Source organism: Aquarana catesbeiana, linkage group LG02 (genome assembly GCF_042186555.1).
Source record: "Aquarana catesbeiana isolate 2022-GZ linkage group LG02, ASM4218655v1, whole genome shotgun sequence".
Classification (NCBI taxonomy): Eukaryota; Metazoa; Chordata; class Amphibia; order Anura; family Ranidae; genus Aquarana; species Aquarana catesbeiana.
The window spans coordinates 585793419-585937597 of NC_133325.1; the positions used below are offsets into that span (position 1 = coordinate 585793419).

At 44.2% G+C, this 144179-nt stretch overlaps 1 protein-coding gene across 3 annotated transcripts; it reads right to left on the bottom strand.

Moving 5' to 3' along the window:
* Window positions 1-1593: 1593 nt before the first annotated feature.
* Window positions 1594-63950, bottom strand: SCMH1 (Scm polycomb group protein homolog 1). 3 transcript variants are annotated; one of them, XM_073616220.1, is made up of 15 exons: window positions 63813-63950; window positions 53848-54102; window positions 51711-51770; window positions 42003-42073; window positions 35746-35980; window positions 34255-34343; window positions 31318-31561; window positions 29505-29728; window positions 27260-27386; window positions 19740-19940; window positions 18156-18338; window positions 17935-18063; window positions 7059-7241; window positions 5229-5359; window positions 1594-2188 (listed from the first exon to the last, which is right to left on the bottom strand). In XM_073616220.1, exons 2-15 carry the CDS (start codon window positions 53870-53872, stop codon window positions 2063-2065), a joined length of 2028 nt encoding a protein of 675 aa, XP_073472321.1. In that variant the 5' UTR covers window positions 53873-54102; window positions 63813-63950; the 3' UTR covers window positions 1594-2062. The 3 variants fall into 3 exon arrangements, with proteins under 3 accessions (XP_073472321.1, XP_073472322.1, XP_073472323.1); XM_073616221.1 differs by having other exon boundaries at window positions 53848-54099; window positions 63813-63948; XM_073616222.1 differs by lacking the exon at window positions 51711-51770.
* Between the last annotated feature and the right edge of the window lie 80229 nt (window positions 63951-144179).

A 144179-nucleotide genomic window follows, 5' to 3' on the forward strand; every position in this document is an offset into this window, starting at 1 on the left:
GTCGCAGCCCCGCTAAAAATTGCTGATCACTGCCATTACTAGTAAAAAATAAATAATAAAAATGCCATAAATCTATCGCCTATTTTGTAGACGCTATAACTTTTGCACAAACCAATCAATATACTTTATTGCATATTTTTTTACCAAAAATATGTAGAAGTATACTTATTGGCCTAAACTGATGAAGAAATGTGTTTAGTTTTTTTGTTTTTTGGATATTTATTATAGCAAAAAGTAAAACATTTTTTTTTTTTCAAAATTGTATTTATAGCGCAAAAAATAAAAACCGCAGAGATGATCAAATACCACCAAAAGAAAGCTCTATTTGTGGGAAAAGAAGGACATACATTTTGTTTGGGTACAACATCGCACGACCGCGCAATTGTCAGTTACAGCGACGCAGTGTCGTAACGTACAAAACGGCCTCATTAAGGGGGCAAATCCTTCCGGTCTATAAGTGGTTAAAGATGAAGGCTTTGTGGCCATTTTGCTGTAGCCCAAGTCCTTGAAATTAAGCCCAGACATATGAATGCAAACATTTAGAGTATTTCAGCCATGCTTAATAAGTGACAGAAAAGGCCAACAAGTATGGCATTAGCCAGTTTATGTAAAAGTTGAATTTAGACTAAGACATTTTACATGTATGTATTCTGCTTATTTATTTATCAGTTTGCCTACACTTGCAACTTTAAAGTGTTAGGGACAAACTTGGAGAAAAAAAGAACCATTAAATAGTCACAGCATATTACTTCAACCTGGCCCGTGCTAACTTTTTATGTTCAGAGAGCGCCCTAGTATGCATTATACAAAAGTACATATTTAAATGCAAAGCTTTTCCACAAACTGGTATTACATTTTATCAGCTTTTTGCTTTAAAATAAATATAAAAAAAACTATAAAGTGTATGCACAGTATGGAAGTTTTGTACAAAGTTAAAATTACAGCTAATGGATTCAAGATAAGAGTTATAATTATGGGTGCAACAATTATATCTTTAAACTTTTTTTTATATAGCGTTGATTGTTTGCATTCTTCTCGGTAGCTACTTTATATGTAGCATAATTCAGACTATCACAATAATGTCCTCAAAGTCCACTATAGCTAATATTAGGCAAAATTAAGTGCAACAAAAAAACACCTGCCACTGATAGTGTAAAACTAATATGAAGTAATTTTATGCAACAAATATTTCTGTAGACCACTATATTACCATCAGATTTCCTTTTCTTCAGCCCATCATAGAGATCAACTATAAAATGCATTAATCACATATAACTGATTTTGCCTAGAATCTGCTCTTACAGCTCCTTGCCTCCATATTGGTAACTGGCTGTTCATTCAGTAGTGCTTTTCTCACCTATCATGTGAAAAGTGCCTCAGACATTAAAAAAAAACAGAGTTCTTAGAGCCCAGGTAAAAGGTTTTGTGAGACCGATTATTACAATCTGTAGCCAACGGGAAGTGTTTTTCATTCGGGTGAAAATTAAACAAATCTGTCCACTGTGTAACAATACCTCAAAGTCTGGAAACCATACTGTTAGCATCCTAAGCAATAGAATCGGGAAACATTGAATTAACGGTGCGCAAAGCCTGTGTGATTGGATCTGAATTTATTAATACATATACTGGCGACCCCTTCATTTTACTCATATACAAGACGTAAAGTGGATTTTCAGTAACCTAACAAAGCATCAAAATCAAAGCTTTTGAGGCCAAAAGTTCATTGTGCCTCATTTATTCTACTATGTACAGCACTGTGTGCACTGCCAGTGCTATATAAAATAAGAAAAGTATTGTATGGATTAACCAAGGAGAAGGGTAACCAACAGGCCATCTAAAAGTGTAAAGTCTTCATCTCCCAAGATTGTGAAATTTAAAAGGACAAGTTCAAAGGACCGGAGGAGAATCTCTGAAAATGGGAATCTGTTGGTTAAGAAGTCAACAATGTGTGAAACGCCCCAGAAAATGGGGATGTATTCCTTGAAAGGTGACTTTACAAAAAGTTGCTGAGGCAGTCCAATGTATGACCATTTCGTGAGAGATAACTGGCTCCTTTTCATGGTCAGAACTTTCCCTGCTTCAATTTGTCTATGTGGTGAGACAGCTTTAGAGCAGGACCCAACTTCAGCCCCATGTACTTCATCATGACATCACTTCTTAGAAGGAGCAAGGCTTTTCCATCTATTTCCTGAATTGGGAAGACCAAAAAAAAAAGCTAATGAGAGAAAAGTGATGGATATCGAACCTATATAATCAAGACAGAGTTATAACAAAGTATTTGTAGTTTTGAAGAGCTATGATGGCTAAGGAATCTCCAGCTTTCAAAACACTGTACGTCCCCTTTAAGAGCCAGGGATAGCAGGCACGCACGCATGCCCGCCGCATACAGTGTGACTGTGCCCGTGGGACCGGTGGACTTGATGTCCACCCGTCCCCCAGCGATCTTGTCACGCAGCCCCAGAACGGGGAAGTGCCTATGTAAACAAGGCATTTCCCCGTTCTGGCTTGTGTCATGACAGAGATCACCGCTCTGTCATCAGGAGTGGTGATCGCTGTCATGTGACTTGAAGCCAACCCCCCCCCTACAGTTAGAATCACTCCCTAGGACACACTTAACCCCTTCATCGCCCCCTAGTGGTTAACCCCTTCACTGGCAGTGTCATTTACACAGTAATCAGTGCATTTTTATAGCACTGATCACCGTATAAATGACAATGGTCCCAAAATAGTGTCAAAAGTGTCCAATCTGTCCGCTATAATGTTACAGTCCCAATAAAAATCGCAGATCGCCGTCATTGCTAATAAAAAAAATTAAAAATGCCATAAAACTATCCCCTATTTTGTAGACGCTATAACTTTTGCGCAAACCAATCAATATATGCTTATTGCGATTTTTTTTTACCAAAAATATGTAGAAGAATACATATCGGCCGAAACTGAGGGAAAAAAAAAAATTTATATATTTTTGGGGGATATTTATTATAGCAAAAAGTAAAAAATGATGCGTTTTTTTTCAAAATTGTCACTCTTTTTTTGTTTATAGCGCAAAAAATAAAAACTGCAGAGGTGATCAAATACCACCAAGAGAAAGCTCTATTTGCGGGAAAAAAGGACGTCAATTTTTTTTGGGTGCAACGTCGCAATTATCAGTTAAAGTGACGCAGTGCCGAATTGCAAAAAGTGCTCTGGTCAGAAAGGGGGTAAAATCTTCCAGGGCTGAAGCGGTTAAAGCCATCAATTACATATTTTCTGAAAGCAGGGGCCCTGTAGAAAAAAAAGTAGTTGCATTTTTTTTTATGTTGCACAATATTTATAAAAATGTTTATAACATTTTCCTTTTTTTTAAGAAAAAAAATACACTAAAGCAGTGGTCATCAACCCTGTCCTCAGGGCCCACTAACAGGCCAGGTTTTATGTATTATCTTGGGGAGATGCAGACTAGAATACTGCAATCACTGAGCAGCAAATGATATCACCTGTGATGTATTTCAGTTATCTTGCAAACCTGGCCTGTTAGTGGGCCCTGAGGACAGGGTTGATGACCACTGCACTAAAGTGAATTTTAGCGCAAACAAAAACAATATACCCATTTGTTTTTCATAAAATACAACAAATGGGATGGATGTGGATTAAATAGATACCAATACAAAATACGGCCTAAAATGGGTACCTAAAATTATCCATAGCTCTTCTACTACCTCTTTCACCTATCTTTTGTCTTTTTTCCCTTTTTTTATGGTTTATAGTGTGGGGATGCAGTGGCTTATGCACAAACCTATTTTTTTATTTGAATTTTTCACTCTCTTTCCCTTATTTTTTTTGTTTCAGTCTTTTTATTTTTAGTCACTTTTTTAGTATTATTTAACACATCTTACTTTTTCCTCTCATATGGGTTCATTTCCATTTATTTTTCATTTTTTTCACCCTTCTAATTATTTATTTTTTTTCTCATTATTATTTATCTGCTTTTTAATTTTTTAAGTTATATTTTACATATCATTATTTATTTTCACCCTCTATTATTTTGTTTGTTGTGGTTTATAACACCATTCTCCTATATATGTTGCTTACATGTTTTTTCCTTTTTCCCCACTGTAGCTTTAATTTTGATTGCTCTGAGCTAGTTGGCACCTGCTTTTCCTCCAATCCTGCGGGCTAATGATGCATAAAAGCTTTCATCCTGCTATATGCTCCCACACCATGATTAAAGTTATACTATAGTCTTTGTTTTTTCCTTAAAAATAATAAACATGTTATACTTACCTGCTCTGTGAAATGGTTTTGCACAGAGCAGCCCAGATCCTCCTCTTCTTGGGTTCCTTTTCGGCGCTCCTGGCCCCTCCCTCCTGTTGAGTTCCCCCACAGCATGCAGCTTGGAGGCACCCGAGCTGAGCCGCAGCTCCGTGTGTCCATTCAGACAGGGAGCCTTGGTTCGGCCCTGCCCCCTATTTCTCCTAATTGGCTAACTGACTTTGACTGACAGCAGCGGGAGTCAATGGTGCCACTGCTGTTTCTCAGCCAATCAGGAGGGAGAGTTCCAGACGGCCGAGGCACTCTGTTTTTTTTTTTTTTCACTCGTGCTGAACGCTGGATAGAGACGGAGCTCAGGTAAGTATTAGGGGGGCTGCTACACACAGGATTGGTGGTGGAGCCCAGGATACAAGGCGATGGTGGCAGGCCCGTACAAGCAATCAGGCGGCTCTACAGCCACACAGATCATGTGTACCTGAAAGCCAATCGGCGGTTGAAAAACAAATGACACCAAGCTGTGGTCTTTTTTATAACCACCTATAAACTATGATGTACCGGTACATAATATGGTCCTTAAGTAGTTAAGCACTGCATGCACAAACAACAAATATTTCTGGGTATCGGCTTTAGAAGATTAGCTTATTTGCATATTAGCAGCCCTCACAGCTTCAGACACCAAAGCAAAAGCTAAATGTAGAGATCAAGCATTTTATTAGAAACTATTGGAAAGGTTTTTGCTTAGGCTAGATTTAATTTAACGGCATCACCCTGAATGTCAATCCTATAACGAATACCTATAATTTAAACCACTGTCCATTGAAAGTAAAACAGTCAAAATTACTCTGTGGCTCAACCTTATGAAGGAAGGGCTTATAGCCACTACTAGCTGGTCCAGACACAAGTCATGTTTTTCTTTATATTCTAAACTGCTAAAATGAAGCGGACTCCAAAACCCGGTTACAACAAATATGACTTACATGTTTACGGAAAAGCTCAGCATGGGATCCCAGCTGTGGATCAGCTTCTCTGATAAACTGCATTACATCTTCCATGCTCCACTGGGAAGGGTCACGAGGCCCTTGTCGGCTGCTTGTGTACCTCTCTGACTCTAGAGGAAACAATAAAAAGATGGTCTAAATCAGCAATCTTCCTTTGCTTGGGGTAGGCACACAAAGGTAAAAGGATGTAGCTCTCAATGCATTGGATTGTAGCTAAACCGGAGGTTGGTTAAGATGTATTATTGTAAACATACTGTATATTTTATCCATATGACTAAAACGCTGTACTGCTTTAATTACTGCTTGATTTGTGAAAATACCCAAATAGAGCATGTTTACAGTGATGAAAAAAGACTGGTCAGCACCAAAGACCTGAGTTAAAGTGACTCAGTTGCCGCTGATCTTCACTCTCTAGAAAAGCTACAGAGGCTGCAGAAAGAATCTTTATCATCCAAAACATTTCTCGGAATCTTGGATTCGTTGTCCATATAATACTTACCTGTCCCCTGATGTGGTTTGATCTGCCAGCCCCTAGGTCACTATTGTGCCTGTAGTGAAGTGGGGAAAAAACAAAGGCACAGATGGGGACCAGGCATTAGTCAATCTCAGAAGTGTCAGAAATTGAAGATGCTTTAATCAGCAGTATCTTTTTAATATAGCAAAGATCAGCAGAGCAAGCACCAGGACAGGTAAGTAGAGACCTTTTATTTAAATTTTTTTTCCCTGGCAACAATGTCGCTTTAACTCTATAACGATACACCATAAGCTCAACAGATTGTAAGACACCCAGAATCGAGAGCTTTAGGAACTACACTCTTTACCCATATTCTAGCATAGGTATATCATATGGGTAGGAATGACAGCTCATAAATTTTATCACCCCAGTGTGTAGCATCAGTGCAGCTTCTTTTAACAGCTGTGATACAGCAAATAAAAGGAGGTAGGGCCTTGAAACACCACTATTGCATCAATTAAATCATACCCAATGTTTATTTTGTTCTCAAGAGGTCATACCTGATTCATGGATTAATAACTGGAGCAGCCCTGTGTTTTGAAATATCATGTGGAAAGAGCCGGTACTTTCATACATGAGTGATAGCAGGATAGCCTGCACACAAGAGGCTTAATGCTATGAAAGCTACTGTGTAAAAACAATTAACCCTGAATATCTCCATGTAAGAAATGTACAGAAAATATCTATCTAGATACTAATACAGTGGAACCTCAGATTGCGAGTAACACGGTTAACAAGTGTTTCGCAATACGAGCACTGTATTTTAAAAAATCGTAACTCGGTTTGCGAGTGTTGTCTCGCAAAACGAGCACGATTCAGGCCAAAGCGGTGTGCAGTACTGCTTTTGGCCTGAGGTGGGGGGTGGGCGCCGGAGCCGAGCAGAGCCGAACGTCACGTTCGGAAATGCACAGAAAGACCCGAGTACAGCACGGCTGACCTCGGCAAATCTCGAGTTGGAAGTCTTTCCAAGGTTTGCCGAGGTCAGCCGAAGTGTATTCATGCCTTTTCGGCCGTTTCCGAGGCTCTCCGGCATCCCCCCCCCCCGCCTCTGGCCGCATGCGGTATTGAATCCCATTGAAGTCAACGCGGAACAAATTATTTTCGTTTCCATTGACTTCAATGGGAAAACTTGCTTTGATATGCAAGTACTTTGGATTACAAGCATACTCCTGGAACGGATTATGCTCGTAATCCGAGGTTCCACTGTAATTGCAAATCAGCACATTAGCTATTCATTTTTCACTTAAAATGCAAAAATATTGTAACCATATTACAGTTTAGTTTATAGTACTTACCACCTGAACTGAGCCTACGCACACCTCCCTGTGAGAGACTGCTAGGTTGGTGGTGGCTTCTGTATGCTGGAGATCGGTATTCCCTGGAGATTCTACATGTGTTCGGACTATTGGGAGAGTCTCCTGGACCCAAACGCTGCTCCACAGATCCCGGAAGGCCGGCATCCTGTAGAAATGTTTCTCCTGTGGTGAAAGAGGAAGTAAAGTAACACAATAGAATGATATTTCATAAAATAAAATTTGTGTACTCCCTTTAAACTCTTTTTCTTGAAATCCATTGAGGGGCACAGAAAGTCATTCACTTTTGGGTTATATTGCTGCCTATAGAGGGATTGGAAACTGACAAACAAAAAAAAAAAATGTAGTTCAGCCCAGAAAAATCCCTCCCACCATTAGCATGCCTCTGTTGTGTACCAAATCGGTACCGCGAGTATGGTTATAAATACAGAGGGGTGGGACCAGTGCTTCTCAGTAGACTAAGAAAAGGATCATACTGTGAGCACAAAGAGCTTATTTTCTTTCTCGTCCATTGAGGGATACAAGAAGGAATTCACCTTCAAGGCCTCCAAAAGCAGTCAAGTGAGGGCTGGGCAACACAGCACACAGATGCTAACAGGCCCAATACGAACAACTGAAAAATAATATGGAGCAGCTCAAAAGTCGCCTGAAGGATCTTATGCCTGAAACTGGCATCAGATGGGGTTGCAATCTCTTCCTGGTAGAAAGAAATAGAAGACAAGGGGGCAGCCTTGCATAGGGCCAACAATACTAGGTGCCAGAAAGATCAGGAAACACTCACATAACCAGTAAAGTATGCTTATCAAGAAAAAGAGGAAACTGATCCTTAACTGCCTCAATACCGGACGCTTTCACCCCCTTCCTGCCTGGGCCATTTTCAAGTTTTCAGCGCTGTCACAATTTGAATGACGATTAGTCTGTTTTGCAACACTGTACCCAAATGAATATTTATTATTTTTTTGAGACAGCTTTTTTTTGGTGGTATTTAATTAACACTAGGTTTTTTTCTTTATTTGCTATACAAATGGAAAAAAAATACGGAAATTAAAAAAAACAGTTTTTCTTAGTTTCTATTATAACATTTTGCAAATAATTAATCTTGCTTCATAAGTTTAGGCCAAAATGTATTCAGTGTATATTATTTAGTCTATGTGAAAGTTAGAGAGTCTACAATCTATGGTATATATATTTGACAATTGATCAATCCTGATGTACTGACTGCCTATCATTTCTTGGATTGTACAAATAACACCCCCCCCCCATGCCCCCTTTTTGGAAAGCAGACCATCCAAGGTATTACTAAAGGTACTAAGAGGCATGGTGCGTTTTTGAAGTCGTAATCTTTTGTCACAAATTTTTTGGAAAATTAAGAATTATTTTTTCACAGCGAGTTGTCATTTTCACAAGTTATGTCTCACACACAGCATATGCATACTTATACCCCAAAACACATTCTGCTATGCCTCCTGAGTATGGGGATACCACAGACTTTTTCACAGCCTAGATGCACAGAAGGGCCCAAATCCAAGGAGTGCCTTTGGGTTTTCAAGAAAAACAAAAAAAATTTATATATATATATATATATATATATATATATATATATATATATATATATATATATATATATATATATATATTATACACACACACATACACACAGTGGGGGCGGAAAGTATTCAGACCCCCTTAAATTTTGTTCTTTTGTTAATATCTGTTATAAACTTTGTTATATTGCAGCCATTTGCTAAAATCATTTAAGTTCATTTTTTTCCCTCATTCATGTACACACAGCACCCCATATTGACAGAAAAACACAGAATTGTTGACATTTTTGCAGATTTATTAAAAAAGAAAAACTGAAATATTACATGGTCCTAAGTATTCAGACCCTTTGCTCAGTATTTAGTAGAAGCACCCTTTTGATCTAATACAGCCATGAGTCTTTTTGGGAAAGATGCAACAAGTTTTTCACACTTGGATTTGGGGATCCTCTGCCATTCCTCCTTGCAGATCCTCTCCAGTTCTATCAGGTTGGATAGTAAACATTGGTGGACAGCCATTTTTAAGTCTCTCCAGATATGCTCAATTGGGTTTAAGTCAGGGCTCTGGCTGGGCCATTCAAGAACAGTCACATCGTTTATGTGTAGCCACTCCTTCGTTATTTTAGCTGTGTGCTTAGGGTCATTGTCTTGTTGGAAGGTAAACCTTCGGCCCAGTCTGAGGTCCTGAGCACTCTGGAGAAAGTTTTCATCCAGGATATCCCTGTACTTGGCCGCGTTCATCTTTCCCTCGATTGTAACCAGTCCTCCTGTCCCTGCAGCTAAAAAACACCCCTACAGCATGATGCTGCCACCACCATGCTTCACTTTTGGGACTGTATCAGATAGGTGATGAGCAGTGCCTGGTTTTCTCCACACATACCACTTAGAATTAAGGCCAAAAAGTTCCATCTTGGTCTCATCAGACCAAAGAATCTTATTTCTCACCATCTTGGAGTCCTTTAGGTTTTTTTTTTAGCAAACTTCATGCGGGCTTTCATGTGTCTTGCACTGAGGAGAGGCTTCCGTCGGGCCACTCTGCCATAGAGCCCCGACTGGTGGAGGGCTGCAGTGATGGTTGACTTTCTACAACTTTCTCCCATCTCCCGACTGCATCTCTGGAGCTCAGTCACAGTGATCTTTGGGTTCTTCTTTACCTCTCTCAGCAAGGCTCTTCTCCCCCGATAGCTCAGTTTGGCCGTACGGCCAGCTCTAGGAAGGGTTCTGGTCGTCCCAAACGTTTTCCATTTAAGGATTATGGAGGCCACTGTGCTCTTAGGAACCTTACGTGCAGCAGAAATTTTTTGTAACCTTGGCCAGATCTGTGCCTTGCCACAATTCTGTCTCTGAGCTCTTCAGGCAGTTCCTTTGACCTCATGATTCTCATTTGCTCTGACATGCACTGTGAGGTCTTATATAGACACGTGTGTGGCTTTCCTAATCAAGTCCAATCAGTATAATTAAACACAGCTGGACTCAAATGAAGGTGTAGAACCATCTCAAGGATGATCAGAAGAAATGGACAGCACCCGAGTTAAATATATGAGTGTCACAGCAAAGGGTCTGAATACTTAGGACCATGTGATATTTCAGTTTTTCTTTTTTAATAAATCTGCAAAAATGTCAACAATTCTGTGTTTTTCTGTCAATATGTGCACATTAATGAGGAAAAAAAATGATTTTAGCAAATGGCTGCAATATAACAAAGAGTGAAAAATTTAAGGTGGTCTGAATACTTTCCGTCCCCACTGTGTGTGTATATATATATATATATATATATATATATATATATATATATATATATATAACACAAAGTTGTCGATTACTAATATATTTCTAACACACATCATAGGCATATGTAGAATTACACCCCAAAATGCATTCTGCTACTCCTCCTGAGCATGGAGAAACCACACACGTGAGACTTTTTCACACCCTAGCCACACAGAAGGACCCAAAATTCAAGGAGCATCTTTAGGCTTTCTAGGGGCATAAATTACACATACACATTATACATAATTTCCTGACAACCCACATTTTTGGAGGCACTTAAGCACCAAGACAGTGGGAAACACCCACAAAATTACTACATTTTGGAAAGCAAACACCACAAGGTACCCGTATTTATCGGCATATAACACGCGCCGGTGTATAACACGCACTCCAATTTAAAAAGGAAGTTTCAGGAAAGAAAAACACTTTGAAGCAAAATAATGGTCAGTGAGAATCAATGCAGCCTGATTAGGGCCCATCTGCAGCCTCAATGCAGCCTAATCTGTGCCCATCTGCAGCTTCAGTGCAGCCTGTTCTATGCCCATCTGCAGCCTGTTCTGCGCCCATCTGCCCCATTAATGCAGCTCACCATCTCTCATAGGAAATCACCGAGCCGTCATCTGTTTACTCGGCTCTCAGTCGGCAGTCACATACACAGTCCCGCCTCCGCCATTGGCATTGGACCAGCTCCTGTGATAGACAGAACACTGGTCCAATGCCGGTGGCAGGACTGTGTGTGTGATATGTGAGCCGAGTGGAGAGGAGATAATGGCTCTGTGATTTCCGGTAGCACTCGTCCCCCTCCCTCCCTTCCGAGGTATGCTGTCGGCGTATAACACGCACCAGCGATTTCCCCCCTACTTTCAGGGAAAAAAGTGCGTGTTATACACAGATAAATACGGTATTTCCTGAGAGGCATACCGAGTCTTTTGAAGACTTCATTTTTTGACACAAGTTTTTAGAAAATGCGGAATGAAAATTGAACACTTTTTTTTTTTTTTTTTACACAAAGTTGTCAATGTAATAAAATATTCCTCACACACAGCATGTGCATACTTCGAATTACACCCCAAAAAATATTCTGCGAATCCACCTGAATATGGCAAAACCATGTGTGAGACTTTTTCAATGTTTGGACTGAATATACAAAATGGACATTGTATCTTATGTATCACACAAATCAACCAATTGTATCAAACTCAATGTACTTGAATGGTCACCTCTATATGAGAGGTCAGGAAATATAGCTTATAGTAACATCACCTATAGCAGTCCCTGCTCCTATATGCCAAACAAGCCTAGCCTACTGGTACATGGCTGCCCCCATAAATGCCATGTTCAAAGGCCAGGAAGTACAGGAGGCTAAAGAAGGAAAGAAGAAAAATGTTCCTGTGGTTCCAGGAGTGCAGTTGTCTGTAGATAATGGCTGGGACTGGTGTCTCGATGGAACGTAGTCAGCGAGATATGCAGATGGGTCAGTAACATGGTCAGACACATGGTCAGCAAACAAGTAAAGGATCAGTCCAAGCAACAGGCAGAAATAGTACATCATGGGGCTGCAATGCTATGCATCACAGCTGTAGCAGGAATTATACCCCCTGTAATCCCGCCGATTGCCACTGATTCAAGTGAATGGGGTTGCTTGAGCGGGTTTCAAAGGGTTAAAGCAGGATGTGAGGAAGCAATATAACGCCAACTCACTGCTTGTCAAATGCACTCTGAAGAGTAAGAAAAATGGGGGTGGGTGCTGCGCTTATCCAAAAAAGAGTGGCTGCTGCAAGTAACAATATAAAGTAAATGTTGAAGTATAGGTGGGGGGCTGCTGCCAGCCTAAATGCTGTAAAACAAGATAGTGGTAAGAGCCAATAAGAATCAATCTCAACTCAATACACGTGCTATTGCCCAAATGGGAAGTGTAAACACAATCTATGTGTAAAATCCTGCAATAAATAAATCCTATCTATAAGTGTTCAATAAAAAAAATCAATATAAGTGTACTCCTGTGCAGATATAAATGAATAGATGCGTGTGCCAAATACAGCAATACATTAAACAGAAACTAACAAAGTAGATTATGCAAAAAAAACTAGCAATACAGTAAATTATGCAAAAAACAAATCAATGTGCAAATACGATCATATACAAAGCTTCCTCTGTAAATGTGCAAAAACGCATAAAAAGTGCATAGTGATACGTGACATAAATATTCCAATAAAATCATAAAGTGTCACAACAGTAGATCATCCAATATGGTCTATTAATAGGGAAGGTCCAGATAACATGCAACTGTGTGCATAAGTGAAAAAACAAAATGCAGTGTGGCAATGTCCTCTTAAAGGCAATGACAGAAGTCCAATGTGCTCAAACCAAATGAAGTGAAGTGCCTGAAATAAGACAAATGTGTATCCTCTTCGTGCATAAATCACACTAAAGTGAGCAGTGGCCCCTTACCTAGCGGTAGTGGGAAAAACCGCAGAGAAGTAAATACAGGTGGCTGTTGTCTTTACTTGGGGTCCTGTCTCTGTCTCCGTGCCTCAGTATAGGTGAAACCGATAATAAAGGACAAGGGGGTACCAGATAGTGTAGTATGTTTTTAAGCAGGATAGAGCTTTATTCAAAAACATCAAGATGTACTCACATTTAACATAAAAGAACGATATCTATCTCCTACAAGCGGCGAGCTCGTTAGCCTCGATCAGTATGAAGTGCCCAGTGAGATGCGCAGTGAGCCTTTTTCCATCCTTTGTTATGTAAATACCCAATTCACCAACCGAAAAAATGGCCGCGCACACGGTCTTTTGGAAAATGGCCGACGCAGCTACAAGAAAATGGCCGTCTATTAGAAATAATGCATTAGACTATTTAAAGACATCAAAGTGCCTTTCGTTTATCCCCTGATGAAGTCACGTGATGGGTGACGTCACGCGTAGGGACGGAATGGGCACTTCATACTGATCGAGGCTAACGAGCTCGCCGCTCGTAGGAGATAGATATCGTTCTTTTATGTTAAATGTGAGTACATCTTGATGGTTTTGAATAAAGCTCTATCCTGCTTAAAAACATACTACACTATCTGGTACCCCCTTGTCCTTTATTATCAGTTTCACCTATACTGAGGCACGGAGACAGAGACAGGACCCGCGCTGGTCCAGGACCCCAAGTACAGACAACAGCCACCTGTAATTACTTCTCTGCGGTTTTTCCCACTACCGCTAGGTAAGGGGCCAATGCTCACTTTAGTGTGATTTATGCACGAAGAGGATACACATTTGTCTTATTTCAGGCACTTCACTTCATTTGGTTTGAGCACATTGGACTTCTGTCATTGCCTTTAAGAGGACATTACCACACTGCATTTTGTGTTTTTTCACTTATGCACACAGTTGCATGTTATCTGGACCTTCCCTATTAATAGACCATATTGGATGATCTACTGTTGTGACACTTTGTGATTTTATTGGAATATTTATGTCACGTATCACTATGCACTTTTTATGCGTTTTTGCACGTTTACACAGGAAGCTTTGTATATGATCGTATTTGCACATTGATTTGTTTTTTGCATAATTTACTGTATTGCTAGTTTTTTTTGCATAACTTTATTGTTAGTTTCTGTTTAATGCATTGCTGTATTTGGCACACGCATCTATTCATTTATATCTGCACAGGAGTACACTTATATTGATTTTTTATTGAACACTTATAGATAGGATTTATTTATTGCAGGATTTTGCACATAGATTGTGTTTCCACTTCCCATTTGGGCAATAGCACGTGTATTGAGTTGAGATTGATTTTTAGTGGCTCTTACTACTATCTTGTTTTACAACATTTAGGCTGGTAGCAGCCCCCCACCTATACTTCAACATTTACTTTATATTGTTACTTGCAGCAGCCACTCTTTTTGGCTAAGCGCAGCACCCACCCCCATTTTTCTTTTCATTTATCTTTGGGCTTCGTCTGACCCCATTCGATGCGTGCAGCTGTTCATACTTTTATCTCTTTATCCTTTTATTCTTCTATCACGGTAGCGCAAGAATAACCCACACTATATCCCACTCTGAAGAGTGATGTGAATATGGATGGCTCTCATCGAACATGTGAACAAGTCCTTATTGTGACTGCTGTGGCGGGGATCAGGGACAATATGACTGCTGTGGCAGTGATCAGGGACACTGTAAGGCCTCTTTCACACTGCCGGGTTGGCGCGGCTGCTGGATTCCTGTGGCAGGAATCTGCAGACTTTTCCAACAGGAATCCGGCGCACCAACCTAACCATGTGAAAGGGGCCTAACTGGTGTTGGACACTGACTGGTTCGGTCGTGATTAGGGACACTGGTTGGTGACAGTATGTAAAAAATGAATAATTATTCTTCACAATATTTATTATTTTTCTCCTTTTTTTTTTTTTTACATACTGTCACCAGAGTAGTGCAGTATCACTGTAGTGACACTGGACTACTCTAGGAAAGAGACCCAATTTTTATTTTATTTTTTTACATTGTGATTGTTTGTTACAGTATACAGTGTAACAGCAATCATTTTAAGTGTCATGAATGGCCTTCATTCAAGACTCTGGTTTACTCTTGTTTACTATTGTGATGCTGTGATTGGCCACAGCCATCACATGGTACAGGGCTGCTGTGATTAATCCTGTATACCTGAACAAAAAACACCTGATGCATATAGCACGGTAAAACCGCTCATGGATTTTTTTGACAGGCAGACCAAAATGTAGGTAAAAAAATATATATATATTTTATTAGAACAACATGATAAAATAGTACAAATCAACAATGAATATCATTTAGTATTAATGCGATTGTGAATAGACAATCATGATACATAATACCCAAAATAGCGCATTCTGTACATCTGGCACATACTTCCCATAGATACTGGTGGGGTACATACTGGCGTAGACACCTTACATGTTTCAGACTAACTATAGTCCTTCTTCAGAGTTTTATGTCAAATGGGTAGTAGTAGTTAAAATTATAAAAACCACAAATATTGCATATAACTGATGAGTAAGCGATCAGTTGTTTCCCAGAGAGTGCAGCGCAGACATTCACCAGATAGAACCATGATGACCGTGAGGAAATGAGCCCAAAACTGCACATACAGGGACCCCAGGTAACGAAGCAAAGGCTCCCAACATGTATTGCCAAACAGCCAGTTAGATCGGTCATTGGAGAGTTTATTATGATGCTCATCTTGGACTTCACAGTCAGCTCCACTGCAACCTACTCCCAGTTGTGTGCTGCTGCTTGCTGTCTGGCCTAAGGTGTCTATGCCAGTATGTATGACAGCTAGACCACCAGTATCTATGGGAAGAATGTGCCAGACATACAGAATGCTCTATTTTGGGTATTATGTATCATGATCTAATATTCACAATCACATTAATACTATATGATGTACATTGTTGATTTGTACTATTTTATCATGTTGTTATAATAAAATATATATATTTTTTTACCTACATTTTGGTCTTCCTGTCAAAAAATCCGTGAGGGGTTTTACCGTGCTATATGCACCAGGTGTTTTTTGTTCATGTATTCATTTGAATTTAACAGACCAATGCTTGCCATACACACCGATCCCTCCAATCCCAATTAATCCTGTATACCATGTGATCACAATAGTAAATAATGAATAATGAATGGCTGCCATTTATAACAGTTACGTTGTGTACACCGGTCACAAATAAAAAGTTCCCAAGGAAACACTGGACCATCCACTGCTACCACTAGAGAATTCCTATACCCAGGAGTGAACCGGTTCCTCACGCAGCTGAACCACAATATCAGGAGGTCTACATTTTGCAGGCCCTATATTGCATATGTGGACTGCTCCCCTAGGTCCATGTTAAGGAAGTCTGTCTGCACTTGAGATGAACATGGCAAACAAGACTAGAAAGTGAACCTCTGCCCAGACCAGGATCCGAACTAAGTTTCTTTTCTGCAACAGGACCATGTCATCACGGTGGCCTTGTCCAACTGGGTCCAGATCAGGTGATCATCCAAGGAAATGTTGCAATTAATTGATTAAGAAAAAAAAGCACATCATCTGTAACTCCAGGATGCAGACCAGGTGACAATTAGTCTCCAATGACTGCAATGAACAGACTGGCATCCAATGACAGCACCTGGCAAAAGGTGAGAAGGAATGAAAAAACCCGAGCTGGAACATTGATTCACCAGACCAGGAACTGCTTCATTCCCAGGGGCAGACAGATCAGTCTGCTCATGGACTTGGCCTGCCTGCCCCACGACAACAGAGCGTAGTGATGAAACTGGACAAGCGGGGGTGCCTCAAAAAGTGTTACCCACTGACCCATAACTCTCTTGCAACTCCAGACAACTTTCAGCAACTTCCAGGACCTAAACACTTGAATATGAAACAATTCCAGCACAGTTTTTTTTTTTTTGAAGATTCTGGATTCAACTTAATCACTGACATCTGGACAATCAGAGAGATGTTATCCAACAAAGCCCATGCTGTTTTCTCAACAGAAGGTCACCTGGGTATCCCCCAATAGGGTATATAACAAAAACAATGTTTTATTTTATTATCTATTTAATTGGCATGTTGCTGCTAGAGGGAGAGGAATCAAGGAAGGCAAAATATATGCAAATTAAACTTCAGCTATAAATTATATAAATTCATTACACCTTCTCAATAAAGGAAACAGATTATTTCCTGTGATTAGGAGGAATACCAGCAATGGGAGGGGTCTTAGAAAAGACATCCATTCTCCTAGAACACTAGCAGACAACTAGGCATGCTAGGAGTGAGCAGGGGTTATACTGAAATGTCCTTTTCAGCTTGTTTGCCAGTGTCCAATCTTCTGAAGACCGCAGTACCAATGTACCTGAATACTTAATCCTGTGTTCTTTAATGTTCAATTAAGAAAAGGTCATGTTTTTCAATCCATGGGGCAGCACTAAAGATAGTCAGTTACCCAGCGTAATCATTTCACCAGCCACCTTGTGAAGATATCTGAAATTTGAGTTCTTTTAACCCCTTCGTGACCACGCTATAGCCAAATGATGGCTACAGCGCGCCCGCACTTTGCTGGGAGGCCATCATATGATGTCCTCCCGTGTTTGTGCTGCCTGCGAGCCCCGTATCAGCAGTGATCTGTGATCGCTGTGTCCCTCGGACACAGCTGATCAGAGATTGGAATAAAGAGCCAATCACAATGGCTCTTTACTATGTGATCAGCTGTGTCCACGTGGACTGTTTTGGGAGGTTTTTTGGTTTTTTAGTTGGTGAACCCTTTTCCTATGTGCCAGTTGACAAATCTAATTCCAAATTGCTGCCATTATTCACGTTGGTATTGAGTCTAGACCCCAAATAATTTCATAGCCAAAAATACATCACATTTATTCCATTTGGGCTCTATTTTTTATTGGGCTTGAAGAACAAAAACTGACGAAGTTCCATAGTCACAGTCTCCTTGGTGAAAACAATTGAACCCTTCTGCTAAAGAGAATCCTTCAAAAAAAACTAAAATAAAAAGACATGGCAGAAAGACTTACCTTCTGATGCATGGCAGTCATTCTTTGGTATTTTGGGACACAGTGGGGCATTGTATGGAGGGGTCTCATGAGAATATCTCTTTGCGCCTCTTCCTGGTCCGTGAATACTGCCTTCAGAGTTACACCTTTCTGCAGAAAGGGGAAAAGGAAACTGGGTGTCACTGTAAGTGTTGTAAGGCATAAATATTATGTCCCATAAGATAAGATCACTGTAGCCTTACCTGGCAGATATCTCTCATTCTCATATGACCCCGATTGCTGTGAAGGATTCTGGGTAAAGGGCTGGTTACCAAACAGGTTGTCGCTATGTAGATTCCGACAAAGTTTCTCCAGAAAACGAAGGACATAACCAATACTGTTTACCGCTGGAAGGTTCAGTGTATGTTGTTCCCTCTCAAATACCGCTAAAAAAAATAAGATACTAATTCAGCACTAAAAATACAAGTACCAGCATGGGTCCATTACATTTAATAAGAGGCAATACTCATCACCATGGGTGGACAAATAGATCTACAATAGTTGGTCTTAAAGTGCTGGAGACTAGTTAAAAGCAAGTTACAGAGATCAACGACTACCATCCACATCTTATTCTCATCACTAACTGCAACTACACATTTGAGAACCACTCAGTGTTTAGGAGACAGACCAATCTACCAATCCTGAGAGAACTAAAACCCAGGTGTAAATGTTTAATTGCACTGGCTACCCAGCCAAAGGGATGTGTCCAGCACTGGAGGTAATAATAAACAATATAAAACAGAGTGAATGTGTACTGCATTTTAAACAGTAAATTCCTGCCTGATGGGAGACCCTACAAATTGTTCCTGTTATATTTTTAGCCATAAAAGCTTCTTTCAAGCTGCTCTGATTTAGTTTCCCTTTCCTACTGATGACTCGCTTTCCCCGATTCACTGTTAAGTCAACCGCCATCCCCCAGGTCAATAAGAATAACCACTGAGACAGTGTCATTGGACAGAGGGATGGCAGGTGTTGGGTCTTAGTGATAAAGTCAGGGTAAAGCCCGCCATAGACGGCTCGAATCTCAGCCAGTTCAGCAGGGACAGGCCAAGATTCTAACCATGTATGGGCAGGCTAAATGTACCCAAGTTAATGGATCAATTAACTTGGGTACAACCAGCATGTCGGATTTTATATGCAATTATTGCTACCGGCTATTCTAGCCACTAGCAATTATCACTTTGCAATGATCACTGTGTTCTGCCGGCGGGGAAGGCTCCCCCTGCTGGGAGAACACAGTCTCTTCACAGAAGGGATTCCCCCCCCATCAACACTGATGTTTGCAGGAAATAAATCGCTCCATATATGGCTGGCTTAAGTAAGGCACCAGTATTAAAGTGAAGCTAAATCAGAGGGGGCACAGAAGAAACTTTTCTTCAAATAAAGATGGTAACAGCATCTTGCAGTGCCCCCTCCTGGCTTAGGCAGAATTTACCTTTTAAAGCCAGGCCATAGTAAGAAAGTAAAACTAAAAATTGATGGCTAATGAAGACAACAGATTTATACTGTTGCATGGGCTCCTTTACAAGGAGTTCAGGTTCACTTTAAATGTTAACCTTCTTAAGGTGCATGGATTATTTTCACCATATTCTTTATTTTATCATAATAAGATATTCTTTTGAAAATATTCTACTCAATCTATAAATATTCATTACAGTTATTTTACAACAGAAAACCTTTACCTCTTTTGACCTGGAATTTATGAAGGCATTTATTTTGGAATCAAGCAATTTGCAATGATCTTACATTACTTGAGTATTCTGTGAAAACAACAAAACGGCTCTCACCAGATATAACCTCCCCACCATGACCCTGCTTGAGAAAGCTAAAGACTGTTTTCTGGTGGTATGCGCAGTCTATGCAGGCCTGCACAGCTTGCTGGAGAACAACGGATGCCCGGGCAGGTCCAAAGTGGTCTGGAAGGTGCTGAACTTTCTTTCGGTCAAGGTGAGGGCCAGAATCTCCATTTTTGTTTAGGTAAATGCAAACTAAAGACAAGAAAACACAAGTTAAGCATATTGTAAACAAAAGCATACTTTTTTGTTCTTAAAGCATATCCGCCGCGTCAATAAGGAGCCGTTGCGCATGCCAGGCTGCTGTGATGTGCGCCAGGCACTCGCGATTGCTCGTTGCAGAGCAGGAACGTGGATCTGTGTGTATAAACACACAGATCCACGTCCTGTCAGGGGAGAGGAGACAGATCGTGTGTTCCTAGTAAATAGGAACACCGATCGGTCTCCTTCCCAAGTCAGCCCCCTCCCCCACAGTTAGAATCACTCCCCAGGTAACACATTTAACCCCTTGATCGCCCCCTAGTGTTAACCCCTTCCCTGCCAGTGACATTTCTACAGTAATCAGTGCATATTTATAGCACTGATCACTGTATAAATGTCAATGGTCCCAAAATAGGGTCAAAATTGTCCGATATGTCCGCCGCAATGTCACAGTCACGATAAAAATTGCAGATCGCTGCCATTACTAGTAAAAAAAAAAAATAATAATACAAATGCCATAAATCTATCCCCTATTTTGTAGGTAGAAGGAAAATGCCGCTCACCAAGCCTCATGCAGTTGCTCCCACCCTATGCGACTGGATTCAGGTGCAGGCTCTGCGCAAGTCTATGAAAATGAAGAAATCCGGGACTGCCGCACTCCAAAAAAAGGCATCTTTATTATAAATCGTTAAAATCCAACAAAAATCACTGCATAAGGACAATACAGAGAGCAATAGCTATTGCTCTCTGTATTGTCCTTATGCGGTGATTTTTGTTGGATTTTAACGATTTATAATAAAGATGCCTTTTTTTCGGAGTGCGGCAGTCCAGGATTTCTTCATCCCCTATTTTGTAGGTGCTATTACTTTGCACAAACCAATTAATATATTCTTATTGCGATTTTTTTTTTACCAAAAATATGTAGGAGAATACATATCGGCCTAAGCTGAGAATCCCAAGAAATTCTTTAAGTATGTAAACACTAAAAAAGGGAGGACAGGCCATATTGGCCCCAAAAAGAATGAGGGGTGAGTAGTGGGGTCCCTCAAGGTTCTGTGCTGGACCAATCCTATTTAAAGGGGTTGTAAACCTTTGTGTTTTTTCACCTTAAAGTGGAGTTCCACCCACTTTTACAACTCTTCAGCATCCCTCACTAAACTGTGCACTGTAAACGAATCAGTTCCTTTATGGCCCTGATCTTTGCCTGGGGCAAGAATACCCTTTTCTGGGCTATATCTATGATCAGACCCAAGTATTCTAATCTCCCTGATCATTTCTCTAGGTTGAGAACCCAACCTAGGTATTCCAGGTAGTTGACTGTGGTGATCATACTTTTTTCTAAGCGGGCTACCGACTGGTCTATCAAGAGCAGATCATCTAGGTAAGCTATAATCATTATACCTTGGGCCCTTAATCTGGCTAGAGGAGGGGCCATGACCTTTGTAAACACTCGAGGTGCAGTAGCTGGACCGAAAGGCAGAGCTACAAACTGAAAATGAAGATTTTCTACCTCGAAACGTAGATATTTCTGGTGAGCGGGGAGAATGGGCACATGGAGGTATGCATCCTTGATGTCGACTGAAGCCAGAAGTTCTCCTCCTTGTAGCATGGAGACTACTGATCTGATTGACTCCATGCGAAAAGAGCGGACATTCAGAAAACGGTTTAGATCTTTGAGATCCAGAATGGGTCTGACATCCCCATTTGGTTTTGGTACCGTGAAAAGGTTTGAATAAAACCCCAATCCCTGCTTTTCCATGGGGACCACTGAGATCACTTTTTGAGACAAAAGATGGTCCAATGCTTGAAAGAGAGACTTCTTTTTCTCTGGATCCCTGGGAACGTTTGATCTGAGAAAACGAGGAGACGGGAACTTTCGGAACTCTAGAGTTATTGAGGAAGTCACCCATCTGTCTCGACACTCTTCCTGCCAGACCCTTGAGAACTGCAGAAGTCTTCCCCCCCACTCGAGCGAGCAGGGGCGCCCCTTCAAAAGGAGGCTTTAGTATTTTGTCTTGTAGGTTTCCTCCCCCAGGACTTCTTTTGTCCCTGGGGTTGACCCTGAGGTTTACCTCTTGAACTTGATGGCGGAGGCCGTCGTGACTACCTGGAGGCAGACGCCCCTGGCACTGGAGAAAGAGCTTGTTTAAATGAAACACGTCGTGTTTTGTCCCACACTGTGATACGATTAAAGCTGCTAACCTTTCTTCCAAACCTATCATGGCTGAGGAAAAAACTTCTTCAGTAATATAGACAGGGCCTGCAGTGTTGGAAACAGTTGCAACATTTGCCAGCCCTGATGGCTCACTCTGACCAGCCACCTCAGATCTTTCAGGGGAGGATGCCATTGTAGAGATGAGTTTAGGCTTTTTAGAGCTTTAGGGAGTCCCTTTTGAGCCCTTTTTTGGGGTGATTCTACCTCCCCTTCTGACCATAGCCCAATGCACAAATGCAGAGGTACTACCAGAAGAATTTGCACCCACTGCTTGAGCAAATAGTCCAGCAACTGCCGATGCTATTAGTGCTCAGCCTGGTGCTTTAGGAAATGTGCCAATGGAATGCCTGTGTCACCACTTACATGCCCCCTTTTTGCACGTGTCCCTCCGACAGCTTGCAGTCAGCAAAATGGAGCTTTTTAAGTGTACTCCCGTGCTGGACGTTGCTGCATGCCAACGCCGCGCTAAGCCATGCCCCGTCCGTATTTCCACTGCGTCCCCCCCTGCTCTTTTCAAAAAAAGCGGTTTTCCCGTGCAAACGCGGGCCTCCGATCCGACGGGATCGATGTGTGTGGGGGGGCGGCGAGGAGGAGAGCTGACAAAACCACCGCGCAGAGGCGGTGGGGAATGAAGCAGCATCCGCCGATCGTTCTGGCTTCCCCCTCAATCCAGGGAGACGGGGGGGAGCTTCTGTCCAGGTGGGGGGTGTTTTTGGAAAAAAATCCCCCCCAACATCTTACCGGAGGCCTGGGACTGCTAGCCAGAGAGAAGTCTGCCGTTTCTGCTGAGACAGAGTGATCTGAGGAAAGCATGACAAGTTACGTGCTCTATACAGCCCCCAGTGGTGACTTTTAGGCACGACAACATTTACTTTTAAAGGAGACAATTTATAAGAGAATTTAAAATTCCTTAGAAATCTCCCCTTACCTTTCCCACCACAGGGATTCTGTGGTAAAACCAATCAGACACAATCTTCACCCCTCATGGTGGGCTCCGTTAAAAAACCTTCAGGAACCGGGGCCCCTTTTTATCGGTGGATCCACACTCCTGGACCCATAAAGCACCCCGTCAGGAGAGCTTTATGGCTGAAAAAACAAAAGCACTGGATCCCGGGGCCAGCTCTCTAAAAAGAGAAGCAGTACGAGCTAAACCTCGTTTCTTCCACCACGAGGCCCAGGTACTATTCACTTTGGCCTAAAAAGACACTTTGAATGGATCCGGTCGCATAGCTTGCCCCAGCAAGGAATATTCCTGTGGAGCTCAGCATAGCACACTCGTGACCAACACCTAAGACACTGGCGAAAAAACTGAGGTACTCCCAGTAGTGGGAGGGGTTATATAGGGAGTGGACTTCCTGTCTTAGGGTGTGCCAGTGTCCATCACCTGAAGGTGGCCTATAACCCACATAGTAACTACTATGGCTCTGTGTCCTGTGATGTACGATAAAGAAATAATGCATTTGGGTGGCAAAAATATGAATGCAATCTATACACTGGGGGGAGAACCTCTTGGAGAATCTAGGATGGAAAAGGACTTGGGGGTCCTAGTAGATGATAGGCTCAGCAATTCCAAGCTGCTGCTAACAAAGAAAACAGAATATTGACATGCATTAAAAAGGGGATCAACTCCAGAGATAAAGCAATAATTCTCCTGCTCTACAAGACTCTGGTCAGGCCGCACCTAGGGTATGCTGTCCAGTTCTGGGAACCAGTTCTCAGGAAGGATGTGCTGGAAATGGAGCGAGTACAAAGAAGAGCAACAAAGCTAATACAGGGTCTGGAGGATATTAGTTATGAGGAAAAGTTGTGAGCACTGAACTTATTCTCTCTGAAGAGATGCCTGAGAGGGGATATAATTTCAATTTACAAATACCGTACTGGTGACCCCACGATAGGGATAAAACTTTTTTTGCGGAAGGGAGTTTAACAAGACACGTGGCCACTCATTAAAATTAGAAGAAAAGAGGTTTAACCTTAAACTACGTAGGGGGTTCTTTACTGTAATGCCCCGTACACACGGTCGGATTTTCCGATGGAAAATGTCCGATCGGAGCGTGTTGTCGGAAATTCCAACCGTTTGTGGGCTCCATCGGACATTTTCCATCGGATTTTCCGACACACAAAGTTGGAGAGCAGGAGATAAAATTTTCCGACAACAAAATCCGTTGTCGGAAATTCCGATCGTGTGTACACAAATCCGACAGACAAAGTGCCACGCATGCTCAGAATAAATAAACAGATGAAAGCTATTGGCCACTGCCCAGTTTATAGTCCCGACGTACGTGTTTTACGTCACCACGTTCAGAACGACCGGATTTTCCGACAACTTTGTGTGACCGTGTGTATGCAAGACAAGTTTGAGCCAACATCCGTCGGAAAAAATCCTAGGATTTTGTTGTCGGAATGTCCGAACAAAGTCCGACCGTGTGTACGGGGCATTAGAGTGGCAAGGATGTGGAATTCCCTTCCACAGGCGGTGGTCTCAGCGGGGAGCACCGATAGTTTAAAAAAACTATTAGATAAGCACCTGAACGACCGCAACATACAGGGATATACAATGTAATACTGACATGTAATCACACACATAGGTTGAACTTAAAGGACTTGTGTCTTTTTTCAACCTCACCTACTATGTAACTATGTAAGTCCAGACAAACATCTGATCTCATTTGAAATAGGTATATGGGAGCTGTTTTACCTGCTAAATGATTTCTTTCTGTTCATCCAGTTCTGAGATTTACAAAGCCCAAGTCTTGGAGACCTGACCTTTTTCTGCTTTAGTTAGAGCGGTGGAACTCCGCTTATTTGTCTCCTCTCCCCCTCAGGTGCCACAATTGACACCTTTCGGGGGGGGGGGGGGGACAGGATATCTGTTTTTGACAGGTATCCTGTTCCCACTTCCAGGAGTCCGGGCCACGGCACGTGACATCGCCACGGGGCTCCCTCCTCCTCTCCCTATCACCGGGCCAGCAGGATATAGGAGCGGGGCCTTGCGCATGCGCAGTAGGGTTCCCGGCGTGAAGCCGTAAGGCTACACTGCCGGGTACCCTTACCAGCAATGGTGGCGAGAGCACCCAACAGCTGATGGAAACATCAGCTGCGGTGCCGACATTGCTGGACTCCAGGACAGGTAATTGTCCTATTGTTAAAAGCCAGCAGCTGCAGTATGTATAGCTGCTGGCTTTTAATTTTTTTTTTTTGGGGTGGAACACCGATTTAAAGTAGAACTATAGCCTTGCATAAAAAAATATGTGCTGCAATTATAAGTTTATCTACAGTTTTCTCTCAACCCCTCTGCAAAGTCCCCCAAGTACCTGTCGATCCTGCCACTGAAATGCTCTAACTGTAGCTTCCTGTGGCAACAGTTCTGCACTGCTCTCGAATTCACAACAGAACTCCAATACTCATGTAGACTGTGCCTGCTTGCACTACAATGGGATAAAAATGCTGCAGGGGGCATCATCTTCCCTCTGGCTTCTAGACTGACAGCACTGTCAAATTTTCACTGACCTCCGTTGCCAAAACCCTCCTACTGTGAGCTGTAGTGCCTTGGAAAAGTAGCATGTGAGATACAAATGATGCAGGATTTGTATCAGTCAGGGAGGGTAAAAGAAGATTTGGTTTACCTAATGAGGCTTGTACATTGCATATAGTAACTGGATTTTGGACTTGACTGACTATCATGCAGGCACCTTTATATGTACTTTAGGCAACACTGCTAAATCACCTCATTGACCCAGTCTGTGAAGGACTAGCAGGATCCCTGACTGGATCATAGCACTGCCCCCTCCATCTCTCAGAGAAAGGGAAGTGCTATGTATAAATGCAGTTATTTGAGTTTTGTTTTAAAGCAAGTCTAAACACTACAATTGAATATACTGCAGCTTAACAATCGTTAGACAAGGTGGCTGCAGTAGTTTTCTTTCTGTAGCCCCCCCCCCCCCACCTTTATTTTCACCTGGTGATCCTGTCTGTACACAGTTCCAGGATGGCAAGTTTCACACTGTACTGTTTAGCTTTAAAGTGTATCCATGGTGACGAGAAGATGGAGGCTGCTACTGCTTGACATCCCTCCAAAAAATCTAGTTGTCTGGCTGTTTCAGGCATCAGCATGCACAGGCACTGCATGTAAGTCAGGAAACCTGAAGTAAGAGCTCCCAATTTGCACATACAGTATCCCACAAAAGTGAGTACACCCCTCACATTTTTGTAAATATTTTATTATATATTTTCATGTGACAACACTGAAGAAATGACACTTTGCTACAATGTAAAGTAGTGAGTGTACAGCTTGTATAACAATGTACATTTGCTGTTCCATCAAAATAACTCAAGACACAGCCATTCATGTCTAAACCGCTGGCAACAAAAGTGAGTCCACCCCAAGTGAAAATGTCCAAATTGGGCCCAATTAGCCATTTTCCCTCCCATGTGTCATGTGACTCATTAGTGTTTCAAGGTCTCAGGTGTGAATGGGGAGCGGGTGTGTTAAATTTGGTGTTATCACTCTCTCATACTGGTCACTGGAAGTTCAACATGGCACCTTATGGCAAAGAACTCTCTGAGGATCTGAAAAAAAGAATTGTTGCTCTACATAAAGATGACCTAGGCTATAAGATTGCCAAGACCCTGTAACTGAGCTGCAGCACAGTGGCCAAGACCATACAGCGGTCTGTATGGAAGCAAGGGAACTAATAGCTAGACAAGTGAAGATTGATGTCAGCTCCCATATTTCCTTATTATAGAATTGCTTAAAGTGATAAAGGTTGCACAGTTAACTCTATACCAATGCATCTCACTGCGCTGGCTTTAGTAAGACTCAGAATGGATGTTGCAGGTCAGTGCTAAATTTCTGGCTGGTAACTACTAGAAACTTTTGGGTTGATGGCAGGAAGCAGCACTATAAACATATGCCACCACTGCTTCTCATCTGCAGCGTCACTGGAAAAAGTAAATAGTAGCAGAGGGAAATGGGCTATCAGTAACATCTGTTATTTTGCCCTGAAGATACAGGTTTTTTTAACACTTTTGTGTTAAAATGTTAGAAGTACATGAAATACTTTTCATCTCCGGTAAAGATGAATAATTCTCCATTTACCTGTAGGTGCTTGCATGGCAGCACATGGAATGGTGGCAGCATCCTGTGGTACAGTGCTGGTGTCTGGTTCTGGTGTACTATTTGTCGGAGAAGTAGGAACCTGGTTCAGCAAAACACGAGGCTTCCTCTAAGAAACAATATGTATATGTTAAATTATCAATAAGAACTATTTTACTATTGTTATCTGATCATCTCAAATACAATATCCATTTTTTTCTTCTAGAAACATTAAGGGCCATTTCACATTAGAGTGATCCGCTGTGGTGCGTTAACAAGAGCTATGGTATGCCCTAACATGCTGTATGTTAAGGAGCCCACTCATTATGAATGGCCTGCAACTCACTAGGACAGATGAAAAAAAAATGCAAGACCCTTTTGTTTTGTTTTTTCTAACAATGCAGTGCATCACAATGCATGGTATATGTGCTTGGGTGCACTGCAGTGCATTGGGCTCTGCTGTACAAACTGTTGAGGTGCCATTCACAATGAATGGCACTGCATTTACAGCAGGTGTGCTGCCATCAGTAGTAGTATCACCAGTATCAGCAGCAGCCGGTCATAATTATAGAAGGAATCTCCAAGCTGAAACTATACTACTGTGTGCTTTTGTTAGCAGCTTGTAATGGAGGATCAATAAGCCAGTACAGCTTGGTACACTTGCAGCACTCACAGATGGAGGATTTCCCACTGGCACTACACACCACAGAGCTGGGAGCCAGATGCTGTACTTTTCCACATGACATGTGGGTGCAATGGTTTATCTTTTTTGTAATAAAGGTTTAACTATGCTATGGAGTGCGCTTCCTGTTTGTTTTTATCATTTTGTTTTTTATAAATACTTTTCATGGAAGTTTTATAAAATAGCCCATGTGTTTTTGTGCGCATTGCTACAGTGCATAAGTGTAAATAGGCTTTAAGACTCAAACAGCTAACTGGGTGAATTACTGGAAATGGGATTGTTTCTCAGATATATGCATAAACCTATGCTTTCTATTAATGGAAAAAAGCTTCTAAGCTTCCCAGGCAGTATAAAGATTTTTGCTTGCTATTGTATGACAAAGAGGACTCCACTAACAACAGATCTCTGAGTCGAATTCAAGTAAATGTAAGGGTATTATGTGCACTTCCTCCATGCCCAGGGTGAAGATCTTAAGCACGCATTGAGCCATTGCACACTGATTTTCAGTCTCCATACTGTTAAGTAAGGATGAGCTCAGGCGTGTTCGCAAACAGCACGTGTAGAGCCCGCCAGGAAGTCGGCACTGTGGAGCGCTAATCACAAGCAGTAAGACATTGTCCCGATGCGCAGCTGCAGAGATCGGGAAATGTCTCACAGCTTGTGATTAGCGCTTCCCAGTGCCGACTTCCTGGTGGGCTCTGCACGTGCTGTTTGCGAACACACCTGAGCTCATCCTTACTGTTGAGTAGAGATGGGCTTGGGCGTGTTCAAAATCCCACATGCCCGATCCCACCAGGAAGCCGACACTGCACAGCGCTAATTACATGCAGTGAGACATTTCCCGATCTGTGCAGCTGCGGACCGGGAAATGTCCCACTGCCTGTGATTAACGGTGTGCAGTGTCGGCTTCCTGGGGGGATCAAGCATGTGGGACTTCCAACACGCCCGAGCCCATCTCTACTGTTAAGCCTAGTACATACTAGTAGTTTTCTTTCGTTCAACCTAGCAGGGCTGAACAAAAAAAAAAAACTTACAGCTCAGGAGGGGCCGCTGTACTAACTGTCTGAAGTTAGTACAGCAATCTCCCCTGCTGTTCTATTATGTTCTGACACTCGTCCCCCTGCCAGGAACTCTCCGGTCAGCAGATCTTTTTCAGTCATGTTGCTTCGACAGAAGCCGGCTGAACGTCCGGAATCTGTCGGACCGAATGCAGTACACATGGGCCAAATATCAGCCAGTTTCTACTGAACTGGCCAATGCCACCCAACATTCGGCCCGTGTGTACTAGACTTTAGGAAATTTTCAACTCTCACGTCTAGATACATGATTATATGTAAAAGTAAATGGCAAAACGGGAAGAACAAAACAGAAATGTGCCAGAAGAGCACTTTGCAGTGGAATATTTGTGAATTAAAAGCACAGAGGTAAGTGTAGATGCATTAAAGTCACCTCAACTCAATTCACAGATCAGTCATTAGTGAAAATCTGTTCTTCATATAAATGTTCAATCTCTGTACTTTTCATAGGTTACAGCTATACACTTTAAGCATACAGAAAAATATATACCTTGCTTCCTGGTTTGGGACCCCTCTTCTTAGGAAAACGGAAAGGTTCGTTAAGGTTGGGTGGTTGCCCTGTCAACTGATGGGCGAGAACCTTTGGCACCTGCCCCTTCTTCCTTCCTGGCTTTCGACGTCTTCGACCAGGCACCCCTGAAACTAAGCTTCTGGGACCTCTCAAAATACCGGAGGCCAAACCCGCAGCTGGAGCCGGGCTTTTTGGAATAGCCACTAAGTAGAAGGAGAGACACAAAAATCCTTTGATATGCTTCTGGGTATAAAAAAAATATGAAGAAAGGTTGAATAAAAATGTATTAACAAGTAGACCCAGGAAGAGCAGAAAAAGAGAAGAAAATAATAATAATAATAAAAAAAAATGATTATAAGAAAGCAGATCTAAACAAGGAGTACTGAACACTGCAGAAATGTAAAATATACTGACACCACTTGGTTTGTGTTAGCACAAACAATAACCCAATAAAGTGGCACTCAAAGACGCTTGCTCTTATTTGGTAACTTGCATTGTAATGTCCTAGTCATGTATGTGGTTGATGCTGTCCTAGATATTTATACTGATATTTTATATATTATGGACATTTCTCACAATTAGCTCTAGGCATTTCATATTACAGAAAATGTCAATTTATAACATATATCTCCTTTTGTATAGCAAAGTTAGGCAGATGCTATGCTTTTTTATGCCCTCCCTGCGAGATTTACTGGGATCTTAAAGGGTCATCAGTAATCCTGATGGTTCAAATTTCCTTCTTCCTCTTTTCGGACACAGGATTCTGCTTACCTAAATACATCAAAGGCGGCATCTCCTGCATTTCTAAAGATGCTCATGTTCCCTAGGCTAGGTCAGCACTCTGCAGGGAAGAGAAATGAGCAAGTACATCCAAAGGGTGGCCGATGATTTCTTCTTTCATTTAACGCATAACAGCCTCTTTTAGGGCCAGATTTTACTAATGTTCCACCTTAGAGCTTGTTAACACAAGTGGGTTAATCTGCATTGATCAACATAGGCTCAACACAAGGGCACATAGAAAATAATCATGCTCTATGTGATCTGTTCACATCATACATGTGTATTGGTGTGCACTACATAAAAATGTAGCGCAACTGCATATTTACGCAGTGCAACAAATGCAATGTACTGCATTTTATTGTACTGCAGCGTGTCATGACATGCTGCAATGCATACACTCCAATAAAGTGGGGGTTTTTTTAACGCGTTTTTGTAATTTTTAAATAAAGTTTTAAAGAGTAAAGAGTGTGATGCATTGTAACAACGCACTGCACTACCCCTACAGAACACACACTACATTATATGAGCATACCATGTGTGGGCTGATATGAACGATTCTTTAGGCTACATGGATGTACGATTATATACAGCCAAAATAATATATAAAAAAAAAAAAAAATGTACGTCTCTTACTAAAAAAATTACTTTTCAAAACACGTCCCTTTTCGATTTACAGATTTTCAAAAAAATGGAGCAGGCTACAGACTCTAAATTATGGCCATCCCAGGCCTATGCCATGCTGTCACGAATCCAAATATGTGTAAATATGGCCTCAGAAATGTGTACTGTGCTATTATGTCCTATATCACTAAATAATAGCTTTCTAGCCTATAAGCTCCTCCAGTGCTCCTCTTGTACTATTGTTTTTTTAAATATATTCACATTCATTAAAAAAAAAAAAAAAAAAAACAAACTTTGTCTAGCAAAGTATTTATATACAACTATACATACACTAAAGCATATAATTATCAGCTAAGCCTGGCCACTTATCTACTCATTGAAGATTCCATACCTTTAGTTCCTGGAGGCTGCAAGTTGTCCCCAGTCAAGGAACACCATCCTACAGGAAAGATGTCCCGAGAGTCGTATCGACACCAGTAATCGAATGCTCCTCTCCAGCCATCGAAGGTCACAAGAATTTCGCTGCCCCTTACCTCCCCAATGGTAGCTGGGCAAATAAAATGTGGATTTTTCCTGTCCACTGCCTCCAGTTTCATCCCTACCTCAAAATGGTTCTGGGCTGGTGCAGGAGGCTCCTGTAAAACCAAACATTCAGATAAATGGTTTAAAACAAAAATTATCAAAGTTCCATTTCTCACCATGTAAATAGCAAGAAAAATGAATTGAAGGACAGAGAAAGTTTTAACTGCGGGCTAATTTGCCTTCTATGGGAGGATTGGATACTGACAAACTAAAAGAAAAGACTGTAGGACAACCCAGGATATACCCTCTCCTACTACCAGCATGTTTCAGTTTTGTAGCCAAACAGTACCAGGAGCATGAATATATACAAAGAAGGACAGAACCTGTGTCCCTCCATAGACTTCAAGAAAACGGTTTTATAGGGAGTACAAAAATAATATTTTGTTTTTCGCTCATTGAGGGACACAGGAAGTCCTAAACCTTCAGAAAATGCAGCAACCAATCGCTAATGGGACCAAAATAATAATTTGAACAGAAGACTACCTGCAGCTCAAAGAGCTACATAAAAGACAATATGTCCAAAGCTGTCATCAGAGGAGGTAGAAATGTCCACCTGGTAGAACTAATGGAAAGTGTGAACACAAGGAAACAGAGATCTGATGCTGAAAAGCCCAAGAGGCCCTTACTGCCTTAGTAAAGCGAGCCCTAAAGGGTTAATTCATATTTACAAAAAAGCTGGGGTGTCTGTAGTTAAAAACAAACTGCAGTTTTGACCAAAAATGAATAATACCTGTGCTATAGGTGTACCTCATTAAGCCTGACCGGAATACATCTAGGATGTTGCTAAGGACTGCTGGTAAGAGAAGCCTAGTGTTACTGCACACCTTCAACATCACAGGAGTGAGTTCTTTCTCTGATTCAAACCTCCTCACATGTCCTGGTCACGAAGGGGGTAAACCCTTCTGGAGATCAAGTGGTTAACAAAGAAGTCAGTCAGGCAACTTAACACTCAGAGGCTACATGTGGTCCTTTTGTGTGATCATTACTGGGCCTAAAAGAATCCTCTGGTAGTGGAAACACTGATTGTCAAGGTCTAATAGCAGTGATCTCTAATATCCTCATGTAACCTCCAGTTCCTCACTATTTTCTGGACCATTTCTCTAGTTTCCATCAATACTTGTCAGATGTTCACATTCACTGACCATCATTGCCTCTAGTATGTCCGTACTCCATAGTTGACTCTGTATAGCCTGGTGGAATGAACTGCTGCATCTAACCCTGGAGTTCCTGGGGGGTGGGCGGTGAGCGCAATGGATGCTGGATGTCCTTGTTGGTTGCCTGCACGGTACTGTCTCCATAGCAAAGAACTTCTGCCCCCTCTTGGCATTTCCCCTGGCCGGCAGTGACGAGTCCTGATGGCAGCTGTCATTTTCGGGTGCACTGGCCATGCTCTGTCCATCGATCCAACGTCCATTGGGCTTACCACCCTCCCCCAGGAGCTCCAGGGTTAGAGGGAGCCGTTCATTCAACCAGGTAAAGCAGAGTTAACTACAGAACCTGTGAGTCACAGTGCCTCACTGGCTCGCTATTATCTCCCTGCATGGGCTTGTGATTGATGTACCTAATGTCATCAGTCTGTTCAGTTTTCCAATAAATGATTGCGCTTTTATCTTCTACTCTGCCTCTACCTACTTACTAGAACAGCGCTCCCTCTGCTGAATTTTGTGTGACAGAAATAGCATGTAGATCTTTGCAGTGCGATTTGCACCAATTTTTTTGTATTGACGCAAATCACACTACAAAGTATTGGTACTCAGTATCGGCGAGTACTTGACCGAAAGCATCGATACTCGTACTCACTGATAAAAAAACGGTATCGGTGCAACCCTAGTCAAAGCTGTACAGCTTGTTTTTTTTTAGGACAGATGTCCCTTATCAAGGTGCTTCCTTGATGCTGTATGGTGGGACAGAGAGAGCAGAGTGTATGTGTGACACTCCATCCAGCAGAATGACATCAATGCTCTTTCCCATAGGGTAAAAGACAGAAGGAAATGAAGAAATATTGACGCACAGCAACCAACAAAAAATGAGGGAGTCCTACCTGAATAGCCTACTCATTATGTGAGATTTCAGAGAAAAGGCAAGCACAGAGGCAATACCAGCAGCTCTAGACCTGAAAATTGCTCCACAGCTAATTTAACCAAAACTTGTGCCGGAGGGTAATTTCCAATCACAACAAAACAGGATCTGGATGTGGTATGGTCCAAGAGCCGGGTTGAGGAGGAAGACTGTGAAAAATAGCTGCAAGTGGTGGGGAAACACCAGCAGCTGTGCAGAGAAGAATCCTGACCTAAGGAGCAAAAAGACTGCAAGGAACCAATAGAGCTGAAAAAAGTTGTCCATCTTCTTAGGACACTAGTAAAAAACAAAAACCATGCTGGTAGTTGGGGGGTTGGCCTACATTTTTTGTGTGCCAGTGTCCAATCCTCCTGTAAGACAGCAATATAACAAAGTTTAACATTTTCTTGTGTACCCCAATGGATTACAAAAATGCTTTAAGGTTAATTTCACACCAGATGCACTGGAATGTGTTGATCAACATATGTCAACAAAATGCATTACATACATTTTCAAGAGAGGTCAAATATTAAATGAATGACAAAAGCAGCAGTGAAAAAATATAGTTTCTCCATTTCTGTCATGTTGACTCCCCCAAAAAAGCCAGATCATTCTTATATCCAAAAGTAGCATAGAAATGGAGTAGTAGAACTTGTAGAAAAAGTCAACAACTGCATTTTATCTGTACCTTGTGAAATATTTTAGCAGGTGCCATTTCAGCCCCATTTAAAGTCTTCAGGAGGAACATTGGCCACGAGGAGGCATTAAGCCTAAAACCTTCAAAGGAAAAAAATAAGACCATGTCACAGATAACCTATGATATCACTTATTTTATTTGTTTATAAAACACCACATATTCCAGCACTTTAATGAGGACATTGAATACATTTTTAACTGTAGCTGCCTCAAACTGCACTTAGCCCTTAAAGAAAACTGAGTGGTGACAACAGACTGCGCATGCGTGGATAGGGAACAAAGCCTTATGCTCATTTGTGAGTTTCTGGGGCTATGCATCCAATGCTTAGTACATCCTATCATCTGCCAGAATGAGGAGGGGGTAATAGAATATGCAGCTTAAAATGTAACCACTCTTTTACAAAACAGAGCACTGTATATTCAATTGTACTGAATACTCAGTAATGAATAGGAATGTTTTTGGCAAAAGTCATTAAAGGTTAACTAACCCTTTAAAACTGAACTCCAAGTAGGTTTAGGCCTGGTTCACACTTGTGCGATATGAGAACCCTGCGAATCCAGTGCGGGATCCCGCATCGCACCTGAATCGCACAGTGGTTCACACTGAGACCTGCAAACCGCTGCGGGTGTCAATGTAAAGTTAACGACACCCCCAGATCGGTTTGCAAATCACAGTGTAAACTGTAAAATGGTGCAGGAATCGGATCGCATGGGTGTTAACACCCATGCGTTCCGATTCCAGTGTGGACTAAAAAAAGTGTCTTGCACCATTTTGGTGCGAATGCAATGTGATTTCAGCCATACAGTTTGTATGGCTGAAATCGCATCGCACAGACATCGCATGTGATGTGCACAGCAATGCGGTGTGAATCACATGCAATGTCTGGCATTGTACTAGTGTGAACCAGGGCTCAAAAACACAACTGAATCAAGTTATGTATTCATTACAAAAATAAATAAATGTTTTATTACATAAAACTAGCATAAATACTTGACTCTGACTTCATACCAGCCTCCTTCAATCCCCTGTACAGCAGCAATCACTGGGAGGAAGGGGACAGTAGGTCTCTTCTGCTTTGCATAATGCTATCAGTCTAACTCTGGAAATATGCTTACAGAAGGGGAGAGCACAGAGATGACCTGTGTTGCTGCTTTTTCATTATCCAAGCACAGATTTAAGCAGATTTTTGAGCAGTTTTATCGCCTCACTGCGGTGTAGTCTGCAGAGGGCCTTGCTTTTCAGTCCGGCATAGGTGGCGGGATAAAAACAGCATAGAATTGTAAATCCTATGGCAGGTAAAATTGTTCACATATATGTCTTTCCACTGTGTATTTAGCTGTGTTTGGCTTACAGTTTTTTTTTTTTTTTTTTTGCAGTGTTTACTGTAACCTTCGCTGTTCATCAGAGTAACACAAGTTACATTCTTGCTAGCTGTAGTATGAACAGATGTTTTTTTGTTTTATGAAAGTATAAAATACATACCTAACGGTGGCTGTAACATGCCCCCACTCTTTTCACAAGTGCCAATGGGCTGAATCTCTGATGAATCCACCAGTCTCCAGAAATCATTTTTGTTATCACTTCCATCAAGGCGCAGTCTCAGCCGAGCTCCCGTGAGGCCCACCACAGAGGCAATGCAAGTGGAGGTTGTGTTCCTAGGGTCCTGAGCCTCCAGCTTCATTCCAATCTTGTAATCATTGGAGGGCGGAGAACCAGACTGGTAAAAGGTGAGAAAAATATGTTTGGTCAATATAAGCCAACGCGTTAGTGGAACTTCAACCAAAAGGGGAAGTTCCACGCTTCCTCCTCCTCTCCTCTTCCATATTCTTATTGTATTTGGGGGGGGGGGGGGGCAGGTACCTAGTTTTTAAGCAATCCAAAGGAAATTTCTCCTCCCGCCTCCCTGCCCCCAAGCTTCTGGGACCCGTGACAGGTCCCAGAAGGCTGCGGGACCAGTCACATAGCACATCTCGCGGATGTGCAGTGGGCAGCCGGCTTTGAGGCCACAAGGAGTCACAGACAGCTGCCCACAGTTAAAATGCCGATGTCAGGGACTGAAGACCAGTGAAGGAAGCGGCTTGAGTGAGGACAACGATGAATCCTTGGGCAGGCAAGTGTCTATTTAATTTTTGTACATCTGACTGAAGCTCCAACCACTTGCCGCCTGCCCACAGTAGTTTTACTGTGAGCAGGTGGAAGCCACAGGCCAGGCGGACCTACCTGTACATCACCCGGCACATGCATATATGCTGCCGGGACCTCTATATCCACTGGTAACAGAAGATTGCAGCAGCCAGGTTATCATTCATAACAGCTGTGCTTAGTATTGTGATTCTGTGATTAGCCCACAACTATCACGATACCTGGGCCAATCACAGCACCCTGTACCATGTGATAGCTTTAGGTTAATCACAGCATCACAATAGAAATCACAGCTGTTATGAATGAAACCCATTCATGAAAGTTCAAAACAAAGTGTAAAAAAAAAAAAATCTCTGATCACCTCCCTAGACTAGTAGAGTGTATGGTGACACTGAGCTACTCTGATGACAGGATGTAAAGAAAATAAAAAAAGAGAAGGTTAAAAACATAATGTCACCAGTCAGTATCCCTGATGTCCGCCACACCAGTCATATGACGACGCTGTACTGCACTGGTTATAGTATGTAAAAAAAAAACATTTTATTGAGGCCCGATTCATACCTATGCATTTTTTTTGGTGCTTTTTGCAGAAACGCAGTACAGTCCTTTTAACATGGTTTCCTATGGGACACGTTCACATCTATGCTTTTTTTCAGCCGCTGATGGCAAGGGTCAGTGACTTTTTAACACGCAAAACTGGGCTTTTTGTGCTTTTTTGGTTCCATAGACTTCAATGGAGAAGCTGCAGAAAAGCATGTAGTGCGTTTTTACTGCAATTTGCGTTTTTATTATGCTTTTTGTGACCAATTTGATTAAAAAACGCAAATCGTGGCAAAATCCCAGTCAAAACGACAAAATCACGTCAAAAATGCACTACGCGCTTTTCTGCAGCTTCTCCGTTGAAGTCTATGGAACCAAAAAAAGCACCGCTTTGCATGTAAAAAAAGTCACTGACCCTATCTAAAAAAGCATAGATGTGAACGTGTCCCATAGGAAACCATGTTAAATGGAATGTAGTAAGTTTCTGCAAAGAGCATCAGATATTGCATTGGTGTGAACCAGGCCTTAAGTTCATTTTCAAAAAAACTGTGCCAAAAACTTCAAAAACCTTGCAATGCCTCTTACTAAATACCTCTGTTTGTCTACTTTCCAAAAAGGGGTCAGTTAGGGGGTATTTATACTGTTCTGGCATTTTAAGAAATGAGATAGGCCATCAGTGCATCAGAATTTATCAATTTTAAAATATATATACTAAAGTTTGTAGACGCTATATCTTTCACACAAACCAATATGCACTTATTGGGATTTTCTTTTACCAAAGACATGTAGCAGAATACATTTTGGCCTACATTTAAGAAGATCTCATTGGGTAGCTTTTATAACAGAAAGTAGAAAATAGAATTTTATGTTTTTTTACATTTTGGTATTTTTAGATTTACATAGCAAAAAATAAAAAAAACACAGTGGTTATCAAATACCATCAAAAGAAAGCTCTATTTGTGTGAAAATATTATATAAACTTAATTTGTGTACAGTGTTGCATGACAGAGCTATTGCCAGTTAAAGCAGCACAGTGCTAAATAGCAAATAATGTCCTGGTCACGAAGGGGGTAAAACCTTCTGGAGATCAAGTGGTTAACAAAGAAGCCAGTCAAGCAACTTAACACTCAGAGGCTACATGTGGTCCTTTTGTACTTGTGTTCATTACTGGGCCTAAGAGAATCCTCTGGTAGTGGAAACACTGATTGTCAAGGTCTAATAGCAGTGATCTCTAATATCCTCATGTAATCTCCAGTTCCTCACTATTTTCTGAAGCATTTCTCTAGTTTCTACCAATACTTGTCAGATGTTCACATTCACTGACCATCATTGCCTCTAGTATGTCCGCAGTCTCTGACAGTCCTTTCTAGCATTACAGCCGTGGCCAAAAGTTTTGAGAATGACACAAATATTAATATTCACAAAGTCTTCTTTTTCTTTTATTCTTTTTGCCAGATGTTACTATGGTATACTGAAGTAAAATTACAAGCATTTCATAAGTGTCAAATACTTTTTTTGACAATTACATGAAGTTTATGCAGAGTCAATATTTGCAGTGTTGACCGCAAACTGCATAAGCAATGCAATGTGGGGTTTTATTTGTTCACCCGCCTCTTGAGGATTGACTACAAGTTCTCAATGGGATTAAGGTCTGGGGAGTTTCCTGGCCATGGACCCAAAATTGCGATGTTTTGTTCCCCAAATCACATAGTTATCAGTTATGCCTTATGACAAGGTACTCCATCATGCTGGAAAAGGCATTGTGTCGTCAAACTGTTCTTGGATGGTTGGGAGAAGTTGCTTTCAGGTGATGTTTTTGTACCATTCTTTATTCATGGCTGTGTTCTTAGGCAAAATTGTGAGCGAGCTCACTCCCTTGGCTGAGAAGCAACCCCATACATGAACGGTCTCAGAATGCTTTACTGTTTGCATGACACAAGACTGATGGTAGCGCTCACCTTTTCTTCTCCGGCCAAGGTTTTTTCCGGATGCCCCAAACAAGCGGAAAGGGGATTCATCAGAGAAAATGACCTTACCCCAGTCCTCAGCAGTCCAATCCCTGTACCTTTTGCAGAATAGCAGTCTGTCCCTAATGATTTTCCTAGAGAGAAGTGGCTTCTTTGCTGCCCTTCTTGACACCAGGCCATCCTCCTAAAGTCTTCGCCTCGCTCACATCTGCATGCTGTTATTCCTGAGCAAGCTCTGCACTGATGGTGCCCCGATCCCGCAGCTGAATCAACTGTAGGAGACGGCCCTGGAGCTTGCTGGACTTTCCTTGGTGCCCTGAAGTCTTCTTTACAAATGCAGTGGAAATCTCTATGGGATTAAATTCATTTTCATGGCTAATGCCGCGTACACACGAGCGGACATTACGGCGGACTTTGCCCGGCGGACTGGATTTCGTCGGACAATTCGATGTGTGTGGGCTCCAGCGGACTTTGTTTTCTCAAAAGTTGGACGGACTTAGATTTGAAACTTGTTTAAAATTTATCCGTTGAAATCGAGTCCGGTCGAAAAGTCCGCCGTCTGTATGCTAGTTCGACGGACAAAAAGCCATGCTAGGGCAGCTATTGGCTACTGGCTATGAACTTCCTTGTTTTAGTCCGGTCGTACGTCATCACGTACGAATTCGACGGACTTTGGTGGATTGTGTGTAGGCAAGTCCGTTCATTCAGAAAGTCCGTCGGAAAGTACATCGAAAAGTCCGCCGGGCAAAGTCCGCCGTAATGTCCGCTCGTGTGTACGCGGCAAAAGAGGGGCTTTGCGTCATTCTCAAAACTTTTGGCCAAGGCTGTACTTATAGTGAACATTATGTGCAGCCGCACATATCAAGAGCCACAGTTTAGGTCCCCTATATAACTGACAGAGCTTAGTCTCTCACTAGCCTGTTAGGAAAATATCAAGACAGCCATTGCTGACTTTTCCTGAAAATGCTACTTGCCTGGCCATTATGCTAATCCAATGGCTCTGAGTCACTAATCTTGAGTAAGTATGCAGATTAAGAGGACTAGTTCTGGGAGTCTAAAAGATCTTTGAAACCAGTAATCTTGAAAGCCAGGAATGCCCCCCCCCATATTTCTATCACTGCAGATTACCTGTAAAACATGCATTGCTGGTAATAATTGAGCACATGAGTCATGACGCAGTGCTTTAATATACAGTATCTCACAAACGTGAGTACACACCTCACATTTTGTAAATATTTTATTATATCTTTTCATGTGACAACACTGAAGAAATTACACTTTGCTACAATGTAAAGTAGTGAGTGTACAGCTTGTAAATTTGCTGTCCCCTCAAAATAACTCAACACACAGCCATTAATGTCTAAACCGCTACAACAAAAGTGAGTACACCCCTAAGTGAAAATGTCCAAATTGGGCCCAATTATCCATTTTCCCTCCCTGATGTCATGTGCCTCATTAGTGTTACAAGGTCTCAGGTGTGAATGGGGAGCAGGTGTGTTAAATTTGGTGTTATCGCTCTCACTGTCTGATACTGGGCACTAGAAGTTCAACATGGCACCTCATGGCAAAGAACTCTCTGAGGATCTGAAAAAAAGAATTGTTGCTCTACGTAAAGATGGCCTAGGCTATAAGAAGATTGTCAAGACCCTGAAACTGAGCTGCAGCATGGTGGCTATGACCATACAGCGGTTTAACAGAACAGGTTCCACTCAGAACAGGCCTCGTCATGGTCGACCAAAGAAGTTGAGTGCACGTGCTCAGCGTCATATCCAGAGGTTGTCTTTGGGAAATAGACGTATGAGTGCTGCCAGCATTGCTGCAGAGGTTGAAGGGGTGGAGGGTCAGACTGTCAGTGTTCAGACCATACGCCACACACTGAATCAAATTGGTCTGCATGGCTATCATCCCAGAAGGAAGCCTCTTCTAAAGATGATGCACAAGAAAGCCCACAAAACAGTTTGCTGAAGACAAGCAGACTAAGGACATGGATTACTGGAACCATGTCCTGTGGTCAGATGAGACCAAGATTAACTTATTTGGTTCAGATGGTGTCAAGTGTGTGTGGCGGCAACCAGGTGAGGAGTACAAAGACAAGTGTGTCTTGCCTACAGTCAAGCATGGTGGTGGGAGTGTCATGGTCTGGGGCTTAATGAGTGCTGCCGACACTGGGGAGCTACAGTTCATTGAGAGAACCATGAATGCCAACATGTACTGTGACATACTGAAGCAGAGCATGATCCCCTCCCTTCGGAGACTGGGCCGCAGGGCAGTATTCCAACATGATAACGACCCCAAACACACCTCCAAGTTGACCACTGCCTTGCTAAAGAAGCTGAGGGTAAAGGTGGTGGGCTGGCCAAGAATGTCTCCAGACCTAAACCCTATTGAGGATCTGTAGGGCATCCTCAAATGGAAGGTGGAGGAGCGCAAGGTCTTTAATATCCACCAGCTCCGTGATGTCGTCATGGAGGAGTGGAAGAGGACTCCAGGGGTAACCTGTGAAGCTCTGGCGAACTCCATGCCCAAGAGGGTTAAGGCAGTGCTGGAAAATAATGGTGGCCACACAAAATATTGACACTTTGGGTCCAATTTGGACATTTTCTGTACTCACTTTTGTTGCCAGCGGTTTAGACATTAATGGCTGTGTGTTGAGTTATTTTGAGGGGGCAGCAAATTTACACTGTTATACAAGCTGTACACTCACTACTTTACATTGTAGCAAAGTGTCATTTCTTCAGTGTTGTCACATAAAAAGATAGAATAAAATAGTTACAAAAATGTGAGGGGTGTACTCAATTTTGTGAGATACTGTATGTTTGCACTGTACTTTAGCAGTAATGGCTTTTAAAATCACATTTTAGATCTGCTCTTTATTTTTTCTGAAATGAAAAACAATAGCTAAACATTTCAGATGAATGTGATGACATTTGATTTATATTTTGAATGTGAGGAATGCTGCTGGTAACTGGGTAGTTTAAAGTAAACTTCAGATCCCTTATTTTTTCATAATCTTAAAAAATCCATTTGCAGGGTATTTTTCTACCATGCCCCTAAAGCCTTCCAAGCAACTTCACTTTTCAAACATCTCACCTGTTTGAAGCAGTGTGTTGGGGCCGGCTGAGATCCCGTCTCCTTCAGGTATTTCTCCCAGCTGAAGTGCCCTAAAAAGAAACATTTTATAGTAAATGTTACAGTAATGCCATGGCAGAAGATCAAAGCACTTTATTCTCCTTACCTCTCCACTCAGAATAAGACATTTTCTTGTATACCAGTGCATTTCATGTGTACTTTACAAGCAGATCTAATCAGGCTAGGAAGTTATAGAATGTGCACATGGAGGCCTTTTCTGTGTCACTTATAATGTGAAGTGATCAGCAAAGGACCAGTAATACTTATACTGCTGCCCCATCATTGCGGGGTGTAAAGTGGGAAAATGCAGTGTGTTCTTTTCACTGACACTTCTGTGGTCTCCATAAAGCAAATAGTAAGGGGGACATGACACCTGTTCTTACGTAGAGGGCAGTGCAGGTGTACACGAGCCCTAAAAATAATATGTGGTAGATTGCTTTTCAGAGGGCTTTTGACAGGCAGCTGCGAGGCGATATGTCGCCTCCTCACAGACTGTTCTAAACCTGTAAAGTATGCACCACAACCATTGCACATTGCTGCAGGCAGATTTTGGCGCAGCCCTATTCACTTGAACGAATGTGACTGGGGTTTTTTTTTTTTTTTGACACAACCACCTCCAACCACTGTATTAGATTGGGGGGGGGGGGTGTCTTAAAACCATGGCTCAATGGCCTGTTTTCCTTGCTGCCCCCCCCAAACGCATATGTAAAGGAGGCCATACAGAGCTGCTGTTAATATACAGGTACTGCTATGCTATGTCTTTGACCTCTGTCTTTCCTATATATTTGTAAACATATGACAGAAAAGATGTGGCCCGATGACGATATAGAGATCTGCAAGTATCTTTATGCAACTATATCTTTTTCCCTGCAGGACCAACTTTTCCATTCTTCACACATACTGAAAGGCATATTGTGAGTTAAAAATCAAATAAAAACTCATAAAACTACACTATATTGCCAAAAGTATTGGGACGCCTGCCTTTACATGCACATGACCTTTAATGGCATCCCAGTCTTAGTCCGTAGGGTTCAATATTGAGTTGGCTCATCCTTTGCAGCTATAACAACTTCAACTCTTCTGGGAAGGTTGTCCACAAGGTTTAGGAGTGTGTCTATGAGAATGTTTGATCATTCTTCCAGAAGTGCATTTGTGAGGTCAGGCACTGATGTTGGATGAGAAGACCTGGCTCACAGTCTTCACTCTAATTCATCCTAAAAAGTGTTCTATCGGGTTTATGGTCCAAATCATTTGGTGGAAAGGGAATTATGGTGTGGAGTTTTTCAGGGGTTGGGCTCGGCCCCTTAGTTCCAGTGTAGGGAACTCTTAAGGTGACAGCATACCAAGACATTTTGGACAATTTCATGCTCCCAACTTTGTTATAACAGTTTGGGGATGGCCCCTTCCTGTTTCAATATGACTGCACACCAGTGCACAAACAAGGTCCATAGAGACATGGATGAGTGAGTTTAGGGTGGAGGAAAGTAACTGGTCTGCACAGAGTCCTGACCTCAACCCGATAGAACAACTTTGGGATTAATTAGAGCGGAGACTGCGAGCCAGGCCTTCTCATCCAACATCAGTGCCTGACCTCACAAACGAACTTCTGGAAGAATGGTCAAACATTCCCATAGACACACTCCGAAACCTTGTGGACAGCCTTCCCAGAAGATTTGAAGCTGTAAAAGCTGCAAAGGGTGGGCCAACTCAATATTGAACCCTATGGAATAAGACTGGGATGCCATTAAAGTTCATGTGAAGGCAGGCGTCCCAATACTTTTGACAACAAAGTGTATATAGAGAGACCTATAGAATAAAAAGATGGTAGGCAAAATTGTTTGGCCAGGTTCACATCTATCCGGGTCGGCTTTTGTCCATTTTTTTTTTTTCTATTGCATTGACATGCATTTTTAATAAACGTTTTGGATTTGGCCAACGAGGATTGAATTCTTACACCTTATTGTGGACAAATTATTAGATTGTAAACTCTTATGTGTAGTGCACTCCTAACCCTCTGGAAATGTATTATAACTGCATAGTCTCCCTTTATATTGTAAAGCACTGCACAGACTGTTGGTATTATATAAATCCTGTACGATAATAATGAGTAAAAACACACTATGCATTACCATAAATGTCTATGGCCCTCACAATGCATGAAAATGCACAGGAAACTGACAGGCCACTTTTTTGAAAAGGCGGGGCAAAAATGTGAACAGCTTTATTGGGTAACATCTTCCTATGACACAATCCTTGGTCTTGCACACTGACGTGGACCGCAAAACACTGAGGTGTGAACAGGACCTTTGAGGTACACAGTAGCTGTGCAAATTTTCATGAAATCAACATTTTCATTCAAAATACCCTACAAAGAATTTTACTGAACACAAACACAATATCATCAACAAATTTTCTTTTAAAAAAAGATTGTGTCGTATTGATACATTATATATCAAGTCCCAAAAACGTACTGACACATTAAACAAACAAGTTACAGGTTAGTCAATTTGGAGTTAACCATATTTGATGGCCTTAAACCAGGGGTCTCAAACTGGCGGCCCTCCAGTTGTTGCAATGCCCATGAGGCATTGCAAGGCTGACAGTTACAAGCATGACTCCCACAGGCAGAAGCATGAAGGGCCTTGTAGTTTCGCAACAGCTGGAGGGCCGTTAGTTTAGGACCCCTGCTTTAAATGTATTCCTCTACTTTTCGCATAAGTGGGATACCAAATATGTGTACGTAAGTGCATGCATGTGCGGGGGGGTATGTGCAGGGGGGATTTCAGATTCAAACAAAGCAGGGGAGAGGAGAAAACATCATCCATGTTTGAGGCCTAAAATACCCTACTAGTCTGTAGTCCTAGTAGACATACTACTGTTAACAAACAACCACAAGTAAAAAAAAAATCTACTATTAATGGACTACTATGGTGTACTTTCAAAACCTTTGAAATAACCAAGTGACATACCAAAAATTGCTAAAACAATAAAAATAAAAAGAAAGTTAAGAAACATTTGCATTTGTTATCTATTGGTGTTTTAATGCCATTATCTAGGGATGTACAGTTTATTTCCTTTTTCTACCTATCTAGGCATGTTCACATCCATTCAGTGAGGATTTTGTATTGTATTTTGTAATGTGTATTTAATATAATTAGGTATGCTTTATATTACATTATTCTTCTCACTCTTGGGTCCAGTCTTGTTTTACATTTTGAAGATTTTAGTCTGTGGTATACAGTCATTTAGGGAGCATTTTGTAGAATTTTATGGATAGGGGGGAGGAGACGGGGGGGGGGTTGCTTTAAATAGGAACTTGGTACACCTATATAGTTTTTATACCGTATTGTGAAATAAATGCACAGTGAGGGTGCATGGCTATTGTCTGGCGTGTTTCATTTTTTTACCTTATTTTGGTATATTACCTAAAGTGGTTGTAAACACTTACATATACCCAGTGAAGTGACTGGCCTCAGGTGATCCACAGAGATGAAACGAATCCTCCTACATAAGTTGTGCCTGTTTATTTGTAGTCTTCTCTTCTCTACATCCGTTCAAAGATCAGAATTTATAAGTAGAAATAATGGGGAGGAGAGCTGAAGTTACACACTGCAGAGATAAGTGAGGAGAGCTCTGAGAGCTGATTGGAGGGAAGGGACACACCCCTCCCCTTCGCACAGCACACAGGAACAGAGCTGAGGCTGTCAATCTGCTGAAGGTCCCTCCGGTCACCTTTTTTCTCTTGGTGGCAGAAAAATTTGTCAGAAGTGACTCATGCTGATAGCAGAAGAATGAAGAAGCAAACAGATATGACAGTGCTCTTAACCAAAACAAGTACACACTATAGAAGGATATGTTTTATTTATATGTAATGTCTGAGGTTTACAATCACTTTACCAGCCATTTAAAATATTTTGAATGTTGCTCATTGTAGTCCATTATTAGTAGTTTTTTGCTTATGGTTGTGAGATTAGAGAATAGAAGTTGACTGATCTACTCAAGCTCTCCATCCAAAGTGCCCCTCCAGAGGTCCCATGCTCACAGAGAAGAAATGGAAGTAGGGAGGGGGGAGTGTCCTAGAGCAGTAGTCGCAAACCTTTCAGGCCTCACTGACCACTAAGCCCACAATTTTGAATCCCGCAGACCACTAACATGAATTTTACATGCCTTTACATGCAATTCCCTGGCCCTCTGCCCACCCTCCACCTGGATCACACTGCTGCCTTATACACAGACTGCTCCAGCTCTCTGCAACCCTCTGCCACCCCCTCCCCGCCTGCACTCTGCATTACACTGCTGCCTCACAGACTCATTATTGGATCTCACCTCCTTATCCAGCCATGTGCTTGAGCTCTGTGCTCCCTCCCACAGTCTGATCAGCGCTACCACTAGAAGTTCCCTCTTTTTACACCTCCCGCTCTCTGCACTACTCCCGGCGCCTCCCTTTGAGTTCACAGAAGCCGGAACTGGAGGAGGCATTGGGTATCAATGCGCGCTGACAGTATTGCCTGTTAGCACGCATTGAGAACAACACTGGAAACAACATTGAGCTGTATACATCTGTCACAATGTTGATTTGCGACAGAGCCCCTGGGGACCACCAAAGGTCCAGGGACCACTGGTTGGTAACTGCTGTCCTAGAGGATGGGGCCACTACTTTCTAGCACAGGATTTCACAACCAGGGTTCCTCTAAAGCAGTGGTTCTCAGATTTTAAGTATTACCTTGGGGTGATGCAGACTAGAATAATGCAATCACTGAGCAGAAAATTATATCACTTGTGATGTATTTCAGTTATCTTGCAAACCTGGCCTGTTAGTTGGTCCTGAGGACAGGAGTTGAGAACCACCGCTCTAAAGATTGCTAGGGATTCCTTTTGTCTCTCAGGTAAGTTTCCACTGACGTCATTGATCTTTTTGGCTATCTGAAAGAGGGGAATTCTTCCCAATGACCACAAGTGTAAGGAGCATTCTTCACAGTGACCATCTCACTAATGTATAATTAGTTGTAGATATAGTCATTTTAGCAGGGGTCCCTTAAGACCGGAAAGCTATTTTAAGGGTTCCTCTGTGTTAAAAAGGTTGAGAAAGGTTGTTTTAGCATGTGGAAGTGACAGGGTGGATTTACAGTCACCTAAATCCCTTCTACGATAAAGAAAAAAGCTAAAGTGTTCACATACATTTTTGTGGTTTATGGTCCGTCAGAATTTTGACCCTTGCCAAGGGCCGAAAAATTGAACGCCCTAAAGGTGTCTACGGAGCTAAATGCAACAATTTCAAAAATCACAGTAGGTTTAGTTCACAAATAAAAACAACAGGATAACCTTCTTATTTAAACATTATTTTTAGCCAAGTCAAATGAGGATTGAAAACTACATTCACATGGCTGAATCGAAAGATTCTTATGCTTTGCAAATTGAGCCGATTGTGTCAACATGACAAAAACACTGTGGCAAATAGAATCCAATTTATTAGCAGTAAATCATAATCACAGTAATTGAAGAATGAGGCAATGTATATTCCAACAGGACTACATTACAAACTGTAGAGGTCATATCCTTGAGTCACTACTCAGTGAGTCATAGATCCAGAAATAATATGCATCAGTGTACTGTTGAGACAGCTTACCTGCATACCTATTCCAGGTCACTACATAGTATAGCAAGGATAAGGATGCTACTCCCCAAGCTTACTATTTAAAAACACATGAGCAATACTAGCACCATTGTTTTATCCTGACATGCTTCTTTTTGGGAAATCACTAGAAATCTAGAATCTGTTTGGTTCTCTCTGGATCCAGTTCATTCCCTCCTGGGGTTGCCCATGCCGAATACAGCCAAACTAGCCACCAAATTAATAAACCATATCCTGACTGCAGCTAGATGCTTGATAGCCCTAAAGTGGAAACAGCAGCTACCACCTTCCCATACAGATCTCAATAAACGTATTCACAATATGGAGTATCTGACAGGTCCACTTAATAATATCCCCAAATTCAACAAAACTTGGTTTCCATGGTGGCTTTTGGACATGACCTCATCCTGTATAGCTGCACTGTGAATATCTAATTGAACTACTTGGAGGTGTTGGGAATTGTCTGACGGGTTGAACTATCTTCTACTTTTTCTTTACTTTTCATTTTTTCCTCAGTTATTCTTCTCTTTGTCCTTGATATAGTTGTATAACTTTTGTTACAGAAGTCATTTATAAAACAGACTTTATGGATGTTCTAGCACTGGATGTTCTGTTTTTGATGACCCTTTACAACTGCCTTCAGGGGATATCATTGTTAACCCTATAGGATTTACGTATTTGTGTTATTCTGCAGCTAACTCTGATTGTATTATCTCCAATATACTGACCTCTAGACCTATACTATATGAGTCTTATTGTTGATATACCTGTGATATCCTAATCCATTGCTGGGATACTCTCTTGTCTAGTATCAATATCTGTGGAACCCTATTTACATAGTCTTTTTTTTTCCTTGACAATCTACAATAAACATAAAATGAAAAAAAAAAGAAGTGCTGTTTTCCTTTAAAATTGCACCTGTCAAGGGACTCATGTAGGCCACCATTGCTGACCCAGAACAACTATAGAGATCAGGAGATATACCACTTGTTATTGCCAGTTGGGCTACTGGTATATACCCTGCCTTTTTCACAGTGGCCTTCTTCTTACCACCATAAGGTTCTTGTTGACATCCACTCTGTCAGTATACCATCAGGTAGACTTAAAGGGTAAGTTCACCTTTACAGAAAAATCTGTAAGCTGAACTTACACTGGACCCCCTCCTCATTCCCCCGGTTCCGCTGACCTGGTGTCCGGCGATCACCCATACTGACACACTGGACAGCCGCTTTACCGGTCCGAGAGTTAGAGATCCCCTCGGCTTAATCTCCTAAACGTATCTTGTAAAGGTACGTATAGGAGGCATTCTAATTGGTCGGTTTTGACCAATCAGAACCCCTGTAGCCTGTCCCGTCAGCGGGCAAGAAGAGGAGAGAAAGCTGCTGGGATTTTAAATCCCTGGACCGGTAAAGCAGCTATATGATGTCTACTAGCGGGTAATTGCTGGACTCTAGGTCAGCGGGACCGGGTGCCATGGGGAGGGGGTGCAGTGTAAGTTAACCTTACAGATTTTCTGTAAAGGTGAACTTACACTTTAAACTGGGTACACACAGATAAAAAATTCAGCCGGTTCAGCAGAGACCAACCGAATTGCGATCGGTGTTTAGCCCTTCCAGTTCGACAGAAGGCAATCACTGGATCGATTTCTGTTTAATGGGACTGCTGGCAAACCTTGTTCAGTCAGCCAATCACCCAACCAATGTTAAGATAGTCCCTTCTTCTAACTGCATATCTATTCGCCTTCTTTGTGAATGTAATTTACCTATTGTATCGGGAATAATTCTGGATTTACACTGACTGTACACTTTAACTGTCTGTTCTTAAACTTGGAAAAGAATAAAACATTTTTAAAAAAAAAATGATTACAAGGAGGGTGTAATTAGCAACTTTGCCCTTTAAAACTATAGAAAGTGTGGTGCCCAGATTTGGGCTTTAAATAAATACAGTATATTTTTAGTCATCGCATAGGATAGATTTATACAGGGATAACAACTAAGGATGAGCTCCGGCATGTTCGCACACTCCACGTGCCGAGCCCGCCAAGAAGTCGGCATGGCGCTGCGCTAATCACAGGCAGTGAGACATTCCTGATCTCTGCAGCCGCACATTGGGAAAATGTCTCACTGCCTGTGATTAGCGCAGCGCCGTGCTGACTTCCTGGTGGGCTTGGCACGTGGAGTGTGCAAACAAGCCGGAGCTCATCCTTAATAACAACTAAGGCTTAATGTACACGGGACGTTTTTACAACCTCTCCTGAACGATTTAACTTGACAGATAGTAACCCCCATTTAAAACGTCCGTTTTGCCGCATTTGCGTTTAGAAGCGTTTGAAAAAAAAGAAAAAAAAAAACGTTTTTTTCTTTTCAAAATAGACAAAAATGAAAAAATTCTGTAAACAAAACGTGGCTAAAACGCGAGTTACCAAAATGCCTCTAAACTCAGTGTCTGAACTCATTATTTTGCTTTCCAAAAAAGGCCTCTAAACTCAACTACCTAAAAGCTACATTAAAGGAACCTGTGTACATGTGCACATAAGATAACATTGGATGAGTTCAGGGGCAGCCGAAAAAAGCAGCCAACTGCCTCTGAACGTCTGTTTACCAGCAGAAGTGTACATGAGGCTTTATGTGTCTTTTATATTGTTACAAGTTTTTTTTTTTTGCCATTTTCCCAAATTTAGAGATTTGTAGACTAGCCATTAATTGAGGGCAGACTAGCTACTATAATTATGTCAAAACACTAGGAGCACTGGGCTATTCCCTTACAGCATTCATTGCTACTATAATTATTGTGCCCAACTGTTAAAAGTGTCACTAAACCCAAAATATTACAAAAACTATAAGTGCTGTTTTACATGCTGTTCATACTTACCCACTATGGCATTCCTTTTCTGTATTCTTCAAAAAAACAGATCGATCTTGCTGTTCTCCACCTTCTGTTCATGTCCTCAATTCAGCTAAGGATTTTGCAGAGCAGTGTGGACAGCTCTGCACATGCTCAGTTTTCAGTGAGCTTCTATGCTGAGTATTTCTTTCCTATCAAATCTGAGCAGCCCATGTGACTATAGAATCACACATGTAGGAGTATACACAGTGGTAAATGACAACCCACTTCCTCCCTCCTCCTCCATGCCCACTAACCAGCTAAACACAATGGGGGGCGGAATATTACATGTAGACTGATGGAGGCTTCACCTCCCTCTTATTCTAAGACATAGGTTGGAGGGGCGTGACACAACCCACGGCTGGCGGAAATTCACCCACACCATGTTATTTCCACAAAACAAAGATTTGATTTCAAATATATACATGTATGACAATTTAAAACAGTTTATTGATATTCTTTATTTTTACTCTATAGTCCAAAAACTGTTTGTTTTTTTAACTTGTGACCAGCAGCAGATGACTAGAAGCTCTTCCTGCTTATATTTAGATTTCTTTTTTTATTAAAATAATTACAGTGCCATCATCCACATACAGAAATAGAGGGGAGAATGTAAACTAAAACAGTGTGTGTTCAGTATCACTTTAGGTCAACATATCAGCTACACTGGGAGTGCACTGCTTTCCATGATTCAACAGACTCTGTGCATGGTTAGAAGAAGCGGTAAAGCTCAACCATTGTGTAGCACTGCAAAGGAGGAAGCAGAACCTATGTACATAATTAACTTACCTGCACCACATACATATAGAAATAAAAAACTTACACAGAAACAATGTTTTGTAAAAACAAAAACACCCTGATTACTTGTATCAAGCTCTTTTACATGTGTATCTTAAAAAAAAAAAAAAAGACTATACGTTGCACTTAAAATATATTAATTTCTTTCCACTATTTATCTAGGAACTGAGAGATTTCTGCTGAGAACGATGAGTTTGTACCAAGAAAGAATGCTAGAACCATATGATGACCTAGCAGGAATTTTAAGCTAGAGGTTTTGGCTATACAGGGGTTTTAAAAGCTGGGGGGTTTGGCTGTTTTGGATATGGATATATTTTAATGTATGCCAATATGAATACAGACAGGATTAGCTATACCTTGATGAGTATGCGTATCAGCAGGTCTGACATGTCTCCTCCCATCTTTCCAGTCTGCTGCTAAAAAATGATATACACTGATGAGATACATACACAGTATGTTATTTGTAGTTTTATATATGTGAGCAGTTTGAATGTTGTCTAAAGCTGACATTCAGAGATATAACTTTTACATGACTGAGATAAAATAAAGGTCTGTTAATACTACTCACATGCACAGTTCAAGCCAAACTTTATGAAAAAAACTGTGAATCCTTGAAAAATAAACAATGAATAACCTGCAGGGCCATGCTACCTATAACAGGGAATGTACTGGCTAGAGCAATGGGCAATGTAATTGTGTAAGCACAAACTGGCTTGTCACTGGAGGCCCTTAAAATCATGCAATGAAGAGTGTATATGCATGTCAGCCATTAGTCTGTATGAGTGCAGTTGGAGTGACTGGCTCAGTATCACGGAATTAGAAATAGTGGGGAAATGGCAATGGATTGATTAGTGATACACACAATAAACACCAAAGCATAGCTATTATTCACTTAAAGGTACCAGATAAGCAGCACAGTGAAATAATCTACCTACTATCCTACCCAGGTGAAGCAGTATCTCTCATAATGTAATATTTTACAATTTAAAGCTGAACTGCAGACAGATACAAACATAGGCAGGTCATTGCAGCTCCTTATTCATTAACTCATTTGTAATAATATTTCTAAATGCAATCGGTGCAAATAGATTAATGTGACTTGTCATCTGCCTCTTGTAACACTCTATACAACAGAGTTCAGAGAGGGGGAGAGAGAAGCAGCACAAGGAGCCAATCAGCTGTGCTGCAGTGTAAGTAATATGCTGATAAAAGGAGAGCTCAGAGTGCCAGAGAGATCAGCTCATCAGCTTGCTGCCTTTCCTTTCACTTTCCAGTCAGTGGGTGGGGGTGGAGATGAGACATATACACCTATCAGCCATAGCATTATGTCAACCCACCTAATATTGAGTAGGTCCCTCTTTTTTAATCAAAACAGCCCTGACCTGCTGAGGCATTGACTTCACTTGACCTCTGAAGGTATGTTGTGGTATCTGGCACCAAGCCATCAGTAGCTGATCCTGTAAGTTGCAAGGTGGGGCCTCCATGGATCAGACTTCTCATAGTGCATCCTGGTGACACCTCTTTCCCAGGTAAGCAATGCATACACACCCGGTCATCCACATGATGTAAAGGAAAGCACGATTCATCAGACCAGGCCACCTTCTTCCATTGCTCTGTGGTCCAATTTTGATGCTCATGTGCCCTTGTAGGTACTTTTGACTGTGGACATGGATAAACATGGGTACCCTGACTGGTCTATGGCTACAAAGCCCCATACACAACAAACGGCGATGCACTGTGTGCTCTAACACCTTTCTATCAGAACCAGCATTAACTTTTACAGAAATTGCCTTCGTTCCACACGGGCATCAGTGAGTCCTGGCTGCCCATGACCGTGTCTCTGGTTCATCAGTTTTCCTTCCTTGGACCACTTTTGGTAGGTCTTCACGAATACAAGCCAGAAACAGTCCACAAAGGTTACAGTTTTGGAGCTGCTCTGACACAGTCATCTAGCCATTACAATTTAGCCCTTGTCGTAGTCACTCAAAACCTTATGCTTGTCCTTTTTTTCTGTTTTCAACACATGAACTTCAGGGATAACATGTTAACTTGCTGCCTAATATATCCCACATACTTTCTAATGTCTTTGTAATGAGATCATCAATGTTATACGCTGTACCTCTCAGCGGTCATAATGTTATGGCTGATCGGTATAAATGTTAATAAACTGCAGCAGAGAAAAAGAAAAGTGTTCTTGCCCTTCTAGACCGGTCTGTGTGGTACAGCTGAGATCAGAAGTACAAATCCTTTGGCCGGTATAACAGCTCCTTTATGTGCATTTCATGTAGCTGTTTGCCTGGAGTTCAGCTTTAAACAATGACGCAAATAAAATATTCCAATGCTGAACATCAAGCCCTGTTACCCTGAGGAGGGGCATAGATGGGCCAAGAGCAACAACTATCTAAAATGATATTGTTTTTAACATGCAAAAAAGAAACCTCTTTTCAAAAGGCAACATACCCATGTAAAAATTAATCTCAGTAAAATAATTACCCCTTAAGTGACCAGGTTTTCTCATGATTCCAGGAGCCAAGCAATGATGCGCAGGTTCCTAAGGTGACAGATCACACAATGGCGAAGGGGGAACTCTAGGGACTGACTCCAACACACAGCCTTGGGAGAGTAGGACAGTGGAACGCGGACAGCTGAGCAGTTGGTTCCCGTTACACTTTCAAATGATCCATTTGTATATACAATTCTTGAGTCTGGCACGCTCTGTTTCTCAAGCTGGCCATTGGAGTGTATCTGCTGGAAAAACACAAGTTACAAACATGTATACAGAATTAGTATCAGGAGAAAGCCGTTTTTCACAGTGATGGTGTCAGTTATCGATACATTCACATAAAAGGAAAGTGTGGCTCTTCTGTACATATTTTCTTATTATAAATTAGAGCTAAAAAGTAGAAATGTTAAAGTGGTTGTAAACCTCAGACATGAAATATGAACAAAGCATATCCCTCTATAATGTGTACTTGTCTCAATAAAGCGACGCAGTGCCATTTCGCAAAAAATGCTATAGTCAGGAAGGGGGTAAATCCTTCTGAGGCTGAATTGGTTAAAGTGATTGTAAAACAACCCATTCAGTTTGAAATAGAAATGAAAGGCAAAACATGTGTGTTTAGATAGAAAAAAAAAAACTACATTATAAGTACCTTTTTTTCCCTTTTTTTATAAGTGATTACATACCCTCTGTTCTAGCTGCATAAGAGCTGGGGGAGGAGAAGTAGCAGCACACTAGGTTTGCCAGTGAGTGGCTATGCAGGGGGGAGTCAGGACAAGTCTAATTATTGAAGGAGAGCAGGCTGAGTTCCCGGCAATGCTAGAGAACTGACCACGGTGTGTTCTCCTGCTTAGTGTGGTCAGTTTTTAATAGGAAGGCAGAGGGACTGGCAGTAACACCAGGGATTTCACATAAAGGAAGCAATACAAAGAGAACAGGATACTTTCTCATAGAAGTACATGGTACAGCAGGCACATATCAGGAATATGAAACATTGGGGTAACAAACGCTTTTGGCCTCATGCACACTGGATGTTATTACAGCTGCTGTTTTTGGCTTCAGGTGTTTTTTTCTGCAGCCAATAAACTTCCCAGCATGTTATCCTATGTGTCCATGCACACAATGGCTGTTATCAGCAGTTTTTGGCAGGGGCGTTTTCTGGCTGGAAAAAAAAAATCCAGAACTAGTGGATTTTAAGGGCTCATTTACACTTGCTTCGGCTTCAACAAGGCTTCGGACAGGCTTTGTTAAAAAAAAAAAAATATATATATATATACCCCATGTAGCTTCAGTGGTGCTTCAAAGCGTCTTCAAAGCCTCCATTGAAGTCAATGGCAAAGCTCGCTTGAAGCCCCACCAAAGCCTCATCGAACCCCCACCAAAGCCTCATCTAGCACCAAGCAAAAGCAAGGTGTAAACAGAACTGTAAGCTAACCATTTTATATAGTGACAGGAGCTTTGACTAGCACTCAGAAAGCTTTAACAAAAGCATGTCCAAAGCCTTGTTTTGAAGCAAGTGTAAACTAGCCGTTAATGTGTGTTGAAGCTGAAGCAAAAGTAAATGAGCTCTAACTCTGATAAAAACTGCTAGAAGCTGAAAAACACAGCTATTCTGAGTTTATCAGCATTTTTGAGCCATAAGCTTTTGTGGGAGAATAGTTTTGCAAAAAAAAAAAAATCTAAAAAAACGCTACTGCAAAAATGTTGCAAAACTCATTCTACAGCTACAGCTTTCTACAGCTACAGCTTTCTACAGCTACAGCTTTCTACAGCTAACGCTACTGGCATTTTTATAACGTCCAGTGTGCATGAGGCCTTAAAGTATAACTATAGACAAAAACGTTTTATTTCATTTTGCATAGAGTAAGGGAGGGCAATAACCCCTGTAAGGTTTATTTTTTTCCACCTGCACCCCACTGTAGAGATTTCCCTTCACTTCCTGTCCCATAGTCAAAACAGGAAGCTTGAGGAAATCCCTGCAAATTAAGGGAATCTCTAGAGGACCCCCAGGTCACCAAAACAAGTGTTCACATTGGGAGATTTTCCCCCTATTATTGTTTTGGGTACAGCCCAAAATGTGGGATTTTCTTTTAGTTTTATCAATAATGGTAAACAGAACAAATAGAGAGGGAGAATCCCCCTAGCTGGGACACAAACAGCAATAAAAACGGACAGATGCTCTAATCCCCCTTCACTCCATCCAAAACTAAAAGAAAAGTTTTGCCTTTAGTTACACTTGAACTATTGAGACCTGCTGTTGAAAAAGAGCATATATCAAGGACGTTCATTATTTGAAGAATGCTTTATCATTGAAAAGCAAAATGTTTATATAGAACATTTAAGATCTTATAATTAGACATTATAGTCTTAAAGCTGAACTCAAGGTATGGTCTCTATTGCATAGTTACATTGGTCCAGGCTGGACCAATGTAAGGCAGCATCCTTTATGCAAAGTGAACACAGGGGGTCGCTTCCACAGCAAGGCAGTAAGGGTGCATTACCAGCTTTTGTATTATTGTGTTTGTGTGCCAAAACAAATGGCAAAGTTGTGCATGGGACTGTAGGGATTTTCTACTTAATTACTAAAATATAACATGATTTTCGTCTCGGTCCTAATAACAGTGTCTTATTTAACAATCAAGACAATTGTTTTGCCTTGCCTTATCTTTAATAAAGAGTATTACACTACTAAACTGTGAACTGCTAACTTTTTCATTGCAGAGGCTAGAAATGAGTAATATTTATTTATGACCTTAATCCTATGACTGATCACTGAATGAACATTTTGTCCTTACGGTTAAGCTATGTTCACACTGATCCAACACGAAAGTGGTACGACTTCTGATCTGACTTTGCCCTAAGACTTCATCGCTGACTTCCATGCAACTTCAATGAATGGGATCAGACTTTCGTTCGACCATACCAGGCCCTTTGAGTTTGAATAAAAAAAAAAAAAAAAACAGCATGGGGTCCTCCCACCGAGACCATACCAGAGGGTCTGGTATGGATTTTGAGAGGGAAACCACACACCAAAGAAAAAAAAAAAAAACAGTGTGGGGTCCCCCCTAAAATCCATACCAGACCCTTATTTTAGCATGCAGCCTGGCAGGTCAGGAAAGAGGGAAGGACGAGCGAGCGCCGCCCCCCCCCTCCCGGACCATACTAGGCCATATGCCCTCAACATGGGGGGGCGTGCTTTGGGACAAGGGCCTCTTCCCGACAACCCTGGGTAGTGGTTGTTGGAGTTATGCGGGCAGGGGGCTTTTTTGGAATCTGGAAGCCACCTTTAACAAGGGTGCCCCCAGATCCAGCCCCCCCCCCCCCATGTGAATGCGTATGGGCTACCCATTTACCCAAAAAAAAAAAAAAAGTGTAGTGTTACAAAATACAAGAGACGGTTTTTGAAAAGTCCTTTATTAAAAATGAAGAATGTCATAGCTTTGTGTCTTCTTCCTTCAGTTCTTTTTATATCCAGGCTTTTCCCTCCGCCAATGACTTCTTCCTCCTCCGATGCTGCCTCCTGCTGTTGTATCAGGTCCGGTGTCTACCAGTTCTTACATATCCATGGGGCGTGGCCATCCGGGGATTTCACCTGAAGACCCGTCCCTCGCGACGTCCCCAGATAGCCACGCCCTATGGCTATATAAGAGCTGGCAGATGCTGGACCTGACACAACAGCGAGAGGCAGCATCAAGGGAGGACTGGGTCAAGGGAGGAAGAAGAACCCGGAGGAAGAAGACACGAAGCTACGACGGGGGACATTCTTCATTTTTAATAAAGGACTTTTTCGAAAACCGTCTCTTGTTTTCTTTAACAATACACTTATTTCTTTTTGGTGAATGGGTAGCCCATACCTATTCACATGGGGGGGCGGGATCTGGGGCAGGAAGAAAACTTTACTGACTGGACCTCCTTCAATATTACATTTTATAGCCCTACTCTAGCATTCTAGAATGTGGGAGAACTGTGTAAGGTGTGACCAAGCTATGAGCCCAGTGGCCTCCACTAAAGAAACCTACACATGGTAACCATCAATACTACAGAATGTGTCACCAAGAGCCCATTCACACAGGGGCAACACGACTTCCAGCACAACTTTGGGAGGCAACTTGGACACGACTTGAGTATGAATCACAGCACGACTTGGGGCAACTTACAACACAACTTGAAGTCGCCTCCAGGACAGGGAACTTTACAAGTGGCCACTCAGAGCTTATCAGCTGTGTGTGAGAAGGAGGGGGCTGGCTGTTTAGTGGAGGAAATTACTTTCTGTTTCTTTTCTGCTTCCTGTAAAGTTGCCTCAGTATGAACAGCGATCAGACTTGGAGGCAACTTCCATTGAAATCAATGGGTACAAGTTGCCTTCAAGTCGGATTGAAGTAGTACAGGAACCTTTTCTGAAGTCGGAGCGACTGCAGTAGTGTGCATTAAGACAGATCCATTCACTTACATTGATTTTTTCGTGTAGCGCGACTTGAGGCGACTAGGGGCGACTTGGGGCGACTTGAAGTCGGATCCAAAGTTGCCCCTGTGTGAATGGGCTCTAAATGTCTCAACAGGAGTAAGATAATGTGCCTATAACTGGGCAGCACAGTGGCTTAGTGGTTAGCATATCTGCCATGCAACCCTGGGTTCCTCAGTTGGAATCCCACTCTGGCCACTATATTCATGGAGTTTGCATGTTCTCCCTGTACTTGTGTAGATTACCTCCCGCACTTCAAGGACATGCTGGTAGATTTACTGGCTCTATCTATATTGGTCCTAGTATGTGTATAAGTGCATCCAACACCTTCACTGAAGCCCAAGCTGGCTTTCATCTTTAGGCCTTGTACAAATCTGCTGGACAGCGGCATCGAGTGCAGAGAAGCACTGCTCACAATTTAGCAGGTTCCGGTCATAACAAAACCCATGCTTCTCTTTTCCCCATTGAATGCTAGGAAGTGCTTGGCAAATGATCCAAATCTATAACAAGAAACACCTCAACATGTAAATACATGACCATTTAATTCTCTAAAGCTGCTGTCATGCATGTACACCGATCAGGAATAACATTGTGACCAAAGATTAAAAGAATACAGTGCCTAGAAAATGTATATCCCTTGAAATGTTCCACATTTTGTCATGTTACACCAAAAAACATAAATGTATTTTATTGGGATTTTATGTGATAGACCAGGGTTTTCCAAACTATGGCCCTCCAGTTGTTCAAGAACTACAATTCCAATAATGCCTAGTCATGTCTGTGAATGTCAGAGTTTTACAATGCCTCATGGGACCTGTAGTTCTGCAACAGCTGTAGGGCCGTGTGATAGACCAACACAAAGTGGCACATAATTGTGAAGTGGAAGGAACATGATAAATGGCTTTCAACATTTTTTTTACAAATAAGTGACAAGTGTGGCATGCATTTGTATTCAACCCCCTGAGTCAATACTTTGTAGAACCACCTTTCCCTGCAATTACAGCTGCAAGTCTTCTTGGGTATGTCTCTACCAGCTTTGCACATTTAGAGTAACATTTTTGCCCATTCTTCTTTGCAAAATAGCTCAAGCTCTGTCAGATTGGATGGAGAGCATCCATTAACAGCAATTTTCAAGTCTTGCCACAGATTTTCAAATGGATTTAGGTCTGGACTTTGACTGGGTCATTCTAACAGACTAACACATGAATATGCTTTGATCTAAACCATTCCATTGTAGCTTGGGCTATATGTTTAGGGTTGTTGTCCTGCTGGAAGGTGAACCTCCGCCCCAGTCCTAAATCTTCTGCAGACAGTTTTCTTCTAAAGCCTCGTACACACGATCGGACTTTAAACAAACTTTTCCGTGGATTTCTGTCCAAAGGGCGTTGGCCGTGAACTTGTATTGCATACACACGGCAGGACTTTTTAGGCAACAAATACGAACGTAGTGACGTTTCAACGTACTGGCGACACTTCAAAAGAGGAAGTTCAATTCTCCGGCGCCACCCTTTGGTCAACTTCTGTATTGTTGTCTGATCTTTTGCATTGGTTCTGAGCATGCGTGTTTGTACTTTGGACTAAAGTCCGATGGTTTTGTGTACACACGATCGGACTAGCCGACATAGGACTTTTGTTGTCGCCAAGTTTGTCTGTTCGCACAGCCAACATTTGTCCGATGAAAACCAAAAAAGTTTGTCCAATGGAACGTACACACGGTCGGATGTTGTCTTAAAACAGCTAATTTGCATGTTTGTTGTCAAAAAGTCAGATCGTGTGTATGGGCCTTAAGATTGCCCTGTATTTGGCTCCATCCATCTTCCCATCAACTCTGACCAGCTTCTCTGTCCCTGTCAAAGAAAAGCATCCCTACAAAATGATGCTGCCACCACCATGTTTCACAGTGGGGATGGTGTGTTCAGGGTGATGTGCAGTGTTAGTTTTCAGCCACACATAGCTTTTTGCTTTTAGGCCAAAAAAAATCCATTTTGGTCTAATCTGACCAGAGCACCTTCTTCCACATGTTTTGTTTCCCCCACATAGCTTATCGCAAACTGCAAACGGGACTTCTTATGGCTTTCAACAATGGTTTTCTTCTTGCCACTCTTCCATAAAGGTCAGATTTGTGGAGTGCACGACTAATAGTTATCCTGTGGACAGATTCTCCCACCTGAGCTGTGGATCTCTGCAGCTCCTCCAGAGTTACCATGGGCCTCTTGGCTGCTTCTCTGATTAATGCTCTCCTTGCCTGGCCTATCAGTTTAGGTGGACGGCCATGTCTTGGTATATTTGCAGTTGTGCTATACTCTTTCCATTTTCGAATGATGGATTTAACAGTGCTCTGTGAGATGTTCAAAGCTTGAGATATTTTGTTATAACCTAACACTGCTTTAAACTTCTCCACAACTTTATCCCTGGCCTTCATGATGCTGTTTGTTCACCAAGGTTCTCTAACAAACCTCTGAGGGCTTCACAGAACAGCTGTATTTATACTGAGATTAAATTACACACAGGTGGACTCTATTTACTAATTAGGTGACCTAAGAAGGCAATTGGTTCCACTAGATTTTAGTTAGGGGTATCAGAGTAAAGGGGGCTGAATAAAAATGCACGCCACACTTTTCAGATATTTATTTGTAAAAAATGTTTTAAACTTGTTTATAATTTTCCTTCCACTTCACGATTATGTGCCACTTTGTGTTGATCCATCACATAAAATCCCAATAAAATAAAATTATGTTTTTGGTTTTAACATGACACAATGTGGAAAATTTCAAGGGGTTTGAATACTTTTTCCAAGCACTGTAACATTGATTATCTCATTACAATGGCAACTGAAAGTAGATGGGATATATTAAGCAGCAAGTGAACATGTTGTCCCTGAGGTTAATGTGTTGAAAGAAGAAAAAAAGGGCAAGCGTAAGGACCTGAGCAATTTTGACAATAACCAAATTGTGGTTACCAGATGACTAGATTCTATTCTCCAAAACTGTAGCTCTTGTGAGATGTTCCTGGTCTGCAGTAGTCAGGACCTATAAGAAGTGGTCCAAGGAAGGAAATCTGACAAACTGACGACAGGGTCATTGGTGCACATAGAGAGTGAGGTTTTCTCTAAACTTCTCTCCCCTCTCCGTGCTCTTACAAGCTTAGCTGAGAGCAGTGGGAGCCATTGGCACCTGCTGCTGTCAGTCAAATCCTGTGAGAAGAGAGGGTGGGGCTGTAGGCGGGGCAGAGCCATGCTGTGTGTGTCTACAGATGTACACAGCCCAGCTTAGGCTTCAACTTGCACACTTGCCTCCATAGGAAGCCGCTTCCTATGGGGACACATGGAGAAGACGCAGAATGGAGAGCATCGGCAAGGGAGCCGAGGAGGTACGGGGCCACTCTGTGCAATATTAATACACATAGCAGGTAAGTATAACATTTATTTTATAGAAAAAAATAAGCCTTTTACAACCTCTTTATAGCTGGTTCCAATAGAAAGCTGTCAGAACACACAGTGCACTGCAGTTTGTTGTATATGGGGGCTGCATATCCTCAGACCGGTCAGGGTTACTACACTAACCTGTGGCCACAGCCAAAAGTGCCTACAATGGGCATGTGAGCATCAGAAATGGACCACGGAGCACTGGAAAAAGATGGCCTAGTCTGATAAATCACATTATAGATCATGTAGATCAGGGATATGCAATTAGCGGACCTCCAGCTGTTGCAGAACTACAAGTCCCATGAGGCATAGCAAGACTATGACAGCCACAAGCATGACACCCAGAGGCAGAGGCATGATGGGACTTGTAGTTTTGCAATAGCTGGGAAGTCCACTAATTGCATATCCATGATGTAGATGGTCAGTGCGTGTACATCACTTAGGGGAAGAGATGGCACCAGGATGCAGTATGGGAAGAAGGAAAGCTGGCAGAAGCAGTGTGATGTTTTGGGCAATGCTCTGCTGGGAAACCTTGGGACCTGCCATTCATGCAGATCAGTAGTCTCCAGACTGCAGCCCTTTGCTTGTTTTTATCTGGCCCTTGGGAATTTATTCCCCACACTGTCGGCAATAGGGGGGGGAGCATAATTCCTGCCTCTGACACCAATGATGGGCACTATTCCTTCCACTGACACCAGTGATGGGGCACTATGCCTCCCACTGACACCAGCGACGAGGCACTTGTCTTCCCACTGACACCAGCGACGGGGCACTTGTCCTCCCACTGACACCAGCGACGGGGCACTTGTCCTCCCACTGACACCAGCGACGGGGCACTTGTCCTCCCACTGACACCAGCGACGGGGCACTTGTCCTCCCACTGACACCAGCGACGGGGCACTTGTCCTCCCACTGACACCAGCGACCGGGCACTTGTCCTCCCACTGACACCAGCGACGGGGCACTTGTCCTCCCACTGACACCAGCGACGGGGCACTTGTCCTCCCACTGACACCAGCGACGGGGCTCTTGTCCTCCCACTGACACCAGCGACGGGGCACTTGTCCTCCCACTGACACCAGCGACGGGGCACTTGTCCTCCCACTGACACCAGCGACGGGGCACTTGTCCTCCCACTGACACCAGCGACGGGGCTCTTGTCCTCCCACTGACACCAGCGACGGGGCACTTGTCCTCCCACTGACACCAGCGACGGGGCTCTTGTCCTCCCACTGACACCAGCGACGGGGCACTTGTCCTCCCACTGACACCAGCGACGGGGCACTTGTCCTCCCACTGACACCAGCGACGGGGCACTTGTCCTCCCACTGACACCAGCGACGGGGCACTTGTCCTCCCACTGACACCAATGACATTTTCTACTCCCACTGTCCAACTCCCCTAAAGTCTGAAGGACAACAAACTGGCCCTTTGTTTACAAAGTTTGGAGACCCCTGGTGTGGATGTTACTTTGGCGTCCATGCCTTGATGAGTCAAGCCTGTTTTGTTGGCAAAAGATGAGCCTACTGTCACAGTGGGTAGTTCTAATGTTATGGCTGATCAGTGTATGATGTTATTTTAACATGCAATCACTCTTGATGTATACTATTTTGTATTATGGTGCTTGTTTACAGTGTACCATGTACAGATATTAACAGAACAATGACGTTTGCAGTCAGGGATAATGGCAGCACCTAGAGCTGACCAGCCAGTGAAGTAGAATGCCAGCTGTCATTGATGAGGAGGTGAGAGGTGGGAGCAGTCCATACAATAGAGCCCCTGGTGCTGTTTACACTCCCCAGCTGTGACTAAGGGAAGCTGTCACCCTGCCTCCATCACACAAACAATGAGCTCCTAGTCTAATGTGACACCTTCATCTAATGGACGGAGCCCTCCTCCCCTCCCTCTCCTATAAACACAAGCAGCCAGGATCTCTCCCAGCTCCAGTAGGGCCCAGCGCTGGACCAGGCTCCCTCTCCCTCCTCGCACACTGCCGTAAAGTCACGAGGTCGGAAGTAGTAGGCGGCCGCCGTCTTTCCCGCTCATAGCGGTCAGCCCCGATGCTCACTTACCCCCTTGGCTCAGTGACTGCTTTCCCTCCCGGGCTTTAGTACAGGGAGCTCAGTCTGCATCCGCCATGATCTTTCCTACGCAACCAGACGTAAAAACAGCCCCCCTCCTCATCCTCCTCCTCCTCTCACTCCTCCTTCCCCGTCCTTCCCTCCTCTCCATCTAGTGCCTGCTGTGTAGAAGGCAGGCTGGGGCCTGGGAGCGCAGGGATACCTCAGGCCTGCACACTGAGGAGGATCAGGGACACAAGCAGAAACCATAGAAGATTTTTCATTCATTCTATAGCGGCTGTGTTCTGTTCTGCCGCCTTTAATAGAGGACTCTTCTCCAGGGCCTTGCTTGCAGGACCCTCACTTGCCAACCAGGCTTTTTTTCAGGCACTTTTTGTTTACAATTTTAAGCCCTGGTTCACATTGGTGCGATTTGATCGGCAATGACGCCGCACTTGCGGCACCACACCGTTTTCAAAAAGTCGTTTCTGTACTACTTTTTGCGATTTCGAGGTGCGATTTCCATTGACATCTGTGCAGAAGCCTGGTCATTAAGGGGGCAAACCCCTCCGAGGCTGAAGTGGTTAAAGTGTGCAGAAGCCTGCACAGAGGTCTCTGAAATTGCCGCCCAAATCGGGACTAACATGCAGGAATGAAATGGTGCGAGTTTGTTTCATTCCCACACACGGTGTGCATCTAGGCTAAATCAGTATTTTTTGCTAGAAAATTTCTTATAACCCCCTTTTTTCATTAGCAGAGACCCTGGTTGTAGTTTTTATGTCACATGGTATTTACGCAGCGGCTTTGCAAACGCAATTTTTTTGGGGAAAAAAAACACACTTTAACCACTTCAGCCTCGGAGGGGTTTGCCCCCTTAATGACCAGGCCATTTTTTGCGATATGGCACAGCTTCGCTTTAACTGACAATTGCTTAGTCAAACAAAATTGACATCCTTTTTTTCCCTACAAATAGAGCTTTTCTTTTGGTGGTATTTGATCACCTCTGCGGTTTTAATTTTTTTGCGCTATAAACAAAGTGCGACAGTTGTGAAAAAAAACAAACATTTTTTTTTACTTTTTGCTATTAATGCATATCCAAATACATATCCAAAAAAATATTTAAAAAAAACAAATTTATTCATAAGTTTAGGCCGATATATATTATTGGTAAAAAAAATCCCAATAGGTGTATATTGATTGGTGTGAGCAAAAGTTATCGCATCTACAAACTATGGGATAGATTTGTGAACTTTTATTTATTTTTTATTGTTTTTACTGTTAATGACAGCGATCTGCTGTTTTTAGTGGGACTGCGACATTGTGGCGGACAAATCTGACCCCAAATGACACTTTTTGGAGACCAGTGACATTATTACATTGATTAGTGCTATAAAAATGCACTGATCAATGTGAAAATGACACTGGCAGGGAAGGGGTTAACACTAGGGGTGATCAAGGGGTTTACTGTGTTCCTTAGGTGTGTTCTAACTGTAGGGGGGATGGGCTGCCAGGGACATGACAGAGATCACTGGGAACAGTAGATCTGTGAAATGTCCCCTATCAGAACGGGGATTTGCCTTGTTTACAAAGGCAGATCCCCGTTCTTCCTCTGTACTAGGTGATTGCAGGTCACCGGTGGACATTGAGTCCGCTCGACCCACATGCACACTCCCGCAGCATGCAGAGGGCACCAGCTCGCAACTGTGCCTGCACAAGCCACTGTACACCTATGGCGATTCGCGCAGGAGAGCCAACCTGCCCCCATATAATGACGGCAGCTGGTCGGCAAGCAGTTAATGGATACAAGACACAATATATACCCCAATTTGTTTCTAAAATGTGAAAAATGATGTTACACAGAGTAAATGGATACCTAACCTGTCACGCTTTAAAATTGCACATGCTCGTGGAATGGCGACAAACTACAGTTATTAAAAATATCCATAGGCGCTAGTTACCTGTTTAGAGTTACAGAGGAAGTCTGGTGCTAGAATTATTGCTCTTACTCTAACACAGTTTAGCCTGATCAGTGTGGCCTCATTAGCACTCATCTGTGCAGCCTCTAAAGCACCCATCAGTACAGGCTCATCAGCACCCATCTGTGCAGGCTCACCAGTGTCACCACCATGTCAAATTTTTGTGAGGAAGCATTCCAAATTTTAAGTGTGAGCCGGCGAGAGCAGTGGGGAGCTCTCTGTATGTGATCCTGCTTCTGTTTCTGATTCCAAGCCAGTGCTAAGCAATGAGACACAATCCAGATACAGAGGAGGAGAATGGTGTGCCCGCCAAACAAAGGCGTTCTGGTGAGGATCAGGTTACCACAAGTAGAGCAGTGGCATCCACCAGCAGCATAGTACCATCCACAAGTAGCACAGCGGCATCCACCAGCATAAGAGTACCTCTGCAAGAAAGTCCAGGTACCAGTGGGGTGTCACCTCAGCCCCAAAGGGTTAGGACCCATGCCAGCCTTCCATATGCCCTTCAAAACCCTCTGTGCTTCCTCCTAACTCAAGAGCAGCTAACATCCCCCCTTTTACTGCCCAGCCAGGTGTCCAGGTGAATACTAAATTTTGCCCCCATAGATTTTTTTCATTTAGTTTTCACTGATGACTTATTATCTTCAATTGTGGACAAGTGCAACCTGTATGCCCAACAATTAATAGCCAACAATCCAATGTCATGTTATTCTCATCCCCATGAATGGAGAGACTTAACAGTGGAGGAGTTCAAAATTTTTTTGAGCGTCACTTTCAATATGGGATTCACCAAAAAAATGAGTTACGAGCATACTGGTCCATCCACCACATGCTGATCTACTTAGCAGCAACGTCTAGAACAAGGTATTTGATGATATTGCGATTACTGCATTATAACAATAATACCCAGTGCCCTCCCCGAAATGATCCAGCATATGAAAAGTTGTATAAAATTCGTCCACTTCTAAAACAATTTTCAGAAAAATTCTCCCAATTATTTCCCCCCAACCAAAATATCTGTGTGGATGAGTCGCTTGTCCACTTTATCAGCAGTTTGGGCATCAAGCAAATTATCCCCAGCAAAAGGACCCAATATGGGCTGAAAATTTGCAAATTATGCAACAGAGCCACGGGGTACGCCTATGCTTTCCGGGTGTATGAAGAAAAGCACACTCAGCTGCATCCCCCAGAATGCCCAGACTTCATAGGAACAAGCAGGAAAGTTGTTTGGGACCTCATATTCCCACTCCCTGAAAAAGGTTATCACCTCTATGCAGTGGTGGCCCGTGCATTGTGGGTGCACGGGCGCCGCCCCCCCCCCATCCATGCGCCCGGCCACTTTCAGGACGCCGGATGCATGGACTCCCATGGCGGGGGTGGGTTTTAAGCACCTGATTAGAGCCAGAGGCTCTAATAGGCTTTAATAGGCTATTGTCCCAAGTGTTCTTCCCAACCAGGCCTCTACATGTGGTGACTGTTTCCGCCGTTACCAAACGTCTCTACATTATTAGCGAACTATGGTAAACGTAATTCTCAATTCTTGCCATTTACCTTCACACCCCTTATGCTGCTGCCTACTCCTGAACTGAGCCTGGCCTGTTATTCGACCATGCTTCTGCCTACCACTTACACTGCACATACCTCTGCCTGCTCTGGAACTGACCCTGGACTGTTTATTGACCACGTTTTTTTGCCTGCCTCTTGGACTGATCCTTTTACCTTGCTACTGCAGTAGTGGAATTCATGATAACACAGGGGTCTCGCATATGTGAGGGGCTTCAGAATTGTTTTTCCGGATGTAGAAAACTAATTTTTTGGTTTTTCTCATTCCCAGATTAGGGTCTGGAGACTGGAGACTTCAAAGAGAATTGGGTGAGAGAAGCCTCTACCCATTCTTTCCTGACCTAAGCCCGATATTACTGCCTGCTGCCGAATTACTGCCATCATATCTCTGCCTGCCGCATGAACTGACCATACCTCTGCCTGCTAACTGTACTATGGACCATGTTCCTACTACCAGGACCAATATTTTGGCTGTGCTGGCAACATCTCTGCCTGCTGTCAATACTGACCCAGGACTGTATATGGACAGTATCCCTGCCTGCTGCCTGTACTATGGACAATATTCCTGCCTGCTGCCTGGACAATTCCATTTGCTATCACTGACCACGTCTTTGCCTGCTGCCTGGACCAAAGCTCTTGGTTCAGGCAGCAGGCTCTTGTTTACCCTTTGCTCAGCAGAATGTATTTTGGGGTGTAATTTTTGGTATGTGCATGCTATATGTTAGAAATATGTAGGGCCTTCTAAAATGTAGTCAGGAAATTAGATGTGTAATTTATGTCCCTAAAACACCTGATGGTGCTCCTTGCATGTTGGGCCTCTTTATGTGGCCAGCCTGTGTAAAAGTCTCACATGTGGTATGGCCATACTCAGGAGGAGTAGCAGAATGTTTTGGGTATAATTTTTGGTATGTACATGCTATGTGTTAGCAATATCTTATAAATGGACAACTTTGTGTAAAAAAAAAAAAAAAAAATGCATTTTCATTTTCATTCCACATTTTCCAAAAACTTGTGGAAAAAAATAACTTGTTCAAAAGACTCATTATGCCTCATAGAATATACGTTGAGGAGTTTGCTTTCCGAAATGGGGTCATTTTGTGGGCGTTTCTGGTGCTCCAGGGCCTTCAAAAGTGTGATAGGTAGTCAGGAAATTAGATGTGTAATTTATGCTCCTAGAATGCCTGGAGGTGTTACTTGGTAGACATGTGCAGAATGGAAAAATTTGTTTTGTTTCAGATAGATTTGTTATGTTACTAGTTTAGTTTCATTATGGAACTCATTTAGTTTGGTTTTGGAATTTGTTTAGTTTTGTTTTCATTAAAATTCATTTAGTTTTCGTTAAAATTAGTTTCCTTTATTCATTTTCTAACGAATTTCAACTTTTCAGAATGATTAGAATTTGAATTGGTTGAAAAACTGAAATTAATTCTGTGTGAAGTAATAGCTGGTTGTTAAAGTGGTTGTACACCCTGTACAACCACTTTTACCTACAGGTAAGCCACGGTTTAGGAGATATTTACTAAAAAGCCGAGCGCTGATGACTTTGGCGCATGCGCCCTTTAGAAAGGGCACATCGTGCCGTTTTCAATAGGGGTCATGCCGTGACTAGCGGCTCCCGTGCGCATGCGCAGGAGTGATGTCACGTGACTCCGGCCAGTCACAGAGCCGGAGTTCACAGCCCCGGAAGGAAGAGGGGTGAAGATGGACGCTCCCTGCTAGTGGGGACAACGGAGACAACGCAGGCTTCGGTTTCAGGTAAGTGACACATAATGGGCTACTATGAGATGCATAGTAGCCCATTATGCTTTACCTTTGCAGGGAAATAAAGAGGAAGTAAAACCCACCAGGGTTTACATCCTCTTTAAGCAGCAGGCTGGGAAGCCGGCCGCCCACGTCCTTAACAACCACGAGTCATCATCTGTCAGCTAGCTTCCCCACTGACAGATGACTGTAAAGAAAATAATCAGCCAGGTCAGGAATGGGGGGACGAGTGAGTGTCCCCCCTCCTGAACCATACTAGGCCACATGCCCTCAACATGGGGGGGTGGGTGCTTTTTGGGCTAGTGGGTCATATTACCCATATCTAATACTCATTCACATCGGGGGGGGGCCCTTGTTAAAGGGGGCTTCCAGATTCCGATAAGCCCCCCACAAACCCTGACATCCACAGCCCAGGGCTTTCGGAAAGAGGCCCTTGTCCCCATCAACATGGGGACAAGGTGCTTTGGGGGGGGCTAAGGCCCCCTTATCAAAGCACCCACCCCCCCATGTTGAGGGCATGTGGCCTGGTATGGTTCAGGAAGGGGGGGCACTCGCTTGTCCCCACCCCCTCCCTGACCTGCCAGGCTGCATGCCTGGATAAGGGTCTGGTATGGATTTTGGGGGGGACCCCATGCCGTTTTTTTTCTTTATTTTATTTTTTTAAATAGCGGGTTATTGTATTGCTGGCAATTTAAATGTCACTTCATGCATTTTTTTTTTCCTTTAGAAATGTAATTTTCAGTTATAACCGCAATTAAATTTAAATGTGTTTTGACTCAATTTTTTTTGCTGCAGCATGTTCTGTACATCCTATAGATGCGCCACTTTACAGGCAGACTAAGAGGACCATCCAGACACTATATTTAAAGGAACTTTTCATTTTTATTGTTTCACTTAAAGTGGGGTTCCTGGGGAATCCCCTTAGTTTGCCTGTAAAGTGGCACATCTGTAGCACATATAGAACATGCTGCAGCAAAAACAACATTTCTAAAGAAAAAAAATGCAGGAAATTACATTTAAATTGCCAGCAATACAATACCATTACTGGAAATAGAAAAATCTTAAAATGGCGTGGGGTCCCCCTCAAAATCTATACCAGACCCTTATCAGAGTGACCGCCCCCCCTCCTGAACAATACCAGGCCACATGCCCTCAATATGGGGGGTAGGTGCTTTGGAGCAGGCGGGGGCTCTACCCCCCCACCCCAAAGCACCTTGCCCCGGTGTTGATGGGGACAAAGGGCCTCATCCCCACAACCATGGCTGGTGGTTGTTGGGGTCTGCAGGTGGGGGGCTTATCAGAATCTGGAAGCCCACTTTAACATGGGAGCCCCCAGATCCTGCCCCCCCATGTGAATGAGTATTAAGTACATAGTACCCCTACCCATTCACCAAAACAGTGTCAAAAAGAATAAAAACAAGAGACAAGTTTCTACTGGGAGGCCTCCCGGCGAATGCTTCCTCTGCACTTTGACATTTCTTATATAGGTAAGGGGTGGGGCCACCTAAACTACTTCACTGAGTGGCCCCGCCCCTTCTGACATCACAGACTGGTGCATGCTGGGTCTGTGATGTCAGAAGGGGCAGGGTCACCGGGTGATGTACCCAGGTGGCCCCGCCCCTTACCTATATAAGAAATGTCAAAGCGCAGACGCAGAAGAGGCATTCGCTGGGAGGCTTCCTAGGAGGCGGGAGCATTTTTGATTTTTTAAAACATTTTTGGGGTCGGCAGGTAGCGTGATTAACGATGGATTTTCATCGAGGGACACTATTTTTTTATTTTTTAAATAAAGGAATTTTCAAAAACTGTCTCTTGTGTTTATTACTTTTCGTATACTTTTTGGGTGAATGGGTAGGGGTACTATGTACCCGACACTCATTCACATGGGGGGGGGGGGGCAGGATCTGGGGGCCCCTTTGTTAAAGAGGGCTTCCAGATACCGATAAGCCCCCAGCCCGCAGACCCCCACAACCACTGGCTACGGTGGTGGGGATGAGGCCCTTGTCCCCATCATGGGGACAAGGTGCTTTGGGGAGGGGGGGGCTGCACAGTACATCAGGTGTGATCAATTTTCAATGATTGGTACCATAGCTTGTAGACTCAATAACTTTCACACAGACCAAATAATATACACTGATTTGTTTTGTTTTTTACTAAAGCAATGTAGCAGTATAAATTTTGGCCAACATTTCTGAAGAAAAATTACTCATTTGCAAAATTTTATAACAGAAATTAAGAAAAATGCATTTTTTAAAAAAAATTTTGGTCTTCTTTAATTTATAGCGCAAAAAATAAAAAAAACCCAGTGGTGAATAAATACTTCCAAAAGAAAGCTCTATTTGTGTGAAAAAAAAGGATTTCATATGGGTAAATGTGGCATGACTGAGTAATTGTCATCCAAAGTGTGAGAGCACTAAAAGCTGAAAATTAGTCTGGGTAGGAAGGGCGTATAAGTGTCTAGTAGGCAAGTGGTATTTTTTTAGATCTTTATCTTTTAAAAAAAAAATGTTTACTTTTACCCTGGACCAGAACTCGTCATGATTAGGGATGAGCTTCGTGTTCGAGTCGAACCCATTGCGAACGTTATGGGCCGTTCGCGCTAAATTCGTGTGGCGCGTCACGGCCCATAATTCACTGCGGCATCGCAGTGCATTGCTGGCTGATGATTGGCCAAGCATGCACTATGACCCGCATGCTTGGCCAATCACAGCGCCGTCAGTAGAGAGAGCTGTAATTGGCCAAAGCCAGGGTGGCTTTGGCCAATTATGGCTCAGGGGATTTAGTACACACCCCACACTATATAAGGCCGCCTGCACGGCGGCCCTGTGTAGTGTGTGTTCCGGTGTGCTGAGAGATAGAGAGAGAGAGAGACAGTGTCATTTGATTTGAGTTAGATAGATTAGGCAGAACAGTCAGTCAGTTAGCTGCACTTACAGTGTATTGTGTATATATATGCATCCCAGGTGTTGCATATATATATATATACACTGTATTCAGTTTAGCTAGATCCGTTCCTGTTATCTTCTATCTAGACTATTTACATTTAATGCAGTGCGTCCTGCTCACAGTGTTCAGCTAGATCCGTTCCTGTTATCTTCTAGACTATTTACATTAAGTGCAGTGCGTCCTGCTCACAGTGTTCAGCTAGATCCGTTCCTGTTATCTTCTAGACTATTTACATTTAGTGCAGTGCGTCCTGCTCACAGTGTTCAGCTAGATCCATTCCTGTTAAATTCCTACTGACAGGCAGGCTTGTCTGGTTACAGTATATAAAGCTACCTGAAGAAAATTACAGGTGTTCTATTTGATCCTATTAGTACCACGGTCAGGCAGCTAGACTATTTACATTTAGTACAGTGCGTCCTGCTCACAGTGTTCAGCTAGATCCGTTCCTGTTATCTTCCTACTGACAGGCAGGCTTGTCTGGTTACAGTATATAAAGCTACCTGAAGAAAATTACAGGTGTTCTATTTGATCCTATTAGTACCACGGTCAGGCAGCTAGACTATTTACATTTAGTACAGTGCGTCCTGCTCACAGTGTACAGCTAGATCCGTTCCTGTTATCTTCCTACTGACAGGCAGGCTTGTCTGGTTACAGTATATAAAGCTACCTGAAGAAAATTACAGGTGTTCTATTTGATCCTATTAGTACCACGGTCAGGCAGCTAGACTATTTACATTTAGTACAGTGCGTCCTGCTCACAGTGTTCAGCTAGATCCGTTCCTGTTATCTTCCTACTGACAGGCAGGCTTGTCTGGTTACAGTATATAAAGCTACCTGAAGAAAATTACAGGTGTTCTATTTGATCCTATTAGTACCACGGTCAGGCAGCTAGACTATTTACATTTAGTACAGTGCGTCCTGCTCACAGTGTTCAGCTAGAGCCGTTCCTGTTATCTTCCTACTGACAGGCAGGCTTGTCTGGTTACAGTATATAAAGCTACCTGAAGAAAATTACAGGTGTTCTATTTGATCCTATTAGTACCACGGTCAGGCAGCTAGACTATTTACATTTAGTACAGTGCGTCCTGCTCACAGTGTTCAGCTAGATCCGTTCCTGTTATCTTCCTACTGACAGGCAGGCTTGTCTGGTTACAGTATATAAAGCTACTTGAAGAAAATTACAGGTGTTCTATCCCAGCTTAGTGCAGCTACAGGCCATTAGTATGTCTGGAAGGCCAAGAAGGAGAGGCAGACAGTCACAAGCCAATAAGAGAGGGCAAGCAGGCTCTGTGTCTAGTGCTGGTCGTGGAGACGGTGCATCCTCATCAGCACGTGGCCATGGGACACGCTTGGCCTTTTTTTCGGCAGCTGGCCGTGTTGAGCCGCAACATGCGGAAGACTTGGTCGAGTGGATGACCAAGCCGTCCTCATCCTCCTCATCCTCTCTCACCCATGCCCAGGGTGCTTTGTCTGGCAAAGCAGCGGCCTCTTCCCTCAGCTCAATGTCATCAGTGACTCCTTCCCTAGCTCCACCATGTCCTCATGAGGATTCCCTCGAACTGTTTGACCACAGTGTTGGGTACATGCTCCAGGAGGATGCCCAGCGTTTGGAAGGCTCTGATGACGATACTGAGCTCGATGAAGGCAGTAACATGAGCACGGACAGAGGGGGTGCCCAAGAAGGACAGCAATCTGGCAGTCATGCTCCCCCTGCTGCAGCATACTGCCAGGTTTGCTCCAGTGATGAGGAGGGAGGGGATGATGAGGTCACTGACTCAACGTGGGTGCCTGATAGGAGAGAGGAGGAGGAGGAGGAGGAGGAGGAGGCGGCGGCACATCACCAACGAGGCAGGATGCCCTCCAGGGGCCAGCCTAAGGGCAGCACATTGACTGCATCACACCCCAAAGCTCCACATGTGCAGGGCGCTGCAGTCTCTGCGCGTTATTCAAAAAGTTCTTTGGTGTGGGCCTTTTTTGAGACGAGTGCATCAGATCGCACCGCTGCTATTTGCAACATATGTCTCAAGCGTATCTCGCGTGGCCAAAACATCTCCCGCTTGGGTACCACATGCTTGACCAGACATATGTTGACCTGCCATGCAGTTCATTGGCAAGCGTATCTAAAAGACCCACACCAAAGAACAAAGAGGATCTCTCCTTGCTCCTCATCAGCTGAGATTTCCAACCCCACTAGACCTTCAGTCCTCTCTGAGACCTGCAGTGAGAGGAATGAAGGTGTAGAATTAGGTGTGTCACAGCCAAGTACTTGTGGGCAATCTGCTTTTGGTACACCGACGTCAGATTGTACCAGGCAAATTTCCCTGCCCCAGCTGCTGCACCGCCGAAAGAAGTTTGCTCCCAGCCATCCACATGCCCAGCGGTTGAATGCTAGCTTGGCAAAATTGCTAGCACTTCAACTGCTGCCTTTTCAGTTGGTAGACTCTGCCCCCTTCCGTGAGTTTGTGGAATGTGCGGTTCCTCAGTGGCAGGTACCCAAACGCCACTTTTTCTCACGGAAGGCGATTCCGGCTCTCTACCGGCATGTGGAAGGCAATGTCCATGCCTCGCTGGACAGGGCGGTCAGCGGTAAGGTGCATATTACCGCTGACTCATGGTCCAGCAGGCATGGACAGGGACGTTACCTAAGTTTCACGGCGCATTGGGTGACTCTGCTGGCAGCTGGGAAGGATGCAGGACAAGGTGCAGTAGTGTTGGAGGTTGTTCCGCCACCACGCCTCCAAAATGCTGATTGTGACACACCTCTCTCCTCCACCCCCTCCTCTTCTTCTTCCTCCATGGCCTCTTCCTCGGAACCAGCGGTGCTCCGTAGGCATTCAAGGGGCTACGCAAGTACGCAGGCCAAAAGATGCCATGCGGTGCTTGAGCTGGTGTGCTTGGGGGACAGGAGCCACACTGGGGCAGAGGTTCTGTCAGCTCTGCAGGGGCAGGTTCAGAGGTGGTTGACGCCACGCCAACTTAAGGCAGGAATGGTGGTTTGCGACAATGGCACCAACCTCCTCTCTGCCCTCCGACAGGGACAAATGACCCATGTGCCCTGTTTGGCTCACGTCCTTAACTTGGTGGTGCAGCGGTTCTTGGGCAGGTACCCGGGCTTACAGGATGTCCTGAGGCAGGCCAGGAAAGTCTGTGTGCATTTCCGCCGGTCATATAATGCCAGTGCTCGGCTGACGGACCTCCAAAAGGAGTTTAACCTGCCCAAGAACCGCCTAATCTGTGACATGCCCACCAGGTGGAACTCAACGTTGGCCATGCTGCAGCGGCTGCACACGCAGCAGAGGGCCATCAATGAGTACCTGTGCGACTATGGCACCAGGACAGGGTCAGGGGAGCTTGGTTTTTTTTCCCCACGCCAGTGGGCCATGATCAGGGATGCATGCACTGTCCTGTCACCATTCGAGGAGGCCACGAGGATGGTGAGCAGTGACAGTGCATGCATCAGTGACACTGTCCCCCTTGTCCACCTGTTGGAGCACACGCTGCGTGGAATAATGGACAGGGCACTTGAGGCAGAACAGAGGCAGGAAGAGGAGGACTTCCTTAGCTCTCAAGGCCCCCTTTATCCAGACAGTGTTCCTGCGTGCCCGCCGATCACACAGGAAGAGGACGAGGAGGAAGAGGAGGAGGAGGAAGATTGTGTCAGTATGGAGGTGGAGCCTGGCACTCAGCATCAGCAGCAGTCTTTAAGGGATCAGTCCCAAGAAACACATGGACTTGTACGTGGCTGGGAGGAGGTGGCTGCGGACCATGTCGTTCTTAGTGACCCAGAGGACTCCGGACCGAATGCCTCAGCAAACCTACGCTGCATGGCCTCCCTGATCCTGCAAAGCCTGCGTAAGGATCCTCGTATTCGTGGTATCAAGGAGAAGGACCAATACTGGCTGGCAACCCTCCTTGATCCACGTTACAAGGGTAAGGTTGCGGACCTTATCTTGCCATCGCAGAGGGAGCAGAGGATGAAACATCTTCGGGAGGCCTTGCAGAAAGGTCTGTGCAACGCGTTCCCAGAGACTGGGAGGTTACAAACTCCTGTTTCTGGACAACGTGTTGCTGAGGCTTCGGTCAGTCAAAGAAGGAGCGGTGGAGAAGGTGGCCGTCTGACCGATGCGTTCAGACAATTTTTTGGTCCGCAGCCCCAAGGTATGATCGGTTCCAGCAACCATCGCCAGCGTCTGTTTTACATGGTGCAGGAATACCTAGGGGCAAGATCAGACTTGGACACCTTTCCCACCGAAAATCCTCTGGGTTACTGGGTCTTGAGGATGGATCACTGGCCAGAGCTTGCACAGTATGCAATTGAGCTACTGGCCTGTCCTGCATCCAGCGTTCTTTCGGAACGCACATTCAGTGCTGCTGGAGGCGTGGTAACCGATCACAGGGTGCGTCTGTCCACCGACTCGGTCGATCGGCTGACCTTCATAAAAATGAATGAGTCTTGGATCACCACCAGCTACCAAGCACCTGATGCTGATGTAACCGAATAATTTTTTTTGAAATCTCAGATCCCTTCAAAGACTGCCTATGCTGATGCTGAGTGACTATCCCTGAGTAATTATCCTCTTCCTCCTCAATCATCACGCTGATAGCTTGTAAGAACATTTTTGGTTCTGGGCGCCACCACCAGTGCCTAAGGCACAATTTTTCAGCCCCTGTTTAACAGGGGCGTGTAATTACAATTTTTGATGTAATACTTTGCAGCAGGGCTCGTTCCTGCATTCCAACTAGAGTGTCTGTGAGGGGTTGCAGTGTTGTGGCACCAGCACCAGTGCCTAAGGCCCAATTTTTCTGCCCCTGTCTAACAGGGGCGTGTAATTACAATTTTTGATGCAATACTTTGCAGCAGGGCTCGTTCCTGCGTTCCAACTAGAGTGTCTGTGAGGGGTTGCAGTGTTGTGGCACCAGCACCAGTGCCTAAGGCCCAATTTTTCTGCCCCTGTCTAACAGGGGCGTGTAATTACAATTTTTGATGCAATACTTTGCAGCAGGGCTCGTTCCTGCGTTCCAACTAGAGTGTCTGTGAGGGGTTGCAGTGTTGTGGCACCAGCACCAGTGCCTAAGGCCCAATTTTTCTGCCCCTGTCTAACAGGGGCGTGTAATTACAATTTTTGATGCAATACTTTGCAGCAGGGCTCGTTCCTGCGTTCCAACTAGAGTGTCTGTGAGGGGTTGCAGTGTTGTGGCACCAGCACCAGTGCCTAAGGCCCAATTTTTCTGCCCCTGTCTAACAGGGGCGTGTAATTACAATTTTTGAAGCAATACTTTGCAGCAGGGCTCGTTCCTGCGTTCCAACTAGAGTGTCTGTGAGGGGTTGCAGTGTTGTGGCACCAGCACCAGTGCCTAAGGCCTAATTTTTCAGCTCCTGTTCAACAGGGGCATGTAATTACAATTCTTGATCTAATATTTCACAGCAGGGCCCTGTGAGGGCTTACAGTGTTGTGGCCACAGCAACACCTAAGGCCCAAATTTCTGCTGAGTATATAGGGCAGGACCCTACTTTCAAACATCTAACTTACAAACGACTCCTACTTGCAAACGGAAGGAGACAACAGGAAGTGAGATGAAATCTACCCCTAGGAAGGGAAATTCTTTCCTGTAAGAGTTAATATGGGAAAACAATTTCTCCTTTCCACTGATGCTTTCCAATCCTTGTTACACAAAAAAACCCAAATTTTCAAAAAACATTTTTCATTGGGACAAAAAAGTGAGGTGAAATCTTCTGAAGAGGAGGAAAGACAGCAAAACAAATGTCACAGGGGTGATAACCCTTCCCTATGTTTTCCAAAAAGCTTAGAAAAGATTTTTTGGCTGGAGCTAAACACGTTAAAAATGTTCAAAATTACAAACAGATTCTACTTAACAACAAACCTACAGTCCCTGTCTTGTTTGCACCGCCTGTATACTGCTGTTCAGAGTATATAGGGCCTGGTGGCCCCACACCTTTCCTTATTTTAATTTGGGTGCGGGGTTCCCCTTAATATCCATACAAGACCCAAAGGGCCTGGTAATGGACTGGGGGGTACCCATGCCGTTTGTCTCACTGATTTTCATCCATATTGCCATGACCCGACATGACATTAAACCCGCAAGCAGTTTTAAATGAGATTTTTTCCTTTAAAAATGACATTTGGTGCAGGGACTGTTCTAAACATGGGAAACACGCGTCACTTTACAGGCATACTATAGACACCCCCCAGGTACGATATTTAAAGGAATATTTCACTTTTTTTTTTTTTACTTTAAGCATCATTAAAATCACTGCTCCCGAAAAAACGGCCGTTTTTAAAAGTTTTTTTTGCATTGATACATGTCCCCTGGGGTAGGACCCGGGTCCCCAAACCCTTTTTAGGACAATACCATGCAAATTAGCCTTTAAAATGAGCACTTTTGATTTCGAACGTTCGAGTCCCATAGACGTCAATGGGGTTCTAACGTTCGTGCGAACTTTCGGTCCGTTCGCGGGTTCTGGTGCGAACCGAACCGGGGGGTGTTCGGCTCATCCCTAGTCATGATGTCGCTTCGGTCCTCCAAGGCCATAGAGGCGATCAAACATAATCTACTCTTTGCCTCTCTAACCAGCTGGCGGCACCGTCAGATCATTTCTCGGGCGAGGCGGTGGAAATGGTAAGCTCAAGAGACATCGCTTGGGCGAGTGGCGGGAGCAGGGGACAAGGGGTAATGAAAGCTCATGAGCCCCTTGGAAGGCTTTCATGAGAAAGCCAGCTGCTGGCTGAAAAAACAATACTGGGGTTTTGGCTGATATCTTCAGCCATAATCCCAGTAAACCAGTTCAAAGCCGCAACGTATATATATGTATTTTTTTTTTTATATTGTGAAATATAATGTTACGCCAAGTAAATTGATACCCAACATGTCACGCTTTAAAATTGCGCCCGCTCGTGGAATGGCGTCAAACTTTTACCCTTAAAAATCTCCATAGGCGACGTTTAAAAAATTCTACAGGTTGCATGTTTTGCGTTTCAGAGGAGGTCTAGGGCTAGAATTATTGCTCTCGCTCTACCGATCGCGGCGACACCTCACATGTGTGGTTTGACCACCGCTTTCATATGCGGGCGCTATTCACGTATGCGTTCGCTTCTGCGCGCCAACTCGTCGGGACAGGGCACCTTTAAAAAAAAATTTTTTTTATTTATTTATTTATTTTACTTTATTTCTTTTTTCACTGTTTTTTTTTTTTTTTAATTTTGGATCACTTTTATTCCTATTACAAGGAATGTAAACATCCCTTGTAATAGAAAAAAGCATGACAGGTCCTCTTAAATATGAGATCTGGGGTCAAAAAGTCCTCAGATCTCATATTTGGACTTTAATGCAAAAAAAAAAAGTTGTTTAAAAAAAAAAAAAAAATGTCTTTAAGACAAATGGGCGTCGCTTCCGCCCTCCTATGGTATGGAGACCGGTGGGGGCCATCTTAGCCTCACTCGTCTCCATACCTAGGAAGTGAGAGGACCGGTCGCCTCCGCCGCTACCGACGGCTCCGGTAAGCAGCGGAGGGCGCGGGAGAGCGGCGGGAGGGGGGTGAGCACCTCTCCTGCCGCCGATAACGGTGATCTTGCGGCGAACCCACCGCAGAGACCACCAATATCGTGTGCAGAACCGCCGGCCCTAAAGATGGATACCTCAGTTGTGGCAGCAGCTGCTGCCGTTACCGAGATATCCATCTTCAAAGTAATGACGTATATATATATATACAGTGGCCGGGGGCATAAAATACCAGGAGTGTGCATTAAGTGCATTCAGGGTTCAAGTGTGCGCTACATACAGAGTACAGGTTTCAAGGGTGCACTGCATACAAATTGCAGGGTACAGGGGTGCCCCCTTTTCCCCCAAATTGCCCCCTCCCCCAGTACAGTGCTCTACTCCCACACCCAAATCCCCCTCCTTGAGAGTACCTTATAGAGAACTGCAGACGAGCACGATAGGTTACTCGGGAGGAGAGTGTAGTGTAGCTGCGGGGCACTTGGAACCATGGGTATAGGCTTCAGGTGCTGTTGCTGCCAGATAAGCATCGGGTTCCAACTACCTATCTATGCAAAGAGGCGGCAGGCAAAACACAGTTGAGATCACACCACAGCCGAAACTAGAGGAATAGCATCAGCAAATGTGGCTGCCTGCTGCTTCCTCCACCGGCTACAGCCTGTTTCTATTTAAAAATAACCCCAGCTGGTTCCAAACTCTGACTGTATAAGTGGCTGTTGGTATTGCATCAAGCTGTCAAGGGGTTATTTCTAACACTTCCTGAGCCAACACTAACCTGCCTGAAAAAAGTACTGGTTTTTACTGACATAAAATTTCTCTAATGTACATTTACCTTTGACTTGTTTACTGACTACGCTTATGCTTGATCCCTAGCTGCTATATCTGCTACTGGACCCCAGCTTGCTCACCTCCTGGTGGGATGTCCTGAGGACTGCAACCTGGTACTAACACTCAGCAAAACACATCTCCACCATCATGAACTCTGATGAACACCAGTTACTACTTAGACCCCGCAGATTGGGTGAGCCTGCGTCATCTGCTAGGGCAGGGGTAGGGCAGGGGTAGCCCTCCAGCTGTGGTGAAACTACGAATCCCATCATGCCTCTGCCTCTAGGAGTCATTCCTGTGATTTTTAGGGTCTTTCAATGTCTCATGGGACTTGTAGTTTCAAAACTAGCTGGAGAGCCGAGGTTGCCTACCCCTGTGCTAGGGCAATGATGGTGAACCTTGGCGCCACAGATGTTTTGGAACTACATTTTCCATGATGCTCATGCACTCTGCAGTGTAGTGTAGCATCATGGGAAATGTAGTCCCAAAACATCTGGGGTGCCAAGGTTCACCATCGCTGTGCTAGGGTGACCTGCTTGTATACCTATCCTGCTGGTCACTGAAAGTCTCTCTACTATTATAATTAATGGTCTCTGAGCCTGACCCCTGACCAGGACACAAACAGAGGCCTAAGATGGCAGCTTCCTTGTTGTAAATCATATGGGGGTTTAGTACCAATTTAAAGCCAAACGAAAGTTAAAGCGGAACTTTACCCATAACAGCCTGATAAAAAATAATATTCTTTAGCAAGGAACTTTAATCGCCCTTTAATAATTATGCCACCAAAATTACTGTGTGCTATAAATTGTCTCCAGCATTGCTCCTGTTTCTTCTTGCTGGATGCTGCCATTTTGCTGAAGCCCGGAGCCCCTGAACAGCAGTAAATCATAAAGCCCATTGATTTAACAGTTTCAAAAACAGTTACAGTACATTCCTGGAATGTAGTGTGTTCCAGTGTGCTGAGAGAGAGAGAGAGAGAGAGAGAGAGACAGTGTCATTTGATTTAAGTTAGATAGATTAGGCAGGACAGTCAGTGAGTTGGCTGCACTTACAGTGTATTGTGTATATATATATGCATCCCAGGTGTTGCATATATATATATATATATATATATATATATATATATATATATATATATACACTGCATTCAGTTTAGCTAGATCCGTTCCTGTTATCTTGCTACTGACAGGCAGGCTTGTGTTGTTACAGTATTTACAGCTACCTGAAGAAAATTGCTGGTGTTCTTTTGATCCTATTAGTACCACAGTCAGGCAGCTAGACTATTTACAGTTAGTGTAGTGCGTCCTCCTCACAGTGTTCAGTTAAAGCTACAAGTTGGTTTAGTGAGACCTCTGCACAGTGTTCAGCTAAAGCTACAAGTTAGTGTAGTGCGTCCTCTGAACAGTGTTCAGCTAAAACTACAAGTTAGTGTAGTGCGTCCTCTGCACAGTGTTCAGCTAAAGCTACAAGTTAGTGTAGTGCATCCTCCTCACAGTGTTCAGCTAAAACTACAAGTTAGTGTAGTGCGACCTCTGCACAGTGTTCAGCTAAAGCTACAAGTTAGTGTAGTGCGTCACCTCACAGTGTTCAGCTAAAGCTACAAGTTAGGGTAGTGCGTCCTCCTCACAGTGTTCAGCTAAAGCTACAAGTTAGTGTAGTGCATCCTCCTCACAGTGTTCAGCTAAAACTACAAGTTAGTTTTTTGCGAGCTCTGCACAGTGTTCAGCTAAAGCTACCTGTAGAAGGTTGGTGGTGTTACTGCAGGCAGCTAAATAAGCTACAAGTTAGTTTTTTGCGAGCTCTGCACAGTGTTCAGCTAAAGCTACCTGTAGAAGGTTGGTGGTGTTTTCCTGATCCTATCACTACCACAGGCAGCTACATAAGCTACAAGTTAGTGTAGTGCGTCCTCCTCACAGTGTTCAGCTAAAACTACAAGTTAGTGTAGTGCGACCTCTGCACAGTGTTCAGCTAAAGCTACCTGTAGAGGGTTGGTGGTGTTTTCCTGATCCTATCACTACCACAGACAGCTAAATAAGCTACAAGTTATTTTTTTGCGAGCTCTGCACAGTGTTCAGCTAAAGCTACCTGTAGAAGGTTGGTGGTGTTTTCCTGATCCTATCACTACCGCAGGCTCTCACTAATGCTCAGGGTACTTTGTCTGGCAAAGCAGCTGCCAACGTGGCTTCTTCCCTCGGCTCAATGGCATCAGTTACTCCTTCCCTAGCCCCACCATGTCCTCCTGAGCAGTCCCTCGAACTGTTTGACCACAGTGTTGGGTACATGCTCCAGGAGGATGCCCAGCATTTAGAAGGCTCTGATGATGATACTGAGCTAGATGAAGGCAGTAAGCACGGACAGAGGGGGTGCCCAAGAAGGACAGCAATCTGGCAGTTATGCTCCCCCTGCTGCAGCATACTGCCAGGTTTGCTCCAGTGATGAGGAGGGAGGGGATGATGAGGTCACTGACTCAACATGGGTGCCTGATAGGAGAGAGGAGGAGGAGGAGGCACATCACCAACGAGGCAAGATGCCCTCCAGGGGCCAGCCTAAGGGCAGCACACTGACTGCATCACACCGCAAAGCTCCGCATGTGCAGGGCGCTGCTGTCTCTGCGCGTTATTCCAAAAGTTCTTTGGTGTGGACCTTTTTTGAGACGAGTACATCAGATCGCACCGCTGCTATTTGCAACATATGTCTCAAGCGTATCTCGCGTGGACAAAACATCTCGCTTGGGCACCACATGCTTGACCAGACATATGTTGACCTGCCATGCAGTTCGTTGTCAAGCGTATCTAAGAGACCCACACCAAAGAACAAAGAGGACCTCTCCATTGCTCCTCCTCAGCTGAGATCTCCAACCCCACTATACCTTCAGTCCTCTCTGAGACCTGCACTGAGAGGAATGAAGATGGAGAATTAGGTGTGTTACAGCCAAGTACTTGTGGGCAATCTGCTTTCGGTACACCGACGTCAGATTGTACCAGGCAAATTTCCCAGCCAAGTTCGCTCCCAGCCATCCACATGCCCAGCGGTTGAATGCTAGCTTGGCAAAATTGCTAGCACTTTAACTGCTACCTTTTCAGTTGGTAGACTCTGCGCCCTTCCGTGAGTTTGTGGAATGTGCGGTTCCTCAGTGGCAGGTACCCAAATGCCACTTTTTCTCACGGAAGGCGATTCCGGCTCTCTACTGGCACATGGAAGGCAATGTCTTGGCCTCGCTGGACAGGGTGGGCAGCGGTAAGGTGCATATTACCGCTGACTCATGGTCCAGCAGGCATGGACAGAGACGTTACCTAAGTTTCATGGCGCATTGGGTCACTCTGCTGGCAGCTGGGAAGGATGCAGGACAAGGTGCAGTAGTGTTGGAGGTTGTTCCACCACCACGCCTCTAAAATGCCACTACTAATGATTGTGACACACCTCTCTCCTCCACCCCATCCTCTTCTTCTTCCTCTATGGCCTCTTCCTGTGCTTTGTCCTCAGAACCAGCGGTGCTCCGTAGGCATTCAAGGGGCTACGCAAGTACGCAGGACAAAAGATGCCATGCGGTGCTTGAGCTGGTGTGCTTGGGGGACAGGAGCCACACTGGGGCAGAGGTTCTGTCAGCTCTGCAGGGGTAGGTTCAGAGGTGGTTGACGCCACGCCAACTTAGGGCAGGAATGGTGGTTTGCGACAAGGGCATCCTCCTCTCCGCCCTCCGACAGGGACAACTGACCCATGTGCCCTGTTTGGCTCACGTCCTTAACTTGGTGGTGCAGCGGTTCTTGGGCAGGTCCAAAGGCCCAAATTTTCAGCCCCTGTTAAACAGGGCATATAATTACAATTCTTGATCGTATATTTCACAGCAGGGCCCGTTTCTGCGCCCACCAAGATTAACTGTGAGGACTTACAGCGTTGTGCCACCAGCACCACCACCACCAAAGGCCCAATTTTTCTGGCCTTGTTCAACAGGGGCATGTAATTACTATTCTTGATTGAATATTTCACAGCAGGGCCTGTTTCTGCGCCCACCAAGATTAACTGTGAGGACTTACAGCGTTGTGCCACCAGCACCACCACCACCAAAGGCCCAATTTTTCTGGCCCTGTTCAACAGGGGCATGTAATTACTATTCTTGATTGAATATTTCACAGCAGGGCACATTTCTGCGCCCACCAAGATTAACTTTGAGGACTTACAGTGTTGTGGCACCAGCACCAACACCACCACCAAAGGCCCAATTTTTCAGCCCCTGTTCAACAGGGGCATGTAATTACAATTCTTGATCTAATATTTCACAGCAGGGCCCGTTCCAGCGCCCACCAAGAGTAACTGTGAGGATTTACAGTGTTGTGGCACCAGCACCACCACCACCATCACCAAAGGCCCAATTTTTCTGGCCCTGTTCTACAGGGGCATGTAATTACAATTCTTGATCTAATATTTCACAGCAGGGCCCTGTGAGGGCTTACAGTGTTGAGGCCACAACAACACCTAAGGCCCAAATTTCTGCTGAGTATATAGGGCAGGCCCCTACTTTCAAACATCCAACTTACAAACGACTCCTACTTGCAAACGGAAGGAGACAACAGGAAGTGAGATGAATCTACCCCATAGGAAGGGAAATTCTCTCCTGTAAGAGTTAATATGGGAAAAACTTTTCTCCTTTCCACTGATGCTTTATCACCAATCCTTGTTTCACTAAAAACCCCAAATTTTCAAAAAACATTTGTCATTGGGACAAAAAGTGAGGTGAAATCTTCTGAAGAGGAGAACAGACAGCAAAACAAATGTCACAGGGGTGATAACCATTCCCTATGTTTTCCAAAAAGCTTAAAAACAGATTTTTTGGCTGGAGCTACATTTTAAAAATGTACCAGTTCAAAATTACAAACAGATTCTACTTAACAACAAACCTACAGTCCCTGTCTTGTTTGCACGCCTGTATACTGCTGTTCAGAGTATATAGGGCCTGGGGCCCCACGCCTTTCCTTTTTTTAATTTGGGTGCAGGGTTCCCCTTAATATCCATACAGGACCCAAAGGGCCTGGTAATGGACTGGGGGGGGGTACCCATGCCTTTTGTCTCACTGATTTTCATCCATATTGCCAGGACCCGACATTACATTAAAGCCGCAAGCAGTTTTAAATGACTTTTTTTCCTTTAGCCTGGTTTCACATATGTGCGGTGCGAATTGAAGCTCAGGTTTCACTGGGGAGATAACAATCTCCTGTTCAACGGATTCATTGCGTTTTTGCTCAGGATTAGAGAGCAGGGAGAGGGGGAGGGAGGGGGGGGAGAGGGGGAGGTGTAGTGAGGAGAAAGAGAAAATCCTTGTTCAGAACGCAATGCATCTGCGAATCAGATGCATTCCCATAGAAGATAATAGGCTTGTAGTTCGCACCGCAATGCCCAAAAAACGCACACGTTTTTTGTGCAATGCGCAGTGCGAATGCAACGCACATATGTGAACCAGATGCATTCATATGAATGTATTTTAAAATGTCCTGCGAATTAGATGCGGTGTAAGCCGCATCTAATTCGCATAGGTGTGAACCCGGGCTTAAAAATGACATTTTGTGCAGGGACTGTTCTAAGCACGGGAAACACGCGCCACTTTACAAGCATACCATAGACACCCCCAAGGTACGATATTTAAAGGAATATTTCACTTTTTTTTTTACTTTAAGCTTTATTAAAATCACTGCTCCCGAAAAAGCGGCAGTTTTTAAAACTTTTTTTTGCACTGATACATGTCACCTGGGGCAGGACCCGGGTCCACAAACCCTTTTAAGGACAATACCATGCAAATTAGCCTTTAAAATGAGCACTTTTGACTTCGAACATTCGAGTCCCATAGTGCATAGTGCCTTAAAACGAAGGGCAATTGAGCTTTAAACAATATAGACACTTATTTTTATTATTTTGCAGAGCTATACCAGCAAAAGGGGCTAGCATAAAGTGATCTAGCAGGACTTAATTTTCTGACTAAAATTCCATTTTAAAAAGTTTCAAGCAGACAGATTCTTTACTGCAGAAGAGACATGCTGGGAGAATTCATAAAAGTGTCATAAACACCCCACCCCTCACACCTTTACATCGAAATTGTCCAATTTTGTAATGGACTCATGTATCTGTTGGGAATTTGTACATTATTCTGATTTAGGAGGTGGCGGCACTGAGCCTAGAGTGTCTAAACCAGACACTTGGTCCTTAGTGTAGCTCAGCATTAAAGAACTCCCTCCGACTGCACCCATCACACAGACAGGCACATTTTTGAAGAGTTTCTATATGGTTGGGCAGAGCCTGATGAGAAACTGAGAGACTTGCCCCCCCCCCCCCATTAGATCTGCATCCCGTGTGGCTCATCATTGCCCAAATATAGGCATTGCCATATTTGGGTAATGACAACAACTAGTATCCCTGACTCCTTTGTTTACATTTGCCTTTCATCTAGGGAATCTCCTGGCCAGCAGCTAAATGGGGCCAGGGATCAGTCATCAGTTGCTAGGACCTTTCATCTAGGGAATCTCCTGGCCAGCGGCTAAATGGTGCCAGGGATCAGTCATCAGTTGCTAGGAAGCTGGCAGGCACTGGGGTCCTAGCAACCCCAAGCCCTGTGTGGGAAGCTGTCCCACTCATGACAGTTTCACAGCACAAAATGCCCCATTCTGAGAACTGGCATTTCTCTGAGGAAGGCTTCTCTCAGAGGCCACACCCTATGAGGCAGAGGTAGCTGGGTAAGTTATCTGCAGCCAGTTGAGTAGCCTTCTACTGTCAGAACCAGTGTGCAGACAGCTGGGTGTAGGGTGTAATAGCATACAACTCCAGAAGACCCAGAAACTGTGGGGAGAAACTCCCCCACTGTTACCAAAGTACTTCAGTTCCACTGGGTTTGGCATTGACCTTGGATCCCTCCAGCTTTTTTTTCAGACTTACATATAAAATGCTGTTGTTTTTCAGGATTAAATAACATCGGTTTCTGGCAGGATAATTTACAAAACTTGGAATTGTACTATCAGCGTAAGTATACAAGATTAGTTTTGCTGTCTTCTTGTATTATAGGGAAATCGATGCTATTGTTGTATACTGGGCCAATGTAAACAATTGGATGAGAAATGTATGCATTTTTAGCTGCTCCCACTGTTTTAAAGGAGTTCTGGTCAAACACTGCAGCCAGATCATGATCCAGTACTGTTCCCGTCTCCCACTGCTGTCAATCAAATTCAGTGAGAAGGGAGGCGCGGGGGTGTGAGCCGTGCTATGTGTGTCTATGGAGACAAAAAGCCTGTCTTGGAGCATTTGCCCCCTTATTAAGCTGTTTGCTATGGCCAGCTACTGCTGGCTCTATGTCTAGTGAGGGGAGAGACGAGAGCACTGCTGTTCTCAGGCACAGTGCTGGATTGAGTCGAGACAAGTCTATCACCTTGTACCATAATAATAAGGTATTTCCTATTAAGGATTTTATAAATTGTAGTACTCAATATGTAGTCTACGTGATAGAATGTAATGTTTGTAAATTACAATATGTAGGATGCACCACTAGGCCCCTTCGCACGAGGATTAGCGAACATTATAATGGAGCAACATATAGTAATGAGAGAAGGTTATCATATGTATCTAAACATTTTAAATTTATACATGATGGTAACATGGATTCCTTCTCTTTCTCTTCAGTTCAAAAAAATCAAAATATCGGTATGTGGAGGAGACAAGCACAGAAGGCTACTGGAACAGGAAGTTAAGTGGATTTTCCTGTTGGGGACACGCATCCCCACAGACATGAACCACAGATGGGATGTGGATCTATTTCTCAAATGACATCATCCTATCCCATGTTCAGTTTTATTGTCACCTGCTTCAGTATTTGTCTTTTTGTCCTGGTATGTTCCTTCTGTGCTTGTTTTCTGCCCTCTATTTTTTTCCTCCTGCCCAACAAAAGGGAAAGAGAAAGGAGAGAAGGGGAAAGTTAAAAGAGAGGGGAAAGAAGGAAGAGAAGGAAGAAAGAAAGGAAGAGAAGGGAAGAAGGGAGAGGGGGAAGAAAAAAAAGAAAAGAAAAGGATTTTTTTTTGATCCTGCCATAAATTGAATCCCTTTTTTTTCATTAATTGTATCTTTCCTCTTTGTTCCTGCTTTAAACTGAATGCCCTTTTTTTCTGATTTCTTAAATTTCACCCCCCCCCCCCTTTTTTTTTGATCCTGCTATTATTGCATCCCTCTTTTTTCATGAATTGTATCTTCCTTTTTTTGATCCTGCCATAAATTCAATCCCCTTTTTTGCATTTCTGCCACAAATTTAACCCCCCCTCTTTTTTGATCCTGCCATAAATAGCATCCCTCTTCTTTGATCCTGGAATAAAATTCCATCCCTCTTTTTTCATCAACTGTATCTCTTTTTTGATCCTGCCATAGATTCAATCCCCCTTTTTGTGATCCTGCCATACATTTAATCCCCCTCTTTTTTGATCCTGCCATAAATTGCATCCCTCTTTTTTGATCCTTCCATAAACTGAATCCCCCCCCTCCTTTTTTCTTTTCTTTTGATCCTGCCATTAATCTTGACTTTACATGTTGTTGCTACCACAAAGTATCTTATTTAAAATTTTTGAACATTTTTCCGTTCTTTTAAAGGAATATATTTCTCCCTTGGAGTAATAAGGTCCTAACATCTCATGTAGCATTTTTTCTACACACTTCTTTTGGCTCAACAAAATAACTTTTTATATTGCCTTTCTTTCCTCTCCCCCTTCTCATGCTGCCTAAAACAGGTGCAGTCATTAACCACTTGAATAATTGGTGGTATCAATCAAATATGTTAATTTTCTGTGACAATAACCTGATAGGCCAATTTTTGTAGAGATGGAGTTTGCACATGTGTGAGTATATTTATATTTTGCCATATCTGTTTCAAACTAGCTACGACTAAGGCTATTGCCGAAACACGTCAGCTTTATTGTTACTCTGATGTACCAATAAACGACACTTCAAGGATTACAGTTTTGCCGGCTCTCCTTATTACAGTGCTGGATTGAGATTGGGCTCAGAAAAGTATTAGGGGAGGCTGGGTGGGAGCAACATTTGAAAGGTTCTTTTACCTTAATGCAGAGGATGCATTAATGTAAAAAGACTTTTAGCCTTTAGAGCCACTTTAAGACATCCTCAGATGCATGAACAGGCCCTTTAAATTATTTTTCCACAACCCCCTGGGTTCATTGACACACCCAGAGAATAAAAGATGATTTGCCTCTGTCCCTCAGTTGTTTATGGAGGCCACACCTGATGATGCAGAGGAAGCTGGACAAGTGATATGCAGCCAGCCAAGAGACCCTTCACTGCCAGAACTGGCATGCAGGCAGCCAGGCCAGTACCTAAAAGCACACAGCTCCTATAAAAGATTAAGCCCCTTCCCGATTGCTACCAGATTACCCCAGTAGCAGTGGGGTGGCGCTTCATCCTTGGGCTTTGGATTCCTCCAGCTCCTCACTTTTGTTACCAAAGCTACCCAGGACTGTGAGGGACACTGTCTATGAGGATAATTGCAAGTAGCTGTGTCCTGTACTATTTTACTTAAGTTGTGATTTCCAGTTTGATTATGTTGTTAAAGTCTTATAGAAACTATACTTTGCTTACCCTGATTACATCACGGAAACATTGTTGTGAGGTATCCATGTTTCTATTGCTTTCATTATTCTGCAGTGTATGTATGTTTTTCGCCATCCTGAACATGTTTTGCATTATTGTTTCTAACTTTGCACCTGTTTTGTAACCTGCAAGTATTTGCTGTGATAATATGATTTTCATTGCCATGACAGTATAAATATTGCCTAAGGTTTAGAGCTAGTGTTAGGCATTAAGAATGTTGCATTAAGTTAGGGTTAAAACAACTCTCTTGATATTTTAAAAGGGCCAAAGAGAAAAGCTCTATTCAAAGAAAGCAGTTAGTGCTGAAGTCATTAGTGTCCATGTACAGGTTACATTTTTAGATATTTTTATAATACTTTTATGAATTTGTGTAAATTTATGTTACTAGGCGATGCCATATACTTATATATTTTTCGTTTATATAGTCACTATAGGTCACTGTTATGGGCAAAGCTGAAGTGTTCTTTAAAGGTCTACATGCACTTCACCAAGTTATTAGTTTGTTGCACATGATCTTGGTAGTTTTCTATGGACAGAAGAAATAGCCCTCTAACTATTGTACTTCATACAGCCAGGTATGTAATGTATTATGTTTTCTGTTATTGGTAACTGTACTGCAGAAAATGGTCCTACCATAAATCTTCTGCCTGTACAGCACACTGCCACAATGCCCTGGGACTAAAGTTTTAAATAATTAACCCAAGAACCAGCAGAATCTTGTGAAATACCAAACTAGAGAAAAAAAAAGATTAAAATTGATAAATTGATGATAAACCTTAAAAGCATACATTAATGACATCAGATTTTATGCATTTCTGACACATAAATCCTTATGACTATTGCACTCCATGGTTGTTATGATGTTAAATATTGTTCTGTGGATTTATGCTTTGCTCTTACAGATTTAACTCCTCAGTCCCTCTTGTTCTTCCACAAAGGACTGCCTATTACAGACCAAATGTTTTGATGTTGTGTTCGTGTTCATTTATTGTACCCATTGGAAATTGCTACCTTCAAATAACATGACAACTGTTGCTCAAATCCAGCCCCTGGCACTGATGATCATGCTTTCAAAGTCTATTAGTTCATGCTTTAGGCGTATTTTGTGTAATTAGTCCACACATGAAGCAAGTGTAGAAACTGAATTGGTTCCATGGGGGAAACATTTTTTAATGAAAGTTCTTCTATAAGATGCTCTGGTTCATTGTGAGTGTGCTCTCCCCCAGCAGGTTCCATTGACTTTGCTTTAGTGGAACTAAACTGCTAGAATACTGAATTGCTAGGTTGGTTCGGATGTGAAGTCTCTTCCTCTTTTTCCTAGCAATTTAGTTTCTTTCTATATTCACTGTACAGTGTATGCGCCTTATAATGTACACTCCTAGCTCATTTCCAGCATCTGTCAGGAGTTACACCACCAGGTGGCCAATGAGGTTTGATGAGGGACCCAGATGAAGCAGTGGAAAGGATGCTGGCAGCATGAGCTGGAGCAGTGATCTGTAAGATGAAGTATTTTCAAATAGGACCAAGCCCAGTATATCTGCCCCCAGCTAAGTTTCCCCCTGCCTACACCACAGACCAGTCACATTTAAAACTGTTGCAAGGACATTAAATTGTAAGTTTTACTGGAGCAGTTATCGGAATTATAGGCATAATTTAAACCCCAGTGCTGAAACCTTCTATCATACACCTGGTGAAGACTGGAATGTTATAGAGGCCTCTCTTGCAGCTCCCAGCCAACACTCCTGAGGTTGGAAACAGAGAGTGTAAGGGCAAAGAGTGGCACAAGTGCTGTAGTAGCTTGCTTGTGATGTCCACCTTATAGGTGAGTAGAGCAGAGCTAGTAGTCGCAGTCCTTGAAACAGAATGCAGGAGCAGCTTGGAAACAGGACCAGGAGATGAGCAGCAGTCAGCAACAACCAGGCAGCAAGGAACCAATACAGCAGGCAAAGCAAGTCCAGAAGGCAGGCCAAGGTCAGTAACAGCTGGGCATAGCAGTACAGAGTCAGTAGGCAGGGCAAGTCCAGTAAACAGGCCGAGGTCATAGTAGTTAGGTAAACAGCGCTAAAGCAAGAGCAGAAGCGAAGTCCAAAGGCAATCCGGGTCATACAGGGGTAAGCAGGTACAGCGGATCAGGTCTCAGGCACAAGCTGAAGACCATTCAGCAACTGTTGCTAGTGATAGAAGAGTTTAACCCCTAGGCACCGATAGTACACAAATATGCGGCCTTTCAGCGGATGGGCCTTGGCGTCAAGAGACCGCATATTTGCATACCAATTTGCAGACACAGCTAACAGAAAGCTCCCGAGAGCTTCTTGCGACCGGGAGCTTTCCGATCATGTGACTGCTGTGAAAGCCAATTATGGCAGTCACATGAACATAAACCCTTCCCCGCATCCCGGCATCTGAAACCCCTTAAAGGGCTGTTGTGGATTAATTAAAGCTTCTCCTATAAGCAAATATTTCCATGCGCTAATAAGCACAATCATAGCTCTCTTGTCTAATGCCGGGAAAGCGCGATTGTTTATCTCCAAGTATTTTTTGCAACAGTGGTTCCAAGACCAGTGCGAACAGGAGGGGTGAAAGTGGGCATCCCTGTCTTGTGCCATTCCAGGTGGGGAATACCACGGAGAGACCACTGTTCACCTTTACCTGAGCAGTAGGGGATGCATATAGTGCTGAGATCCAGCGTAGCATATGAGGACCTAAACCCATTCACATCAATACTGCGTTAAGGAAGTCCCAGTCCAGGAGATCAAATGCCTTCTCCGCGTCTGTAGATAGAATCAAATAGGAAGGCAAATGATCGGATGTGTGGGCCCAGTGGATGAGTTGAAGAGCCCTGAAAGAGTTGTCCCTAGCCTCCCGTCCCACAATAAAACCTGTCTGGTCAGCATGTATAATCTCAGGAAGGAGGTGTTTGAGGCGGTTGGCAAGAATTTTAGAGAATATCTTGAGGTCTGTGTTTAGCAAGGAAATAGGGCGGTAACTCTGTGGTAGGGTGGGGTCTTTTCCATCTTTCGGGAGAACTGTGATGCGTGCCAGCGAGGCCCCCTGTGGGAGATGCCCGTTGGTAGCTAGGGAGTTAAGGAATGTGCATAAAGAGGCCTGGAGCTGATCAAAAAACTGTAGATAATAAGCCCTGGTGAAGCTGTCAGGCCCAGGGCTTTTTCCAGTAGGGAGAGACATAACAGTGGCCAACAACTCGGTTATAGTGATAGGGAGTTTGAGTACTGCTTTCTGTTCCGGGGATAGATTGGGAAGACCTACTGAAGAAAGGTACGTCTCAATACCGGATCGCTTAGGAGCTAAGTCTGTCGGAGAGGAGGTGGAGTCCAGATTGTACAGGGCTGCATAGTAGTCGCAAAACATAGAGGCAATTTTTGAAGTACGTTGGACCGGCACTCCCACTGGAGAGTGCAACTTATGAACATGAGCTAAAACGCACCGCTTGCGAAGCGCCCTCGCCTGTAAGCTACCGCATTTGTTGCCATGCTCATAATACGTATGAGCAATATAGCACAGCCTGCGGTAAATTCTGAGGTCCAACAATTTTGAAAAAAGTGTACGCAATTCAGTCAGGTGACGAAACGCCTGAGGATCCGATGTTCGTTTATGGTTTAACTCTGCTCGTTGCAGGGCCTGTAGTACTCTCTGGAAGTCCGCCTGTCTCTCCTTTTTTATTTTGGAGCCTAATGCGATGAGGGTACCTCGGACTACCGCCTTATGTCCCTCCCATAAAATGCCATTGCTTACTTCGCCATTAGTGTTTTCTGCAAAATAATGGGACAGAGTCTCTTTTACCCCTGAAACCACCCCCAAATTGTCTAGTAAGTTCTCATTTAGTTTGCAGGTGTTTTGGCCATTACTTGGGGTAGCGAGAGTGTAAGGGTTACTGGGGCATGGTCGGAAATAGTGATATGGTCAATGGTGGCATCTACCAGCATGTCAAGGGTACCCTGATCTACTAGCAAGAGATCGATTCTAGTGTACACCTTGTGGACACTGGAATAATAGCTAAAATCCTTCTCTGAAGTGTGCAATGGTCTCCAGCAATCCACCAGGATATGACCTTGAAGGTCCTCATGGAAGTGCCTTAAGAATGCGTAGGAATGTGTTGATCTGCTCGCAGAAGTGTCTAGAGAGGGGTCAGGGCTAACGTTGAAATCCCCCCCCCCCCAGGATTAGCCTACCCTCCCGAAAGTTTGCCAAGTTGTTAAGGACCTTATCAATAAACGTAAGTTGTTGGGAGTTAGGGGCATACAGGGTGGCGAACAAATACATCTGACCCATAATAGTGCCTTTCAGGAACACAAAGCATCCCTGGGGGTCCACACAATGATCAGAGTGTTGAAATGGGCAATTCTTATGGATAGCTATGGCTTTGCCATGGGATTTAGGTTTTAGCAAATTTTCCATCTCTTACTGCATGAAGACTAAAGGGGAACCCCCACCAATATGTTATGCCAGCTGTGCGTAAAGCTTCCAGAAGGGGGTGTAGCGCTCTGCGTTGCATTAGGGTGCAGCAGGATAGATCTTGGTAGAAGGATAGGCAGGCACCGTCAAAGAAGGGACGTTTGCACATATGCTGCATGATTTGCTCCTTGACAGTATATTTGTGCAGTTTGCAGATTATGTCGTGGGAATTTTCAGCATCCTGTGAGGGGGTCGGAGGGCCCTGTGTGCCCTGTCAATCTCAACTGCTTTGGTAGGGGAGAGGCCCAGGAGCTCGCTAAATATGCGTTGCAATGTGGGAACAATGTCCTTGGCAGCTGTTGCTTTGGGCAAACCCCTTATGCGGATGTTGGAATTTGGTGATCCTGAGCAACACACTTGTGTGTTGCTCAGCTGGGTAGTGGCAGGGATGGATTCTTCTACTGTCTGCTCCAAAATTTCCAGACTTGTGCCTAGCTGAGTGGTGTCTGCCTTCAGCTGTTCAATATCTTGCCTGCAGGCCTTCTCTACTCTGGAGGCAAAGCGATCCAGGTTCTCCCTTGTGGGGAGGGACCAGATGTGCTGCTTCAAGTCCCGGTCACCCACCAGCTCTGAAATGTCAGAGCCCTGTTCTTGGGAGGCTGAGGAGCCAAGGGATTCAGGGGTGTAATGTCCCTTACCAGCTGAGGTGTCAATCTGGGGGACACAGCTTGGTGCTGAGAAGCTCTGGTCGCCGCTACAGCATCTGTCCCACGGCCTTTCCCGGACGCCATCTTGGCTGCCCTCTGCTGCCAAAATATGAGTTAATGGAGCCTGTACCATGCTTATCTGAGTCTCAAGGAGGCTCTCCGGTATTGGAACATCCCAGTGGTGCCTGTGTATGTGCGGTATTCCCTCCGGTATATGCTGATGAAGCTGCAGATCATGCGGAACTCTGGAGATCTGCTTCCTCACTCAGCCATGCTCAAGCCACGCCCCATGGGCCACCTTTTAATAGAAGGGTCTTGATCTGCCATTGTTCCTGTAGGATCTTCCTCGCAGCTTTAACAGTTACATTGAACATCCCATCCACACTGGATGAGAAATTGTTCAATCATTTCATTAGCTCAAACCCCCACCGTGTACAAGCAGGAAACCATGCACAGACCTGGTCGTGGTTGGTGAACAATTCCCTTCTAGCTGATCCTGCCATTCTTACCTTCTCTCGTGCCATCAGATCCTCACGATCGGCCGCGACATAAGATGCTGAGACATGTTTCACCCAGATGCACGAACCTCTTGCATTAGGGGGAATTAGCTTATAAGCTGTAGACCCGCATAAGTACCAAACTAAAGTTGAAGCACACTTGTGGGCTACCTAGTTGTCCCGATACCCAAACTGACAAGAACCAGAGCTATTGTTAAACTATAACTAATTTTACCCCCTGGAAATGTATCATTAAGTTCCATTGACAAGTGTCTGTTTGGAGTTTTTTACTGTGGAGATTCATAGTAGACCCAGCAATTGGTCCTGTTCGCTTTCTTAGCTAGCTGGAGAATACACTTTAAACAATAAGTGGGGATGCTTTTCATCGTTGCCCTTGCTAAAATATACTAAACAAAAAAAAAAAAAAATAAACAAAGATACTCCTCATTCTTTGGTGTGGTTGAGCAGCTTCCTGCAGTGGCTGGCGTGGGTCCAGTTGTCTCGTCCCTCAAGCTAACAACCCAGTCACCTGGTTGGTAAGAATGTAAACCGGTTATTGTGTCAGTGTTTAGGAGGGACTCATGAACCCTGTGATGGACCTTTTCAGATTCACATTACAGTGCCTGCACCTACCCCATCAGCTGAGAATGTAAAGTTGACAGCTGCTGAGGAAAGTACAACCCTGTTTTTGGTTCACCTCCAAGCAAACCTCTTATGGAGATAACCCAGATATGTGGGAACTCAATGAACCCTTTTTCACTTTTTTCACCGACTGTGGTCACTGAACCTGTGTGTGGCTTACCATCTGGGGTGTAATACCGAGAACCATTGACAAAAAGCTTCTTAGCGTCTGGGATGGGAGCCTCCTTCACCGGACTGCTGGTTGCTGATTCAAATTCCATCAAAGAAAGACAGTCGTAGAACTTGTCGTCCTACTAGGTCACAAACTTGGTTAGAATTAGAAAGGTTAGTGTTGTTGGTTTGGAAATGGTCATTCTTACCTTTATCCCCCCATTTTCTTCCTCATTACAAACCGGAGGAAGAGACGCAGGGTTTAGAATGGTGCAGAAAAAAACAATTGAACAATGAAAAAGCCTATTACATTTTACCCTCTTTTAGGCGTGTGTATTTATGCTTGTGTACAGCTATCTACATACACCTTCAGAAACTCACTGGACCTAAAAAAGATACTTGTAAACAAAAGTTATTACTTTATCCTTCATCTTTAACCTGCAAAGAAAGGCAACCGATACAATATTCCTGTACATTGGTAAATTGTCACTGACATTCCCCAAAACCGAAAACAACGAAACCCTCTAACGCTTATGCCCCGTACACATGATCGGATTTTCCGACAACAAATGTTGGATGTGAGCTTGTTGGCTGAAAGTCTGACCGTGTGTATGCTCCATCGAACATTTGTTGGCGGACTTTCCGCCAACAAATGTTGGCTAGCAGGTTCTCAAATTTTCCGCCAACAAAACTTTGTTGTCGGAAATTCTGATCGTGTGTACACAAGTCCGACGCACAAAAGTTCACGCATGCTCGGAATCAAGCAGAAGGAGCCGTACTGGCTATTGAACTTCCTTTTGGTTGGCTTGTCATACGTCTTGTACGTCGTCACGTTCCCACGTTCGTAATTGGTGGCCAACATTTGTGTGACCATGTGTATGCAAGACAAGTTGGAGCCAACATCCTTCGAACAAATATCCATGGTTTTGTTGTCGGAAAGTCCGATCGTGTGTACAGGGCATTAGTTTCACATTCCTACAAAAATACAACAGCTGCAACGCGTAGGAGGGCCGCCGTGGTGGGTTCTAACATATTGCTACATACAAACAATTAGAAGACTAAAACATGAGACAAAAATTTAGATACAAATGTGAGGGAGAGATTTCATAGTTTCCAAAACAAAAATAAAAAAAAATAGATGGAATGCTGCTTTCACTCCTTTAACAAAAGAAAAAAATACAACGGGAAAAACCCGAGCGCAGCTCGAAAACCTTGCATGGGCCAGCCACACAAAGTTGAAAACAGGCGTCAGAATTTTAACCACACAAACGTGTACTACACGTGTACCATCAAACCACTCATTATTACAGATTTCTGAAGCCACAGCTGAGCTACATCTAAGGTCTTTGCTGCCCAGAGCCTGGGTTTAAACTCAGTTATTATAAATTTCTCCCACCTCCAGGCGTCAAATGTCCCCTCCAGAGGGATACCCCAAGTAGTATCCTTGGACCACCTGTAAGAGAACTATTAGTTCCTGTCCGGTGCGCCCGTGGTGCCAGATGGCCTATTTAAGGAAGTGCTCTAACCCCAGACCGTTGCTGACTGGTCTTCAGCTGTGTTCCTGTTACCCTGAAACCTGTGTTGTTCTGCCTGATTCCCGTTGCTGACCTTGGCTCTTGTTGACCCGACTCTGAACTCTGCTTTACCTGATCTCTGGTTCCTGATCCCGGCTCCTCATCTGACTTGTCTCTGCCTGATGTACCGGTACCCTGCTGCACGCCTGTTGACGAACCCGGTTTCCCATCTGACCTGTCTCTGACTGATGTTCTGGTACCCTGTTGCCCACCTGTTGACGAACCTGGTTTCCCATCTGACCTGTCTCTGCCTGATGTTCCAGTACCCTGCTGCCCGCCTGTTGATGAACCCGGCTATCCCTGTGACCTTGCCCTGGTGCCCAGCTCGTCCCAGCACAACTACCCAAGTGTCTGCGACCACAGTCCTGCAACCAGCTCCGACTTCCTGCTCTGCAACCACAGTCCTGCGACCAGCTGCGACTTCGTGCTCTGCAACCACAGTCCTGCGACCAGCTGCAACTTCGTGCTCTGCAACCACAGTACTGCGACCAGCTGCGACTTCCTGCTCTGCAACCACAGTCCTGCGACCAGCTGCGACTTCCTGCTCTGCAACTACAGTCCTGCGAGTTCCTGCTACAGGTTTCCAGGTCTCCATCTGCAGGCACTCATGTGCCTCCTGTTCCTTGGTTCCTTCTGTTTCACTCTCAGCGGGACCCGGACTGGAGATACAAGGCCTACCTCGTCATTTCAGTCTCCCTTCAGGTACGTGACAGTACCAGTCAGCCAATAATGGAGTCTGAAAGGGAGGTCTCTCTTCTGTCAACCCTCTGCCGGACTGTTACCGCACTCTCTCATGCGGTACAAGGGTTGCACATGGACGTTGTTCAACTCCACAATCAACTACAGTCTGTATCCAGCCTGGTCCCTGCCTCTGAAGATTCAGGAGTCAAGGTTTCTGCTGCTCAAACCACAACTTGTAACCATGTTGAACTTTCTTATCCTCCTGAGCCCAGAGTACCCCTACCTGAGCGCTTTTCTGGTGACCGTAAGGGATTCAGGACTTTTCAGAATGCCTGTGAGCTTTATTTTTCCCTGTTACCCCGCACTTTTTCTACCAAAGAAGGAAGGGTGTGCTTCCTCATCTCTTTGCTGCTGGGAGAACCCCAGGCCTGGGCTCATCAGCTTCGAAGCAAAGTGATCCTGTTTTGGCTTCAGCAGATTCCTTCTTTACCGCCATGGCTCAGCTATATGCTGATCCTTTCCGGTGTTCTGCCGAGAAAGTTCCGCTCGGCTGATTAGTTCCCCCCTCTACTGCGCAGGTGCTGCGCCTGCGCAGTAGGATCCGGCGGAAATAGCCGAAGCGGAATAGCTGAAAATCAGCTGTACACGGCGGCTGAAAGAGGGCCCCTCGCGGGCTCGCTTCGCTCGCCACGCTTCGGGCACGGCCTCGCTTCGCTCGGCTCTTTTAGATTCCCCCTCTAGGTCCACTTGGATAGTAGGGAAGGAACCTGGACCCAGAGCGCAGGCGCCGTGTACAGCTGATTGTCGATCTTGAGCTTCGGCTATCTCCGGCAGCTGTCAGGAGTTCGTACTGCGCAGGCGCTGCGCCTGCGCAGTACAGGGGGGGAACTTATCCGCCGAAGGAACTTATTCGGCAAGACACTGGCAACAGACTGCTAAAACCACTCTGCAACAGGGCCCCAGGCCTGTAGAGGACTATGTCTCGGACTTTCGATTATGGAGTACTGATACCAAATGGAATAGCTCTGCATTAAGTTTTCAATTTTATCTCGGCTTATCAGAAGCTATCAAGGACGAACTGGCCAGGGTGAATGCACCTACCTCCTTGGATGACTTGATTCATCTCTGTATCCTGATCGATCGTCGCCTGCGCGAAAGACAGTCCGAGCAGGAACCTCCATCTGTTACCTGTTCAGTCTGAAGACTCCCCTTCCTCTGTGGCTATGTCTAAGGACGCTGTTAACGTCAAGAAGGTTGCACACGCTAGCTTTCCAAGAGCTCCTCTGTCTGAATAGGAATGATCTCTTCGCCACCATCTTAAACTCTGCCCTTATTGTGGTGATGAAGGACATTTTCTTCGATGTTGCCCTCGAAGACATCTTAGGAGATCCTCTCCTCCACCTCATACGGTTGCTTCTCTAAACCCTGGGCAGAACCAGACCTTGTTGCCAATCTCTCTCCAGTATGCAGGAAAGACTCTCACAGTTTCGGCCATCGTGGACTCGGGGGCCTGTAGCTGTTTTGTGGACTCTTTCTTCGCAACCATGCATGAACTGCCCCTGTGCGCCAAGGAAAACAGCTTTTCGGTCCACCTAGCAGATGGCTCAGACATTAAATCTGGACCCGTCACTCGAAACTGCACCTATTTCCTGTTCCACCACTTCTGGGCATCGGGAATGCCTTTGTCTTGATGTCATCACATCTCCGCTTTTCCCCGTCATCCTTGGGCAACCCTGGCTGAGGGCACATAATCTCCTCATCAATTGGTCCTCTGGGGAAGTGTCTTTTTCTTCTAAATCTGCAAAGAACACTGCCTCCCTCCTACACCCAGTCCCAGGGAGCCATTCCTCTGCATCAACGCAGATTCTGAGACTGTTAAACTTGTACCCTCCTTTTATCATGAGTACCTAGATGTTTTCAACAAGAAGATTGCTGACACTCTTCCTCTTCACAGACCATATGACTGCCCCATTGAACTTTTGCCTGGCGCTGAAATTCCCTTTGGCAGAATATTCCCTCTCTCTGAACTTGAACCTGTGGAGCTTCGAAAATACATTGACGAAAACCTTGACAAGGGTTTTATCCAGCCTTCTACCCCTGCCGGAGCAGGAGTATTCTTTGTTGAAAAGAAGGATCCCACACTCCGGCCATGTGTTGATTATCAGGACTTAAATAAAATTACTATTAAAAACCAATACCCCTTGCCACTCAGCCCTGAACTGTTTCAGAGACTGCGAGAAGCTCGTGTTTTTTCCAAATTGGATTTAAGAGGAGCATATAACCTGATCAGAATCAGAGAGGGGGATGAGTGGAAGACGGCCTTTAGGTCTCGTTTTGGGCACTTTGAATACCTGGTGATCCCCTTCGGACTTTGTAATGCATCAGCTACTTTCCAGCATTTTGTGAATGATGTTTTCCGGGACTTCCTTGATATGTTTACCATTGTCTACCTAGACGACATACTAATTTTATCCACTTCCCTTGAAGCACATCGAGTCCATGTTAAAAAGGTATTAGACAGACTAATGCCCTGTACACACGGTCGGACTTTCCGATGGAATATGTGCGATTGGAGCTTGTTGTGTTGGAAATTCCGACTGTGTGTGGGCTCCATCGGACTTTTCCATCGGAATTTCCGACACACAAAGTTTGAGAGCAGGCTGTAAAATTTTCCGACAACAAAATCTGTTCGCGTAAATTCTGACCGTGTGTGGACAATTCCGGCGCACAAAATGCCACGCATGTTCAGAATAAATTAAGAGATGAAAGCTATTGGCTACTGCCCCGTTTATAGTCCCAACGTATGTGTTTTGCATCACCGCATTCAGAACGATCGGATTTTCAAACAACTTTGTGCGACCGTGTGTATGCAAAACAAGTTTGAGCCAACATCCGTCGGAAAAAATCAATGGATTTTGTTGTCGGAATGTCCGATCAATGTCCGATCGTGTGTACAGGGCATAAGAGAACATCACCTCTATGCCAAGGCTGAAAAGTGCGAGTTCGAGAAGCTTACCATCCAATTCCTGGGCCTCGTTATCTCCACAGATGGGATTGCTATGGACCCACAGAAGGTATCTGCAGTACTCGACTGTCCAGCCCCTACTGATAAAAAGTCTGTGCAGCGGTTTGTGGGATTCTCCAACTTTTACAGGAAATTTATCAAAAACGTATCCCCTATTACGCAATTAACCAGATTGCGCACAACTTTCACATGGACTTTAGAAGCTCAAGCTGCATTTGAAAAATTAAAGGGCCTTTTTACATCTGCACCCATTTTAAAACATCCTGACCCTGCCTTGCCCTATGTTCTTGAGGTTGATACCTCCGAAATTTCCGTGGGAGCCATACTGTCTCAGTGACAGGGGACAAAATCCCTACTTCACCCTGTCGCCTTCTTTTCCAGGAAACTAACTGCCCCAGAAAGGAACTATGACGTTGGTGATCGGGAGTTACTTGCTATAAAATCTGCCCTAGAAGAATGGCGCTACCTTCTTGAAGGGACGGCACATCCTATTCTTGTGTTCACCAATCACAAGAACCTTGAATATCTAAGAGCGGCCAAGAGACTAAGACCTCGCCAGGCCAGATGGGCCCTCTTTTTTGCAAGATTCTGCTTCCATATTACCTATCGGCCTGGATCTCAGAACGGGAAGCCTGACGCCCTTTCTCGTATGTTCCAAGACACTGAGGTTCCCCCTGAACCTGATACCATTTTGCCTGCTAAAAATTTTCTTCTGTTACAGAGGGATTTCATCTCTCAAATCAAGACAGCAGTTCAGAACCATCCCCCATCTCAGAAACTCCACCTGCAGCTGAAAGAGGGCCTCTATTTTCATGGCGAGCAGATCTTCGTTCCTGCGCATCTACGGACAGCAGTTCTTTACATGTGTCACGATCACCCCTTGGCAGGGCACTTCGGAGCTCATAAGACTTCAAATCTGGCTCTTCGCTCCTTTTGGTGGCCAGACTTGGTACAAGATTGCAGGGACTACATTAAGTCTTGCACAACATGTCTTAGGAATAAGACTGATAGAGCCAAGAATTGGGGTCTGTTGGAGCCTCTTCCTGTTCCTGATAAATTATGGACCATGATCACCATGGACTTTATTGTTGAGCTACCCCCATCCGAAGGCTTCACCACCATTTTTGTGATTGTAGATTGATTATCCAAATTTGCCCACTTTGTGCCCCTGAAAGGCACCCCTTCCGCTGCAGAGACTGCCACTTCTTTTATCAAGGAAGTTGTATGCCTACACGGTATTCCTGCCAACATTACCTCAGACCGTGGGGTAAAATTCACTTCCCGATTTTGGAAATCCTTATGTGAAGTTCTGGGCATTAAACACGGTTTGTCATCTGCATGCCATCCTCAGACTTACGGTCAAACTGAGAGGACAAATCAGACCCTGGAGCAGTATTTGCGCTGCTTTTCCTCGTTTGCACAAGATGACTGGGCCTCTCTTTTGCCGTTAGCAGAGTTTGCCTATAATAACTCTATTCATTCCGCAATCAAACAAAACACCCTTTTTTGCAAACTATGGGTTTCATCCATCCTTCTTGCCTGATGTGCCCGAGAATCTTCAGTTCCGGCAGTACAGGATCGTCTGGAGTTCTGGAGATCCAACAACCAACTCTTGCAAGAAACCATCACTAAATCCCAGGAAAATAATAAAAGGTTCTATGACAAAAGGAGAAGGGGTAATCTAGACCTTAAACCGGGGGATAAAGTATGGCTTTCCACTGCAAACTTAAAGTTGGCTTGTCCCTCTAAAAAGCTAGGACCAAGGTACATTGGTCCATTCTCAGTAAAGAAGAGGATCAATGCTGTTGTCTTCGAGCTCAACCTGCCGGCGAGTTTGAGGATTCACCTGGTGTTTCACATCTCTCTCTTAAAACGATCCATGGCTAACCCCTTCCCTGATCGTGAACCTGAGATTCCTCCCCCATTGCTGGTTGAAGGAAACAAGGAATTTGAAGTTGAAGCCATTCTGGATTGCTGGAAAAGAAGGGGTCAAACCCAGTTTTTGATTTAAATGGAGGGGTTATGGGCCTGAAGATAACTCATGGGAGCCTTCGTTATAATGTGCATGCTCCACTGTTGATTCGGGTCTATCTTCAGCTTCACCCTGAGAAAAGTTCCCTCGTGGGCATCCGGAGGCTGCCTGTAAGGGGGGGGGGGGCAATGTAAGGGAACTATTAGTTCCCGTCCGGTGCGCACTTGTGCTCATGCGTGTGCGCGGCGGACTGCATGCACGTGCAGGAGAGCGCCCATAGCGCCAATTGGCACCAGATGGCCTATTTAAGGAAGTGCTCTAACCCCAGACCGTTGCTGACTGGTCTTCAGCTGTGTTCCTGTTACCCTGAAACTTGTGTAGTTCTGCCTGATTCCCGTTGCTGACCTTGGCTCTTGTTGACCCAATTCTGAACTCTGCTTTACCTGATCTCTGGTTCCTGATCCCGTCTCCTCATCTGAATCGTCTCTGCCTGATGTACCAGTACCCTGCTGCCCGCCTGTTGACAAACCCGGTTTTCCATCTGACCCATCTCTGCCTGATTTTCCGGTACACTGCTGCCCTCCTGTTGACGAACCAGGCTATCCCTGTGACCTTGCCCTGGTGCCCAGCTCGTCCCAGCACAACTACCCGAGTGTCTGCGACCACAGCCCTGCGACCAGCTGCGACTTCCTGTTTTGCAACCACAGCCCTGCGACCAGCTGCGACTTCCTGCTCTGCAACCACAGCCCTGCGACCAGCTGGGACTTCCTGCTCTGCGACCACAGCCCTGCGACCAGCTGCAACTTCCTGCTCTGCAACCACAGTCCTGCAACCAGCTGCGACGTCCTGCTACAGGTTTCCAGGTCTCCAAGTGCAGGCACTCGTGTGCCTACTGTTCCTTGGTTCCTTCTGTTTCACTCTCAGTGGGACCCGGACTGGAGATACAAGAGAGGCCGACCTTGTCATTTCAGTCTCCCGTCAGGTACGTGACACCACCTATGCCATTCCTTAAGGTGTTTAATAGCCTTTGCCCCAAAACTAGACTTCATGTACTGTGCAGCCGTCTGACTGTGGGAAGCCTCGCATTCCTTCCCTTGCATGGACTGCCCATTGCCCATGGCGATTCGAACTGGCTTATTGTCTTACCCCCGTGTACAGGGAAACTTTTGCACCTATTTAGGAGAGCACCACCCGGTGCCTTCTTCTATGGTGGACTGATGGACTACAACCACTAGAGTTACAACAGGAACAGCTGGTAAGGAATTTTCAGATTCGATATGAGAACATTTCACAACGTTTAGATCTCTCAATCAAGGTCTCCCCAATAGTAACTGCATGCAATTTCAAATTAACATTTCTAAGACTTGCACTCAGTTACCATGGTTTTCATGCCACTACAAGCTGTACATCCCCTGTGTACCACTCTTTTACACTGCAATACCCATAATAAAAACCAACTATTAACTATGCCAATCAATTAGTCAACAACCATAGATCACCCCCCCGAATTATGTCTCTACCCCTCAGTGTATGCATATCCGCTGTACGACCGTACACTGCGTCGCCAGATTAAACTGCACAGCACACTTACGCCCGCTTTCGCTACAGAACAATGTGGCTTCACTCTGTACCTAGACATTACAACAATAACATGGATGTTTCCGTTTACGCTCTACCCAAAAGTGTATTACAGTATAAACCTTCGCAAAACAACTGGAATTAAATTTAAAAACCAATGTGATTTCCATCGTCCTTCCAAATACAAGTCCCTTTGTCCACATGCTTGTATCAAAAGCCCCCAAGCCCCTCCCACCAACTTCCTGTTGATACATCACATCCTGCAAAGAACTTCCTGTTGATACATCACATCCTGCAAAGAACTTCCTGTTCTCTGCTGATCTCTAAAAACCCATCTAACTGGTTTATTTACATGTCAATGGACAGGAAGGGAGAGGGGGCAAGGGAGCTTGGCTTCCCTGAACTTCATATTATGTCTGTTACACAAAAAATAGCTATGGCTACCCCCTCTGGACTTTATAACATTAGACTGAAAACTTTAACATGTCTAAAAACCCTTTGTCCAGGAAAGGGTGGAATAAGCCCCCATATTGCAAATGGGAGGGAATCCCCCCTCGACTCCAATATCCCCTGGGCAGTCAGACCACTGAAACGTCGACATCCGGAAGTGACGAAACGCATCAGGGACGTAATCAACCGGAAGTGACGTGTGCGTTCCATGCATCGGAAGGTAACCAGGAAGCGAACAACCAGCTGCATACAGCGCGCGTTCCGGAACACCTCCCGGGAGACGGGGATACAGGCACAGTGCACCTTTTCAAATGCTCTAATGTATAGTACATCTGGTACGCATATCTATGAAGGGGGGGGTTATTTTGCATATCAATAAAAGTTCTTTAGCAATATTACGCTATATGGATATTTTATTTTCTCCCTATGCATGTTATATTAACCGAGAGTGTTAGCGCCATCTGGTGGCCGGATTAAGGAGACGGAAAGTTTTCAAAGATAACAACTTAAAGGCTTGAGTTTGCTGGAATTGTGGTGAGTGCAATCTCACGGGGGTTACCCCCTCACACGGTGATCACTCTTGGTGGAAGGAATTCTTCATACCCACAGACTACAGCTTTATTTGAACTTTCCCTACTTCTCCATTACTGATCTTATCTTATTTTTATGTGTCTTGACATCTGACACAAAGCGCTGCTGCAATAAGAAATCAGAGACTGGGCACGTTTATTCATGATTTATTGCTTAATTATATGTTTATTATCTAAAGTAGCTGCTTTGGTTTACTACGATAGATTTCGGAGTAGTTTATTTTGACGCAGAGTAATGTGAGGTAGAGGCGGTGTATTTCCACACATTGTTTGCATAAGTGATGAAATCTAGTCTTAGTCTTTTGACTAAAATGGCATTTTAGTTTTAGTCCCATTTTAGTCTTTTGACTAAAATTCCATTTTAGTTTTAGTCGCATTTTAGTCATCTCAATTGTTTTAGTTTCAGTTGTATTTTAGTCGACTAAAATAGTATTCATTTAGTCGACTAAATTAACACTGGTGGCCAGTCTCTTGGTGAGGCATAAACAATCATCCCTAAAAGAGCAAACAGATCTGTCGTGTCCACTGAAAGGTTTCTGCAGCCAATGGTCTTCCACCAAGGTCTGTATGTACGAATATGCTCACATGAGCGTATTACAGCAAAAATGACACTGGGGAACATCTGACAACATACATTAATAAAAATTTCCACAACAGTGCCAAGTGCTAATTGGTATGCACACGTGTGCGCACTCTGGCCCAAATATGCATGCCCTGAACTGGCACAGTATACCTAACATTGCCCTGTTTTGCCCTGGTGCTAGGAATCCAGTTTACCTTACAAACTCTCCTAATGCTTATTACAACTGAGGCCAGGGAACACCAGTACATATTTATACCGGGAGTGTACTCGGTCCTTTTTTAGGAAAACAGCTTCAGGTTAAAAACCAGTTGAAACATTGCAGACCGTACCTAGATCCTTGATCTTTTGGCTGATGTCAACAATTAAATATACTCTGTTTAGCACTGTTAGTATTGTTGAGCTCTTGGCAGTAAAAATGATCAATTAAAAAATACAAACTTTGCAAATTAGCAAAACATTTGATAAAATTGAATTACAAAATCATTGCATATAAGAAATATAGGTAAACATGTTTAGCTGAAAACACATTTTTTTTCATATTAGTAATGCGTAACATTTTTTTCCTGCAAAAGACGTACAAACAAGATAATGTTCTACTAGAGATGATTTCAAGCAGTATTAGGACACCACTCCAAGTTCTTGTGATAACCTTTTCTTTAGTATTGTTGATTTGTCAAAAGAAAACAAGCCAAATAAAGGAAAATAATAAAAAGACCTACTTGTTGGAGTCCTAGAGGCTCAAAAAGGATGAAGACATAAAGGTGGATTTGAAAAGGGCTGAAAAACCCATTCCTGCCAGTCTACATCATTGAAAAGGGTTTCTTTCAACTTTCTTGAGTAGAAAAAGAACAGCAGAATGAACAACCCAGTCTGTTTAAGTTGAATATGATGAACGCCACAGTCCATATGGAAGAGAAATACCTGGCATTCCATGTGGATTAGAAGAAAAAGTCTTCCCTGGAAGTGTTTGATAAGGTCACAAATTTTTCATCTAATAATACAAGTATGTAGGTTTCATTTAAAGCCGATTCCATCCAATACTTTTTTCTGGTTTTTGAAACCACCTCCATTAGCTTTTTGTTACAGCCTGTTTCCCCGTTTGGGAAATGTGTCCTTTACTACCTGTCTATTTGACAGAACAGGATGTCAGGGTAAATCACCTCACTCACTGTCTATTTGATTGATGTGTGGAAGAATAGTGAGGAGAAATCCTCATTCAGTTAACAATTGTTGAACAAAGCAGATAGAGAAGCAACGTCTAGCTTATTGAGACAAAGAAAGCATTTAAAACCTTGGCTTCTTTACACTTCATCCTTTACCACTCCTTCACATAAATCTGATCAATTTCTTTCTCAACAAACTAAGGCAGCCCTTTTTTGAGATTCAGGCTAGGTTCACACTGCTGCAGTGCGAATTTACCGCGATTTTACCGCGAATTTACCGCAATTTTACCGCGATTTTACCGCGAATTTCAGGAGTTGGATATAGCTGCGATTGATAGTCTAGCCAATGGAATCATAATGTAAAAAAAAAAAGGGTCTTAACTTCCTGTGTACTTCCTGGTTTTTGTGGAGAGTAGTGTGGTGGAATTCGCACATATGTGAACCAATCAATGCGATTCAAGAACGATTTACATTGATGTCTATGGAGACTAAATTCGCAACGCAACGCAGTAAACTCGCACAGGACCTTTTTTTCACGCAGGTTATATTCGCAACGCGTCGATGTGAACGGCACTAATGTTAATCTATGTAATTTAAATGACTTGCGAATTTGAGCGATCGCAACGGCTCAAATTCGCAATAGAATTCGCAGCAGTGTGAACCTAGCCTTAAGTTGGTCATAGATGGCTTCCACATCATTCAGCATTCTCCATCCACACAAACAAAGTTGATGGAGGAATGCCCCCCAGCTGGGTGATCGTATACGGAGAGCAGAGTCAGATAAAAGTTGTCCAACTTGTCAGTCCGACGAAAGTTGAAGAGGGAGGGCCACACACTGATTGAAATTCAACCAGTCCCTGCTGAACTGGTCAAATTTGAATCCGTCTATGGACAGCTTTACTCTCCATTCATGTCATGTACTAATTCAGTCTGAGGGCAATATCAGTGAAATTTTTTTCAGATTTCTTACAACGTAAATATTGAAGCTGTCCTTAAATTAGATATAAACTCTTGTTGCTTGTTTAGACTTGCAGTTGTGGGGTGGGGTCATTAAAAACACATGTTTGAGCTGCATTTTCACCTCCCATAAGCTGCAAAGGCAGCAGGCAGGGGTGTTCACATGCCTCAATAGTGATGTTTTGCTTTGTGCCTGCAGCAAACATTATGCCCCTGTTGAAACACTTCCTGGGGCATTTCCAGGATTAAATCAAATGATGAGGAGGTGTCATATCCCCTCCTCACCGCCTGTCAAACACAAAAACAAAGCAATTTAGCCACACATTTAAACTTATGCCTAGTACACACGATGAGAAAATCGGATGAAAAATACCGCTTTCGGAGCGATCTTCTGATAATCTGATCATTAGTACACAACTTTCGAGAGCTGTTCATGCAAAAATATCTTAAGGAACAAGCATGAAAATGTTTCTCGTACGATAACAGAATGAACGATTTGTACATGGTATTTGTACGAAAAAAATTGTGTGACAAAGACTATTCAAACTCGGAAATGTAAGAATACAATGCAATTACATCACTTTCAAAGTTGTATTCTGTCATATGAGAATTTTCGTGAGTTTAGTAACCTATTGATTTTTGAGAGTAGTATGAAAAAGAATTCTTATGCCCCGTACACACGGCCAGATTTTCCGATGGAAAATGTTCGATTGGAGCTTGTTGTTGGAAATTCCGACCGTGTGTAGGCTCCATCGGACATTTTCCATCGGGATTTCCGTCACACAAAATTTGAGATCTGGAGCTCAAATTTTCCGACAACAAAATCCGTTGTCGGAAATTCCGGTTGTGTGTACAAAGTTCCACGTATGCTCGGAATCAAGCAGAAGAGACGCACTGGCTATTGAACTTAATTTTTCTCGGCTCGTTGTACGTCACCGCGTTCTTGACGTTCGCAATTTCCGACCAACTTTGTGTGACCGTGTGTATGCAAGACAAGTTTGAGCCAACATCCGTCGGAAAAATTCCATGGATTTTGTTGTCGGAATGTCCGATCAATGTCCGATCGTGTGTACGGGGCATATATACATGTGTACTAGGCATTAGTCTAAGGCTCCTTTCACACTAGTAGAAGTGTTTACCATCCCCTTGAAAAGTGATCCACGGTAGAGGTTTGTAGGCGTTCTGGTTTTTTTGGCTTTTTTTTTTTTTTTTTTACTGCTGAGCGAATACTTTTCATTCTAGGACTGCGCTGCAACTACAAACCAAGTGTTTGGCTTGAGGTGCGGTCCCATTCGCTTACATGAGAGTAGGGCTGGCCCAAGACATTGTGCTGCCTGGGTCCAAGAATAAAAAAGCTGCCCCCCCCACACCCCCAAAAACAAAACAACGCCCACCAAAAGGCTCCCATCCATTATTTTATATCATGATAATTAAAACTAAAATTAAATTTATCAGGAAGTCAGATTTACATGCAACAGCACCTTGTCTATATGCAAAACTATATGACATACCATTATGTTACTGCTCCCTCATCTTGGTGCCCTAGGGAATCCATGGGTGCAGTGTGTGTCAAAACAGTGGGCCTCCCCACCCCTCAGGGCCTGTGTGTAGTGAACACGTTGCATCAATGAATGATATGCCACTGGGAAGGGGCAGGCTAGGGCAGTATATGGACAGGCTGGTGTAGTATATAGACAGGCTAGGGTAATATATGGATAAGCTAGGGCGGTATAGGGGCAGGTTAGGGAAGTATAGGGGTGGGCTAGGGTAGTATAGGGGCGGGCTAGCGTAGTATAGGGGCAGGCTAGGGCATTATAGGGGCAGGCTAGAGTACTATAATTGCAAGCTAGGGTACTATAATTGCAAGCTAGGGCTGTATAGTGATTATTGTGCATGACGGGTTAAGCAACATTTGGCCATCCAGCAGATCAGCAGCCACTACTAGAAAACATGATGGGCACCCTTTGTGTCCTGTCACACAGAATTGACTTATATTACCTCTCTGTTGCTCTCTTTCAGTGTCTAGCCTCACACATGCACCAGAGCAAAAAAAGGCGGGCCAGGCGCGAGGCCGGCTGCACCCCCTCCTTCAGTTCCACCCAATAGAAATGCAAGCCTTGCAAGCTGCACCGAACATTGGCTCTTGCGGGAGCTGGTGGGGAAGGGAACATTCGTTGCTCTCTGTCTGTGGGTCCCATGGTAGGTCCAGCCCTGCATGAGAGTGTTTGAGAGGTGGTGCTGCCTGTCAAACTTGACATGTAGCAATAAAACTGACGCACCGCAGTGCAAATCATTGTGGTCACAGCAATGTGTACTCACCCGAGTGGCACCATGTCAGCTTGTGTTCGGACCAAACCTTAAAGCAGAACTCCAGGATCATCAAAAAATCCCCCATTAGTACACCCCCCTACACTAAACACTTAAAAAAAAATGCATCATGTATTCTGCTAAGGAAAAGCTGTTAGAACAGTGATTGCATCATAACCACTCTCCTCTTTTTACAGGGAAATGAACTCTATATTTCCCATGATACTTTTCAATTGCAATGAATGTGGGAGGGTACACTAGGCCTGTACATGTTAAATGTGAACTTGCGCACTTCAATATAAATCACACCCTAAATTCTGAAGCCACACTACTGAGCACAACACAGAAAGTGAGGGGAAATTCTTATAAATGTAAAGCATGCATGTGCACAATGTTTAGTTCGTTCTATGTAGTCTACTTTCATTAAATCTCTCCCCCTCCAGCATAGTTGCCAACATTACAAAAAAAATATGTGGGACACTTTTTTGGCTGTAGGCGGAGCCGTATAATAATTAGGGGGCAGGGCATGCATTTGTAGGTGTGACATAGCAATAAAAAACAAGACAGCGAAGCGCGCTGCGGCAAAAAATGGGCGTAGTCTACGTGAAATAGTGGACGTGGCTTAACTGGGCGTGGCTCAAAGGGGGTGTGGTTAGAGTCTGAGATGAATGAGGGATGGAGAGGGAAAGGGGGAGAGAGGAATGAAGGGACAGCAGCCCCAGATCCTACACAACAATGGAAATATGTGCATTCTAGAAAGTTTAACAATCAGCAGATAAAGATACTCCAAACACCTGGTGTTAGCGCTTCAATCATCCCGGCACCATGATTGTTATGGTGTCAGGATAATTGAGGCGCATTTTTTCTATTATTACATTGTAATATAAAATTAAATCATTCAACTCACCATAATTCCGAATCAGTGGGATCCCTGAGCGTGTCACTAGCCATGTCGCCTGTCACCAGCAGAGTCCATCCTTGCATCAGGTGCCCCCCGCAGAGTCCATCCTTGCATCAGGTGCCCCCAGCAGAGTCCTTCCTTGCATCAGGTGCCCCCAGCAGAGTCCTTCCTTGCATCAGGTGCCCCCAGCAGAGTCCTTCCTTGCATCAGGTGCCCCCAGCAGAGTCCTTCCTTGCATCAGGTGCCCCCAGCAGAGTCCTTCCTTGCATCAGGTGCCCCCAGCAGAGTCCTTCCTTGCATCAGGTGCCCCCAGCAGAGTCCTTCCTTGCATCAGGGGTCCCCAGCAGAGTCCGTCCTTGCATCAGGTGCCCCAGCAGAGTCCGTCCTTGCATAAGGGGTCCTTAGCAGAGTCCGTCCTTGCATCAGGTGCCCCCAGCAGAGTCTGTCCTTGCATCAGGTGCCCCCAGCAGAGTCTTTCCTTGCATCAGGTGCCCCCAGCAGAGTCTGTCCTTGCATCAGGTGCCCCCAGCAGAGTCTGTCCTTGTATCAGGTGCCCCCAGCAGAGTCTGTCCTCGTATCAGGTGCACCCGGCAGAGTCCCTCCTCGCATCAGGTGCCCCCAGCAGAGTCCCTCCTCGCATCAGGTGCCCCCAGCAGAGTCCCTCCTCGCATCAGGTGCCCCCAGCAGAGTCCGTCCTCGCATTAGGTGCCCCCAGCAGAGTCCGTCCTCGCAATAGGTGCCCCCAGCAGAGTCCGTCCTTGCATCAGGTGCCCCCAGCAGAGTCAGTATAGACCCCCTCAGTGCAGACCCCCTTCCATCAGTGCAGACCCCCTTCCATCAGTGCAGACCCCCTACCATCAGTGCAGTCCCCCTCAGTGCAGACTCCCCTCCATCAATGCAGACCCCCTCAGTGCAGACGCCCTCAGTGCAGACCCCCCTCCATCAATGCAAACCTCCTCAGTGCAGACGCCCTCAGTGCAGACCCCCCTCCATCAGTGCAGACCCCCTCCATCAGTGCAGACCCCCTCAGTGTAGACCCCCCTCCATCAATGCAGACCCCCCTCCATCAGTACAGACCCCCCAGTGCAGACGCCCTGTGCAGACCTCCCTCCATCAATGCAGACCCCCCCTCAGTACAGACCCCCCTCAGTGCAGACCTCCCTCAGTGCAGACCCCCTCAGTGCAGACGCCCTGTGCAGACCCCCCTCCATCAATGCAGACCCCCTCCTCAGTGCAGACGCCCTGTGCAAACCCCCCTCAGTGCAGACCCTCCCCTCCCATAACGCCCCCAGGCCCCGGCAGCACATATTCATTACAGTATGAGCGGCCGCTGGCGCCGTGTGTTCAGAGGAGAGGGGAGGGGCCGATCCGTGCCAGAGGAGAAGCCGATTTATTGGCTGCACGGATCGAGCCTCTTTCCACTGAACACAAGGGAGAGCGACATAGCGGCGGTGGCGGCTCCGGCGGCCATTTTGCTGAAAGCAGCTGTAAAAAAAGGTAAAATACAAACATTCCCGATTTTCCCTGGGCAAATCCCAATTCGGGACAGCCTCTGATCGGGACGAGGGTCCCAAAATCGGGATTGTCCCGGGAAAATCGGGACTGTTGGCAACTATGCTCCAGCCTGAACAGTAGATAAAAAAATGTATGTCTTATTCTTCTTTGGATGTGTATTACACGTGAAATCACATATCACTGGAATTATTGCCCTTGAAGTTAATCTGTGTGGCCAATATCTATAGAAGGGGTTTCCACCATCCCTGCTAAGTTTCATTTTTATATCTTATTTTCAGTTTGATGTGTATTATATGTGATGTTACATATCACAGAGGCCTGTATTGTGGTGATATTGAAGTTTATTGAGATTATCATACATTAGAGGGTTCCACTATTATTGTATTATTGATTAGTAAGTTAATGCTGCAATTTTTTTTTTTGGCATTCATAAACATCAATAGATTTCAGTTGTCCCCCACCAGGCTGCCCCCATGGACAATGTGCCTGGCTGCTTACCTTCTCTTACTATCCCTGTACTCAGTGCACAGGGATGAGGCACTGATTGACAACATTAATGGGCACTGAATATGGCAGCACTGATTGGCGGCATTGATGGGCACTAATAGGCAGCACTGATGGGCAGTGATAGATGGCACTGATGGGCGGTACTGGCACTGATAGACAGCACTTATTGGCAGCATTGATGAGCACTGATAGGCGGCACTGATGGGCAGTGATAGGTGGCACTGATGGGTGGCACTGACACTGATAGTCAGCACTGATTGGCAGCATTGATGGGCACTGATAGGCGGCACTGATGGGCAACACTGATAGGCAGTAATAGATGACAATTATGGGCAGCACTAATTGACAGCACTGATGGGTGGCACTGATAAGTACTGATGGGTGGCACTGTTTGACAGCACTGATAGGCGGCATTGATTGGCACTGATAGGCAGCACTGATAGGCGGCAGTGATTGGCACTGATAGGTGGCACTGATTGACAGCACTGATTGGCAGTACTGATTGGCACTGATAGACGGCACTGATTGGCAGCACTTGTGGGCACTGACAGAGGAGGGGGAGTTTGCGTGCAGTAGTGAGAGCAGTGTGTGTGAAACTGTCAGATAATATAACTGCTTGTAGTGACGAGATCAGCTGTCAAGATGAAACAGTGATGTCGGGACCGAGTAGTGATCAAACACAAGCCAATGACTGGGCTGCTTATGAAAGGGGGCGGAGCCAGATCAACGTGATGGCCCACCCAGTCATCATCCCATTGGCTGATGTTTGATAGTTGCTTGGGTCCCGACCAGCCCCGACATCACCGCTTTGTTTTGACAGCCGATCTTCTCACTGCAAGTAGTTGTTTTACCTGACAGCTTCACACACACTGAGTGGCCCTTGAAATCGCAATCTGCTGTATGTGAAACTGTTTTACATGCAGCAGGTTACACTCACAGGCAGCCTTTCTGAGCAGCTGGGGGCATTGTTTGTGTGTGTGTGGGGGCTGTCATTTCTAGGACAAGGTCTGTACCACCTCCATGGGCAGTACAGACCGGGGATCTCGGAGTCCTGTCCTCCCACTACAGCTAGCAGAGATGGAAATACATCCCTGCTTCCTGTATATAGGACTATAACTGGGCGTGCCAAATCCATTGGCTGAGGGTACAGGAGGAATAGCAGCCAGCGGTCTTACAAACAGGAAATCCCTGCCAAGTAACTGTTTTATGTGAAAGTTGCCAGGCTACTGTGAGGAAACTACTGAGCTAAGAAGAAGATGAATGGCATATTCAGGGAAGGTGGGAAATTAGCAAAAAGAACATGTAAAAATGTTTTTGCCCGGAGATCTGCTTTAAGCTCATCCCTAGGGGTAAGCCTAATTCAGCCAGGTAACAGAAGAGGTGCATAAATAGTTCACCTTTTTATTCTTATAGGTAGAAAAAGGGAACAATGATTGCTCAAACATGGAGAAATTTCTCAGTATGTTCTTGAATGCTCGCTATTTCCCTACTTAGAGTTGAATGGTATGTATTTATTTAGAAAAGTTGTAAAAAAATTTAATTTAAATGCAATAAGTAACTGAATTAGATTTGAAATCAGCCTCTCCTCACCATCTGTACCATAGACTAGGAGAAGAAGAGTCATCACTGTGGGACAAGTAGGTGTGCCGAAAGCACATGAGCTGAGAAGGAACATGCTGAAAGGAGGAGGAAGCAGATAGGTAACCTCAGCAGTCTGTTACTGCTCTTTTACTGTCTAGTCAAAGACTGGAGTAGGTAGGGACCCAATCTGTATCACTTAATTGCAGCAGAGACAAGTCAGGCCACTAGAATGGCTTTGCTTTTTGGCAGGGCTATGTAAATCTCAAGACTGGATGAACGAAAATATAACACACAAATTCTTTGGCAGGTAAAGCCCTGTACACACAGGCAGAATATCAGGAGACATTTGACGGTTCAAAAAAATACGGCTGACATTCTGTCAGACGTGCATGCTGGAAAACCAGCAGTTGACCGACTCCCGATCAGCACTCTCAGCCAATGGCAGAGAGCGCTGATCAGAGTGTTTTGGTGGGGGGGTGTTTTGACCCACCTGTCAGAACGCAACAGTACAGCATAGAAGATCGCTTTACTAACCTCGCTGTCAGTTTTTTTGGTTGCATGAAAACAAACTGTAGTGTGTACTCAGCTTAAGGCAGCCTCTGTGAATTTTACATATGTATTTAGCTGCTTACCTGGAGTAAGGCTCCATGTACACAGGACGCTGAGGCAAAGTCCTCTGAACTATTTTTTTTTGACACCTTGAAACCGGCGTTTAGACACGTTTGCATGCCGCGTTTAGCGGCGTTTTACCGCGTTTGCGTCTAGAAGCGTTAAGATAAGATCATAAGACCCTCCCCAAGCTCAAAAAACAGTATTTAACTATTTCAGCCATTTTGTGAGACCAGAGTGAGTAGCAGCAGCTGAGAGAGCAGCAGTGTACTTGTATTTAGCGTGTCACTTACCACGTCACTTGCCACACGTTGCGGATTGTCCACTTGCCACGTCACCTGCCATAAGTTGCAGATTGTCCACTTGCCACGTCACCTGCCACAAGTTGCAGATTGTCCACTTGCCACGTCACCTGCCACAAGTTGCGGATTGTCCACTTGCCACGTCACTTGCCACAAGTTGCGGATTGTCCACTTGCCACGTCACTTGCCACAAGTTGCGGATTGTCCACTTGCCACGTCACCTGCTACAAGTTGCGGATTGTCATTTGCCACGTCACCTTCACAAGTTGCAGATTGTCCACTTGCCACAAGCTGCGGATTGTCACTTGCCACGTCACCTGTCACAAGTTGCGGATTGTCATTTGCCACATCATCTGCCACACGTTGCGGATTGTCCACTTGCCACGTCACCTGCCACAAGTTGCTTGGTGAAATCTAACAACATATGTGTCAAATTCCAATTATACTTCGGATAACAGCAATGCTAGTGGTGTATTGGATTAGATCAAGGGCTCATTAGGGTATATAAATGGTCTATGAATCATTGCAAGCAATTACAATTTTTACATTTTTTTTTTTTAATGGTTTTTCATCATTTGCCATCATTTTTGAGATTTTAAAATGTAAAAAAAATAGGGCACCTTTAAAAACGCTTATAAAAACGAAAACACGTCTAAACGCTGGTACCGCGTTTAGTCACGTTTGACATCTGAAACGTGGAAATCTTCGGCGTCTGAACCCATTTTTCTGCTTTCAAAGAAACACTGTTAAACACAACTGCCTAAAAACGGCAATAAACGAGACTGTGTACATGGTCACATAGGATAATATTGAATGAAAAAAGCGTCCAACTGCCTCTGAACGTATGTTTAGCAGCATCCTGTGTACATGGGGCCTTAAGTGTTAAACACTATGGGGCTAATTTATTACAGCAAGGGAGAGAGGATTGGTGCAAGGGTTGATGTGTTAGCAATAGCAACAAATTTGGACTTTCTTTTTATTTTATGTAATAGTAAAACCAAGTCTGATCGTCGTGTGCAATGACTCAAAATTTGTGCTTGTTTTCTTATCAGCTCCAGCAAAGTTTGATTGTCACAAGTCCAGAAAAAACTTGCTTTAGGATGTACTTTGTCAGAAGAATATTTGGCTACAGCAGCTGCATCTGCATGGCCATAAACAAGAGTTGGTTTTGGTGTTGTCATGGTGTGTTGAAAAAGTTCTGTAGTTTAGTGTTGGACAAATCCAAGGAACTAACCAATGTGCTTGAAAATTACAGCTGGAAACTAAACATTGTTAAGAATTTTAAAGAGACATTACACAGATAAATTCAGTTTATTAACAAGAAATTATTTTTAGATTCAAATAATACATATTTAAGTAATTAACAATGAGTAATAAATCATTTAAATAAGACATATTAACCACTTCAGTCCCAGAAGGATTTACCCCCCTCCTGACTAGAGCACATTATACAATTTGGCACTGCGTCGCTTTAACTGCTAATTGCGCAGTCATGCAATGCTGTACCCAAACTAAATTTGCATCCTTTTTTCCCACAAATAGAGCTTTCTTTTGATGGTATTTGATCACCTCTGCAGTTTTTATTTTTTGCGCTATAAACGGAAAAAGATCGAAAATTTTGAAAAAAAAAATGATATTTTCTACTTTTTGTTATAAAAAAAATCCAATAAACTCAATTTTAGTTATACATTTAGGCCAAAATGTATTCGGCCACATGTCTCTGGTAAAAAACATGTCAATAAGCGTATATTTATTGGTTTGCGCAAAAGTTATAGCGTCTACAAACTAGGGTACATTTTCTGGAATTTACACAGCTTTTAGTTTATGACTGCCTATGTCATTTCTTGAGGTGCTAAAATGGCAGGGCAGTACAACCCCCCCCCCCCTAAATTACCCCATTTTGGAAAGTAGACACCCCAAGGAAATTGCTGAGAGGCATGTTGAGCCCATTAAATATTACATTTTTTAGTCCCAAGTGATTGAATAATGATAAAAAAAAAAAATTAAAAAAAACTTGTCACTAAATGATATATTGCTTACACATGCCATGGTTATGAGTGAAATTGCGCCCCAAAAAACATTTAGCTGCTTCTCCTGAGTATGGGGATACCACATGTGGGACTTTTTGGGAGTCTAGTCATGTATGGGGCCCCGAAAACCAATCACCGCCTTCAGGATTTCTAAGGGCGTAAATTTTTGATTTCACTCCTTACTATCACAGTTTTGAAGGCCATAAAATTGCAGGAAAGTGACAAACTTTTTTTTTTTTTTTTTTTGCACAAAGTTGTCACTAAATGATATATTGCTCAAACATGCCATGGGCATATGTGGAATTACACCCCAAAATACATTCTGCTGCTTCTCCTGAGTACGGGGATACCACATGTGGGACTTTTTGGGAGCCTAGCTGCATACGGGCCACGAAATCCAATCACCGCCTTCAGGATTTCTAAGGGCGAAAATTTTTGATTTCACTCCTCACTAGCTATCACAGTTTCGAAGGCCATAAAATGCCAAGATAGCACAACCCCCCCCCCCCCCCAAATGACCCCATTTTGGAAAGTAGACACCCCAAGCTATTTGCTGAGAGGCATGGTGAGTATTTTGCAGCTCTCATTTGTTTTTGAAAATAAAGAAAGACAAAAAAAATGTATTTTTTTTTCTTTTTTCAAATTTCAAAACTTTGCGACAAAAAGTGAGGTCTGCAAAATACTCACTATACCTCTCAGCAAATAGCTTGGGGTGTCTACTTTCCAAAATGGGGTCATTTGGGGGGTTTTGTGCCACCTGGGCATTCCATGGCCTTCGAAACTGTGATAGGCAGTGAAGAGTGAAATCAAAAATTTACACCCTTAGAAAGCCTGAAGGCGATGCTTGGTTTTCAGGGTCCCGTACGCCTCCTAAAAAGTCTCACACATGTGGTATACCTGTACTCAGGAGAAGCAACAGAATGTATTTTGGGGTGTAATTTCACATATTCCCATGGCATGTTTGAGCAATATATCATTTAGTGACAACTTTGTGCAAAAAAAAAAAAAAAATTGTCTTGTGTCACAATATAAAATATTCCATGGACTCGACATGCCTCTCAGCAAATAGCTTGGGGTGTCTACTTTCCAAAATGGGGGTTATTGGGGGGGGGGGGTTGAACTGTCCTGGCATTTTATGCACAACATTTAGAAGCTCATGTCACACATCACCCACTCTTCTAATAACTTGAAGACAAAGCCCTTTCTGACACTTTTTGTTTACATGAAAAAATATTTTTTTTTGCAAGAAAATTACTTTGAACCCCCAAAAATTATATATATATATTTTTAAAGCAAATGCCCTACAGATTAAAATGGTGGGAGTTTCATTTTTTTAATTTGCGCAGCGATTTTTCAAACGCATTTTTTTGGGAAAAAACACACTTATTTAAATTTTAATGCACTAAATAACACACTATATTGACCAAATGTTTGATGAAATAAAAAAGATGATCTTAGGCCGAGTACATGGATACCAAACACGACATGCTTTAAAATTGCGCACAAAGGTGCAGTGGCGACAAACTAAATACATTTTTAAAAGCCTTTAAACGCCTTTACCGGTTACCACTTTAGATTTACAGAGGAGGTCTACTGCTAAAATTACTTCCCTCGATCTGACCTTCGCGGTGATACCTCACATGCATGGTGCAATTGCTGTTTACATTTGACGCCAGACCGACGCTTGCGTTCGCCTTTGCGCGAGAGGGGGGGGGGACAGGGTTTTTTTTTTTGTTTTTTTTTTGCTTTTTTATCTTATTTTTAAACTGTTCCTTTCATTTTTTTTTTAAATAATTTATTTTTATTGTTATCTCAGGGAATGTAAATATCCCCTATGATAGCAATAGGTAGTGACAGGTACTCTTTTTTTGAAAAAATTGGGGTCTATTAGACCCTAGATCTCTCCTCTGCTCTCAAAGCATCTGACCACACCAAGATCGGTGTGATAAAATGCTTTCCCAATTTCCCAATGGCGCTGTTTACATCCGGCGAAATCTAAGTCATAAAATGTTTGTAGCTTCCGGTTTCTTAGGCCATAGAGATGTTTGGAGCCATTCTGGTCTCTTATCAGCTCTGTGGTCAGCTGACCGAATCACTGGCTGCATTCTCAAGTTCCCTGTTGGGACAGGAGAGCCAGAGAAAAACATGGAAGACGGTGGGGGGGGGGGATATTCCCTCCCACTGCTTGTAAAAGCAGTCTAGAGGCTAATTAGCTGCTAGGATTGCTTTTACATGAAAGCCGACCCCTGGCTGAAAAGAATGATACCAAGATGATACCTAAACCTGCAGGTTTATCATTCTGGTATAACCACTCAAAGTCCAGCAACATACCAGTACGTTGCTGGTCCTTGTTGGGCATATATTGTAAACTTTTTTTTCATGCAGCCTGTGGGCTGAACGAAAAAAAGAGATTGATCGGTGGGTATGCCCACCATTAGAATACCTCCCTTCATCCACCCACTTCTAATGATGGGCATACATGCACCGTTTATATATGTCGAAGCATGGGGGCATCCGCCCCAAAAGGTAGGAGCAAATCGCTCCTCCGCCTCTGCTGCCCCCATGCTTCGGCACATATGCTCTTTTTTTTAACTGTGTGGTGGTGAAATCACCTCCTACAGCGCTGGAGTCACGGCTTTATGTATCGTGGGAGCAAACGCTGTTGCTGTCAAGATAAATAAATCCGCGCTGCAATTGAATGGCGTACCTACTAAGCAAATGATGGTGTCAGAGAACCATCGCAACAAATGCTCGTTCCCGTGCGCCAGCCAGCAGTCTTCGCTCAAACGTACGGCAAGAACGAGCGAGCCCCAGACACGCACGTTGGCGCACCCATATGAACGAGTGCAAGTCAGCGCGGGCACGTTCGCAACGAATCACGGCGCAAGGCGCCCTATTTAAATGATCAGTGTACTAGTGTCAGTGCTGGATTGTCTCAGCTCGTTCCTGTATCCTTGCTGCTTCTCTTGTTTGAGTTACCTTGATCCTGAACTTCTGGCTTCCACGACTGCTCTCTCGGATTACCCCTGCATCTCTGCCTGCCTCTGCTTCCTGTACAGACCCCGGCTTGGACTTCTGACTATGGCTCTGTCTCCTGATCTTGTACTTTCCTGCCAGCCTGTTGCCAACCACCGCCAGTCCCCGACTACGAACCTGCCTGCTGATTGTGTACCTTACTGCCAGCACGTTGCCAACTCCTGCCTGCCCCTGACTCTGCAAGTGTTCCTTTTTGACTTTTCCTAAACCAATCCTGTGATCAGCATCCCACCTCCTCCACGAAGGCTCCAGTGTTCCTGATCCTGCCAGCAGGCACCTGCACCCTTCCACCGCCCTAGCAGACCTGTCTCAACCTCCAGGGGTGCTAGGACCGGGACCGTGCAAGAGGCCACCCTCGTCATTTCAGACTCCGCTGAAAGGTACGTGACAGCTGGTTTACAATAAGACAAAGTAACATTACAGTATAACAGTAATGCCGCATACACACAAGCGGACTTTGCGGCAGACTTGGTCCGGCGGACTAGACTCCGTCGGATAATTCGATCATGTGTGTGCTCCAGCTGACTTTTTTTCCCCAAAAGTTCGACGGACCTAGAAATGAAACGTGTTTCAAATCTTTCCGACGGACTTGGCTTTCTAGTGTACAAACTGTTCGTCTGTGTGCTAGTCCGACGGACCAAAACTGACGCATGCTCTGAAGCAAGTACAAGACGGAAGCGCTTGGTCTGGTAAAACTAGCCTTCGTATTGAAGCTATTACATTCCTCACACTGCTAATTCTGTGATCTTTTAATACAGCGCATTATTTTCTTCTTTATAATGCGAGAAGAATAAAGTTGTTTTTCTGCTTATATTCACAGAGTTCTCACAAACTACTTTCTTCATTATTTATCCTCATGTCATGACTAATATTATAGTTTTTAAAAGCCAGATCTCCATAAATAATGTAGCAAATTATTTATTTGACTCATCTTTTTAACTTTTATATTTCAACAATATATATTTTACAATTTGTGAAAAATTATCAAAAATATATTGATTTAAATGTTTAATTTTTTTTAGGAGTTTTAAGTTACCACAATAACATTATTATCTTGTATTGTTTATGAACCTTACCATAGGGGGGTTATTTTCAAAAGGCAAATTCATTTAGCACTACAAGTGCAAAGTGCACTTGAAATTGCACTGAAAGAGCACTTGGAAGTGCAGTCGCTGTGGATCCGAGGGGCACATGCAAGGAAACCAAAAAAAAAATAATTTTAGCTTGCACATGATTGGATGATAAAATCAGCAGAGCTTCCCCTCATTTCAGATCTTCCCCTCAGATTTATAGCGACTGCACTTCCAACAAGTGCACTTGCAGTGCAATTTTTAAAGTGCAATTTGCACTTGTAGTTTGCACTTGAATTGCAAAATGATTTTGCCTTTTGTAAATAACTCCCCATAGTCTTTTTGACATGTACCTGCCTACTCACAAACAAAATGTCCTTTTTGAATAAAAACACATAGTAAATAATTTTAGGTAAATAAAATAGCCATTTATTCTGGGAAAAGCATAAATGAGGAAGGCAACACTGGAGACACTTTATGAATTTGTGAAGCCTTTTGTCCCCCAGGACACACATTAAGTCAGTGGAAATCAAAATTGGGATCTTGCGGAGTCCATAGACTAAGGAGCACAATCTGCGTCTTCTGTCAGACCAGACTGAAGCCAGGCAATCACTTTCGACTCTTCCGTGGAGCTTTCCCTGCACGCTTCTTTGCAGCCTTCCTTGGAGGCTGTGCCTCTGGTGGTGTACTTGTGGCAGGTTTAGGAGGAGGAGGGGCTTCATCCGAAATATGGCTTGTTTGAGTAAGCTGGCCCCTCAACCCCTTCTGAAGGGCCTCATAAAAAATCCCCTCACAGAGGAGGCGTTGCCCCCTCTCAAGTTCCATCAACCTGGTGGCCAAATAAGTACCATAGGCCTCTTCAGCATTGGGGGGGGTTACTCAGCATTTGGCTGGCTTCCCGAATGAGGGCAAGTGATTCCTCCTCTGTTTGGGTCATCTTCCTGGGCCTATTGGTGGTAATGCGGAGGGGAGGCACCTGGCATTCGGTAAGGCTTCTACTGGGCTCAGCCACCTCCTGCCTGCCACTGGGCATGGCCTCCTCCTCTCTGCCACTGGGCACGGCCTCCTCCTGGCTGAGCTCATCCTATGTATAAAAAAAGGGACATAGTTGTAATTTTTGCTTCCTCAATCACACACAATTTTCAGTTCATGACTTGAAATATAATAATTATAAACAAATAGAAAAGGCTATCATTTTGACCCCACTATTATTCCAGCTGTTCACCAATCTTTGAAGTACATTTTTGGCCACTACTGTCTAGTGATATGTATACATAATAATAATTTTGATTAAATCCTTGATTTGTAAGCAATTCAAACATTTTAGTTTACATCATTAATATTTACACAATCCAAAATTAACAAAAAAAGTATATCTGGCTGCAGCTGGGCGCATCCACTTCATCAAGGATGAAAGGGCCCGGTTCTTCCTGGGACGCCTCAGCTGGGGTGGAGGTGGAGGGAAGGGTGGAGGGAAGGGTCGAAAGTGATTGCTTTGCTTCTGTCTGGTCATCCAGAAATCTGTTTGGGGTAGTACCACAGCTTGGGGACATAAACCTTGTCTGCTGCTGCTCCTGATTTGAGGGAATCCTGTATCTTCTTGTGTTCCCGCCTGTACATATTCCGCAAGATCCCAATTTTATTTTCCACTAACTTAATGTCTGCCTGGGGGACTCGAGTCTTTACAAACTCCAGAAGTCTCCCCAGTGTTGCCTGCCTTGCTTGCTTATTGAAATACAAGGGGCTCTTGACCTCCCACAGATTTCGGTTCTCTTGATAGAGGTCAATAAAATGACTCAAAAAACCCTCCTCCTTAAAGGGATTCATTTTATCTGAAAGACAAGACACAAGATAAAAACTGTAATGTCAGTCCAAACTCACAGTATTATTTTTTACAGAATATAGGGTGCACACACTCACACACACACACACACCAAACACATACACACACACACACACACAAAACACATACACAAAACACACACCCACGTTTAAATCTTTACCTTTGTTTATGACGGTCGCTACTTCCGTTCGGACATACGTAGGCCACCATACTAGCTTTATATACACTGCGCATGTGTCATGCTCTGCCTGCGTCGGTGGCCCCTGACGTTCTTTAGGACGATTTTTCCCCGCCCTTTCACTCTTCGTTGCGCAGTGGGAGTATATAGAGAAAGATGGCGGAGAGATTATCTGGAACTAGCGCAGAGAAAAGCCCGGAGCCACAAACCTCCAGATCCAGGAGGAGATATAAGGCCACCAACATGGCCTTTGAAGAGATGGTGGCCATATTGAGGAGGGAGGACTATGATGGGGAAAAAAGGACTGTACATCATACCCAATATGCGGAAGGACAAAATAATGTCCTCAGTTGTCACCACTATTGAGCAAAAATTTGGAATTAAACGGGCTAAAGAACAATTGAGGAAGCACTGGTCTGACCTAAAAACTAGGGAGCCAGAACAATATTACCGAATCAAGAAGGTGCTTAAAAAAAGTAAGTACTTGTTGTGTGTTCTTATTGAGATACTTAACTTGCATGCTGATCCATATGCTTTTCGTCTATACAGCATCGTTCGTAAAGATCGTTCTTTTGAAACTACATATGATTATAATAAAATGGCGTTCGTTTGGCAAGAAATACGATGGTACAGGGTTCTACATAGATTTAGGTCTTGATAATTTGTCGTATTAAAAGAAGTTTTGGATGTTGTGTAGATGTGTTTGAAACTAGAATGCTTAATAAAAAATGATCCAGTGTAATGTAAGGACAGGACACAGCAGCTGTTTCCACATCTGGACTCAGGAGCACTAGTGTACTGTGTGACACCAGAGAACATTTTTGATGGTAATCCACACAGGGGCTCCAGGGGATACTTGAGGTGTCTCCATCTGTGAAACTTGGACAGAAATGTTAAGTATTGCAGTTTTGTTAAAAGGGAATTTGAATCCTGTCTTAAAATTTTTTTTTTTTTTTTACAAACAGACAATTGTCCACCACTTCAAAGCAAGGTTTCATATTCCTATTTCTGGCCTGAAATATCACTGTGTTAAGTATACCTTTTGTTTCATTCTCATAGGGGAGAAAAGACTCAGACAGCAGTCAGGATCCCAGGACCCCCCAAAGTCACCAGCCTGAATGGGTAATTAACCCAAGCCCAAGACCACACCCACTCGAGGATCTGGAGGAAGGGAGGTGGAGGAAGTGGGAGAGATTTGCACCCCACCAAGTGAGTGTCTGACACTCACAGCATATTCCAAGCATGGTAATTAGGTAACGATGAAATGAATACAATACTTTAGCAAACATTAAAGACATATCATGTAATGTTAAAGGATAAAAAAAAACTTACCTTCATATTGTCCTTCTGCAGGACCTGAATTATGGCAGAACAGGTCTCTGGGATAATGATCCCCAGAGCCTGGGGGGAGATGCCTGTCGAGAACTTAAGGTCCTGAAGGCTTCTCCCAGTCGCCAAGTAATGTAACGTGGCAACTAGCCTCTGCTCTGCAGTGATGGCTTGCCTCATGCAGGTATCCTGCCTGCTGATATAAGGGGTTAGCATAGCCAGCAGACGTTGAAAAACGGGGTCCGTCATCCTGAGATAATTCCTGAAATCCTCAGGATTATTCTTACGGAGCAAAGACATGTGCGAGAATTGGTCACACTGGAACAGCCAATTCTTCGCCCATGAACTCCTCCTCGCCCTGATCATGGACTGGGCTCGGGTCAAAGTATGAACCCCAACACCAAGCCCCCACGCAGCACGCAAGAACAAGTACGTCCACGCACCATGGCTTCAAAACGGTCGGCTGGTCACACAAACAAACTTAGAACAAACGCACTGAAGAACAGCAAGGCCTATGAAGAGCGACCTGAAGATCAGGAACGAGTGGACCAGAACGGCCTGCTATACAGGTTACGAACTGACCAACACACACTGAAAACCAGATACAAACCTCACAAGCACAAACTGAACCGCAGAAAATGATCGAAATAAGCTGAAGTCTGAAAAGCTCGAATCGCCTCTAACCAAACTTCTACTAACACGTGGTAAACATGAGATTAGCAGAAGGAGCCCAAAGGGTGGCGTAATGGGGCTTCCTTTTTCTAGTACCATCGTACGTGCTGTACATCACCGCGTTCAAAACCATCAGACTTTTGGAGTGATCGTGTGTGTCTCCGTCCATTTGTAAGTCCGGCGCACCTACGCTACAAGGTCCGTCGGAAAGACCGTCGGACCTAGTCCGTCGAAATGTCCACTTGTGTGTACGCGGCATTAGACTTACCATACCTGCAAAGCAAATACAAAAAAAAAACTAGTAAAGAATAAAACATTTTTAACGCAACCTGTGCCTAAAATATATATATGCGGAAGCATGGGGGCATCCACCCACAAAAGGTAGGAGCAAATCGCTCCTCCGCCACTGCTGCCCACATGCTTCGGCATATACGCTCTTTTTTTTAACTGTGGTAGTGAAATCACCTCCGACAGCACTGGAGTCACAGCTTTATGTATCGTGGGAGAAAAACGCTGTTGCTGTCAAGATAAATAAATCCGCTCTGCAGCTGAATGGCGTACCTGAAAACAAAAAAATGGTTAACAATAAAACACAGTAAACGGTAAAGTATAAAAAAATTACATACCTATAAAGCAAACATAATAACAATAAAACATTGCAGAATAGAATACAGTAAAAAAGAGCAGAACAATAGAGAGAGAATAAAGAGAGAACAATAAAACGACAACTATTTTTGTTTTGTTTTTATTTTATATTTTTTTGTATTTTTCTTTTCTCTTTACTTTTTTTTTTTTTTTTTTACACTTTTTTTTTTGTAACTGTAACTTTTGTAACTGTAACCAGTTCCATGTTCGGGTCTCTCAAAATGCGATGGCATCTTGGGAGACCCTGTGAAAGTGTGCCTAGTCTGTGCAATGCTTTATCCTACGCTAATACTCAACTAGTGTATGGTAGCGTTCAAAACATTCACCAGTGCAAAGACCAGGATTATCAGGACAGGAGGGACAATAATAGCGGGTGTCATGCCTATATCCGTGCTTTCTGCAGACACGACATCTTTTTTGGGGGGCTCGTTGGGTAGGGGTACTCGGGAGGACATAAAGAAAATGCCTCTCATGCAGCCGGCTTACTGCATTTGGTTGGAGAAGGTGAGGTGGAGCACCGTCTGGAAACAGAAGGGCTCTGACGATCTCTTCCTGGAATTTAAGGAAGGATCCAGTCCATCCTGAAGCTCTGTATAGCACATGAGCGTTCAGCAAAGCCAATTGAAATAAGTATACAGACAATTTTTTATACCAGCGTCTGGCCTTATGGGCAACTAGGTACGGCGCCAACAACTGGTCGTTGAGGTCCACCCCTCCCATATTTTGGTTATATTCGTGGACAGAGGGGTTTCTCCACACCAGTCGCCGTAGTAATTTGGACCGTCGTGTCTGCATGAAGGGAGGTAAGAGCAAAAACATTCTTATTATCCCTCCACTTCATAGCGAGCAAGTTATTACACTTGAAGCAGGCTCTCTCCCCCAGCCTAAGACGGGAATCTACAAGCCGCTGGGGAAAGCCCCAGCGATTAGGTCGCACGGTGCCACATGCTCCAATCTGCTGATCAAACAAGTGACTAAAAAGTTGCACGCTTGTGTAATATTTGTCCACATATAAGAGTGACACCAAGTCCCACACAATCTTGCCAGCGCTTCCTATGTAGTCAGGGCAGTTTGTCAGCTCTACGTGGCTATCTTTTCCCTCGTAAACCATAAAACTACATGTATAGCCTGTGGCCCTGTCTCAGAGCTTATACATCTTGACCCCGTATCTGGCACGTTTGCTGGGAAGGTACTGTTTGAATGACAAGCAGCCAGAAAATGCAGACAACTTGATGGGGAGTAAACAAGTCTGCAAAACGTTGGTTGAAGTGGTTTACGAGGGGCCGAATTTTGTAGAGCCGATCGTATCCAGGGTCTCCACGAGGACGACAGAGCATTGTCATTGAAGTGCATGAAGCGCAAGATCTGCTCGTATTGTGCCCTGGTCATGGAAGCAGAGAACAAGGGCATATGGTAAATTGGGTCAGTGGACCAATATGACCGCAACTCACTCTTTTTAGTTATGCCCATGTTGAGGGAAAGGCCCAGAAAGATCTTAAATTCGGAAACCTTAATTGGTCTCCAATCTCTGGCAAGGGAGGACTGGGGAATAGTGGTGATGTGTTGACCAGCATACAAATTGCTTTGATCCACAATAGATCTATAGAGATCTTTTGGTGAAAAACAGCGAATAAAAATCAAGTGACGTAAAATCAACTGTTTCCACCTGAATGCCGGGTTGGCCAGTGAATGGGGGAAGTACGGGTGCTGCAGAAGTGGTGGGTTCCCAATTAGGATTGGCGAATGCAGCAGGAAGGGCACTGTGGGCACGACAGGCCTGTGTTCGTCTTCTTGGTGGCAGTGGGACACTACTTGTGCTTGCAACCTCACCAGCTTAAACTGCACTTATGAGACTCGCCACGTCACCACGTGATACTGCAGTGCTGGATTGACTATGACCAGGGTGTACTAGGCCGCTGGTGCTTGCCAGTTCACCAGAAGGAATAGCGGCGCTAGTACTGCTCTGCTCCATACGAGGGACCTGCAGTTCTTGCACATTAACGACAGAAGAAGAAGATTGGGGTCTGGTATGCCTGACCTTGGCAGGGACCACAACTCCGTCGTCAGAGCTATCTGTCATGGAGCCGCTGTCCTCTACAGGATCATATTCTGAGCCTGAATCTGACAGATGAGTGACTTCCTCTTCACTATCTGTCATGCTCAGAAACGTGTAGGCATCTTCACTAGTGTACCTTCGATTTGCCATTTTGGGCTCTAAATTTAGTGGTACACTAGTGAGACTCACAGCTCCTGACTGTTAGCGACTGTATCAAAATGCTACCAAAAAAACTGTTAGCGATCGCAGGGATCAGGCCTGACTCTGCGAACGCTGCAGTTATGTGTGTTTAGTGTTTTGTAAGTGATAGTGATCAATCAATACTGCACTTGGGTGGGCTGGGCTGGGCTGGGCGGAGGGGCTAAACGCAGGTGCTAGCAGGTATCTGGGCTGATCCTGCTAACACTGCATTTTTGGGAACCCTAAACTAGTGGGGACTCTAGTATAGATCTGATCGGATCAGATATTGATCCGTTCAGATACTATACCACTAAGGGAGGTGTATGCTGCTTGCGTGGGTGTTAGCGGTACTGGCACTAACCTGACGCTGCCTGGGGCAATGCAGACCCTATCTGACCCTAAAGCTTAACTTATATCACCACTGGGCGATCAGGGGGTTAAACCTTTATTAGGTAGTAAATGACGGGTGCCCTGAAACTATAAAAAACAAACTAACTAACCATCGTCACCCGTAACAGTTATACGGTGATCACTGGTGAAAGGATTAACTAGGGGACAATCAGGGGGTTAAAACCTTTACTAGGTAGTATATGGGGGTCCTCCTTAACTAGCGTCACCTGTGACACTAATACAGCAATCAGAAAAACGATTGCTTAGTGACACTGGCCACGGGGGGTGATCAAGGGGTTAAAACTTTATTAGGGGGGTTAGGGGGGTACTCTAGACCTAAAGGGGCCTAACACTAACTGCCCTACCACTTATAACTGTCACAAAATGACACCAATGCAATAATCAGAAAAAAAAAAAACTACTATTGGTGTCACTGTGACAGGGGGTGCAGAGGGGTGATGGGGGGGTGACTGGGGGGGTGAAATGTGTGCCTAGAGTGTTCTACTGTTAGTGTAGTGTTGGTGCACTTACTTGGATGTCTTCTCTCCTCGGCGCCGGAACGAAAAGACCGGCACGAAGAGAGGTGACATCACTTCCTCTGCCGCTGTTTACATTACAGAGGCAGAGGAAGATTGTCATTCGTTGGGCGCGATCGCGAGGGGGTGGCCACGAATGAGTGGCCTCCCCCTCAGCACGGATCGCTCCCCTAATGATGCCGACCACCTCGGGCACCGGGGGGAGGCGCGATGCGCCCCCCGCCCACGGGTGGCAAGTCACGTACCAGGTACGTGATTTTGCCTGCCCGTGCCATTCTGCCGCAGTATATCTGCATTAGGAGGTCAGCAAGTGGTTAATATGCCAAGAAAAAAAAATACATACGGGACGTTACCAATAATGGTCATACCAAACATGGTCACTGTTAACAATTTATTACAAAATCATATGTACTGACAATGATTTTTTGCAGATTATATAAAGTCAAACCTCGAAGTCTAAACCACCTGTATCTTTACATAGACATAGATCCCATGTTTCATACATTACATAAATACATATTATCATAAAAATCATATGCAGCAATAGATGTGTGGTAATGGCTGATGGAATAGCAATATGCTCTAATGCCGCATACACACGAGCGGACTTTTCGATGGACTGAACTCCGAAGGACTTTTCAACGGAGTTCCAACGAAATGGACTTGCCTACACATGATCACACCAAAGTTCGACTGATTCGAACGCGATGACGTACGACCGGACTAGAATGAGGAAGTTCATAGCCAGTAGCCAATAGCGGCCCTTGTGTCGTTTATGGTCCGTCGGACTAGCATACAGACGAACTGATTTTTCGATAGGACTCGAGTCCGTCGGAAAGATTTGAAACATGTTCTATTTCTAAAGTCCGTCAGATTTTTTTTACAGAAAAGGTCCGATGAAGCCCACACACGATCGAATTGTCCGACGGATTCGTTCCGTTGGACCTTTGCTGTCGAAAAGTCCGGTCATGTGTACACGGCATAAGGCTTCATACATCTTTCTTACCACATAAACACACTGCTGTAACGATATCACGTACGGGACATGAAAAGCTGTAGCTAGCTGCCATGTTGTGTGGAAGTAGCCATGACAGTTTGGCTAACATTACAGAGAAATCTGAACTCCCTCCTCCCTCCTCCCTCCTCCCTTGTCTTAGGAATTCAAAGCTTTTTAAGTTCAACAGAAAAGGTTATCTCAACAGAGAAAACAGAACCAAGTTAGGTCAGTAAAAAACAGCTTGTTGAAAGGGCAGGGCGTTCAGGCCTGTCATAAAACTGTCACCCTCCCCATTCAGAGACCTAACAGGCCCCGGTTGTAAATTGTCTGAATACACATCCTGCTTAAAACAGTGGAATAAGTATGAAATTTCAGCATGTTTCATAACTTCTGACTTAGTAATAGCACAGCCATAATATGGACATATTTAGTTTCCTCAGATAATATGTAACGTTTCAAGTCCAGATACCCCTATGTCAGGTCATATGGGAAACCACTGGTACCACTTATTCCTCCTAAGCCGACTATACATTATAGATATGGCATGTTTAGACTTGTTTTGAAGGAAATCTGACGTTGAATAATATGGATATTTGGAGTCTGTAAACACTATAGATGCAGAAATATGAATATGTATCAAAAAATTTACCTGGGACGTGGTCATGAGTGTAGACACCTCCCAGCAACCAACCCCTAAACAAGATGACCAGACGATTGGTTACTGGTCGCTGTCAACACCCCCTTTGATTTGACAGAAAAGAGGAGATGCCAAGACAATAGTCAGTTCTCCTTTTACCATCCAAAAAGAAACATCTGCCAAGTTGAGAACCGATTACCTAGCTCATCGATCGAACTCTGATCAACCCTCGGACATTATTTGCAAGTATTCTTTCTTCCCAATTCTACCTTATTGCTTTGTGGCTGTATATTGTCTTTATCTTTTTGAAACATCTTTTTTCTGTAAATATTTTATTTGCACCAACTTTGTTGAAATATGTTCAAATATGTTGAAAAGTGTTAACCTGGTCTCTAAAGCTCTTAATGCAAGCAAGCAAACGAACCTGCCTCTTGAAGGGTGCTACTGTTGTAGAGTAAGACTCTGAGCAGACCTGTCTGTGGTGGCAGTGTGTGTGGCAGACACTTATTCTAAAATTATAATTGGTATTGCTAAAATGACGAGTCTCCCCCGGTTCGGTCTTTTAAACGGGGGTGGTGGGAGTTAAAGTGTTAATTGTGTAATTAGCCCAGTGACAATCACTCTCAGGCTGCTCGCACCTAGATTGTGGTCCCGCAAGCTGGAAAATCTTTGTGCTGGGCGCAGCTGAGAGTGGCATTGTTAAGTAAGTGACAGCGTGGTGTGAGGTTGGCCAGTCCTTCGTTGCAAGTTAGCGAGGAGGGCAGGGATCTGACACCCGCGTTCGTCACATATTGGCTGGCAGCGTAGCGGGATAGTTTCCCATTAAGAGCATTCAGTGCATTGTTAGGAATTAGCTCTGCACTGAAGGATTGTAACCTTTGTGGGAACAGTCCTTAGAGACAAGCTGGTGCATATTTTTTGATTTTTTTTTTTAAGAGAGACATACAGCAACAGCTCCTTTCTACACCTTCTTTCTATCTCTTCTTTCTGTTCTATCTTTTCTGCTTGCAACATGTCTGGGTTATCAGCATATAAAAAGATGAGCAAGAATGAACTGACTGTTGAGTGCACAGGAAGAGGAATTGACGTCGGTGGCAAAAATCGTGAAGGCTTGATACATGCCTTACAGGAGTTTGATATCCGTGCAGACCAGAACCTGGGGGAAACTGGACCAGAAATGGTTTCCGCTACTCCAGAGCCCAGTGGTTCAGAGGCGGCCTCACCAGATGGGCAAGCAGAGACTGACACTGGAATACCACGGATTGTTACCTCCAAGCCACCACAAGAGCAGGCCAGCATCAGATTGCCTGAAACCATCATAGACTCTCCTCAAATGCAAGTAGCTCTACAAAACCTCAGGGAGACGGATACTGTGGTGTACCTGCAGTTTCTGGAACGCCAGGCTGAGCGAGAAGAGCGCAGGGCTGAGCGAGAGGCAGCAGAACGCCAGGCTGAGAGGGAGGCTGATCGTCGGCACGAATTGGAGAGGGCTAGGCTCCAGCAGCAGCGACAAGCTCAGAACCTCGGATCCCTAGAGCACAGGGATGCCTCTCTGCCAGTGATCCCGGCAGCCAAATTTCCAGTTATGGAAAAGGACAGTGACATTGACGTGTATCTACTGTCGTTTGAAAAAACTTGCCGTCAGTACCATCTGCCCCCAGCACAATGGGCCCGGTACCTGATGCCAGGGCTACGAGGCAAGGCCCTGGATGCTGATGTCGAACTGTGAGAAGAGCAGTGCAACGATTATGAGGCCCTAAAGGCTGCAATCATCCAAAAGTTTTAGCTAACCCCGGAAGTGTACCGGAAGCGTTTTAGGTCCTTGCAAAAGGGGCCTGGGGACTCATACCTGGATGTGGTAAGTCGCTTACGCACCACATTCCGGCAGTGGACTAAAGGCTTGAAAGCCGATTCTTTTGAATCGCTGGAAGATCTTATGATTGAAGATCAACTTTTGCACATCTGTCCTGCAGACGTCAGACAGTTTGTGCTGGAGTGAAAGCCAGCCTCTGCCAAAGCAGCAGCAGAACTGGCAGATACCTATATCCACTCTGGGGTATCTGACCATCACAAGGCTCCTCCGAATGGCTGGAAAGGAGGGAAATCGCACATGGCAACCCCTCCTCCGCCTACCAACCAAGTTCCTCAGCGGCCGGAACCTGCAGTTCCTGTTGCCAAGGCCTTCCTAACTGACAAATGCAAATGCTACAACTGTGGGGAAGCCGGACATCTCAGGACGCAGTGCCCTGAGCAGAAGAAGACGACATCACCTGGCCATCCGGCCAGCAACCCTTCTTCCGTGCTGTTCGTCCGCAGGAAAACTCGGGTAACCACCTCCAACTTGCAGCCAGTCACCGCGGGCCACCGGATCGTTACTGGTTTCCGTGACACAGAAGCTGAAGTCACTTTGGTCAGACCAGAGGTGATAGAAAGAAGGGACATCATCCCTGGAAAGTTTTTTTTTACCCTCACCGGAGTTGGGGGGACCCGCTCACGAGTACCCCGTGCCTATGTTTTCATTGATTGGGGTGCCAGAAGTAGGATGAGAGAAGTGGGAGTCTCGGAGGAGATCCCCACTGCAGTGTTGTTGGGTGCTGATTTAGGTACCCTTGTTTCTTACTATGCCCCTGCTAAAAGCACCCAGGATGCTCCCACGGAACTCTCTGGACCTACCAAGGTACTGTTTACAGATGTTGGGGGTAATATCTGGGCAACCTGTGGATGGACAGAGGGAGGGGGAGGGTGGAGTGGAGGTACAGGGGTCTTCTTCACCTACAGAAGGAGAGGAGGCCCCCTTGCATGTGCCAATATCAAATGCTTGTGTAGCTGATGTTAAGAATGTAATTACTGAATGTAATGTTATGTCTTTGTTGGAGGTCACCCACAATGCTGGGAAGGTGGAGAAGATAGAGTCTCTGGCGGCAGAGCACAGGAGTGGCCCAGGTGGCCCCATTCCTGACTCTGACCCAGAGTATTCTGCCTTGACTACACCCCAGCAGTTGTCCTTGTGTGTCACAGGACGGCTGGTTGGTACTTCTAGTCCCACGCCTCAGCCAGTACTGCTGAGAGACAAAGGCTTTGCAGTGTTCAGCAGGCCAGCTGTTAGCTCCCCTGCTGAGAAAAATAAAAGTGTGACAGGGACAGTGGGCAGAGAGGCTGTACTGGTCTACAGGCAGGAGGCCTGGAGACTGAAAGGGTTAAACAGTTGCTCAATGTGTTCAGTCAGCCTAAGGGGAATGTGTTGAAGGTGTCACCTGATATGGTCTGTGAAGGTCCAGGTGAAATCAGGAAGGCCATGGCTGGAGTGAAACACAATGGTTTGTGGCCTAACTTGATGTTCACACAATGTCCCAGCACAGCGCCTGTCATTGACAGAGACCGTATACCTGAACGGAAAGAGTTAGGGACCCTGCTAGAAGTGATAGCTGACACTCAGGGAGTGGGCTTAGGCCTTCAGTCCCACTCACCTTTCCTTCCCCTCCAGAGACCCATGATGCTGGCAGTGCTTACAGCATGCCGTGTCTGGGTCATGGGAAACCCTGGGAGGGCACCCCATGGCGTCCACAAGGTGGGCGACCGGGTGTATCCTCCCCTCACCCTTGCAGCCCACCTTGCCTTGCAGGAGGCGCAGACAGGTGGGGCAAAGGAGACTGAGGAAATTATGCAGTTAGGGGTCATTCAGGGAGCTCGGAGAGTTTGGGTGCCACTGGTAGTCCTGGCCCCCAAAAGAGATCAGACAACCAGGCTTCCAGGAGCCCTTGAAGGGCTGAACGCCAGCCCTGTTGTTGTGGCCTTCCCCATGCCCAGGAACCATGAGGGGTCGGAACAGCTGGTAGGTGCCCACTGTCTCACCATCATTGACTTGAGCAGGGGGCGTGGACCAACCCCCCTAACACGGAAGGCTCAGGACGAGTCAGCCTGCACCACCCCATGTGGCTTGTCTGCATGTAAGGCAATGCTAGTTGGGGTTGAGAATGCCCCAGCCACTTCTCTGGGGGTCATGGATGACCTACGAGGAGGGGTGGAACCTTATGAAAGAAGCCTTGGAGGGATTGGCCCTGTCTGGGAAGAACACCTGGTGCACCTGTCACAGGTCTTGGACCAACTGACAGCTGCCAATCTGACTGTCAAACCCAGTAAGTGTCAGATTGGCATGTCTGATGTGCAGTGCTTGGGACACCAGGTAGGAGGAGGTACCCTAAAACCCGAGACAGGGAAGGTTGAGGCCATTCTGGCCTGGCCTACCCCTCAAACCAAAAAGCAGGTTATGTCTTTCTTGGGAACCGCTGGCTACTATAGGAAGTTTGTATGTAACTATAGTAGCCTGGCCAAACCTCTGACTGACCTAACCAAAAAGAAACTGCCCAAGGTGGTGTCTTGGACACCAGAATGTGAGCAGGCATTTCAGGCCTTGAAGGAGGCGCTGGCCAGCGCCCCTGTGCTGCAGGCTCCAGACTTCACCCGTCGTTTCCTTGTGCAGACAGATGCCTCTGCCTATGGATTGGGTGCAGTCCTGAGCCAGGTGGACGAGGCCGGAGAGGAGCATCCCATCCTCTACCTGAGCAGGAAGCTGCTTCCCAGGGAAGTAGCATATGCCACGATCGAAAAGGAGTGTCTTGCGATCGTGTGGGCTCTCCAGAAGTTACGAACGTACCTTTATGGACGGCACTTCACGGTGATCACGGATCACAATCCCTTGAGCTGGCTAAATCGTGTTGCTGGGGAGAATGGCAAACTACTTCGGTGGAGCCTAATTCTGCAGCAATGCGATTTCACCATCCAGCATAAGAAAGGCAGCGCCCATGGCAATGCTGATGGGCTGTCACGACAAGCTGAGCCCGCAGGAGTCGGTTGCGTCAGGAGGGAAATTGTAGTTCCCTCCCATGCAACCACCTAAGGGGGAGGTGTAACAACTGCCATATTTTGGTACCTGTGAGACACGTACAAGCGTAAATCTGCATTTTTTTTAGGCACAACAAAAAACTAAATCAGGAGAACAAGGAGGTCAGTATCTATGATACATACATTTAGTGCTACCTCCGTAGGAGCCGCTGGATAGGATAGGCCCTCTCTTTGCCTCGGCCTTCTCAAGAACCTCAGCCCCTCTGACACACCAGGCTGAGTGTTTAAACATACAATATCACAGAAATTCACTTAAAGTGCTACTTAGTACTCAATAGTAGTGCTATATCAGAAAGAAAACAGGCACCAAACCATGTAGTAAAGGCAAACTTAATATATTGTCACCCAATATGGTTCATAACTAGGCAAGCATAAAATGGATTAAGAATAGTAATAACAAAATTTAGCATACAAAATAACTAGCAGGGTCACCTCAAGTGCAGCAGTGAGCATTAGTAAAGTTTAATCTACCGAGTGCTGGAACTATACTGCCAGAGCACATTTATGGCAATGATGCTAGTCCTAAACTGCCTGTGTATGCACTGTCCAAAAGAAAAAGAGGATGGTAGTGGAGGGGGCAGGGGAACAAAGGAGACTTGCAGAAAAACTATTACAGGAGGGGAAGTCCTTTGAGATGTTCTTCTGCCAGCTATTGTTGGGGCCCTTTAAGAGCGAAGGTGCACTTAAGGACAGTCCCAGTTAACCTGCATGCAGTAGGTACAGTATAGGTACGGTATAGTCTCGACGCAGGTGCAAGGTAGACATGGTTCAGATGCAGCAAAGATTTGGTATTATGTTGTATAGGGTTGGTATGGGTGCTGTCTAGGTTTAGAATAATTGCAGTATAGAGTGCAGCATGAGTGCAATATGGATTGGGTACACTTGGTGTCCTACTTTTATTGGCTAAGCCCCTGCTAACAGTATCAGCAATGGACAAATGGCCCTCTCATCAGTCCCTGGGATGCTGCAGTGACCTCTTGCTGTAGAAGAGGGGCCCCGGTGATCAGCGGTGGGAAGTAGAGGGTGTCATTATGTTACCTCTTTTCTCATTACCTGTTTTCTCATTAGGGTTGTTACTCTGGAAAGTGCCACTGTGTACTAGCTAGGGATGAGCCGAACACCCCCCTGGTTCGGTTCGCACCAGAACATGCGAACAGGCAAAAAAGTTTGAGCGAACATGCAAACCCTATTAAAGTCTATGGGACACAAACATGAAAAATCAAAAGTGCTCATTTTAAAGGCTTATATGCAAGTTATTGCCATAAAAAGTGTATGGGGACCCGGGTACTGCCCCAGGGGACATGTATCAAAGCAAAAAAAATTTTTAAAACAACCGTTTTTTCAGGAGCAGTGATTTTAATAATGCTTAAAGTGAAACAATAAAAATTAAATATTCCTTTAAATATTGTGCCTTAGTCTGCCTGTAAAGTGGTGCATTTGTGCAATATATAGAACAGTGCCATGGCAAAATGACATTTCTAAAGGAAAAAATGTCATCTAAACTTGCTCGCGGCTGTAATGTATTGCCGGCTCCCGGCAATATAGATGAAAAATCAAGGAAAAAATTGCAGTGAGTTCCCCCCCTCCCCCAGTCCATACCAGGCCCTTCGGGTCTGGCATAGACTTTAAGGGAAACTCCACTCCAAAATAAAAAAAAAACAGCGTGTGGCCCCCCAAAATCCATACCTTATCTGAGCAAGCAGCCTGGCAGGCCAGGAAAGGGGGGGGGGAAAGGGAAGCGCCCCCCTCGTGAACCATACCAGGCTCTTGCCTTCAACATGGGGAAGGTGCTTTGGGGTCCCCCCCAAAGCACCTTGTCCCCATGTTGATGGGGACAAGGGCCTCATCCCTACAACTCTGGCCCGGTGAATGTGGGGGTCTGCAGATGGGGGGCTTATTGGAATCTGGAAGCCCCCTTTAACAAGGGGGCCCCCAGCTCCCACCCCCCCTTCGTGAATGGATATAGGGTACATTGTACCCCTACCCATCCTACAAAAAAAGTGTAAAAAATAAAAACCACAATAGACAGTTTTTGACAATTCCTTTATTAAAAGATAAAAAAATATAAAATGTGTCCGTGATGTACATCCATCATCAATCATGCCGCCCGATGGACCCGAAAAATAGAAAACCCACAGAAAAACTCTGCCTCCATGGGAGGCCTCCCGGCGACTGCTGTCTTTTGGCTGTGACAGCTGTTATACAGTATAGGCAAGGGCTGGGCCACCCACTGACGTAACCAGATGACCCGCCCCCTTTGATGTCACATGACGTCATAAGGGGGCGGGTCACTCAGTTACCTCACCAGGTGGCCTCGTCCTTGCCTATATAACAGCTGTCACAGCCAAGAGACAGCAGTCAGCGGGAGGCCTCCCATCGAGGCAGAGCTTTTTTTTTTTTTTCTATTTTCTACAGGTCCGTCGGGCGGCGTGATTGAAGATTGATGGACATCGCGGGACACTCTTTCTGCAAACGCCCCATATATTCGTTGGCTCCAACATCGAGACCATCCCTAGTACTAGCTAAAATGGGTTATAGTTATACTAGTTATACATTTGCATTCTTTGTCTTTAGCTTTTGAAATGGTATGTGTTGTCAGATCTATCTATCTATCTATCTATCTATCTAGGTAGATAGATAGAGATATATAAATAGATATATATATTTATATATAATGTAGTACTATTCTTTTCACTCTCTGCAGCTACTGGTATGATGGCGCCATCTGTATAGTATTTAGGAGCAGAGTCTTTAGAAACTGTGCAATTAGGACAGGATCTCTAACTCTAACAAGCGCTAGTGCCTCTACTCAATTGGGGCTTGTGGGTACCAATTGAGAAATGTATCATCCACATAGTAATCCACACAGCATTTTATTGAAAGTCCATGTACTGAAGAAATAACATTCAGTGAACCATCCAACATAAGGAGGCTTCCAAACAGGAACATGAAATCATTAACAGTCTCTATGCATGTCTCAGTGAGAGGAAACTGCAGCAACTTACAGTCTGTGCTCTCGCTGTTCTCTTTCTGCCAAATGTGCTATCTCCTCCCCCCACATCTACCCAAGAATCCTTGCCATACCTCTGCTCTTCTTGATGACCTCATTCTCAGTGCAGAGAGAGAGAGAGCATAGCAGCCATATTGGAAAAGGGCAAAACAAACACTGCATAACAGGAGTATACACTTGGCAAATGGGCAAAGAAATTATCACAACACTACATTCTCCCCCTGCTGAAAATTCTTCTGACCCGGCAAGGATATATACATTAAATAACAACAAAACATAGCATAAGTTAACATCGTTGTTGCTTTCTGCAGACCACTTCTCCAGAAGCAATTACAGAGATTAGCTGCAAAGAAAATATGGTTAGTAACAAATAGGCATCATGCTAACCAGTCTAGAACGAGCTGCAATCATGTCCATCAGAACACGAGGTTGTACATAGTTCTGTACAACATAGCTGGGTCTTCCCGAGGTGTCATAAGTAAACATTGGTGGAGGTTGTCGAACACAATCTCCCCTCCTCAAGCCCTCAGGCATCAGTTTAGATAACTCTGGGACCACATTAGTGGAAAAACTTGGTGCTCCAACCATGCCTGGAACTGTAGGCACAAACTTTTGGGCTGTTGGTTCAAAAACAGGAGTAGCTGGGTTCAGACCTCCCCTCCGAGGGAGGCCCCGTCAGTAATAGGTGAAGGAGCCTGTACAGGAGACTCTGGTGGAGGTGTAAACCAGTCACTGTCATCACTCTGGTCTCCACTGTCTGCACAAGGCACATCATTAGAATCTGTAGCAATATCAGATTGTGGCTCTTCATCAGCAGTAGCAACTTGTGGTACTGAAAGCAAGTGATTCCTATGCCAGGCTTTTATCCGACCCTCAGGTCCTCGAATCCTGTAGACTGGAATTCTAGGTAGTTTTTCTATAACTTCAAACAACTCATTTCTCCAGCGATCAGCTAACTTATGTTTGGTTGAGGGTCCCAAATTGCGGAGAAGCACTTTATCACCAGGTTGTAAGTTTTTGTAACAAACTTTGGCATCAAACCGCCTTTTATTAACAGCATTTATTTTTGCAGCATTTCCCTCAGCCATTCGATAGGCCTATTTTAAACTCTGTTTAAGTTGTGCTATATACTGGTAGTGATTTCTTTGTTCCACTCCTTCAGTAGACACACCCAATTAAATGTCAATAGGGAGATGGGCTTCTCTCCCAAACATGAGAAAATAAGGAGAGAAACCAGTTGATTCATGTCTGGTACAATTGTAGGCATGTACCATAGCTCCAACATGTCGGCTCCAGGTTCGATTAGCACCATTAGGGAGGGTACCCAACATGTTCAACAAGGTGCGATTGAAACGTTCAGGGAGAGCATCACCCTCTGAATGATAAGATGTAGTGTGGCTCTTGTTGATGTTAAGCAATGTTAACAGCTCTTTAATTAGGCGACTTTCAAATGAACAAAAAACTTCTCCCACAACACTTTAGCTACAGTTACTGCTTTTTGATCTTTGGTGGGATAGGCTTGAGCATATCAAGTATAGCGATCAGTCACAATCAAAACATTTCCCACACCACTGCTGTCATTGTCAATACACAAAAAGTCCATGCACACTAAATCCATTTGACCAGAACTTTTCAAGTGTTTCATGGGAGCAGCTCGAGGAGGCAGAGGGTTCCATTGCAGACATCTCACACAACGGCAGCTATATTCCACAATTGATTCCCTCCTACATTGCCAAAAGAAACGGTCTTGGATTACTCCATAGGTTTTTTTCAATTCCTAGATGCCCATGTTAGTCATGCAAACTTCTCAAAACTGATTTTCTATAGACTTGAGGGAGCACTAGCTGTCTCCTTCCAGAATGATCATAGAACAAATGTACCCTGTATAAAAGTCCATTGATTATTTTGAGTGTATCCCATTCCTTAAGATAGTAGGTACTCTGCTCAGGTAAGGTTTTTCTCATGTAATCAGGATCTTTGCGGAAAACAGATTCTCTAACATGTCTGATTACTGGATCTCTCTTTTGTAGAAGGATCATATATTTCTCTTGCAGCTGGATGTTTTCTGGTACCACTAAAGCAGTGAGGCAGCAATACATGTTTGGGATTCACTCTTTACCAGCTCCCAAGGAGTCAACAACTCATAAGTCAGAGAAAACAATATTGCTTCCTTGTACAGTAGCTATAGCACAGTAGGCAGCCACAACAGGCCCAGGTACTTCCTCCCATTCACTTTCTTCTAAGGACACCTAGAGAGCGCATCAGCCCCAATATTTTTGGGCCCCCGGCTTGTACTTGAGAGTGAATTGGTAAATAGACAAGACAACTATGACCAGTGGCATCCAGCTTAGCTGTAGTCAAAACAGACCATCGGGGTTGACGGGGTTGTTGTCAGTTCTCACCTCAAACTGAGCCCCGTACAAATAATCATGCAGCATTTCAACAATATATAACCAAGTGTAGCGCTAAAAAATGAGAAAGAAAATATTGCTATACCACATATAATAGCAAAATGAATTGTGAAAAGATAGTGTTTTGTATACTTTGTATACAAAACACTATCTTTTCACAATTCATTTTGCTATTATATGTGGTATAGCAATATTTTCTTTCTCATTTTTTAGCGCTACACTTGGTTATATATGATTTATTACAAATTTTCTATTTGTTGTGTTAGCTGCTTACATCTATGACTTTTTTGGAGTAAGCGCATGGTTTATAGGTTTTTTAAGCATTTCAACAATAGCCCACTTCAGGGCAAGAAATTCCAGTTTGTGAACAGGATAATTATTTTCTGCTGCTTAGACTGTGACTGACATAAGCAATAGGCCTTATGCCGTGTACACACGACCGGACTTTGACAGCAAAGGTCCAACGGAACGAATCCGCCGGACAATTCGATCATGTGTGAGCTTCATCAGACCTTTGCTGTCGAAAAATCAGATGGACTTTAGAAATAGAACATGTTTCAATTCATTCCGATGGACTCGCGTCCGGTCGAAAAATCAGTTCGTCTGTATGCTAGTCCGACAGACAAACAATGACACAAGGGCAGCTTTTGGCTACTGGCTATGAACTTCCCTATTCTAGTCCGGTCGCACGTCATCACATTCGAATCAGTCGGACTTTGGTGTGATCATGTGTAGGCAAGTCCGTTGCGTCAGAACTCCGTCGGAAGTCCGTCAAAAAGTCCTTCGGTGTTCAGTCCGTCGAAAGTCCGCTCATGTGTACATGCCATTAGTCATCCTGGGTACGCCTGATGTAGGACTCCTCCTAATCCATCATAGCTGGCATCTACATGCAGAATATATGGCTTTTGTGGGTCTGCATAAGCCAACACTGGTGCTTCTAAATTTTCTTAAGCTGTAGAAGAGCTTCCTCACAGACAGAAGTCCACCTCTCACTGAAAGGAGTTTTGCTGGTTGTGTCAATGCCAGGGGTGGGTTTCTTTGAGCAAGTCATTGAGAGGCCGAGCAGTCTTGGAACAGCCTCTAATGAAGCGACAATAATAGCCACAAAATTCCAAGAATGACCTCAGTTCTGTCAGATTTGTGGGACAGGGCCAGGTTACCACAGCCTCCACTTTAGCAGGATCAGTTGTTACCTCTTCTGCAGATATGATGTGACCCACAAAGTTTACTGAAGAGTGAGCAAACTTACATTTGTCCAGGGAGAGTTTCAGACCTTCTCTCAGCCAACAATCTAGCACTTTAAACAGTCTCTGGTCATGCTCTTTCAGAGTGGAGTCAAAAACAATTATGTCATCTAGGTAGACAATACATCGAGTGGGACAAAAGTCTCCCAGTGTCCAATCCATTAGACGCTGGAAGGTTGCAGGTGCACCACTAATGCCCTGAGCCATGTGAGCAAACTGGAAAAATGCCAGGGGGCAAATAAAAGCTATCTTTTCTTCTTGATCTTCCTCACTCATTGGTACTTGGTAATAACTGGATC

What these genes read in the sequence shown, in the direction of transcription:
- SCMH1 (XM_073616220.1), bottom strand. Translation starts at nt 53,872, where the DNA reads ATGAGAAAACCTGGTCACTTAAGGG. An exon ending in TGATACGCATACTCATCAAG is followed by an intron (nt 42,074 to 51,710) that starts GTATAGCTAATC and finishes GTTTCTTTTTAG; the next exon opens with GGCACTTCAGCTGGGAGAAA. An exon ending in GTCCCAAACCAGGAAGCAAG is followed by an intron (nt 27,387 to 29,504) that starts GTATATATTTTT and finishes ATTGTTTCTTAG; the next exon opens with AGGAAGCCTCGTGTTTTGCT.